Source organism: Cibotium barometz, chromosome 49 (genome assembly GCF_041138505.1).
Source record: "Cibotium barometz isolate CiBa-2024 chromosome 49, ASM4113850v1, whole genome shotgun sequence".
In the NCBI taxonomy this organism is placed as follows: domain Eukaryota; kingdom Viridiplantae; phylum Streptophyta; class Polypodiopsida; order Cyatheales; family Cibotiaceae; genus Cibotium; species Cibotium barometz.
This window is the reverse complement of record NC_141094.1, coordinates 9,642,258-9,786,436: the sequence shown is the minus strand read 5'-3', so window position 1 is coordinate 9,786,436 and position 144,179 is coordinate 9,642,258. Positions and strand designations below refer to the sequence as shown.

At 42.0% G+C, this 144,179-nt stretch overlaps 1 protein-coding gene across 1 annotated transcript; it reads left to right on the top strand.

Moving 5' to 3' along the window:
- Nucleotides 1-46,567: 46,567 nt before the first annotated feature.
- LOC147610274 (pentatricopeptide repeat-containing protein At1g26460, mitochondrial-like) lies at nucleotides 46,568-100,413 on the top strand. The gene is made up of 6 exons (XM_086786260.1): nucleotides 46,568-47,799; nucleotides 48,993-49,209; nucleotides 49,562-50,011; nucleotides 77,782-77,982; nucleotides 78,124-78,261; nucleotides 99,885-100,413. The coding sequence occupies exons 1-6, from the start codon at nucleotides 46,943-46,945 to the stop codon at nucleotides 100,077-100,079; spliced, it is 2,058 nt and encodes a 685-aa protein (XP_086642386.1). The 5' UTR covers nucleotides 46,568-46,942; the 3' UTR covers nucleotides 100,080-100,413.
- The last annotated feature ends 43,766 nt before the right edge of the window (nucleotides 100,414-144,179 follow it).

Here is a 144,179-nt window from a genome sequence, read left to right as displayed (position 1 = left end):
CACACTGAGGTGTCAAAATTTAGTTTCTTAATTCTTTTCTTTGGTCCTTAGTCCACTCTTCATCTTATGTGAGTATTTACTCTTTTTTTTGGGGGGGGGTTCTTTTATTCTTCAATTTACCTCCTCCCTTGGAAAACCTTTGTTTGGACCTTAATCCAAAATTTTCTAAAAACAAGGGCCCTTAGGCTAAGGTCCTTTGTGCACATTATAATTTATTTCTAATGCACCCTAGGAATTTCTTTTTAAACTTCTATTTTGGGGGAATTTATTTTAATAATAAGGGATATTTTTCCATCCAAAGATATCTAAAAACTGAACTCTAGAACATTTTCTCTCTCTAAGTCAAAACAGATAGAAGAAAGATCTTTTATTATTTTGAAAAGGGGATTGATTATAGGGGAAGAAACTGGACATCTTGAGGGGCCTGGGAGGAATCTTACATGAGGGACCAAGGAAGCGGCCTATGAGTGAAGTGCTAGATCACCTACTATAATAAGGAACCTAGAGGGTGCTGACCATATGGTGCTTGGGCTCTGGGTCTGGGCTCTCGGTTTTGTCGAAGATACCCACACGTGCGTCGGGGAAGAAAATGAGTTGGAGCTATTTTCTGAACACAGGCATGGATCTGGTTGATTGACCTTGTTGGTCTTCAACGGATGAGTTCATGACTCTTTTACATGGACCTTGTTGGTTGATCTTGTTGATCGGCAACTAAGAGTCCATATGGTTTTTATGTGATTAAACTCCTAGGTACTATGGGCTAGGACCTATTGAAAAGGCCCCTAAGTGAGGAGGTGGTTAGCATTCTGGTTGTTGCCGATGATGCCATAGGTATGCTGAGAAAGGAATGATTGAAATTGGATTTTATGGTTGGAGAGTGGAAAAGTTAGAAATTGGATTTGGATATTTTGGAGGATTATGATCACTAATACTATGGTTTCATTTCAAGTTTGCTTTAAAGATAGCTGAATCTGTAAAAGGCAATTTCATATTGGGTACGTAAGGTGTGTCTAAATTGTATTTTGCATGAGTGCCGGCTAGGGGACCTGGGAACTCTTTTCCCTGGTACACCCAAGACAAAAATACCCAAATTTTCATAATGGATCTTATTAATACAATGGTTGGGTGGTTGGCTAACCCATGGGACTGGATGGGGTTAGGCTGGACTGATGGATCCATATAATTTAATTCTGTTCAAGTTACGATAGTTGAAGTAAATCACGGATAATCCTTGTTATATGGAAAAGAATCAACGGTTGTGCCTCTTTGAAGAGGAAAAAAGCGTTGATTTCCATGATCCAAGTGCAAGTTCCTCCCTTGATCCGGCCATGTGATCCGTGGGCTCAATCGGAATGAAAAAGGGAAGTTAAGGCCTTTGACTATGTTAGAATAATTCTCCTGGTGGAGGAATCGTCTAGTATGCTTTATGGGTGAGGTAAGTTTTTTCTAGGCTCGATTTTTGAAGAACCAAGGGATTAGTCTCTTGTCCGGAAATTCATGGGTGAGGCCCCAAGTGGGAAACTCTATTCCACGTGTGAGGTTGCTACATTGGCTACTAGCTCCCTGGATTCCGATGCGCGGAGGCGGCAGGGGTCTCACACACGATGTCAACAATAGCTATAGTTCATGGCGTGAACTGGGTGGTTCACGATTTATTTTTTATTTTTTTTGTTGACGAACCCTCTTTCATCATCACGACATGAACAAGGGGGGTTGTGGTTCACAATGTGAAGTGGACTTCATGGATATTTTCAAATTCATCTATTTTTTACCATGAGAACTGTTTCACAACGTGAAACAACAAGTACGGTTCACTGCATGAACTGGGTGATTCAAAAATTTTCTTTTTTTTATTTTTTTATTTTTTTATTTTTTCAACCAATCCCCTTTCATGACGCAAACCAAGAGGGTTGCGGTTCACACGATGTGAAGTTGACGTCACGAATTTTATCAAATTTAATTATTTGTTTTTCGCTAGGATTGTTTCACAACGTGAAACTATAGGTATGGTTCAGAGCATGACATAGGTGGTTCACAAATTTTTTATTTTTTATTTTTTTGTCGATGGAACACCTTTCAGGACGTGAACCAACAGGGTTGCGGTTCATGATGTGGAATTGGTTTCACAAATTTTATTTTTTTGCCTGCGGGGGCTATTTCACAACTTGAAACAACAGGTATAGTTCACAATGTGAACTAGTTGGTTCACGATTTTTTTAATTTTTTATTTTTCTAGATACACCCTTGTTCACCACATGAATCAGTAGAGTTGTGTTTCAAAACGTGAAGTGGATTTCATGGATTTTATCAAATGGACTTTTTTTTTTACGGCGCCAGCAGCAAGCGGGGACTGTTTCACGACATGAAATAGGAGGTACAATTCACCCCATGAACTAGGTGGTTCACGATTTTTATTTTTATTTCCAACGGATCTCCTTTCATGATGTGAACCAACAAGGTTGTGGTTGTGGTTCATGACATAAAGTTAGACTTCACGGATTTTATCATTTAAAAAAATCAAAGGAGATAATTTTACGACGTGAAATAGCAAGTACGGTTTACGATGTGAACTATGTCGTTTATGATTTTTTTTAAAAAACTTACAAACCTCTTTCAGGATGTGAACCAAGAGGGTTACGATTCACAACATGAATTGGACTTTACGGATTTTTTCAAATTTGATTTTTTTTACACGGGGACTATTTTATGACATAAAATAGCAAGTACGGTTTACATCATGACCTAGGTGGTTCACATATTTTTTATTTCTTTTTTGCCGATGAACCCCCTTTCATGACATGAAGTGGACTTTACATATTTTATCATTTATTTATTTTTACTCCGCAGGGACTGTTTCACGATGTAAAACAGCAAGTATAGTTCACGGCACGAACTATGTGGTGCATGATTTATTTTTATTTTTATTTGCTAACACAGCCCCTTTCACGACATGAACGAGTAGGGTTGTGATTCACGACGTGCGGTGGACTTCATGGATTTTATCAAAAACAATTGCATGGATTGTTTCACAATGTGAAATAGGGGATATGGTTCACACCATGAACTACGTGGTTCACTAATTTACTTATGTATTTTGTCAACGAACCCCCTTTCACAACGTGAACCAGTAGGGTTGCAGTTCACGACAAGAAGTGGACTTCGCGGATCTTATCAATTTTTATTTTTTATTTTTTTGATGCGAGAACTGTTTCACGACTTGAAATAGCAGGTATGGTTCATGGCATGATTCACAATTTTGTTTTTTATTTTTATTTTCCAACAAACCCACTTTCACGACCTTAGTCCCAGTAGAGTTGTGGCTCACAACGTGAAGTGCACTTCATGAATTTTATCATTTTTTTAAAACTATAGGGACTATTTCACGATGTAAAACAATACCTATGGTTCACAAGGTGAATTGGGTGGTTCACAAATTTATTTATTTTTTGCCGAACGGACCCCTTTTCACGACGTAAACTAGGAGGGTTGTGGTTGACAACGTGAAGTGGATTTCACGGATTTTATCATTTTGTTTTGGCCATGGGGACTGTTTCATAATGTGAACCAGCAGCTTACGGTTCATAGTGTGAACTAGGCGGTTCACCGATTTTTATTTTTATTTTTACCGACAGACCCCCTTTCATGACGTGAACCAACAGGGTTTTAGTTCACGACATGAAGTGAACTTTACGAGTTTTATCAAATTTGATTTTGTGTTTTTTTTTCACGGGGACTTTCAAGACGACGTAAAACACTAGGTATAATTCACGGTGTGAATAGGGTGGTTAACGATTTTTTGCCAAACAGACCCTCTTTTACAACGTGAAGCAACAACGTTGTGGTTCACAACATGAAGTGGAGACTTCATGGATTTTATCATTTATTTTTTTTAATTTACGGGGATTGTTTCATGACATGAAACAAGAGGTACGGTTCATCGCGTGAACTGGGTGGTTCATGATTGTTTTTTTAATTTTATCGAGACGGACCCTTTTTCATAACATAAACCAAGAGGGTTGCGGTTCTTCACAACTTGAAGTTGACTTCACGAATTTTTTCAAATTTGATTTTCTTTTTTGAGGTGGGGACTATTTTATGACATGAAACAAAAAGTATGATTCACAGTGTGAACTAGGTGGTTCACGTAATTTTTCTTTCTTTTTTGTGGACAGACCCCTTTCAAGACGTGAAATAGCAGGGTTGTAGATCACAACATGAAGTGGACGTCACAAATTTTATCAAATTATTATTATTTTTCCTCATGGATTGTTTCACAACATGAAACACCAGATTTGGTTTACGGCATGAAATGGTAGTTCAAGAATTTTTTTTTTAAGTTTTTGTCGACAGGTCCCCTTTCACGACATGAACCAGGAGGGTTGTGGTTAATGAGGTGATTTGGACTTCATGGATTTTAAAAATTTTAATTTATTTTTTAGTCGCATGGACTATTTCACGATATGAAACAACAAGTAGAGTTCACGGCATGATCTAGGTGGTTCACGATATGAAACAACAAGTAGAGTTCATGGCATGATCTAGGTGGTTCACGATTTTCATTTACATCCTGATTCACATGACATCACATCTCATCCATTCGTTCACATCTATCTGATTCACATCACATCTATTCACCTCACACCTCATCACCTCTATTCACATCCCATCCATCCATCCATTCATTCACATCTATCTGATTCACATCACACATCTCATCACATCTATTCACTTCACATCTCATCACCTCTATTCACATCACATCCATCCATCCATTCATTCACATCTATCTTATTCACATCTCATCATATCTATTCACCTCACACCTCATCACTTCTATTCACATCACATCTATCCATCCCTTCATTCACATCTATCTGATTCACATCACACATCTCATCACATCTATTCACCTCACATCTCATCACTTCTATTCACATCACATCTATTTATCCCTTTATTCACATCTATGTGATTCACATCACATCTCATCACCTCTATTCATAGAATTTAAACATAGAATTTAACAGAATTCTAGTTTTGATATAAAAATTCTTTATGTATCTATTTATACATAAAGACTCGGATCAACTTTAATGAGAATAACACTTTTGAAATAAAAATAAATCCTTTATGCATTTTTCTATGCAAAAAATCAATTTTAATGGAATAACACTTTTGAAATAAAAATAAATCCTTTATGCATCTTTCTATAAAAAAATAAATTTTATTGAGGATAACACTGTTGAAATTTTAAAAAAAAAATCCTTTATGCATCTTTCTATGCAAAAAATCAATTTTAATGAGAATAACACTTTTGAAATTTAAAAAAAAACTTTATGCATCTTTCTATGCAAAAAATCAATTTTAATGAGAATAACACTTTTGAAATAAAAATAAATCCTTTATGCATCTTTCTATGCAAAAAAATCAATTTTTAATGAGAATAACACTTTTGAAATAAAAATAAATCCTTTATGCATCTTTCTATGCAAAAATCAATTTTAATGAGAATAACACTTTTGAAATAAAAATAAATCCTTTATGCATCTTTCTATGCAAAAAATAACTTTAATGAGAATAACACTTTTAAAATGAAAATAAATCCTGTATGCATGTTTCTATGCATAAAATCAATTTTAATAAGAATAACACTTTTGAAATAAAAATAAATCCTTTAAGCATCTTTCTATGCATAAAATCAATTTTAATGAGAATAAAACTTTTAAAATAAAAATAAATCCTTTATGCATCTTCCTATGCAAAAAATTAATTTTAATGAAAATAACACTTTTATAATACAAATTTTCCATTATGCATCTTTGTATGCATAGAAATTAAATTCAATGAAAATAACAATTTTATAATAATAAAAAGTTCCATTATGCATCTTTCTATGCATAGAAATTAAATTCAATGAAAATAACATTTTTACAATAAAAATTTCCATTATGCATCTTTCTATGCATAGAAATTAAAGTCAATGAAAATAACACTTTTATAATTAAAAAAATCCATTATGCATCTTTCTATGCATAGAAATTAAATTCAATGAAAATAACACTTTTATAATAATAATAAATTCCATTATGCATCTTTATATGCATAGAAATTAAATTCAATGAAAATAACACTTTTATAATAAAGAATTTTCCATTATGCATCTTTCTATGGCATAGAAATTAAATTCAATGAAAATAACACTTTTATAATAAAAAAATTTCCATTACGCATCTTTCTACGCATAGAAATTAAATTCAATGAAAATAACACTTTTATAATAAAAAAATTTCCATTATGTATCTTTCTATGCATAGAAATTAAATTAAATGAAAATAACACTTTTATTTAAAAAAATCCATTATGCATCTTTCTATGCATAGAAATTAAATTCAATGAAAATAACATTCTTATAATAAAAAAAATTCCATCTTGCATCTTTCTATATGCATAGAAATTAAATTCAATGAAAATAACATTTTTATAATTAAAAAATTTCCATTATGCATCTTTCTATGCATAGAAATTAGATTCAATGAAAATAACACTTTTATAATACAAATTTTTCATTATGCATAGAAATTAAATTCAATGAAAATAACACTTTTATAAAAAACAATTTTCATTATGCATCTTTCTATGCATAGAAATTGAATTCAATGATAATAACACTTTTGTAAAAAATAAATTCCATTATGCATCTTTCTATACATAGAAATTAATTTTAATAACTAATATCAGTGATATCCATGCATATTCATAAGTGAATATGTACATGGAGTAAATTAAAATAGTTCTTTAGAATGCACAAACGGTGGGAATTACTCTTTTGGAATAACATAAAAATAAACTTGCTTTTCCATAAAATTCTAAAAAATTTTACCATAACCATTTCTCATTTTTATCATTCTAATTTCAACTCAAATTAACTGTATAGTACTCTAATCTATATAATTTTTAATTTCCAAGAGAATAAACAAAAAGAAAAGTTTAATTAATCTTTTTGTTAATCATTCTAGGATAAAGAAAGGCTGGAATGTAAAGAAGAGAAGGGGGTGGCCTTTTGATCAAGGCATAGCATTAGAATTTACTTTAATCAACTATAAAACAAGAAAATCAAGAAAACCATAGATTTAAAATTAAAAAGTAAGAAAAATTTAGCTTACATAGAGTTGTAAGCTTTCCTTTGGCTTGAGGGATTAAGGGTTCTACTCTTGTTTGAAGCAAGAGTGGCCACCGATTACTTTGGAGAGAATTAAGCCAAAAATAATTGAATTATCAAGAAAATTCAATGTAAATGGCTCTCGATAGGAGTAGAGTAGCAGTGCATAAACACCATTAACCTTTTACAAAGGGAGAGGCTTCTATTTATAAGAAAAAGTGAGCCTCTAACCAAGCAAACTAATTCTAGAATTTTCTAGATCAATTTGGTCAATTTTTGACCATTTTTGGGTCAGTTTAGCTTACTTTTTGGATCTAGTTGAAACATGAGAGAGGAGAGATGAAAATATCTCATTATTTTTTAGTTTAAAACTCCTCCACACATGTGAAATAGGCACCTCCTTCACGAGGGGAGATCCCCACACTGAGGTGTCAAAAATGCATCATTTCCTCTAAATATCTCTTAATTTTTAACTAATAAACCTTGTGCTCAGTCAACTCTTCATCTTATGTGAGAATTTACTCATTTTTGGGGGTTTTTATTTTATTCTTCAATTTATCTCCTCCCTACATTTGGATTAATCTTATTGGTCCATAGGAACCTTAATTGGACCACCATAATCCAAAAAAATTTAAAAATTTGGACCCTTACGCTAAGGTTCTTTTTACCTATTTTCAATTAATTTCAATTGCACATTGAAAAGTTATTTTTGAATTTCTGTTTCAAGGGAAACCATTTTAGATACTAGGAGGATTTTTATATTCAAAAATATCTCAATTTTGAATTACCTCTCTCTAGACATTTTCTCTCTTGGCCAAAACACATAGAAACAAGATCTGTAGGGTATTGATTACAGGGGGAGAAACTGGACATCTTGAGGGGCTGGGGAGGAATCTTACAAAATTAATGATTTTTTTAAAATTTTGCCGATGGACCCTCTTTTAGGACGTGAGCCAACGCAGAGTTGCGAGGCTCACAACATGAAGTGGACTTCACAGATTTTATCCTTTTTTTTTAATTGTGAGGACTATTTCACGACGTGAAACAATAGGTATGGTTCATAGCATGAGCTGGGTGGTTCATATAGTTATTTGTTTTTTGCCAATGGACCCCCTTTCACAACGTCACCCACCAGCAGGGTTGTTGACAATATGAAGTGGACTTCATGGATTTTATCAATTTTTTTTGTTGCGGAGACTGTTTCACAATGTGAACGAGTAGGTTTGGTTCATGGTGTGAGCTAGGTGGTTCACTGATTTTTTATTATTTTTTTACCGAAAGACCCCCTTTCATGACATGAACCAGCACGGTTGATGTTCACGACGTGAAGTGAACTTCATGGATTTTATCAAAGTTGATTTTTGTGTTTTTTTCCATGGGGACTTTCATGATGTGAAACACTAGGTATGGTTCACGGTGTGAACATGGTGGTTCACGATTTGTTTTTCCATCAGAGCCTCTTTTACAATGTGAACTAGCAGGGTTACAATTCACGACATGAAGTGGACTTCATGGATTTTATCCAAAAAAAAAATTGCACAAAATTTATTTCACGAGACGATGACGAAGTGAAACAACAAGCATAGTTCACGGCACGAACTGGGTGATTCACGATTTTTTTTTTTTTTGCCAACCTACCGTGATGAACCCCTCTTTCATGATTTATTTATTTATTTTGCCGTTGGAGCCTCTCTCACGAAGTGAACCAGTAGGATTACGGTCCAGTAGGATTACGGTTCACAACATGAAGTGGACTTCAAGGATATAATGAAATTTTATTTTTTCTTAATGTTTTTACTGCAAGAACTGTTTTATGACGTGAAACAGTAGGTATGGTTCACAACATGAACTGGGTGGTTCATGATTTTATATTTTTATTTTTTGTTGGACGGGCCTCTTTTCACGACGTGAATCAGCAGGGTTGTGGTTCATGATGTGAAGTGGACTTCAAAATTTTTATCCAATTTGAGTTTTTTTCATTTTTGCCATGGGGACTGTTTCACAACATGAAACAGCAAGGGCAGTCCATATTGTGAATTGGGTGGTTCACGATTTTGTTTTATTTTTTCCACACGGATCGCCTTTCATGACGTGAACAAGTAGGGTCGCAGTTCACAATGTGAAGTGGACTTCACGGATGTTATTAAATTTTATTTTTTTAATTCATAGGGACATTTTACGATGTGAAACAACACCTAGAGTTCAGGGTGTGAACTAGGTGATTCACAATTTTTATTTCTATTTTTACCGACAGACCTTCTTTCATGACGTGAATTAGCATGGTTGCAATTCATGACGTGAAGTGGACTTCATGGATTTTATCAAATTTGAATTTTTTTTTTCTACGAGGATTGTTTTCAGACATAAAACAACAGGTACAGTTCATAGTGTGAACTTGGTGATTCAAGTTTCTTTTTTTTTACTGATGGACCCCCTTTAATGATGTGAACCAAAAGGATTGCGGTTCACAACGTGAAGTAGACTTCAATGATTTTATCAAATTTGATTTTTCTTTTTTTTTACTGTGGGGTCTGTTTCACGATGTGAAACAGTAAGTACGGTTCATAGCGTAAACCGTTCACCCCCCTTTCACAACGTAAACCAGCATAGTTGCCGTTCACAATGTGAAGTGGACTTCATGGATTTTATCAATTTTTATTTTATTTTTTTGCTACGGGGACTATTTCACAACATGAAATAGTAAGTACAGTTTGTGGAATGAATTGATTGGTTCATCATTTTTATTTTTATTTTTAATCCAATAGACCCCCTTTGACGACGTGAACTATTAAGATTGTGGTTCACGACGTGAAGTGGACTTCACAAATTTTATCAATTTTATTTTTCTCTTTTACCGTGGGGATTTTTTCACAACATGAAATAGCAGGTATGGTTCAAGATGTGCACTTGGTGTTTCATGATTTATTTATTTATTTTACCTATGGACCACCTTTCACAATGTGAACCAGCAGGGTTGCAGCGTATGACATGAAGTGGACTTCATAGATTTTATCAAATTGGTTTTTTTTACCACTGCGGGGACTATTTCATGACGTTAATTGGGTGGTTCACGATTTATTTTTTATTTTTTTGGTCGACTAACCCTCTTTCATGACGTGAACTAGGAGGGTTGCGATTCACGATGTGAAGTGGACTTTACAAATTTTTTCAAATTTGATTTTTTTATTCGCCCACGGGAACTGTTTCATGACGTGAAACAAGAGGTGCAATTCACGGCATGAACTGGGTGATTCATAATTTTTTCTATTTTTTATTTTTTGCTAACCTATCCTCTTTCATCACCACGATGTGAACCAGCAAGGTTACGCTTCACGACGTTAGGTGGACTTCACGGATTTTTTTAAATTTTATTTTCTTTTTTGTCACAGGAATTGTTTCACAACGTGAAACAGGAGGTATGGTTCATGGCGTGAACTAGGTGATTCATAAATTTTTTATTTTTGTCAACTGATCCCATTTCACAACATAAACCAGGAGGGTTGCAATTCATGATGTGACGTGGACTTCACGGATTTTATCAGATTTGATTTTTTTCTTTATTTTTGATTTTTTTAATCGATGAACCCCCTTTTGAGGACTAGAACCAATAGGGTTGCAGTTCATGATGTGAAATTGGCTTCATGGATTTTGTTATAAAAAAAAATTTTGGCTGTGAGGGACTGTTTCACAACGTGAAATAGTAGGTATGGTGCACACTCTGTGAAATGGTTGGTTCACAATTTTTTTCTTTTTTTTTAGAAAATAGAATCACGACGTGAAGTGGACTTCCCAGATTTGTTTGACGCAAGGATTGTTTCACGACATGAAACAGGAGGTACAATTCATGGTGTGAACTAGGTGGTACAATTCACGACATGAACTAGGAGGTACAATTCACGACCGACCTCCCTTCATGATGTGAACTAGTAGGGTCGCGGTTCATGACATAAAGTGGGACTTCATGGATTTTATCATTTATTTTTTTAAATCCGCGAGGATTGTTTCACGAGGGAAAACAATAAGTACAGTTCTCACGATGTGCACTAGGTGGTTCATGCTTTTTTTTAAATCGACGGACCCTCTTTCACGACATGAACCAGCAGGGTTGCGGTTCACGACATGAAGTGGACTTCACGAATTTTTTCAAATTTGATTTTCTTTTTCGACATAGGGACTAATTTACAACATGACACAGTAGGTACGGTTCACGGCATGAATTGGGTTGTTCGCATATTTTTTCTTTCTTTTTTTCTTTCTTTTTTTCTTATAGACCCCCTTTCATGACGTAAACTAGCAGGGTTGTGGATCACGACGTGAAGTGGACATCAAGGATTTTATCAAATTAGGTTTTTTTTACCTCGTGGATTGTTTCACAACGTGAAAAAGAAGATAAGGTTCACGGCGTGAACGTAGTTCACTCACGAATGTTTATTTTTTTATTTTTTGCCTACAGCCCCCCTTTTAGGACGTGAACCAACAAAGTTGCGGTGAATGACGTGAAGTGGACTTCATGGATTTTAACAAATTTGAATTTTGTTTTTGCCGCATGGACTATTTCACAATGTGAAACAACAAGTACGATTCACGGCATGACCTAGGTGGTTCACAAAATAACCTAGGTGGTTCACGATTTTTTTTATTTTTTATTTGTCCATGAACACCCTTTCATGATGTGAACTAGCAAGGTTGCAATTCACGACATGAAGTGGACTTCACAGATATCATTTATTTATTTTTTGTCAAGAGGACTGTTTCATTTTGTGAAACAACAGAGATAGTTCACGGCATAAACTACGTGGTTTATGATTTTAATTTTAAATTTTTTGCCAACTTCCCCCTTTCCCGACGTGAACCAACAGGGTTGCTGTTAGATATCCGTAGCGCCGCTACGGGCGTTACCACAAGAGGGGACGGCCTCTGGCTCACCACCCAGCCATAGAGGAAGAATGAGGATTGCCCCTCATCCCCCAGGCTATATAGTGTGTGGCCTGCCGTCCACACTAGCCTGGCCGCCCATGACTCCGCATGGGCGTCCTCTCCCACTGAACCCCGGATATGGCCATCCGGTCTGTCGTCGGTCACAGGCATTACAGCCTACGTGACATTACCCCCCCCTTAAGAAGAGTTTTCGTCCTCGAAAACAAACTGGGGAAACCTTTTGGAAATTGCACTACGGCGTTCCCAGGTAGCTACCTCCTCATCCCTATCTGTCCATTTAACAAGTACCTCCTGGTACACTTTATGTCGGGTCTGTCTATCACGATACTGTAGAATCTTTTCAGGTTCATGTGGTATCTTTGGTGGCTCTATCAAGTCCACCAAAATCTCTGGAGAAACTGCGTTCTCTAACCCGTGAACTGATTTCTTCAGTTTACTGACATGGAAGACAGGATGGACTTGAGAACTCTCCGGTAACTCAAGTTTATATGCTACGTCCCCAATCTTCTTAAGGATTTTAAAAGGACCACAATATCTCGGAGAAAGTTTATCACACTTTCCCGTTTTCATGGTTTCTGACTGCGCAGGAACCTTGAGGAATACAAAGTCACCTTCTGCAAAGGTCACCTTTCTTCGTCCTTTATCCGCATAAGTTTTAGCGCGATCCTGAGCGCTACGAATGCTCTCACGTGCGGCTCTGAGCATATCATTCCTATCTCTATCCAACACTATATCTGCGAGCAGGCCATATAGCTTGTAGAGATGTTCAATAAAGAGTTTTGCCAACTCTGGCGTTTTAACAGTTTTCTTCGTGGCAATAAACTTTGCCATTTTAGTTAACCTGTCCACTACCACCCACACCGAGTCATTCCCTCGACTCGTCTTGGGTAAACCAGTAATGAAATCCATGGAAATGCTTTCCCATTTCCCTTGAGGAATCTCCAGCGGCGGATGGAGTAGTCCTCCAACCTTAAGACGTTCATGTTTATTGACCTGGCACTTATTGCATTTCAGCACATAAGTCTGGACGTCCTTAAACAAACTAGGCCAATAAAACTGTCTTTTTACTAGTGCATAGGTCTTCTGAATCCCGGGATGACCTGCACTTGGACTATCATGACTTTCTTTAAGAATTTGGGCCCGAAAGTCACCAATAGTTGGTACACATATTCTACCCTTGTAGAGTAAGTACCCGTCGTCAATGGAGTAATTAGCATATTTCTCCCCCCGACGAAGTTTATCACTCCCATTTGAAGCCGTGGCAGTCAAAGGTGATGAAGGGCCTATGTCAGAACTCTCCGGTTCCAAACTATACCCAGAAGACACGGCTAGTCTCTCCGGACTAACTCTCGCTTCCCTTCTCGTTGCACCTTCGGCCAGTCTCTCCGGACTAGCAATACGTGCCAACGAGGGAGGTGGTCGCGTCTGTGAAGAAGTGCGTACGCGTACAGCGCGCCAGACCTCTATAAAAGATGGATCGTGCTCACATAAACCACGTAGGGACTCCAAGAAATCATTCTTGAAGACTGTGAAACTAAGTTCATTAATCTGTGGCATGCGACTAAGTGCATCTGCCACCACGTTATACTTACCTTTCAAGTAACGTATCTGAAGGTCAAACTCCTGTAGAATCTCCGCCCACCGAGCTTTTCTACCCTTCAGTTCATTTTGACTTGAAAGCCATTTCAGACTTTCATGGTCCATCCGGACCTCAAAAGTAGCACCATATAAATAGTGTCTCCACTTTTTCAGTGCGTGAACTATCGCTAGTAACTCTCGCTCGTAAGCCGAGTAGTTACGCTGCGCACGATCTAACTTTTTACTCTCAAATGCAATTGGGCGTCCCTTTTGCATAAGTACGGCCCCAATGGCCTCATTACTAGCATCTGTTTCCAAAACAAACGGCTCATTTGGATCGACAATTGTCAAAACAGGTGCAGCTGCTACGGTCACCTTGAGCTTGTCAAAGCTCTTCTGTTGGGCGTCCCCCCAACTAATGTTTTTTGTTTTTGACCGTAACTGGTCAGTCAACGGGACTGCGATCTTCGCGTAGTCCTTCACATACTGTCGGTAGAACCCCGACATGCCAAGAAAAATCTGCAATTCCTCGAGATTCTTTGGCGCTGGCCATTTAAGAATAGCCTCTACTTTTTCTGGCTCCATCCGCGTACCATCGGCGGATATAATATGGCCAAGGTAGTGAATTTCTGTTTCAAAAAATTCACATTTGCTTTTCTTTGCAAATAATTTGTGCTCTCGCAACAACTTGAACACTAGACGCAAATGCTCTATGTGTTCTTTTTGTGTCTTACTGTACACAAGAATATCATCTAGGAAAACTACTACGAATTTTCCTAGATATGGACGTAAAATACTATCCATCAGCGTCATAAACGTCGCTGGAGCATTGGTTAGCCCAAATGGCATAACCAAAAACTCAAAATGCCCGAAACGGGTCCTAAATGCTGTCTTCGCAACATCTTCTGCTTTTATTCTAACCTGATGATACCCAGATCTCAGGTCTATTTTTGTGAAATATCTCGATCCATAGAGTTGATCAAACAACTCATCCATGCGTGGCATCGGATACTTGTTCTTAATCGTTATCTGATTAAGAGCCCTATAGTCTATGCACATCCGCATAGATCCGTCTTTCTTCTTTACCGGAAGAATAGGCGATGCCCACGGACTTGAACTAGGCCGAATAACGCCTTTGTTCAAATATTCCGTTAATTGTTTTTCCACCTCCTGTGCCTCGGAGTGGCTTAATCTATAAGCAGGTTTGCTTATAGGTTTTGATCCTGGCATAACGTCGATGCCATGGTCTACTTCCCTAGATGGTGGTAAACCATCTGGTAAATCATCAGGAAAAACATCCTGAAATTCCTCTAATAAATTCGTTAAAGTATCTACGTACTTTTTCTTTAATGTCTCATTCACCTTGGATTTTTTCTTGTTTGAATCACATGCATGCCAAACAGGGTTTTCAAACAGTGGGTCTCGTCCAAGGTTATTTTGTTTTTCTTGTTTGTCTACGCAAACATCATTTATCGTTTCATCTACGGAAACAGAATTTAAAAGAGGGTAACAAGCATATACCTCTGCTATCTGGTCTCTGCGGACCGCTGTACACAACTCCATGGAGGAAATAAGTGGTGTAGTAGGGACAGTACGGTCGCCCTGCAGGGTGATGACTCTACCTCCATGCTCAAAACATAGCGTATTATGTAAGTAATTCCGAGCTAGACTAGAGCCCAAGCCATACAGCCACTCCCTGCCTAGATATACGTCTGCTCTGGCTAAGTGCATGACCTGAAAGTCAAGCGGAGCCTTGTAGTCCTGCATAGATAATGGGACCCCCAATACTACGGTATTCCATACCGTTTTGTCATATCCGTTGGCTAGGCCAACAGTATACTCATGATCACTCCGGGTCTCAGTCAATCCCAGCTTCTTGACTAACGAGTAGTTCAAGAAGTTGTGACTAGCTCCATCATCAATAAAAACTGTGACTCTACGGCCACCTATGGTGCCATACATGCGCACCATGTCATGCGGACCTACAGTAGGCTGCCACATCGCTGGTGTCACTAAACAAGCGTGATGCTCATCACAATGACACACTGTCACCTCTCTGAACTCTGCGGAACTGAGAGGGAGTCTCTGCACTGTATGCAACTGCCTAGAAGATTTTCCATCTTTTTTGGGCTCGTTGCCACTCGTGCTGGCTTTAGGCTTTGGACACTCAGCCTTCGTGTGTCCTACTTCATTGCAATTAAAGCAGCGATTTTCCTTTCGCGCTTTAATATATTGCTCTTTCTTTTGGTTTTCGGTGTCTCTTTTTTTTCTGGATGGTCGCGGTTTTTTAGACCAATGACCACCCTGTCCTTCCTGGTCCGTCCTATCCCCTTGTTTGTCACTGCGGAACCCTTTTCTTTTGAGGCCTGACCTCCTCTTTTCACTACCCTCGGCCCTGCTAGAACCACCACGCGCACTACGGCGCTTGATGTCATCGAATATCTGTGCATATTGAATTGCCTCTGCTAAGTCTTTAGGCTGTAGGGGTTCTACGTACTCAAGGTAATCATCTTTGAGGCCTCTCTTAAAGCCTCGCAATGTCTGGAATGCATCGATTCCCTTTAGCTTGAGTACTATCTCCCTGTAGTTTGAGATGTACTGAGTTAGGGATGTGTTCTCCATCGAGCACTTGTCCCATAACTCCCAGCTTCTCTCTGCCTCATTAACAGGCAAAAATTCTTTTCGAAACATTGTTTCAAATTCTGTCCAAGTGGCAGGCGAGTTGTCAGACTCATCCACCACTTGTACGCTTTGTCGGTTAAAGAGAGGCTAGCCTCTACGGGCTGTATACGGCTAGGCTGCTGTCGCAGCGCGTGCAAATCTGACCACTTCGCTAGAAACATATTGACTGAGTCCTTGTTTCTCTCCTTTTCCTCGCCACCAAAACTAGGCGGCTTTAAGTCTTTTAACAACGACGAAGCTGTCGCTACGGACGGCCCTGCAGGCGCATCGGCCTGTATTCCTGCAACCACTGGCGAGGCTACGCTCACCCGTGCCGCAGGAGCTCGGCTACCACGAGGAGTCGGAGTATTAGCCGAGGCGGCTGTCAGTGCATCTAACCGTGTGGAGATGCTCTGTAGCATCGTGACCAAATCAGCCTGGACTTTACCCATATTGTTCAATTTGGCATTAAGATATTTAAACAGTCCACTAGAGAGCTCCGTCTCTGTCAGGACATCAGCAGGGTCCAGTAGGTCATAGTCATCGTCGTCATAATCCAAGAGGTCCTCCTCGATCCCCTCGGCGACGTCAGTGTTCATGTCCTCTGGCTCATCGGCCAGAAAGGGGTCATCAGCCAATGCGGCCGCTGCGGGCTCGCTGGGTCCTAAGACGGGGTCAATAGACGAGGAGGGCGCTGGCGGATCACGAGTGATCGATAAGCGCACTCCGGACCGAACAACGGTTGGGCGTGTACGGCCTGACAATTCGGTCGGGGTCAAACCCGCGACCGAGGACAAGAGACTGGAAAAACCTAGAGAAGTAGAAGGCGGTGGGGACACACTACGCCTAGCAGACATTTTTAATTCTTGCAAAAAAATAATGCAAGAACTCGAAAATTACTAAAAAAACGCTAATAAAAATGAGCAGTGGTGGAGAGAGAATAATAGTCACCCCCCTTTACGCTCGCCTGTCGATTAGTGTTGCGTTGCGAGCCTCTACAAGGACGCTTCCGGGATGCTCCGATCCACGAGAAAATGCCTGCGATGCTCTTCTGTGTGTGACGGGGAGAGAGAGTTTCATTGAATTTTTTGATTTTTAATTTTCAATAAATGAATAATGAAAATTAATTTAAAAAAATAAATTTTTTTTAAATCTTTAATTTTCAATAAATGAATAATGAAAATTATTTTTTAAAAAAAATAATTTTTTGGGTCTCTGGCCGCTGGTGGGTTGGTTGTTGGTGCTGGTCGTTGTGGCCCTTGGCCGCCGCCGCCGTTGGCTGGCTAGCGCCGCCGCCGCTGGCCGCCCATGGCTGGCCTGGCTGGCTGGCCGCCGCCGAGCTTCAGCACCTCACACTAGTCGCTCTCTTCTGCGCCTCACACTTGTGGGCCCTCGCAGAGCTTCAGCGCCTCACACACACGGAATTGCAGCTTCGACTAGCTAATAAGGTTCCTGCGCGTAATGCGACGGCTTGTTTCGCCCCACCGTAATGCGACGGCTTGTTTCGCCCCCACACCTCCACGCATTATTGTGTTTTATTAGTGTTTCAAGGCTTGCGCCAGGTAGCGTGGGGCTGGCTGGTCTTCGCCCCCCCACCCCACGCGTTTCAGCAGTGCATGGGTTTCGCCGCCCAACCCCCACACACAGGGGCTGGTCGTGGGCGTGGTCTGCGCCCCCCCCCCCCCACTTCAACACAGGCGTTCGATCCTTTCACAGTCTTCAACGCAGCATTTGTAGCCATTCAACGCAGTCAACGCAGAGTTTTGCGCAGCATTTGTAGCTATCAACGCAGAAAACAAAAAGAAAACAAACACAATTTTTGCTTACCTGCGATGCTCTTCTGTGTGTGACGGGGAGAGAGAGTGAGAGAGAGAGAGAGAAAGAGTTCTTCCCTTCAAAAAATCTTGGCCCTCCTTCCTCCACACACTCCCTTGTTATGGAGATAAGGGTGAGGAGATTGTGGATGAAAACCATCGAGTGGGCTCCGGTCCCCCGTTCGCACGCGGACTCTCACGATCCCTTCGAACCATGCTCTGATACCAGTGTTAGATATCCGTAGCGCCGCTACGGGCGTTACCACAAGAGGGGACGGCCTCTGGCTCACCACCCAGCCATAGAGGAAGAATGAGGATTGCCCCTCATCCCCCAGGCTATATAGTGTGTGGCCTGCCATCCACACTAGCCTGGCCGCCCATGACTCTGCATGGGTGTCCTCTCCCACTGAACCCCGGATATGGCCATCCGGTCTGCCGTCGGTCACAGGCATTACAGCCTACGTGACAGCTGCGATTCATGACGTGAAGTGGACTTCATGGATTTTATCAAAAAAATCCCACGAAGCAGTAAGAATGGCAAAAGACTTTGCCAAAGCCTTTGTTGTTAAGGTCCCGCCAAAGCCTGCACCCTCTAACTTTAAAAGATTCCAAACCCGAGAAGTACTTCAAACTTTCCTCCCCCAAAGAGGCAGTAAGTAAGGCCCAATTCAGAATCAAGATTCTGGAAGATTCAGAAGTGAACGAAGACCCTTCCCCCAGAACACTTTCTCAGGAGCCCCACCTCTTGCAAGGATTCAGAGGGATGAGCTCCGAAGTGAGCACCGGTGTTTTGGATGCCAGGGTTTTGGTCACCAGCTGAAGACTGCCCGACTGGTGCCATGTCAAGGGGACAGGGAAGTCAAGGACCAAGAGTGCAGAGACCAGTCCCTTCCTATCAGTCAAATCAAATATTTAAATGATAAAAGAGGAATTCCTATGACATTTGGAATTCAATCATCTAGATGGAAAAAGAGAAATTCCTAGCATATTGGAATTACTAGATATTTTATTTAAATTCAAAGACGAATTTTAGATAAATTTATTTTATTGCTATCCTGTACTATTTGCACACTAGCCATTTGATACCTGACAATGTTTGCACAACAACCATTTTGGCATACTCTTGGAAGCCTATATCGATGTCCTTTTCTCATCCACTGCATCAAAAACACTTACCTCACCCATCAAATAGGCTAATCCATGGACTGAAATTCGAGTTGGTTTTTAGTCGATATGGGCTAATTCGTAACACTTTGTTTAGTATTCATTTGCTCCATATATGGTTTCCTTGCATTGTACAAAGATAGGAGTGTATCATACAGATGTCATCTATCCTAGTTATGCCAAAATGTAGCCAATTGCTAAACCGAGGCATCTACATGCACATGGAAAATAATATCCTAGTTGGGAGATCATAGAGTTGGTGCACTTGCTAGGGATTTCTTGAGAGTGTCATAGGCCTTTTGACACTCATCTGTTCACTCAAAGATGACAAGTAGCCTATACAAGGGTCTTGCAATGTCAGCATTCTGGAATATAAATCTACTATAGTATCTGACATTTCCTATGAAACTATGGACAGCCTTAAAGTTAGTGGGTGGTGGAAGCTCAAGAATTAGCTTCACCTTGTTGTCTTTAATAGAGATGCCATGCTCAGAAATAATGTGGCCTAGGATTACTCTACACCTCACACAAAATTAGCATTTGAGTGGGTTAAGGGGGGATATTTAGTATAATCTTCATTTTTCCAGTACCTTTCTAAGGCACCAGATGTGTTTTCCATTTGGAATTGACGCAAAGTTCATTCATAAAAACCTTAAGGAACACCCTAAGGTATTCCTTATATGTTGTCCCTTTGTTGGAAAGTGCTTGGGGCCCAAATGGAAAAACTCTATATGCATAAGTGCCTCACTATGTGGTAAATGTAGTCTTATGTTGATCCTTTTGGGTCTATTGCCACTTAGTTATAGTCAGAGAACCCATCAAGGAAGTTGTAGGCCTCCTTACCTGCGGCTCTGCTACTCATTCCAACACATGCTCAGTTAATGGAGTAACGAGTATAATGGTCATTTATCATGGCTACATTAAACTTTTTAAGGTTAACACAAACTTAGATCTTCCCATTTTTCTTAGGTACTGTGACTATTGGGGATAGCCATTCTGTGTGTTCTTAGATCTTCCCATTTTTCTTAGGTACTATGACTATTGGGGATAGCCATTCTGTGTGTTCTATCTTGTATCTAGATTCAATGAGTTTGTCAATCTCGTCCCCTTGACCATTCTAGAGTAATTTGGATTCATTTGGTAGTCTCATGGGGTTGTGCTTGACCACCTTTGGGGATAGCCATTCTGTGTGTTCTATCTTGTATCTAGATTCAATGAGTTTGTCAATCTCGTCCCCTTGACCATTCTAGAGTAATTTGGATTCATTTGGTAGTCTCATGGGGTTGTGCTTGACCACCTTTGGGGTATGCCCTTCATGTGAGTATATTTTCAAAAGCAAAGCAATCTTGGAATTCTATGAATAGGATAATGAGGCCTTTTTCTTCTTCTGGAGATAGGTCCTTCCCAATGTATACAAGTTTGGGATCCTCATCAGGTCCTACTAGGTTTACCTCTTTAACCTCTACAGGTCCATCATAAGATGTTCTAGGCTCCCCCTCAGGGATTCTCTTTGCCTTCTCAAAGTGAACAATGAAATCACCCACATTGTATATATTTTGAAATGATCGTGCACCAATCTAAGGTCATCAGCACTAGCGCTCTCTTGTAGGGGCATGTTTAGCTTCTTTTTCAGCATCTACCAAGGCTTTGTTTTTTCCCCTTCTTGTAGATTAAGAGAGTTTTATGGAATCATTCAATCCTGTGGGTTCATCTCTTTCAGCCATTAATCATGAAGGGTCGGCCTAGAATGCAATCCATAGGAATTAGGTTACTAAAAAAAGTCATCACTCACCATAAAAGAGTGGCGAAAGCTTAGGCCAAAATTTTTAATACTTATGTTTCTCAATAGCCCCATGGGTTTTGTGGTGGCTTCATCAGTGAGCTTGATTATCAGGCTAGTAGTGTTGTGATGTTTGCCCTCACTTTTCCTAGCACTGCTTGTGGTAATAATGATGATCCCATCCCCTCCATCTAAGATGGCGATGACTTGGTTGTCCTTGTATTTATAGGGAGGATGGCATTCATGTCATCACTTTCAAAGTAGTGGCCTAGCTTGTTCACCAATACCTTTAGAATGGCTTGGTGAACTGCCTCTTCCTTAGCGGGTTTATCATTATGTGACTCATCTAAGGAGTCTTGAATTGGTTGTTCTTCCATTCATGCTTTTAAATTACCATCCATCCAATCCTTTAAGTTCTTCCAAAGGCTTGGACTTCCTTGAAATAAGGAACCAACCAAAATTTGAACCACTTGAGCGAAAAGGAAGGTTGAGAGTCTAGCACTCTCTCTAGGTGTTTTTCCATTATTGCTTACACAGCCTTCAATGATGGTAATGGTGTATGGAATGTGTATAGGGCCCTTCGAGTCTAGCTCTATCTCTAGGTGTTTATCCGTTATTCACTTGTTGCATAGCCTTCAATGCCAGTAATGGTGTATGGTATGTGTATAGGGCGGCCCTTCAAGTGTGGTGTATGGTATGTGTATAGGGCTGCCCTTCAAGTGTGGTGCTCTACGGTCACCACCCAAGAGTGTGAAGGCCATGGCCTCAAAGCTTTTGTCTTCATCCCCTAAGCCTTGTTCTGAGTTTTCTTGGGTCATGGGATAGATTGGTTCCTTCCCTGGTTTTCTCTTGAGCAAGGTGAAACTAGTTTCTACATTGGCATCCTCTCCAATAGTGGGGCCATATCGGTTCCTTCCATGGTCTTATGTTGAGCAAGGTGAAACTGGTTTTCTACATTAGCATCCTCTTCACTAGTGGGGACTACTACTGGAGTTTTAGCCTCCATTTGTGATTGGCATGCTCTTACCAGTTCTTGGGCTACTTTGAGCCTGCTTTTTTCCTTAATAGGATTGGGATATTGTGCCCTAGTTTCTTCGACAAGTTGTTAGGGTCTAGACTAGTTCCTCCAAGTCTATGATGGGCTAGGGATTTAATTCTTCCTCTAAAGAGGATGAAGAGATGTTGGAAATTGTGTCCTCGCCTAATCCCTCTTAAGCTATCACTCACGGTCTTCCCCTTGTCCTACCTTCTTGGTTCTTCATCTTCTAGCTTTAGGGGCAACTCTAGCCTGTTTCAAAACTTTATTAGCTGGTAGGACTGGGGCTGGGTTACGCATCCTTTAAGTACAAGAATCTGAAGCCTATTCGACTTCATGAGTAGTGGCTCTCCTCAAATTTTGCATTTTAGTCACAACATTGCGAGGAATTATTTGTTAACAACCCATCTCTAACACTTAGAAAATTAAGGCTTGTACTTGGTTTGTTGAAAGAAAGGTGCATCTAGATTAGCCTAAGATTATCCTAATTAGCTTGGATTAGGAAAAGCAAGAGAGATTAGCACTAAGGAGCATGGAAAGTATCCCTCCCCCTAAGGTGCATCTAGATTAGCCTAAGATTATCCTAATTAGCTTGGATTAGGAAAAGCAAGAGAGATTAGCACTAAGGAGCATGGAAAGTATCCCTCCCCCTATTTGATTGCACTATGGCTATATACACATGGCAGACACTATCATCATCCTGAACATAGTGGCTTAGGATTTGACTAAGGAGACTTTGAGCCTCTAGTTGTTCTAGGTAGTTTTAGCGTCCCCCCTATTCCCTCTTCCTCCCCTATCATCAAGGTTAGTTGGTTCATGGGGGTCACTCTAGGAAATGCGTGGTTATTGTGGTAATACCGGAGGTGGTAGGAGTAGTTCTGAGGCATTGATATCCCTCCCCCTATTTGATTGCACTATGGCTATATACACAGGGCAGACACTATCACCATCCTGAACATAGTGGCTTAGGATTTGACTAAGGAGACTTTGAGCCTCTAGTTTTTCTAGGTAGTTTTAGCATCCCCCCTATTCCCTCTTCCTCCCCTATCATCAAGTTCAATTGGTTCATGGGAGTCACTCTAGAAAATGGATGGTTGTTGTGGTAATACTGGAGGTGGTAGGGGTAGTTTTGAGACTCTTATGACTCCTCTTTGGGGCGCATACTACCTTGGGTGAGGTATGTTGACAAGCATGGGACTTGCCCAGCCAGCAAGGCTAGGTGTTGGGTAGGTGAAGCTAGTGTGTGCAACCAGCAGTTTGCTGCCTATAAGGCAAACTCTTGTAGCAATGGATAGTGTCATGGTTTTCCATCTTTATGTAGTATACACATCAAACACCTCATTGCCTTAGTCTTAGGTGGGGGCATTCCATGCTTGTGTGGTTGGCACGACGTATTGAACAGCAAACTAACTCACATCTGGGTATAAATATGGGTCACCTACATTATCTTTCCCAACCCACCATGACCTTCCATTGCTTAGTCATTTGTTGTTATATGAACATAGCCACTAAGTCTTCCATGGCTCAGTCATTTGTTGTTGTATAAGCGTAGCCACTAAGTCTTCTATGCCTGGTGCAGCTTGTGGCTCTTTTCCTTTGATGTCGATCTTTGAAGGTACTATGCCAAAGAATGCTTTAAATGGGGCTCCTTCAAGGAGATTCCTTGAAGGCATTCCCATAAAATTATCATCAAAGTATATGGCACTTCTACAGCATGGCTTAAAGTTCTTATACTTTTCTAAGTATAAGGCATTATGCAAGGTTGAATCGAGGATTCCTTTTAGGAGTCTCCAAGTTATTTTTTAATCAGAGAACTTGTCATTGTCTAAGCATCGTGAGTGAAGGTATCTCACTCTATTGATATAGTCTCTGATTGATTCTTTCTCTTCTTATTTTGACATGGTAAAGCTAATCAGTTGGGTTCCATTAGGTTCCCTGGTGGGAGTATCCAATTGTGAAAGTAGTCTCTCGAATTTACTATGCTCAAAGTAAGGAAAGTTGTAAAGGAAGTGTGAATCTCAAGCCCACCTTTCCTTGAACTCTCTTTCAATGAACTGGAAGGTCAACCAAGGGGCCACCCTTTCCACTAGCTATACTGAATGTATTATCGTCAGCGTTGATCGGCTCCCTATGCTAGCTTAGTTATTGTTACAAAGCTGTTACCTCAGCTTTGGTCAGCTAACACTATGGCCACCTCACGAGATTCAATGAGCTTTAGGTTCTGAGTTGCGAGGCCATCTCTCTTCTTTATGAGGATCGCCACCTTGGCCTATAGACGTGTTATGATCGTGTGTGCATCCAAAATTGTTCATTTAGGTGTGAGATCACTACTGATGGCTTTATAGCATGTTGACCTTTTCAGATTGTAAGCCCTACAAGGATTCTTTGAGATCTTTGGCATGAATTTCATAATTCTCACAACTTATTTCATATATTTCCTTGGCCTGTGCTACTTGACCTTCCACAACTACCAATTGTGCCTTTAAGCTTGTTTCTATAGCTTGCAAGTCCTTCTCCTTTTCTTCTAGTATTTTTTCAAGGTCAACAGCTATCTTCCTCATTAGTAAGCTTGGCCTATACTTCCAGCATTTTAGTATGTGCCTTGGCCTGCAAGTCAACAACTTCAAGCTTGTGTTATTCTGTGAGGCTCTCTACCTAGATTTGTAGATGTGTCTGGTGGTCTCTTTCATACATCACCTCATGCTTATGGGACACCAACGATTCAAAGGAGTGCTTGTATTTGTGTGGTGAGTGCCTAGTTTTCATCTACCAACTCCTTATGCTTAATCTCAACATCCTTAGTTACCTAATCCACCTGTGCCATTTCTTGGGCATGTTCACCTTTGCCAGGTTACTAGCATGTCTTTTGAGCATGTGGTTGGTGGAGGCTTGCATGTGGAAATTCATTTCCATCAATTAAGCTGATAAGATGTTGAGTTAGATACATAGGCCTTCATTTCATAATCTTGTTTTTCACCCTATTTCATGTACTCTTCTACCTCATTGTACTTTGAGTGGAGGCAATGAGGAGACCCTTCTCAAGCTCATGGACAGTAACCCTCCTGGATATATGTCCATGTCCTATAGCTGGAGATCTAGTTGGAGGATAAGTGGCTTGAATGGATCCTCTTCCTTTATCTCCTCTTCCCTCCTTTACTACTTTGCTAGCATTTCCACCTCATTGCCAGAGCTTACTTGAATGCTTTCTATTCGCTCATGTTTCTTAGAGGAAGAGGATTTGGTGCGACTCGATCCAATTTGAAAGGGCCATATCAATTCCAAGGAGGTTTTGCTTGGTTTTATTCTTATGACAGAGGTATACTTTCTTTTTTAACTCTCGATGGTGCTTAACACCTCATGTTCCATTATGGACATGCCAGGGAGAGTGGCCTCTTCATAGGGACCTTGTATACTATAATTTCTTGGCCTTCTACATGAGTTGGGTTGGAGGGTGTTGGGGAAACAAAGATCAGGCGCATCGAGGTGGGTCTTTACTCTCTTCTTCTTTGCTTGTTCTATTGAGAGGGAGCCCAACCTAAGCTTAGTCCATCAAATCCTTCTCTACCAACACTACTGAATGCTCTTCCAATCCCTTCTACAATGTTTCTTTATCCTAGGGAAGCTCTTCGGGTTCTTGGGGGTGGCTCTTTGGCATGGAAATTTTGGCAGCATGGCTAAGCACCTGTGTTAGTATATATGGGTTGACCACTTTATTTCCACGCTTGCTCAGGTAATGGGTGAAGTCCCTATGGAGCATGCTAGCGTAATCATCTTTTTCTCATTTGTGCAACCTGCAAACCTTGTGCATATCTACTCTCTTTTATATGCCTAATGGCTTGAACTGCATAATCATTAATGCCACCCGGCATGCTTTCTCTAGCTTTAAATCTCAGAGAGCAGACTACAGAATCATGATCTGACATACCTCATTGGTTTCACATTTTGGGCAACAGAACACTAGAGAAGCATCAAGGATTAAGAATTGGATATGTGCATGATGGATATTTCTTCATGATTTTACAGAGATAACGTGGTAGCATGACAGATGACCTGCAATCATAGCATGATTTTGTAGAGATGACATGGTAACGTGAAATATGACATGGCAATCACAGCATGATCAATAATCATATACTGTGATCAGTGATATGACACAATCACGGGCCTGATTCTATAGACTACATAATCATGGCAAAAGTATCATGGATACTTTTCTTGAAAAAGGCTCCTTTGATAGTTTCTTGATAGTTAGAGTGGCTAATTGATGTTGTAAAGCATAGCTCTGCCTATGTAATTAGTGATGGCATGGCATTCCCTAGGCGCGATTTTGTAGACTAAATTCATAGTGTGATACTATAGCCTTTGTAGTAGAGGCATGCTATAATGTTATACCCTTGATTCTAATGATTTTGGAGGGGAGACACAACCGTGTTTTGATAGTCATGAAACACATAACCGTGATTATGCAAGCATAATTGATGTCATGGCCATAACGTTCATGATTTTGCAGTTGTAATGATTGGTGACCTGGCACCATGTTTGGTGATGTGGCAATTACAGTCATGATTCTGTAGGTTGTAGAATCATGGTAATAAATAGAATTCATTGGGCTTCAACGAGAAGCATTGGCACCTCGAATGGCAATGTTGAAGTAGTAATGTTTTAGATGGTTTGGTCACAGTTGGTGATGGGGAGGACCATGATTTTGCAGACTGTAAAATCATGGTTTTATGTATGAGATATTGATATTGAGGGCTGGAAAGAGTTCACTTAGGTTTTTTCTTACCAAGTTATTGTGTATTCAATATAGGGCTAGAAAGAGTTCACCTAGGTTTATGCTACCAAGTTTTTATGTATTGAATATAGGGATGGGAGGGAAAGAGGGTGAGAGAAGATTAACACTGACCCATACTTACCAAGTGCAATGATCAATCATGCATGTAGATTAAGAGACATTAAGAACACTTAAGAAAGATTCAGGGGGAACATGATGCTCCTACCTCGAGATGGCTGTGGGTGGTGGTGAGATGAAGGTTTATGGAGCAATAGGCACACATGGTTGTGAACCATGGGAAATATTGAGTGGTGAACAATTGTTACCACAGTTTTGATTAGGTCTACAAAATAAGAAGCTGAACAAATATTTGGTTCTAAAGGACCTAGTAACCTTTGAGGAATGTTACTGATTGGCGATCAGCATGGACGATAATATGATGGAGACAGAGGAAGAAGTGAGTGAATCTTTGATTCCATTAGTTATATCTAGATCAAATACATCAGAGAGATCTATCTCTAAGACAAATGTGGATCAAGATACGTGGGACATATGACTATAGAAGAGTTTAAAAATAGCAATACTTTGCTTAAGAAGTGCATGAGGTGCAACTCGTTGGTAAACCAACACCTCTATTAAAGATGTGAGTTGCTTTATTGTACTATCTACATCAAAACCACACAAGAACAGAGTGTCCTCATTTGTTGAGGGCTAGGCCCCAATTATATTGTGTACATTAGCAAAGATATGAAAATCATGACACCACCAATGCTATCAACACAACCTGCAAGTGTAAAATTATGGAGAGAGACTATAGCCTACCCTCCTCAAGGTAGATATTAGCCCTACGTACTCCTAATGCTACGCAACCGCAAGCCACAAACATTGTCTCTCTAGCTCACCAAAGGGGAGTAATCTGTCTTCCTAATGCACCTCTCCCACCACATGTCCTACATCCGTAGAGCCATCTATTCCTCCAAGAGTAACACTGATAAGGCAAGTGGAGCATCCAAAACCAAGCAACTACATGGTCCATGACAAGTACGCAGAGCCAATTCCCGTCTATTATCAAGTAGGAGATTCATCTAAGGCCACAAATATGAACAACCCCATACAAAGATAACCCTTGCAATGTTACCATTACCAAGGTCATATAGGATTTCTTGAGTGTCCAACCTGACCTCCTAGGTTTACAAATAACCTAGTGCCAGCCCTTGCACTTGTGTAAAAAAATTTCGAAGCCTACACCTATGTGCAATTAGTGTGGAGTCACTCATCTTTACAAAGGTTACCTGCTCAAGGCAACTATTGCATTGATGACTAAATCTCTTGTCTCTACAAGTTTGTACATTTTTAATGTCAATAATTGAGTCATCCAAGCAATTCCATTAAATGTTGTTAGTAGACTCTAGGCAAAACAAAGGGCTGTAAACAAAAAGAACTAGATATCTCAATCTCCAGCTCAAGAACAAGAACAAGTTCCTATAGGAAATAAAGGATTAGAAAAAATACTTCTTCCCTATCTAGTGTGAAGAGAGAGGCTCTAATGAAGAGTACGAAGTAATGCATTGCTAGAATGATAAGCAAGGGAAAAGAGGTTGTTTTTATACAAAGTGAGTCTAAGGATTCACATATGTCGCTCAACAAGCTACTATTTCTAAAAGAGAAAAATACCGCAATCCAATTGTTAAAAAGGAGCAGATCAAACTAGCACGACATTCAGTTAAACAATTGCAAGAAGAAATTGAATCCTTACTTGAATAAGTGATTGAATATGAGCCACTTATACCCAAAGAGACTAAGGAGATCCATGATCTAAAGCCTATGCAAGGAGTGAATCCACCTTTAACATCACAATGGATTTGATAGAAGGCCCTTGATTTACTAAAATGAGGACCCCTTGAACCCACCCAGCTATTCTAGATGCAAGGGTTGAGGATATAGAAGAAGGCTCAGACAAATGAGAGACAAACTGCCTATGGGACAAGACAGACTCTTTTATCAAGCGATAGGAAATGATTTCTTTAGTGAACCCAAAGATCCACATTGAGAACCATCCACCAAATCATAGATCCATGACATTTCCTTATGCTAACTAGCCCATCTCCTAGTGAGTCAGGATATAGACCTCGTGATATTACAGGGTTGACATCATTCTTATCTTTGCAAAAATAAGTTCTAATAGGTCACTCCTACAAGGAAATAAGAATAGGTGGAAGGATTTAAAAGATTGGATGGATGGTAAATTGAAAGCCTACGTGGATGAGCAAGATGATGACAATGACAATGGGACAAGCTCAGTCATGCAAAAGTACTAATGAAAAAATTAGGCCAATACTTGAGAGTGATGAACTAAATACAGCTTTATCGATTGTGTACAAAGGAAAACAAGAACTAGCAATCCTAGATGATGGTGTTAATGTCAACTTTGTCACTAATAAGTGATAGGAGTCGTGGGGAAAACCACCCCTCGACCACATAAACCAAATAGTGAAACTTGCAGATGGGAACACTTCCAAACCAATGGGAATTCTTAGTGATTTTAAAATAAGAACCTTGGGAATGGGATTCAAACACACATTTGTAGTCATGATTTTGAAAGCTAGGGATTATATAACATGATTCTTGGATGTGACAAGCATAATTAGTACGTGATTAGGACACCAATCAAATCTATTTGCATAAGAGTGATCGCATAGTCAAAGTGGATTTGAAGACATGGAAGACACATAAAATATTATTTTGGATGAGTAAAACGTAGCAATATAATCCACTACAATCAATGTTTATGAAACATGCAATAAATGTATGATGGAAGAGAGTTCATGTGAGTCAAAATTGGCACCTACCCCCAAACCTAATGATTTGGAGAATTAGATGCACATACTGGCAACTATGGACACTCTAACCCAAAAATTGGAAACATGGTTTTGGCATCTTGATGGCACAAATATCATGTCATTATATATAATAAGCACAACCACTATTTTGAGTGACTTACCTATTCATGACTCCATATCAAATATCGATATTTTTGTCATAGAAGAGACACGTGCTCGAATAAGGAATCCACAATGATAAACAAAACCAAAAAAGAAAAGAACAACTAGTGTTATATTCAAGGACACAAACAAACATTGGATAAGCTATGTCCAGGCTATCGCGAGACGATGAATATTGGATAAGATATGTTTAGGCTATCAAATCTCACACTACCAAAAAAGAAAGAACAACTAGTGTTATATTCAAGGACACAAACAAACATTGGATAAGATATAACCAAGATATCGACGCGATGAACATTGGATAAGGTATGGTTAGGCTATCAAATCTCACACTACCTTTGCAAAACAGTGGGAAGCATAGTTAGGTTTCCATACCAGTCAACACAGTGGCACTAAAGGGCAACACCAACACTTTTAATACCACAAAAACTAAATTCTCACATTTGGCTAGGAGATGAAAAAATAAACCTTTAGTCGAAACTAATAAAGAGATAAAGGCCAAGCTCAAGGAGCTAAAAAATGGACTAGAAGAGAAGGATCTACCCTATGCCAAACTATTTCAAGTCATATAACATCAGAGATTGCATTGTTCACTGGCTGCGAAAAAGCTCAACGCATAGCAGAGAAGGTATTAAAGCTTTATATAATGGCCATGTAGAAGTGAAAGAGGTTAAATCTTGCCAAGTTTTGAAGATGAACCGAGACTTGCATTTATTGCTAAAGACCTCTCGCCCCAAAAAGAAAAAGATTTGCTTGATTTAATCAAAGAATATGAGGAAAAAGAGTTGCTTAATTTAATCAAAGAATATGAAGATATATTCTTTGATTTAATCAAAGAATATGAGGAAAAAGAGTTTCTTAATTTAATCAAAGAATATGAGGATATATTCACATGAAAGTATATTGACATGAGGAAAAAGAGTTGCTTAATTTAATCAAAGAATATGAGGATATATTCACATGAAAGTATATTGACATGAAAGGTATTATTTTGAAGTGGTCAAACACACCATTCCAATCATGGACGGTGCAAGACTAGTCAAGGAATGAACCTATCCAATGAATCCAAAATATGCATAAATAGTACAAGGATGAGCTGCATTGATGTAGGATTCATTTATGAGATAGAGAATACGAAGTGGGTCTCACCAATTATAATCATGCCTTAGAAAAATGGAAATCTTAGAGTTTGTGTTAACCTTAAAAAGGTGAATGCTACCATAGTTCGAGACCACTATCCACTTCCATAGACAGAGGATGTGTTGGAAAGAGTTGCGAGAGAAGAGGCTTACAACTTCTTAGATGTATCTCTAAATATAATCAAGTGTTTATTGATCTAGTTGACCAATGCAAGACAAACTTTACCACATAATGGGGGGTATTTGCTTACAAGGTCATGCCTTTTGGCCTAACAAATGCCCTAGCCACATTTCAATGCCTCATGTGCACCGCTTATAAAGGTTATCTGAGAAAATTCTTAAATTTTTTATAAATAATCTCTATGTCAATTCAATGTGGAAAGAGTATTTAGCGTGTCTATGAAAGGTTTTTGAGAGATGTAGATTATATCAAATATCTCTCAATCCCCTCAAATGCTAGGTTTGGGTAAAACATGGAATTATCCTAGGGCATATTGTCTCAAAAAATGGCATCCACAGATGATAGTAAGATCAAACTAATTCTCGAGGTGCCATCACCACAAAACTTCAAAGGAGTACAATGATTTGTGGGCCATGTCGTTTATTATAGACGATTCATATTTTTATATGCTATTTATGCTTGATCAGTCTTTGAGAATGGATTGATGAGTGCCAATGGGCATATGAGAAATTCAAAAAGGCCCTAGCAAGTATGCCAATCTTACGAACACCCACAATGGAACATTGTGTTTCATGTTTACATATATGCATCATCATTTACCATTGGATGTGTCTTTGTACAACTTGGGAAACACAACATGGATTTCCTAGTGAGTTTTGTGCACCATAGTGGAACATTGTGTTTTATGTTTCCATAGATACATCGACATTTGTAATTGGATGTGTCTTAGTACAATGTGGGAACTCCGTGGGAAACAAAACATGGATTTCCTAGTGATTTTTGTTAGTCAACAACTTAATGATGATGAGCAAAACTATACAGCCCCAAACGAGAAGGATTAGCCATGGTATATACAGTAGTCAAGAAGTATCGTCACTACTTATTAGCTAATACCTTTGTATATGTAGTCAAGAAGTATCGTCACTACTTTTTGGCTAATAACTTTGTATTTTTCCTAAATCATCAAGCATTGCTTTACCTGGTAAACAAGCCCTGTGGAATTGGCACATCACTCGTCGGTGATTACTTATGCTCTTGAAATTGAATTTTCAATCACTATTAGAAAAGGATCTAATCATGTACATGCGAATCACTTGTCACAAATCCCTAATGGAGAACCTCTAGTCAAAATTGATGACAATCTTCCAAATGCACCATTATTCTAACTTGACTTAGTTCCATAATGGTGTGAGGATATTGCACACAGTACTTGGTTAATGGCCTTCCCAATGACACAAAAGAAGACAAGGCAAAAGCAAGACAAGTAATAAAAAAAGTAGCACCTATCAAGCGGGAATGCGATAAGCTTGGAAAAGATGCAATTCTTAGATGGTGCATTCATGAAAATAAATTTATATCAATTTTAGAACAAGCACACTGTGGTGGGATTCTAGGAGGACACTTTGCTACCAGAGAACCCACTACATGCAAGGTTCTTCAAGCAAGACTATGGTGGACCATCTTTATTCGATGATGCTGATTTTTCAAAGTTTTTTTCTTTGGTCTATGTTGGACTTGTGAATGTGCATTCACGAGTTGAGGAGAATGTGCATTTAATTAGATACGTACATGGCCATGTGACTTGGGAACGTGCATGTTTAGGTCCTTGTTGGACTTATGAACATGCATTCACAATTGTGGGACATGTGTGGGGATTTATGAACATGCGTGGCCAGAAAAGATGCAAACATGCATGGCTAGGTCTTTAGCGAATGTGCATTCCCAAAAAGATGAGAACGTGCATGACAATGTTTGGTACATGCATACGTAAGTTTGATAGGTCTACCAATTGTAATGGTGGAAGTTTGGGCCACATGATGGATCAATTTTTAGCAATTTTTATCATTATGGTCATTTATGAAGGGAATATTTTCTGACCTTTCCTTGATGAAAATATTGTACAAAATTTTCTTGTCAAATGTAGGACTCGAGGGCTTCACCTAAAAATATGTAAGTATAGCACATGAGTTCATCAGGAGGGGTAAATTTAAAAAAGTTACAGAATTAAATTTATAAGAGGGGGTTTTTAAACCAATTTTAGAAAAAAAAAACCATAAGTTTATGAAGAAAAAAGGGTCATTTTATTCACAAAAGTATGTAAGTGTAAGGAGTTTTTTAAATACTCCTTAAACGCACGTGATACATAGGATTTCTTCATAGTGCACCCTCGAGATGTAGGAACGTATGTTCTTACTTACAAACGTGCATTCATAGTACATTCTTACTTGCAAACGTGCATTCCAAAGGTAAACTAGAGAGTAATTTTCATAGTTTTGACCAAAATTTCCAGGTTTTGCCCTCTAATTCTTGGCTTAATGGTGCATGTTTTTGGATTTTGATTTGATAGGATGTTTTAACTTTTCTTGACCTATCTAATGATATTCTCAATGTAACCTAATGGTATTTTTACAAGAATTAATGGTGAGATTAATTCCTAAAAGGAACAAAAACTTAAAAATATGGCAAATGCAAGAAAAAAGAGCTTAAATCAAAGGAATTGGAAATGAACACGTACTTATAAACATGCAACTCGAGTTTGAAGAGTTGCTTCATACTCAATTACACAAAGGTAATCAATTAAACCAAAAACCAAACAATAAACATTAGTTAAACAACACTAAGTGGCAGTGAATTTCAATTAAACCAAAAAACAAACAATAAACATGAGTTAAACAAGTGGCATAACAACACCAAGTGGCAGTGAATTTCAATTAAACAAAAAATAATAATAATAAACATGATTTAAACAACACTAACTGGTAGGTGAATTTCAATTAAACCAAAAGACAAATAACAAACATGAATTAAACAACACTAACTGGTAGGTGAATTTCAATTAAACCAAAAGACAAATAACATGAATTAAACAACACTAACCCAATGGATTTGCATTCCAACCAAGCTAACAATACTCTAAATGCAAAGTATAGCAAGGGAGTCCTAAGCTAAGGTGCTTCCCCAACACCAAAGATTTCCACCAATTTGAGAATACTAAAGCCTTGCAAGATAGAGAGAGGAAGAGGAATAATACAAGGGTCTTACCAACTTACATGTCTAACCACTCTTAGTAGAGACCTCTCCTATGGAGAGCTAGGGTCCTCAACCTTTCCTCCTTTGCTGTCACTACAAGGAACCTTGCCTACCTCCCTTGTTATCGCTATAAGGAACCTCCTTATTATCACTATAAGGAACCTTGCCTCCCTTGTCATCAAGGAAGCTTTACAAATGGATGGGGAGCGAAGAGAGAGAGCTATAAAAAGCTCAGCCTCTTCTTTAGTATCTCGGTGAGTGTGAGCATGGGGGAGAAGGGAAGAGAAGGTGTGTGAGAGAGAAGAGAACTTGCATCAACACAATCACTCACCCACACAATTCTCAAGCTGCATGCAACGAAAAAATGAAAGCATATAAGCAAGCTTTAATCACAAGAGCAAGCAACTCAAACTCAATTTTAAGAATGGGATTATGTGTTTTCTCATTAGTCAAAATGTCTTGTATACAAGATTCATATTTTACAACAAGTAATGTTTGGGGGCCCAAAAGCTACTCTATGTCGATTTCATGCTCTAAGTATACATGATCGGTATTACATAAGTCATAAGCTTAGTTTTGATTATCTTCAGGCAATACACAAGTCATAAGCTCGAAAATGTTGCCGCACGCTTGGAGTAATGTTAGCCAACATGGTTAACAACCAGCCTTGCACCTCTCATGTAAGGCCTTCTGAGGATCATGGTGTATGACCCTCTTCTCTGAAAATCCATCACCACAAATGTGTGAAGGAAGCTTAGCCCAAAGGTCTTAATCTTTATATCTTGAAGGACGCATGGAGGTTTAGCCATGTTCCCATTGGTAAGCTTAACCACAATGCTCGTGCCTATGAGTGGTGGGTTTTCCCAATCCTCCCAACAATCCTTGGTGATAATGCTCAAACCAACACCACTATCCAAGATTGTGGAGACTATCATTCCTTTATAAACGATAGATAACACAATGTTCATTTCATCACTTTTAAAGTAGTATCCTAGATTGTTCATGGGCACTTTTGGATGTTCTTTTGTCTTGGGTATGGAAGGAAAGAGCACATTATGGCATGACTCGTCCTCTGCCTCTTCAGGTTGAAGTTCACTTGTGTGGGCTCTAAAATTCTCATTCATCTAGTTGGATAAGTCTCTCCAAAGTTAAAAATCCCTTGTATGATATTCATGCTCACTTAGTTTGTAATCACTCATAGGTGGGCTTGGACCTACTAATGTGTAGGGGATGTACACCGATCCTTCCCTAGGAGGCAGTGCCTTTGATGGGGTCAAAATGAAATCATCACCTATCACATCAAAGAAAATATTATAGTGACTATAATGACCCATGGAAGACCAATTTAAATCTCTCGCATAGTCCTCCTTCATTGCACCTAGAAATGCAAAAATCTAGTCGGGTTAGTTCCAGAGATAAAGGCTCTAGAACTAGATTTTTTTAAAATCCTCTTGGGAATGGTTAAGGTCTTGGTCAAGGACATAGGTTCTCTTATTGGTTCTATGATCAACTATGGGATGGGGTCATGGACTAGCTCTAGTTCAAAAAGGAGGTAGAGGCTCCAAAACAGACTCTTTTTTGCGGCCTCGTACAAACTGTTAAGGTCTTGGTCAAGGCCTTTTGATGAGCACTGAGGTTCCCTTATTATTTCTATGATAGCTTGAGGATGGGGTCGGGGAGATTGGCTCAAGTGGGGTCAGTGGTGGTTCGTACTCAACCACTTGCTCTTTAACACTAGCCTAGTTTGGCATGTACCTTCCTCACAAGCTCTTAAGCTTGTTTCATTCTCTTTATCCACCCAACACGGGGTTGGGGTTCTCCTTGAGTTTCTTCGAAAGGTGTTCATAGTCTATGGATTTCTTTTCTTTGGGAGGAAGAGCGGGTTTAAGCAAAAGATGATTGTCTATCTCTGAGAAAACGTGGTGCTCATGCTAGATCAAGTGTGTGGAGGAAAAGAGCTCACAAAATACAAGAACAATATCTTGCTTATTAAGTTGTTTATGAATACAACTAGGCCTTGCTCTATACAAAATGCCTCATAGCTCGACCTTTAAATAGGTGAGCTAGTGGACCTTAAGTCCATTCACACTCACACCCTTCTCTTCCCCTTCTACATAACCTTAGTCCCTTAATAATCTTCGCCTAGGGAGGCAGCTTCAAAGAAATATCATCCAAACCAATTTTAATGGTTACAATGTCATTGCCCTTGACAAGTGATCATGCATTGCATTTCCACGAGCTCTTCAAGGTCTTTTTTGTGGTTAGGTTCAAGTTCATTATTTCTCTTGGCACAACTGATCATGCTTATGTTTCCACAAGATCTTTAAGGTCTTCTTCTTTTGGACATTTGGGATAGGTTTATTAGCATTTTTAGGGGCTAATGCAGCCATTGGGGCAAGTTGTTGGCTCTTGGGCTATTGGCTGTGAGGTCGAAGCTTGAGCTTTCTTCTTCTTTGTTACCTTGGATGTCTGCCCTCAACCTGGTTTGGAGCCTTGTGATAGCAAATAAGGGGGAGTGTATGAATAAGTCCTCCTTGTACACTTAATAAGTATAAAAAATGGGTGGTAATTATGCTCTTAATTTATCTCTAATCCATGTTTAATCACAATGATTGAGGTACCCATCTTGGGCGCATCTCAAGGTGACTAGACTCTTAACAGATTTTGCTCGATTTGGTGCACAAACCTTGGAGACATCACAGCTACACCTCTTGCTAGTTTTTCTCCTCCATTTTAGGAGGCAAAGTGAAGGTCATATTGGTGGTAAAAGGACTCATTTAAAATTCTTAGTGAATTTCTTACACTTCTTTGTGAAGCTCATAATGTATATGCTCTAATGTTGTCAAGAGCAACATCTCATTCTGTGTGAAGGAATGGATTTGCTCAGTGAGAAATGCCTAGGTTCATTCATAACAAAACCAAAGTACAACTCAGATTATCTCAGGAATCTCATAAAATAAAAAAGGAGAAGTCACAGTCGTATTACTACTAGTAAGCTTTCAAAATCACTTGATTTCTCCTTATCCTCCAATCAAAATGGCTTCCAAGCTATAGGCTCATTCAGGTGGCTAAGGACATGTTATAACAATGTTTTGATGGATCCACTTGTGTTAAGGTAGTTCATGACATTGGATCTTTACCCTTCCTTAGGGTTCCTCGTTCCTTGTTTAACGGAGAAGAACTAGAACTTGGTTGGTGGGGGTAGAGGCACGATTCTATAATAAGCTCCTTTAGAGAGTGGGGCTCACGCTTACGCTATGTGGGCTTGCTGATGGGTGTATTGAGGAACACTTACTGTTAATGGTACAATAAAAAGAGACATGTCTTGATTGTTGTAAAGTGTAGTTGTTGGGCTACTTATTGATTGTGTGGTCAACTTGGGATACACCCAACTCAAGATCGATACATAACGTTTGAAACATTTGCGCCCGCTGCTAACATGGTCTGACTGCTTCATGAGGGAGTGACCCTTGAAATTCATGGTAATCTAGGGCTTGGAGTGGTGGCTCTTGTTTCCAGGTGTTCCAATGTTCCTCCACTCACATTTATGTTTCATTAGCTCATTTCTTCCCAAAGCTTCTCGCGAGAGGTTGATTTGAAAGATTCTAGCCTTCTATCAGGGGAGCACTCTAATGTGGTTGTTTGCTCAGATCAAAGGCTTAGTGGGTTTGAGGAAGTGTGGCTTGATGCACTATAGGATTGTATTATCATTTCCAGATTGGGTTCTCATCCAAGGTTCTTAGTGATTCTAAATCATGTCTAAAAATGCTTTTAAACATGTTTTTTATTATTATTTAAGGATGCTAGGTAGGCTCTTATTTAAGGATGCTAGGTAGGCTCTTATTTAAGGACGCTAGGTAGGCTCTTATCTCTAGGCTCGTGTCTGTAGACTCACGTGTACAAGCTTACATATGTAGTCTCACGTATGTATGCTCACATATGCAGGCTCATGCTTTTAGACTCATGTCTCTAGGCTCACACATCCAAGTTTACATATCCAAGTTCACAACGTCTACGAGTTCACACCTCTAGACTCACGTCTATATGCTCATATCTATAGCCTCACGTATGTAGGCTCACGTATGTAGGCTCATATCTATAGCCTCACGTATGTAGACTCACGTCAACAAGCTCACATCTTTTTTTGTATGAATTGGGCTTAAGTACTTTTCTTTTATGAAATAAGCCTATCTAGGACATGGACTTCTAGGAATTGGGCCTGTGATAGGATTGGTGTACACTTATGATAATAGTTATACTTTAATTTCCTAGTAATTACAAAGAATAATTATTTTTCTTAAAATTTATAGCTAATACAAATTATATGATGGGAAAATCTCCCAAGGATATGAGTAAATATGATGTCGTACGAGTTTATAAGGTAATAATTGGTCGATATAATGTTATGTATACCTACCTCTAGACTCGCGTCTCTAGGCTCATCTCTAGGCTCACGTATCTAGGGTCACATCTCACATGTTGACTCACATCTTTTTTTGTAAGATTGCGGAGTTACGTTCCCAACCCTAGAGTTGTTTGGCATGGTTTTTGGTGGTTTTTGAGTTTTTTTGCACTTGATGGGTTGTGATTAATGGTCCTAATCCTAGTTGATGTTTATTATGCAAGTAATAAATGTTTTTGATATATTTGCGTGCTTCTGAGCCACCAATCAAATTCGACTATGATCAAATTTGAACATCTAGTGGAACTTGAGAAAACTTCCCAAAATTTGAGGACATTATAACCCTTCTGATCATTAAGAAGATGAATGTTGGAAGTAAATCATCTTCCGAAAATATTTAGGATGGTCAGGCCTTCTACATGGACACATGTAGAGGCAAAGATAGAACCTTATCTAGAGGCTGAGGTGCATGACATTTTGGAAACGGAAATCATGGTTAGCAACAACAGGAAGCTAATGCACAAACACGTGGAAGAGGCCACTCTGGAGGCAAAGGGAGCTAGAGAGGCCAAGGTGGATGGCAAAGAAATCAGGGTGGAAATAGCATGGATTGCTATTATTATGAAAACTAGGTCATATAGCAAAGGATTACTATAAAAACCAGAATGATATTAAAAGTGGGAAGTTACAACAAGGGAACAATGCATTCTCAAGAAAACAAGACCAAAGATATAAGTGAGCAGCTTTTTGTGATGCAACATATGCTTAGTTCCATGACTGTAGATACATGGAATCCTAGAGATATATGGTATGTTGATTTGAGTGCTTCTAACCACATGACCAGTCATGTTGAGTGGTTTAGAGATATGCACAAAATAAAAAAACTAGGGTATATGGAAACATGTGATGATAGTGCATATCCTATTGCGCATGTCGGTAAGGTGTGCCATTATCTATACAAGATAGTAAAATGAAGTACATGAAATGATGTATAAATAGGAATTCACTAGAAAAAAAAACAAGATTTCGCACACTTTAAAGTGTTTGGGTGCATTACATATATACATATACCAGATGAGGTGAGAAGTAATTGGATCCCAAGGTAGAAAAATGTATATCTATTCCATATTGCACAAAGGTTATAGACTCTATTACACATGAGATACGAGTCAGCACACGGATGTTGTGTTTGATGAGACGAGTAGTATAGCTGGTATTCCATAGTGGTTGACGTAAACAACAATGTGGCTGTAGATGGAGAGTAGTAAAATCACATGGGCTTAGTGGACCTAGAGAGTCCTCTAGGAGTGGGTCTATTATTAGACCTTGGTTAGGAAGTTGAGGTATAATGCGAGGAGTTCTACTACATGATTGGTGGTACTATAGGTGCTAAATATTCAACAAATTCACATGTATCATCATGAAAGGGAAAAGGGAAGATGGATCAACCTTTCATAATGCTTGATGTTTTAGCAAGTCATTCACTTGTTGATGGAGATAGTGGCTTAGAACAGAGCCTTCATGAGGAGTTTGGGATCTTGGCTATTGCACACCTAGTGTACAAAGAGCCAAGCTGTGTTGAGAACACCTAATAGTGGTCTAGCTGTACGTAGGTCTATGAGGGTCAAATATCTAGTGGATATGTTGACATACAACCCATCATAAGAGATAAAGCCCACATGTTTTGAGGAAGAACTTGGACATAAGCATTGGGAAGATGCCATGAATGAAGAGATGGCTACATTGGGGATGTAAATGAGACAAGGGAGTTGCTGTCTTTGCCTAAAGAGACGAACGTAATTGGATGAAAGTGGGTCTTAAAGTAAAGCCAAATTCAAATGGGTCTATAAGACAAGATTCGGATATGCCTAGACCTATGGCATTAATTATGGGGAGACTTTCAACTCGATTGCTATCAATCATTGCTATGGCAGCTAAGAGATGGTTTTTACATCAATTGGATGTAATGAATAAAATTTTACATGATGATTTACAACAGGAGATCTACATGGTGATTTACAACATGAGATCTACATGGTGCAGCCACTAGGATTTGAGGACCAATGCACACCTAGAGTTTGTTTACAGGTTGCAAAAAGCATTGTATTGCTTGAAACAACCACCTAGAGCACGGGCTTACTGTGAGAACATAGAGGATAAGCACAACAGCATTAGATCAGCAACATGAGAAGACGGTGGCGACCAACCTGAGGTTGGGGTGCCTCTCCCTCCCTCCTATCCCCATGAGCCCAATCATACCAAACCAAGGGATTTTACCATATATACTAAGGGGATTCAGATCTTAAGCAAGGTTATGGGATTATCCATGTATATGTGTCAGCTAGAGACGAGAGGGCGAGGTTCCATTCTAACACCCCCTTGAAGCAAAGCCCGATGGAGATAGATGCCATAAGAGATGTGCCGACACTTTGCCTTGTTGGCCTTCTACCACCCAAGCACAATAGCCTAGCCACCACCATCGGAGGACGAAGTAGGCACTTTTGCCTTGCTAGTTATCACCATGCAAGCACAAACAACCCCACAACCATGACAATATTACGAACAACTAAGCCGATCATAGCTCATGAAGAAGGTAGGGTAAGAGCTAGAACCTGCTTTGATACCATGTGAGAACATAGAGGATAAGCACAACAACATCAAGGATTAGCAACACAAAGGAGACGGTGGCCAAGGCACCTCTCCCTCCCTCCTTGTTAAAACCCCTAGATCTCTCTAGATAATTGTTATGCATAAACATGCATAAATCAGGCATAAACTCAACCACCCAACCACCCCTGAGCCCAAGGGATGCACACATGAATAATAATGAAATAAATCATACCTCTACCTTGATGTCCCATACCATCAAGAGGTATAACTCCAATCCAATAGCATGTAGCTATAGTGTGAAATGGTAGATGAGTAGATATGAACCTCTACACAAGAGAGCATAACATAGCCTTGGCCTCATAAGCCCAAGCCTCCAAGCCTCCCTTGAGTGAGCCCCATGCCCCCTATTATATAGGAGGGCCCTCAAGTGACTCTTGACTCTCTATTTCCCGTGTGTGACCCTTGGATGCCTGACCCTAACCTTAACCCTTAAGGTTAGTCGTAACCCATGCTCCACTAGAGCTTGTTCCCATGCTCCCATGCTCACAAGCCTAATGTGGGTTAGCCTCCTAGTATATGCACACATAATGTACATATAACATACCTTCCCTCTCTCAAAACATTGCACTCTTGCAATGAAAAGAAGGAGAACTGCGCTGACCAATCTCAACCGACTCCCAAGTCGAATCCTCAATTTCCCTATCTTTCCACCTAATTTTAACCTCAGGGATTAGTCAACTAGAAAGTTTCCTTTCCCTGAATTCAAGAACCTTATCAGGTTCATGTGGAACATAGGATAAATCTTCGACTTCAACGAGTTCTTGAGGAGTAATCATGTTATCCTCACCTCCTAGTTTCCCTTTCAATCTATTAATATGAAAGACTAGATGAACTCTAACATGTGGAGGTAGTTTTGAGTTCAAACGCAACCGTGCCAATCCAATGTATAACTCGAAAATAGACCACAATATTTAGCTCTAAATTTACGTGCAAAAAACGAAGGCAAATGCTACCTTCAAAGTACATGTAATTATTCAAAAGATCAAAAGATCCTTATAAAACCATGGATAAAAGCATAGAAGCTCCTCCAATCCATAAAGACCATAGTTGATCATAAAAATCAATGCATACCATCTAATGGACATTAATAATGCCAAAAGAAGCATTAAAATTGGTGGCCAACTCATCAATCCGGAGTATATGAACATTGTGTCGTTCAAGCAAAACTCCAAAGTAAGTAAGTGAAACACATGTGTGTAGCACTCAATAAAAAACCCCTAGACACAAGTGATCTAGGCAGAACCTAATGAGTCCATATAAAACTTGGAAAACATCGAATAAAAATCCACCAAAACAAACCGATCAACTAACCCATGATAGAATTTGTCTTAGGCTTAAGAAATTAAGCACAATCCACACTTCAATAAGTGCAAAATAAATTATCATGGAAAAGTGTCAAAGGTGAAACACACTTTGAACGCAAATTATAGCCATCAAAAGAAATTAAGGAACATGTCCAAAAAGAATGGCTAAACAATGGTAAAAAATCATGAATACATCGTTTAGAATTAATCCAAACATAAATATCCATTAATACGAGATATAATCATATTAATAATATATGAATAACCCGCATCTATCTAATGTCAGCACGAGAAAACGTACTTCAACATTAAATAACCCTCAAAAATATTAAATTCTCGAGAAAAAGAATTATCATGATGTTTTCCTAATTTTTCCTAAATTTTTAGGGTCTCAAAATATAATAATTTTGAATTCCACCAAACCTATCTTATGGCATTCCAAACCTATATTTTTCCAGAATAATTTTAGCAATTTAATTTGCCAAAATACCATTTATATTTTAAAAATATCAATTTTTTAGGATTTCTAAAAATAATTTATAGAATATTCCTAATTTTTTCTAAGAATCCCATCGTTTACAAAATTTATAATTTCGCTCGACAATTCTCAAATCCAATGAAAATTTACAATTTTAATGGATTTTATAAATTTTTAGGTCAAAAAATATATATTTTAATGGAATTTAAATGGTCACGGGCGCCCGAATGGACACACCACATGCCAAACACCAACCCCACATTTTTCCGAAATTTAAAATAACCTTTGTCTAGTTTTCCACTAATTTTCAAGAATTTTTTAAAATTTTTAAATTACCCCGAACGCATTTAGAATATGAACGGTCAAAAAATTTCGGAATTCCAATGGTTTTTCCGGAATACGGAAAGCCAAAAGTTTCTTGGGAAAATAAAAAGACAAAAAAAATCAGAATGTAAAAGGTCAAAAGTTTCTGGAATACGGAAGGTCAAAAGTTTTTCCGGAATTCGAAAAGCCAAAAGGTTTCCGAAAAACGGAAAGCCAAAAGTTTTTCGGAAGATGAAAAGCCAAAAAGTTTCAAGAAGAAATTTCCTGGAATTTTTCAGAGATTTTTTCCTCAAATCCCATAATTTCTCACTATTTATCAGGCTTGTTTTGAAATATTATCAAAAGCTTGTTTTAATATAAAAAAACTTATTTTTTAAAAAAATAAAAAAATATATTAATAAGCTTTTAGCTTATTATGGATTTGATTTTTTTAAGGGGGGCGATTTTTTTCGCCGACTGGCTGCAGCTGCAGCGCAGCCCCCCCCCCCAGTCTGTGCGCGCAAGGAATGAGAGAGGGAGAGACGGAGAAAATCCCTCTCTCTTCTCCCTTCTTTCCTCTCCATCTTCTCCCTTCCATTTCTCTTTCTCCTCCCCTCTCTGTTAACAGAGGGATTATCTTTAATCATTTGATTAAAGTTTTTAATTAAACATTACTTAATCATAATTAACATTAATTATGATTAATGTTTTTAAAAAATCCTTTTTAAGAGAATTTCTCACAGAAAAAAGAAGGGAAAAACAGATTTGAGAGGCGGAGAGGACTCCACGCACACGGGAGAGCATTTCATACATCAACATGCTATCCCCTACTGCATTTCAGCAGAAAATCGACAGAAATTTGATAGCATACCCGCGAAAAAACCCACAAAAATATATAAAAAATACATTTTTAATCATAAAAATGCTCAAAAATTTCCTAAAAATTTATGAAAATTTTTCTAAAATTTTTAGAAATTTAGGGAATCCATTCTACCAAAATAATCCACCATAAAATATGTGGTATTTTTGTAAAAATTTCCATTAATGCTTATTTTAAACCTTTAAAAAAAAAGAAAAAATAGCATTAAACCCACGGAATTCCCCCGCAACGTCGATTCCTCCCCATTGAATTGTAGTAACACGCATTCCAATCGCCATATCGACGATCCACGTGAAAATCATCAACACAAATCAACAAAATAATATTTTTATTAGTAAATATTAAAATTTACTTAAAAAAATCAACAACAATTAAATAGAGATTGCTCTGATACCACTGTTAAAACCCCTAGATCTCTCTAGATAATTGTTATGCATAAACATGCATAAATCAGGCATAAAGTCAACCACCCAACCACCCCCGAGCCCAAGGAATGCACACATGAATAATAATGAAATACATCATACCTCTACCTTGATGTCCCGTACCATCAAGAGGTATAACTCCAATCCAATAGCATGTAGCTATAGTGTGAAATGGTAGATGAGTAGATATGAACCTCTACACAAGAGAGCATAACATAGCCTTGGCCTCATAAGCCCAAGCCTCCAAGCCTCCCTTGAGTGAGCCCCATGCCCCTATTATATAGGAGGGCCCTCAAGTGACTCTTGACTCTCTATTTCCCATGTGTGACCCTTGGATGCCTGACCCTAACCTTAACCCTTAAGGTTAGTCCTAACCCATGCTCCACTAGAGCTTGTTTCCATGCTCCCATGCTCACAAGCCTAATGTGGGTTAGCCTCCTAGTATATGCACACATAATGTACATATAACACTCCTATCCCTGTAATCCACTCAATTCAAATGTGTGTTAGCCTCCTAGTATATGCATACATAATGTACATATAACACTCCTATCCCTGTAATCCACTCAATTCAAATGTGTGTTAGAGGGATTAGAGAGGCCCCAAGGGATTTTACCCTATATACTAAGGGGGTTTAGACCTTAGGCAAGGTTATGGGATTATCCATGTACATGTGTCAGCTAGAGGCGAGAGGGTGAGGTTCCATTCCAACACGCGAGCTCACCCTCTCCCTGCATTCTTCTTAGCATTAATTTGGGAGGCTTTATTTTAGGTGTGGTTAGTGTCTCAGTTCCACGAGGGTTGTAGCATCAAGCTCATTTGGAATGAAAACAAGATGGAACACCTTCCCTTAATTATGATCAATAAAATGAGAGGGTGGCCGAGTTGTCATACAAAACATATGATAGAGACGTGGACCATGCAATAAAAAAAAACCCTTAGGCTAACCTTTGACATGCGAAAAGATCTTTTGTTTCACTTCCTTTATAGATTAGCTCCAGCCTCCATTGGGGGAACATATACGGGATTCTTATTCAAACTTAATTATTGAGGCACTACACACATAAGTCGATGTTGATGTGGGCATGTCTCTTATTTCATTAAATTTACTACACCTCCTACATGTAGGTCTATTGAAATCACACAGTGTTTTTTTTGTCACTTTTAGCATTAATAGAGTAAGGGTTTGAGCTTAAGAATTAGGAAAAGTTTCCAATATAAGTGCACAAATTTAGGGAACTTCAAGGGAGGGTTTCAATAATTAGCAACCCATACCCTTTGCTCTGGAGGTAAGGTAGTTGTTGATTATGCACTTTGTTTAGAAATGATGGACCTTATGGTCTTTTTTTTTTGCGAGATTTGATACTAAAAGGAGATGTCGTTGGGTAGGCTTGAACCGACGACCTCCCGTTGAGAGGACGAGGTGGCTACCACTCGGGCTAGAGCCCGTTGACATGCCACCTCTATCCATTAGGTATCTTCTTAAGATTGAAGGAGGGGTAGTACTCTAGGGTACAATTCCCTTCCCCCTCCCCCTCACAACCCTATTTGTTGATTGTTGTGTGGGGTGGGAGCTTTGACATAACTAGTACTCAACCCGCGCATTGTTGCAGTATATAAAAGACATTAAGATGCGAAATGTAGGAATGGAAGCCGGAATACAAAAGGTCAATCGAAAGGATTTTTTCCTCTTATTTTTTAAAAATTGAAGATTTTTTTTGCTCTCCTCTCCTCGTGCCTTGGTTGTCCATGGTTAATATGTAATAGATAGATAGTGGGCCTTTCATGTGTCTACGTGTAAAGGCCCTTGGTTTGTGAAGTGTGTAAAGGCCCATGTTGTGGAGGTCCACTTAGGGAAATCCCTAACCGAGTTCCATCATTTTAACTATTTTGGGGCCTAAATGCTTCCAAAACACAGAACATGCATGACCTATAATGTGGCTGTATGTGATACTGAGGAAGCTCGAGGAGAGAAGCTGGTCTCCATTGTTCGTAACATTTCTTCTCTGTGAGGGTGTTGCCATGGGAGGTTGAGGCAGCTACTAGTACTGTGAAAGGCAACAAGAAAACAGGTGGCAGAGTTGATTTTGCACTTTCTAGCTCAAAACCCTCGTGTTTTTCTTCGCAATGAAGGGTTTCTCTTAGCACTATGACGATGATGGTGATGGCGGACATGGCTTCATTGGCGCTTCTTTTCTAAGTAGCAGAAAAGCTTGGAGTCATGTCCGGCCTTCGAGGTTTTCTCAGACTGTTCTGCAAAAGAGGGATCAAGGCCACAGATACATCGAGAATTTATGCCCAACATTGTCCTGAAGCAAGGTCTGGTTCTCTCAGGTATGCCGCCGATGATGCTCTGGTGCAGCGTTTGAACCCTAACCTTGCCGCTGATGCTGCTCCGCCACAGCGTTTAAACCTTAATCTTCTCAGTGGCTATGGCGTTTTGCAACACAGGCGCCTGCACGCAAGCCTCCCATCTTCACAGATGTCCCAGCCAGAATCTGAGGAGTTGTCTTCTTCAAACGGTGGTGAAGCCTCACCTTCTGCTGAAAAAAATGCTGCTGCAGCTGCCTCTGCAACTGACACGGCGAAAAGTGAGGAGGTTTCAAGCGGTCTTGATGTCTCTCATGATGTTACCGTTCAACCTGCCTCAGATGATGTTGTCGAAAAGCCAGTCACTCCCTATAAGGATGCATTAACCCCTATCGTTCCCGGAATGCCTGTGGTGCGCCGTGGAATTCAAGTTGCCCCAATCGGTGTAACCCTAAGCAGCCATGGTTTGATCAAAGAAATGACGGAGCGCATAAGAAAGAAGTTGCTTCAAGAAGCCATCCAAATCTACAGAGAGTGGCTGCAATGCGTTGATCCAGTAACTGGCGAGCCAAACAAGCCCTTGGTTACCCCCTGCAACATTGCCTTACTGGCTGAGGGTCTGAAAGGGGCTCCGGTGGACATCCTGCTGAAGCGAGTCGAGGAAATGAGACGCCTTGGCCTTAGTCCTAACACAGATACCTTCTATGTATTGTTCAATGCAGCAGCAGACAGCAAAGACTCTGGTGCATTCGACCGTCTGTTTGCAATGTAATTGCTCTCTACAAGGGGAAACGTTTCGGTTTTCTAAGGAGGATAAATTTGATAGCTGTCTTTTTATTAGAAAAGCTTAGAGAAGTTGCTAGAAGGTAAGTTGCCTTCCTGTGAAGTTAGCACTTCCCTCTCCAATGCATTGTTGAATAGTTTGATTCATTTTGCACTGTGGTAGCATCATGGTGGACTTATAATGCATATACCTGGATCCCCTTCTAGTAAGGGCAGTCAAGACTCGAGATCAACTTGAGACCTGTCTGGTTTTTTAAAGTATTTTTAAAGGGTGGCTTCAGACAAACTCTTCGGCCAGATTTCTCACAGATTTGATGGCAATGTTCAGAGAAGGGGCAGCTTACCAGTGCTGCCCCATGTTATGGTGGGTTTGGACAGGAGTTCCTTTTGTGATGCCCCCCTACAGAGTGTCTAGCTCAGCTGCAGCAAGACATAAGTAGAGCCACCAGTTTTTAAGATCTTTTTCCACACACAAGCTCTGTCCACCATCCATAACCTTGTTGACTTGGTTGCCAACAAGTGCTCATCAGCAACGGTGGCAAATTTTATTTTGCAGTCTTCCGTGCTTTGTCTTATTGTTAAATGCTTAGCTCACTTTTTCCTCTTCTGTTCAGCTGTGTATCCTGGTTTCCTATATTGGTGGCCATCCCAAAATGTTATACTTCATGTCTGTCTGCTTGAGCATTGGGTGCTTGCTGAGGGTGTGCTTTTTACTGTGTAAAAGCCTTGGGTTGTTGTTTCATGGTTCTATGATTCCAGGCAGGTGCCCTTGTTTGCCAGCCTACTTTCAGGTTTATCCTAGGGCATGCATGTGGTGGCCAGATAGTATGGCTATCTGCATCCCATCAAGTTCAAACATTCCTTGCAATTGTGAAGTGCCCTTGATACAATTCAATGGGATCATGTCATCATGATGAGAATTTCTATGTAATTGGTGTCTGCTACAGTGGTTTTTTCTTTGAATGCCGGCAATGAAGTTCTTTTGTATAGAGTGGGGTTAAGGGATAGCACCAAAGTCTCATAAATTTTTTTGGCTATTCCAAAAACCCATGTGCATTTGTTACAAGCATCTGTCTTGGTCACAGAGTTCAGAGATAGCAACTAAGTCTCATGTTTATTTCTTTTGGTTATTTTACAAACCCATATACATTTGTGATAAGCATCTTTCTTGGTCACAGGGTTCAGGAGCTGGGGATACCTATCCAAACAGAGTGGTGCATCAAGGCGATAACTGGACTTCGTTTCAATGTAGATGTATGGAAGGCTATGGACTATGTGCGCATAATGGTTGCGAATAACCTTTCTCCTGATGATGTTATTATCAGCAGATTAGTTAGTGCTTTCTCAAGGATTGGCCAAGCGCTGAAGGCAACTGATATTGTAAGATGGGGCCAGGTATATCTCCTGTACTTCCACTAGCCAATTTGCTGACAGACCAGCCATGTGCTATTTCTTTATGTCTTAATCTGATCAGTGTTTGGTTCTTTCAATTCTTTCACAGTGTATGGACAAGCTGATGTACACACACACACACACCTCATACTGAATCATACATATGCACATGCAAGAGAGAGAGAGAGAGAGAGAGAGAGAGAGAGAGAGAGAGTTTTATGTATGTAGGTACATACACATGTATGTATGCACAAACACATCACCGTTCACTCTTTGCCTGAGCTGTTGTCAATATTTTTTTCTATCATAGAGAAGCATGGCTGATGCCTTTCGACTTTCTTTTTTTTGTTCACAGAAAAAGGATGCGTTGCCATCTATGACAGCTTTGGGAGACCTTCTTCAGGCTTGTGTAGAAACTGATGTATCAGAGGGTGCATTGCTTGCTTTAGATCTCTTGTTTGGCAGGCGAAAAGGCAGGCCTGTGAGGACCCTATCCCTAGATGAAGGCACCCTGCTGGCAGTTCTCAGTATGGCTGCCAGAACTGGTGATCTACCACTCTCCACAAAGGCGTGGGATGTTCTTTTACTTACCTTGAAGCAACTCCATCCTCCAAGTGAGTCTTGTTTTCTTGCTAGGTTACATGCTGCTGTGACAGGAAGAGACCTTGATTTGGCGATTGCAACATTGCAAGGCATGGAAAAGGATTATGCCTCAGAAACCAGTACAGATGTCTTTTCTCCTTTTACTTCTTTGAGACCATTTGTGTTGGGTTGTGCAAGAGGTGGAGGTGCTACTCTTGATGCGGTAACAGCACTCTCCTTTCACTTGGTTTGTTCTCGGTTTCAACAAAATTGTGTTAGGTTAAAAACAACTTAAGGTATGCTATGCCTGGGTTGCAGTATACATGTCGCAGAGCTGGTGAGTTTCATTCTGTCGCAACCTGTATTTCTGAAGATGTGGGCTGTGCTCTGCTTTGTTGGTCTGGATTTGGGGATGCTTTTTGCTCTCTGAGGTGCTCTAGTCTGCTAGTGTAAGGTTACTAGTATTGTGATTAACAGAGATAGATGTTCAGTGGGAGCCAAGCAAACACAAACACAAACTCACAATAGTAACCCTAGCATGAATCCTTGTATTATGTAGAATGAATCAAAATCCAATTGGTTGCCCCCAACATCACCGCAATGTGGAGGTGGGGGACATTCTCCCCCACTAGCATTGTAACTATCCTGAGTTGCATCGCCTCCTAGGAAGTGAGCAATAGCGGGCATGACTCATCTGTAAACCAGTCATCAAACCATACTGCCTACTGGTGTGGGTAACCCTTGAACTTGAGAAGGTGTTGGTCTCTTTCGTATTGATCAAGAACTACTTGTTCTGGCACTGACACTTCACAAATGGACCAGTAGTCCTTAGTCCTGGATGAGGAGGAGGTGATATAATAACTAGCATGCAGTAGTAGTTAATGCGAGTTGAAATCAAGTCTCGATTCGAACAATCATTGTAAATATTGATGATTATTCATTCAACTATTGCATACACAATAGATTAGGTTGCAATGCAAGTCTCTTCCTTTTTTATTTGTGTTTTTCCAGTTTGTGCACTTAAGTAGAGTTATTTATATCACTAATCAAGAAAATCTCGGCTTAGCATGTAATAGGGTGCCTGGTGCCCATGTCTTTACATAGTATGGAGGTGGGCGGCAGCTAGTGTTACCAACTTGATCCCTTGCTAAGAGATTTACTTGGTACAAGCTTTGGAAGATGGGAGATTGTCCTTATATATTTTTTTCAATCAAATAGGAGAATGAAACAGAATAAAAGTATTCTGTGGATTGGAACAAATCTGAAATTAATGGAAATGGGCAAAATATTTGTTACTGTTAACTATGATGTTTGGATAGCTTAGGATGGATAGAAGTGATGCTTAAACATGATGTTGAGGCATGGCAAGCATACTAAACATTGTGAGCTACTCGTGAGGTGATTAACACTATTGACTCAAAGATTAACCTAATGAGGGCAAGATGATGATAATGGCACACACTTAAATCTCCATTGATTAGAGGCCTTTAAGTAGGCACGAGTACATGTTGGAGTGGAGATCAACGTAGCAACACACACATAGATGCAGTAAGCAAGGAGAGAGAGATGGCACAATACTCAAAGTAGATTGATGATAATGAGTGAAGTACAAGTGAAGCGACATGATAAGGTCGGGCGAAAAAACCTCTTGTAGAGGGAAAAATGCCCGGCCTACATCCCCAAATGGCAATAAGCCCAAAGCTTTGCGAAAAACTTCAATTTTCTTTCGTGAGAGAGCCTTCGTGAACATATCTGCCACCTTGTCATATGTAGAGACATAAGCCAGGCTAATCTCTCTTACAATGAGCCTCTCCCTGACAAAATGATAATGCAGCTCAATATGCTTTGTGTGAGCATGAAACACTGGGTTTCTCGCAACGGCTAATGCACTATGGCTATCAATGAAGATGCAAGTGGGGGATCGCTGTCCAACACCAAGATTTGCCAAAAGGCGTTCGAGCCATACACACCCCACAACCGATGTAAAAGATGCCTTGTACTTAGCTTCACAGCTCTAAGTGGCCACTGTTGGCGGTTGCTTCTTGCTGAGCCATGATATACATGAATTACCAAGGTGAAAGTAAAAGCCACTAGTGGACACTCGCGTGTAAATGATGTTGTGTGGGGTTTGTGCTTCTTCATCACCTCCACCCAATCTTTCTTGAAGGGCGCCTTTGGCATTGCCTGTTGTTGTATCTAGATCTCTTTTAGCGTCCGAATCTTCTCCTCTTGGTGGTTCAGCTTTGCTTCCAGTTCTTCAATCTTGTTATTTTTGCTTGTATCTCCTTGCGGAGGCCTTCCAATTGTTTTTCGCGTTGGTTAAGGACCTTGTCCAACACCACCTTTTGCTCGATCGATGCCTTCTTGGTGTTGTCCTCCATAGTCTTGATGTATGTCTCCAGCTCCTTAGGTTCATCTTGGCTTCCCCCTGAAACCGATCCCGTCGAGTAGGAGTAGACTTCGTTGGACACCCACATGCGTAATAGCACAACTTAAATATCACAATATGAATGGACAACTCAATAACAACTGAAAACTGAAATGGAAAGATGATCAATGGACACGAGCACTGGGGCCGGAACGGGCCGACCCCCCCCTCAATATATAATATATTATTGGGAGTATTTAAGTGATACAATGCTCCATGGGTTCAATGAACCAGATGATGTCCATGTACATCTGAAATGAATACAGTTACCAAACAAGAGACTTGAAGTAGACGTTCGAAGAAGAGCGATCCACTTGAAAAAGTCTAGTCTCTACGGTCCCGTGCCTTCACTGGAATCCGCAGAGAGCGCCTCACTGGTGTTCCAGGACCAGGCACAAACAGGCGCCCCCGTACTAACGCCTGGCTCTCCCGATCTCGGCACCCACGGACCGTGGTTCTCCAAAAGCTTGGACTACCCGGCACCGAACGGGTGTTAGCAGCAGTGAATATCCCTCGAATGATTTACACCAAGGACCTTTGCTTGAATCCTTTTGAATAAGCTTTGCAAAATCCTTTGGTATCAACAGATTATAAGCTGGCCAATATATGTGTGAGTTCGTGGTACTATACCCGGGGTTTGATGGAGAGATGGGCTGCTGCAGACTGCTGTTGACCAGCTGTACTTGCACGGGAGAAAGCCCTGAACAGCAGTCCAATAGCCAGCAGAAAGAGAACAGCCTGGTTGCTGCCCGCCAGTCAGCAAGAGAGTGAAAGTGTCGCCTGTTGCAGCCAGCTTGAGGGTAGAGAATGGATCGCCAGCAGTTGCCCGATAATATGGGGAGCAAGAGTCGCCTGTTCTGTAGCCTGCTTGTGCGCAAGCAAGAGAGAAGGTCGCCTGTGAGCACAGCCGCCTGCGGGCAAGAGAAAAGAGAGTCGCCTGGTTGCAGCCGCCGTTTCAGGGGAAGAGTTCGAGGCGCCTAGCGAAGGTGGCCGGGCCACAAACAGCTGGCCAACTCCCCCTTTGCATGGGAGGCGGCCAGTTTGAAGGCTTCCAAGGTGGGGTGGTTAGGTGACCATGCACCCACCACCACACACGGTTAAGGGATGGCTTCTCTCCCCACTATGGCCCAAGTGTGGGTGCCATAATGGGTGCCCACTCTAGAAAAGGGCACCATGAGGTATTGGGGAGGCCGCCCACTCATTAATGAGTGTGAACCTGCAACCTTATAAAAACAAAGGTTAGAAATAATGCCATAAAATAAACAAATGGAATACACTTATCACCTGTTCACACGCAACAAAACTCGTCAGAAGACAGAGCAAACTTCACGACTCACTGGCAGGCGTCCCCGCTCAGTAAGTGACACGTCAAACAGGCAAACACAAGAATACAAGTCACGCGAAAACAATTCCAAGCATGCAAAACATGAATGCATGTGCAAACAGTATCATGGACATATCTCCCGTTCATGGAACAAGTACTAGACATTCCAATCGGGCACAATGATGGCACGACAGAAAGTATAAATCCTGGTCTTCCTATGGAGTGACAGTCCCATAGGTAAGACACAGATCCAGGCACGAGCCTCCCTATGAAGTGATAGTCCCATAGGCAAGACACGGCACAAATACTGGCTCTTCCATGGCGTGACAATCCCATGGATAGAACACAGTCCAGGTCATACACGGGTGGCACCAGTCTGGCTTCCGTCCATACAACACCATCCTGCTAACACACGGGTGGCACCAGTCTGGCTCCCGTCCATGTTATGCAAAATACTGGCCCCTTCACATGAGACACCGGCCTGGCCTCAAGTGAAACAAGACATAAATCTGGAGATGGACCAAATGGTCGGCCAATTGGTGACACCCCCCGTAGTTGCTGCTTTGGGGGCTTGAGCTAAGTGCACGTGCGCAAGGGACAGGGGGTGCACAACGCGAATAGTAGGACGGCCGCTAGTGCGCAGCGCGAACAGAGGGTGAGAGAGAGAGAGAGATGGGGGCATGAGCTAAGTGCACGTGTGCAAGGGACAGGGGGTGTGCAACGCGAACAGCAGGGCGGCCACTAGTGCGCAGCGCGAACAGAGGGGATGAGAGAGAGAGAGAGAGAGAGAGAGAGAGAGAGAGAGAGAGAGAATTATATTAAACGTCTCCTAAAGACCCAATGGGTCTATGAGACTAAAGTGATACAATGTAATCCTTGGTATGTCACATCATGGAAAAGAAATATCAAATAACATAGTCCTCTTAGAGTAGAGGAGGTTGATACAATGATCATCATGGGGAAGCACATGTGGTTTAAGCACTAGTACAAGAGACTCTCATCATGGAGTACATGATGATAGCACATCATCCCCAGTAGAGGGTACACCTCTCTCAAGTATGTCAAGCATGAGGTTACTGAGTATGGTTGAGAGGTCTCCTTGTGTCACAGCACGTGGGAAGGTGGTGTGATGGCGCGTGGAGCATGTCCTGAATGTAGAGCTGATGGGAGGATCATGGTTTGTGTTCCGTGGGTTGGGGATGCCGATTACGTCGAAGCACACAAGCGCGTTCTGAAGTGACTCCTCGGGGATTGGGCGGAGCTGAGGTATCCTGTGGTGGACCCGTGGGGTCTACATCCTCTCCCTGGGTCGGGAAGAAACTGGTGATGGTCGGCTGGCAAGGAAGGAGGGGTGGTGGTTGTGGCCGACGCTTTCTTAGGAGTGTATCTCTGTGTTTGTGAGGCTCCACTAGGACGAGTCCCAGGCGGGAAATCCATGATCTTGGATAATGGGCCAAAATCCTCCCGGAAGAGAGAGTGGTACCTCCCGTGGATTTCATAAAACATTGGGCAGTGGCGCTCCTTTGTCTCGACCCCTGTGCGGCATCATTTGCAGCTCCTCTCCTCTGGGGGTTTTTGTATGAGCTCTCCATCTCTAAAATTCTAAATATGCACTTTGCCCGCCATTTTTGCACTCGTAGGCGATGGGAGGATACCCGTAGTTGGCCAATCGCGATCCGCATGGCATGTGACATGTTAATACCCAAGTAGTCTGGTTGCTGGATGAAGCCATACTCTGTGAGCTTGAGGAAATGATCTCTATAGAAGTGCATCTTCGGTGGAAGCCAGCCATGCTGTCCCCATCTTCCATGGACACATTTTCCAACTCTCTTTTAAGAAAGGCAACTCTGGCTTCATTCTTAGCTTGATACATGGTCTCCAATACATCCCAAGCTCGCTGTGAGGTCATGCAAGACTTGGTATGCGGTACGATTGATCGCTTTACTAACAAAGCAATCAAAGCCATCGCTTGGGCATCACGAGTATCCCATCTCGTCTGCTTCTGTGAGGGAGGAGCAGGTGCTGCAGCTTGCTGAGCACCATGGCCAGGTGTGTCTGTAGGGCGTACATCTTCACTTGATACATAACCCCATAAACCTTTGGCCACAAGAGGTTTTGGACCATGAAACTCCACATGGAGTCATTACTGCCATCCAATTTGTCCTCTTGGGACAAAACTTCGAATATATCGGTTGTGTTTCCAATCATGATGCTGAAATCTCTTTGCCAAGAGATATGCAAATACTTGCAACCAAGTATGCCGTAAAAAGCACTTGCAGGAAAAAACCCAATGCACCGGAGTGCTATGCTAGGCAATCACAAGTTCCTGAGCAAACTTTTTGCCCTTAATACAAGGTTGCAAATAAATGTTTGGAGTCTCCTGACAATACAATCAATGCAAAAACATCCAAACAAGGCATGTAAAACGGAAAGCCTCAAATTTTTGTGCACCAGTGAGCTAAATGATGTGCCAATTGCACACAAATGCGAAAAGCCGCAAATATGTGTGTTCCCTACAACTTCAATTGTGCAATTAAGCACTAACTTCTGAAAACCCCCAAATTTTTGCAATTAAGCAAAAATTTTGCAGTTGTGTGTATGAAATTATCTTGTTTGCCTTGAATTATGCAATTAAGCATGAATTTTAAAAAATCCCCAATTTTCACTGAACCCTACACTTGCAATCTTGCATTGTATTGCTGTGTGCACTTGGAATTTTGCAATGAAGCATGTAATTCACAAAAGCCCGAAGAATAGAAGCCAAAAGCAAATACCTCTTCCACTTGCACCAGATCTGACTTTGCAAAGATGTCGAGAGGGGTGTGAGCTAGGCCGTCAAAGTTGAGCATTGTTGAGAAGCTGGCCGTTTGACAGGTTAGCGCACGCGACGGAGCACACTGTAGTGCCGGCGGTGTGCACGCGGATGAACAACGGATAGTAGCACCCTTGGCCGTAATGTGGAATGGTGAGCAGGCGATGAACGAGCAGGCCGGTGGTCGGAATGGTGTCGGTGATGGGCGAGCAGGTAGGCGAGCGGAACAGCGACGCCAATTGGAACAACGTCGACGACACGGGTCGTACGACTGGTGACGGATGACGAATCTGCCAGACGAAAAGCCCCAAATTTCTTGAGAAAATTGGCTCGTGCCAGTAAGGCACAGAGTGGGCAGAGCTTTGTCCACTGTGCATTGAGTGCTGCACGTGGGTTGGTTGAATGACTGGTGACGGACGACGAATTTGCCGGATGAAAAGCCCCAAATTTCTTGAAAAAATTGGCTCGTGCCATGCAAGGCACAGAGTGGGCAGAGTTCTGTCCACTGTGTCAAGTGCCGTCCGTGGGCTGGGCGGAGGTGGCCCCCCTACACTAGCGTCGTCGAGATGGGAGGCCAAAATGGGCGGCGAGTGGCGAGCTGCAGCGGGCAGGGCGGAGAAGAAAATAGCTGGAAGAAAGGACACGCCTGACGGAAGGACGTAGTAGGTGCCAAACGGAAGGTCGAGTTGGGCTGTCGCATGGTTGTGCGCGAACGAATGGAGGTGTCGCTTGCGTGAGTGGAAGGCGGTAGCAAAGCTCTGATATCACTGTTGGCCCGTGAGGAGAGCTGCAGCTACACAGTTAGGGTTGGCACAACACCACACTCACACACAGTGAAGCAAGTACATAGCACACTCAGTGAGAGATGCAAAGAAATGGATTGCATTGGAATGTGTGGAGCTTGTAGGTCAACTCCATTTTATCATAATACAACGAAAGTAGATGGTGTTCTTTCACACTAGATCTCCAAGGGGAAAAACCCAAAGGAAAAAAGTGCCCTTTGTTAGCCCATGTTCACATGTGGCACTACTCATATCATGTATGCAATAGATCCATCTCCCTCACTCTATGTATATAAGTGACTGTTTGAAACGGGGCAGGAGTTGTTGCAACAAACTCTGGGTGGATGATGTGGTGGGGAACAGATGGCTTGTTGCGTATCGTCCGTGATAACATCAAAATAGCAAGAATTTTGCCATAGAAAAGCTAGAGAGGTAGATCCTTTTGTAGAAGAAAGTGAAGTAGTGTAGAGACTCTCCATAGAGTGTTATAGACAAGAATGCGAGCAACCAACATGGTAGAGGCTAGTTTGCACCAATAGAGCTTGCCCAAATGAAGAGAGAGGGCTCCAATTTATAGATTTGGGGCTCTCATGAGCTAGAATGGCAAGTAAAAGCTATAATGACAAGTGTAGAGGTGAGGTGACAAGTGTGAGGCCACTTGTCTCACTTTGATCCAGTGTCGTGCCACATGTCCCAATTTTTTAGAGATTGTCAAAGGTGCTTCGGTAAGTCCCCACATTTGCTTAGCTTATAGACATAATGACATGAACGGAATTTCCATTGCGGTCATCAGCTAATAGATTGCTTCTTTGCAACATTGATGAACAGAATTTGGATTTGAGACTATGATCAAATTGTGCAAATCATAGGTGCATAAAGATTACAGACCAAGCTTAGTAGCTTCTGATGTGAGTGGCCTCACAATGCTACCAGCGGACTTGTAGCATGTGATAACTCGCAAACAAAGCCTTATTTAAACCTGTGAGTTTATGCAATCCGCTTTACTTCAAGAGAGAAGAATAGAGAGAAAGAAAGAAAGTTATATTAAACGTCTTCAAAAGACCTAGTGGGTCTATGAGACCAAAAGTGATACAATAGTGTCCATGTAATCTCATCATGGTACAAAAGAAAACAAAGACTAGAGTTACGAGCTGAGAATGCCAAATCCGAGCCATATGATACAAAGTGGGACCATCATCATACAACCTATGGAGCTAACCACCCGGTAGGGGGAGGGGGCTGTCAAGGATATCAAGCATGGGGTTAGCATGTAGAAGGCTCTGCAGATCCGCCGGGTGTGGGAAGGTGGCTATGTGCCTCTCTAAGATCTCCTCAAGCTGGGGCTGATGGTTGGCTGTGTTGTAGGCGAGGTCCAGGGAGTCTCGGGCGTCGGGCTCGCTTTAGTGCCGTGGCCCGGTCTAGAGTCACGCCAAAGTGGGGTTTGGCAGGGGGTCGGGTAGGGCACTCAAGAATGTGTGGCTCGATGAGGCTGTGGGTATGTCATCCATAACTGGTGGGGCATCCTCTTGTGGTCGAAAGAACTGAGTGATGGTCGCCTAGGGCCGGGGGTGGCTGTCTCCCATGCATGGTCACCATGAAACTTGTTTCGATGGCTTTGAAACTCGTTTCACGTTTCAGTGTTGAAACGTTTTATGTGCATATTGAAACCTTATCGTTTCATGTGGGGAAAAAGGTTGTGATTTTGTGCGCTTTTTTATTTAGCTTTTATTATTCTTTCTCTTTCCTTCTTCAATCCTATTTGTTCTTTTCTCTTCTCTTATGTATGTCTTCTTTGTTTACTGATGATAAATATGCTAATATCATCTTATAACTATTGGCCAACATCTTCACATTTTATGTATATGATCGTTTCGGTCCAACGTTTCATTGTCCATCTACCTGGTGTTGAAACATTTTGTTCCAAAATAAATTGTTTTAGCATCGTTTCGTGTTGATAGTGAAATGTTTCGCGGTGACCTTGCTCCCATGGGGTCTCGACTTCCGACTCAGTGAGTCTCTGTGGCGTTGAAGCTCTAGTAGGAAGAGGCCTAGGCACCATTAATCATGGTAATCCATGATCCTAGATAACGGTCCATACCTCTCTCTCAAGAGACAGTGGAACCTCCCTCGAATTGTCACTAGCTTGGACATTTCCTAGTACAAAACGGCTCTGGTGGACTCTAGGACGTCTAAATTTTTGGAAAGTACAAGCTTTGAGAATGGGGAATTATCATGGAATACAAAGGATCACACTCCTAAAATCTAGGAGGGTTACTATTTTTGGCCCGACTCCGATGGAAATTTTGTTCGCGTCATTACATCTGGATCTAAGAAGATACCAAGAGTTGCTAAAGTGCCTATGATAGAATGTCTACCAGTTGGGATATTTTTAGAGAGAAAGTTTATGGAAGGATCCATCTCTTAGATTGGGACATGTGGCAAGAAAGTGGATCAAAGTGAGACAAGTGGCCGCACACTTGTCACTTCAGCTATTGTGTGGCTCTCCACTTGTCATTATAGCCTTCTCTTGCCATTTTAGCACATGGGAGGCCCAAATCTATAAATTGGAGTCCTCTCTCTTCATTAGGAGGAGGCTCTCTTGCTGCACACTAGCCTCTACCACCATTAAAGGTTGCCCTAATGATGGCTACTCTCTTTCTCTCTCTCTTGAAGGCTGCCCATGAAGAATACCGGCTGTTGGGGAGTGTTTTGGAGGCTTCCATCATGAAGAAATACTGAAGGCAAGGGTATTTAATCATTTTATTATGATTTCTAGCCACTATACTTGTTGTAGCAGTCCCTGTACTTGCTGTCTTGTTGTACCAGTCACTGTACTTGTTGTACCAGCATTTGTACTTGTTGTACTTAGCCATTGTACTTACTATACCAGCCATTGTACTTCTTGTACCAGCCATTGTACTACTGCTTGTGCTCTGACACATAACACTTAAGAAGATCTAACACTGTAGAATTAGCCTCTTCCGATTGACCATCTGTTTGTGGATGAAACGAAGATGAAAACTTGAGAGTTGTACCCATGTTGTCAAACAACCCTCTCCAGAATAAACTCGTCATCCGTGGATCACGGTCACTGATGATAGACGAAGGCAAACCATGATACTTGAAGATGTTCACCATGAACAACTTCACCATATGATCAACTTTATCGTCTTACGCACGGGAATGAAATGAGCCTGCTTACTGAACCTGCATATGATAGTCCAAATGCCATCATTCCCTGTTTGTGTCCTTGGAAGATCAAATATAAAATCCATGGCAATGCTCTCCCATGGTCTATCTGGAATAGGTAAAGGCTGAAGTAACCCTAGTGTCTTTTGACGGTCAAACTTCACCTTCTAACATACGATGCATTGCCTAACAAAAGCATCAACATCTCTTCTCAAGGTCGGCCAATAAAAGAAAGTCTCAACTGCTTTTACCGTGGCATCAATACCTCTATGACCTGCATACGGTGGAGCATGACTTTCAATCATAACCTTGAGTCGTAATTGCTTGGTAACACACAATCTACCATGCATCAACAAAAAACCATCCCTGAGAGTATAATGATCATGCCGTTGACCCTCAGACATCTGATCATAGAGCCTTCCAAAATCCTCATCATGGGCATACTGCTCTTTCATCTCATCAAGCTCATGATGATAAGCAAGTGAAACTGCTGAGACTTGTGGCTTACGTGACAAAGCATCTGCCACAACATTTTTTTTGCCTTCCACATGCACAATCTGGAAGTGGAACATAGACAAAAAATTGGCCCATCGCATATACTTCTCAGAAAGTTTAGTTTGCGTGAGGAAATAACGCAAGGTCTGATGATCTGTCTGCACAGTGAAATCAGCCCCAAGCAAATAGTGTTTCCATGTAGAAAGAGCATGAATTACAGCCAACATCTCTTTCTCATAAACTTGCAAATGCTTCTCGGCATTCTGCAATATACGACTCTCGTAGGCTATCACATGTTCTTCCTGCATGAGAACTGTCCCAATACTGTTTCCACATGCATCACACTGGACAACAAAAGCCTTTCGGAGATCCGATAATACCAATACAAGATCCGAAGTAAGCTTTTCTTTAAGCTTTTTAAAGGCTGTAATTTCCTGATCAGCCCATCTAAACGGAGTTGCCTTCTTTGTTAAGGCATGAAGGGGCGAAGCAATCTCAGCAAAATACCGTATGTACCGCCTGTAATAGGAACACAATCCCAAAAAGCTGCATACATCATGCACGGTCCTCAAATTTGGCCAATTGAGAATTGCTTCCACTTTCGAAGGATCCATACGGACTCCATGCTTAGACACAATATGTCCCAAGAAGTGTATCTCTTCCAAGAAGAACTCACTCTTCTTGCTATTAATGACTAGCCTATGCTTGTGGAGTTCTTCAAACACAATGGCCAAATGCTTCCTATGTTCCTCCTTAGTGTGTGAATGCACAATCATATCATCAAAGAATGTGCCCACAAACGCTCTCTGAGGACGGAAAATCCTGTCCATCATCCTGTTAAATGCGGCAGGCGCATTTGTCAAACCAAAGGGCATAACTAAGAACTCATATAGCCCAAAAGTGGTCCGAAATGCTGTCTTATGCACATCCTCGGGTCTAATGCGTATCTGAAGATACCCGCTTTTCAAGTCTATCCGACTGAAGACTGTTGAGCCCTGTAAGCGGTCCAATATGTCATCGATCCTCGGAATAGGGAATCGATTCTTGATGGTATTCTTGTTTAGCGCCCTGTAATCTATACACATGCGCCAAGAACCATCTTTCTTTTGTACTAAGAGCACAGGTGAGCAAAAGGGTGATGAGCTAGGCTGGATCAACCCTTTATTCAACAACTCCTGTACCTGACTCATAACAATAGCATGATCTTCTGGCCTTTCCGGAGGAAGTTCTCCTAGCAATGACTCGGAAAAGCAATCTTGGAACTCACGCAAGAAATCAGTCCTGTCTTTTTCTAACATAGACAAATTAGATTTAGACTTATCATCTTTTGCATCCTTTACAAAAATCAAGTACGCGGAAAGATGCTTTTTCATTACTGATGAAATTGCCGAAGCTGATACAATAGGAACAGATTCCCCTTTTAGCTTTACATCCAAAATATGCTTTTTCCCTCTATGAGTCAAAATAATCTTCCTGTTGTATGTATCCACCACCGCATGTACTCTATGGCACCATGGCATACCCAACAAAACATCACATACATCAAGTGGCATGATGAAGAACTCCTCACTGTCCCCATAACCTTGCACATGAAGCCTGAGCTTCCCAATAATAGGAGTAACGGGTTCTGCATACCCAGGACAAGCTATATTAGCCTCATACAAAGGCCCCACCTTCTCTGTAAACGGATTTCCAATCGGCTAGCCAAATCCGGTGAAATAAAGTTAGCTCTAGCACCTGTGTCAAAGAAAATCAAGGCATTTTGATCTCTCACTTTGCCCCCGTGCCCTGCATAACTCAGTCTCTTCACCACCTGGCTGTTCCCCAACAAGATCAGGAACTAACCTTGCAGAAGGTTTTGGTTTCTTAGACTTGGGCTCCCCTTTAGTGTCAGAGTCCTTTTGGGACTTACGCTTGGGATAGTTAAAAGACATATGTCCCTCCTCTGTACAGTAAAAACATTTCCGAGCATCCATCAAAGCCTGTCTCTCCTCGGGAGTTCTTTTGGGCATTGGTAACTTCTTATACCGCTTCTCTGTAGACCCTTTTGCATCCGCAAAGCATGCCTTGACTTTTCAGATTTCTTGCTGGAGCTGTTACTTCCTTTAAATCCAGATGAGACTCCAGTGAGTAACGCATTTGCTGTCATAGCATTCTCTATCATCTGCGACATATTTGTTACTCGAGTCTTTATGCAATAGTCACACACTTCCTTGGGCAGCCCACAACAATACTTCTCCACCTGCTCAGACAAAGGCACTGCACGATAGGAAGTAATTGGGAGTAAAGCTTCCCAAAACTTCTTATTATAATCCTCAAGATTTTCACATTTTAATGCATCCAACTTGTGCCATGCTGTCATTACATCCACCTCAAAAGTAGATGTGAGCCATACACCTGCTTAAACTGTATCCAAGTAGATGGTGCTATGCCCTGTAAAAGAAGAGTGGACCACCGCAACGCATTGCCCTTGAGAAAAGTCGTAGCTTTTCTCACCTTAGAGGATTCCGTGTAATTACCACCAGAAAAAGCAGCGTCAAACTGCTGTAAAAAGGTAAGTGCCTTTAGCTTATCTTTGGCCCCACTGAACGTGTCAAATTTCAATGCAGCTCCCCCTTCCTTATAATCCTTCGCCTTACCCATAGGCGTTAGATTATCATAAGGAAGTGGCTTCACAAGATTGCTACCCCCGGCATTCATGCCCATCATAGGATCAACATTGCCGGTTCCCACACCTGGCATTCCATACATTCCAGCCATATTTCCAAACATACCACTATGCATACCGGGTTGCATGCCCCCATACATGTTTCCTTGCATTCCGGGCTGCATGCCCCCAAACATGTTTCCTTGCATTCCGGACTGCATACCACCATACATATTCCCTTGCATAGATAACCCCCAGTCATGGATTGGAATACAGAGCCACCACCTAAATAGCCTGGATGCGCTGACTGCTGTGGGATAGATGGCTGTCCGAAAAAGGAACTTTGTGAGTTTGCACCAAAAGTGTTTTGCATGTTCGGAAACTGTCCAAAAGATGGATCCTGTGGGAAGGCACCACTATGCCCCTGAGGTGGGTTCTTAGAACACACTTTCTTCTTCTTTTTAGGCTCAGAACGGGATCTCATAAATTCAGCAAACTTCTCACTTTGAGTGAGCTGCATAAACACATCCATTACACCTGCCAAACGATTTTTAAACTGAGCATCATCTTCCTCTTTACTAGGCATATCTTTTGGCTGTGTTACATCCTCATATTGTGCATCTACTGTAGCCTGTTCTCTTGCAAGAATATCCTCAGATTCATTTCTCTCAAGAGAGGCCTCTTGCTCTTCCTCTTCATCATAAAAATATTCATCTTCTGTGTCTGACATGTTGCTGAATTTTTCAGCAATGACTTTCCTCGAGACAACCACGAGCTCACCCCCTTAAGAAAGTTGATGATGGGTCCCGGCAACGGAACCTTGAAACCGGCCTCTGGTAGAAACCAAAGTGCGGTAGACTAGCAGTCACCTTTCCAATTGTAGTCCAAACAAATAACACATTAGCAGGAGCTAGAATGCTCCAGAACTAAAAGGAAATCGACACGTGTTGGCCCCAAAGCTTGGCGCCCCTTTCGGCATTTCTTTATTCAAATTCAATATAAAGTATTACTGAGTACAACAAAGCCAGTCAAGGAAAGTAAACATGCATGTCCAATTTGGCAGCCCTCAAGACCTCTTAGCATAGAGGATTCAAATACAGATCTGTGTCCCACAAAAGCAACACACTGTGGTCTCCTCTAATCAACCAAGACAATACAACAGGGCAACCTTGAGCACGCATCTGGCTGTTCCATGTTCATGGCTTCAAACTCAGCCCAAGTACAAATCCACTGTCCAACTCTGTTTCCACCCTTCAAACTGCCATACCCCTCCTCTCACAAAGGGCCAGAAGAAGAAACAACTCTGTAGCAGACATAAGCCAGTGGAAAGAAAGAGAGAAAGATATGTTCAGAGTTTACCAACTGTTATGCGCAGTTCTGCACCGGAGAGATTGACCGTACCAGTCTGTACTTGCAGCCGCCTCAGAACTGTACTTGCAGCTATCCCTTTTGATGCGCCGCTTGTACCCTGATGATGCGCCGCCTGCACGAGCTGTACAGGACTGAACTGTCTCGCTTGTTCCTGCTGGACAGGACTGCAGTACCCGCCTGTACCTGTCCGTACAGGTCAGCACCTGCAGCACCCTGTACCAGTCTGTATATGTTGCACTGCCTGCACAGCAGTCGCCCTCCACAAGAGAGAGAAACAGTCCTGTCAGCCAGCAGTCCTGGCCACGTGCAGTCCAAAGTTGCACTTCTATGCAGTTCAGCCAGCCGACTAGAGAGAGAAAGAAAACGTGCAGCTGTAGCCGGCGAGTTACAAAGAGGAAAACGTCTGCTCTGCAGCCCCTGTGCACTGCCTGTCCAATTAGCGTACAGTCCAGCCTGTTCTCTGTCCAGCCTTCGTACAGTCCAGCCCGCCTATAAACAGGAGAGAGAGAAAGCGTAAGTACTGCTGCAGCCGACCTGTCTCTTCCACGCAGCCAGCCGACTTCTCCCACACAGCCAGCCGACCAGTCCCCTTTCTCCAAAAAGCAAGAGAGAGAGAGTGGAGAGGGAGGCGTGTACTCTAAAAGTAGAGTAGCTCCCCTCCAATATTATCCTAGTGGCCCCTTTTAAAGTCTATCAAACTTTCTAAGGGCCTAACCTTAGAAAGTTAAAAACCTTGGTCCCCATTCATACTTGGGGCTGTCCACACATTTCTTTTGTCCGGACTCCCAAGTATGCATCTTGCTCACCAACCACCATGTTGACACTCATGTTGTTCCACTTTCACAGGGTCATGACACTCAGCATTTCTACAGCCTGTGTTCTGGCTTGGTAGCTTCGTGTTGGGCTGTGTTATGGCATTTGTATATGGATAATTTGGCATCTCCGTGGGGAGAGTAAGGCTCTCAAAGCTTGTACATGATATTATTCTCCTTGGGTAATATAATACTGCAAGAGGGGGGGGGGAGTCGGCCCATTCCGGCCTCTATGCGGTGTCACATGTGCAAGCTCCATTTTCAGCATTTGTGGATGTTTTGTCCAGCTTTTATGTTCTATGCAAAGTGATGATGGATATGTGTTAAGGCTGTGGCCATGTTGAAATGTTTTAATATGCATTGATGGTATCAAGTGTGTCAAAGGCCCTAGTCCTTTGGGCACCGGCGAATTACATTGGTATCATCATAGGCTTCCTTCTATCAATAAGGAAGAGAAAAGACCTCTCCACGCACATGGGCTGCGCTAAGAGCATTAGAGATGCGAGTACCATCTCTATACACATGGTCTCGCTCCCCTCCTCCTCTTATACACACAGCGTGCGCTGGGGACCACACTTACCATCATTGTTGTTAAGCATGGCCAGCCGCTTCATAGTCTATGAAGCAAGAGCAAGAGCAAGAGCATGAGCATGAGCATGAGCATGAGCATGAGCAGTAGATAGCTTGGTCGAAGGAATTATGAATTCATAGTATTTATCTTGGAAGTTTGGAGTTGGCTTTATGTGCATGTGTTTAGGACCACATATACCATCATTGTTGTTAAGCACGGCTAGCCGCTTCATAGTCTATGAAGCAAGAGCTATTTCTTTTGGCTTCATGACCAACCTAGCAAAGAAAAGCGAAGTATGCTTTGAGTTTGCAAAGTTGGTGCTTTTGCTATTCACTATGAAGTGTTTTTGATGTTCACTAACCCTTGTATAGCCATGCAAGGAGAAAGGTGTTGTTGTTTGCCTTGAGATGGTTTCAGGGAAACATTGTTTATGGCTCTCATTATTTGGGATGCATTGGACTTATGGAACTCATGGTTTACATACCCTGTGTAGTGTTCTCTTGTCCTACGTGCTCTCTTGAAGATTTTTTTTTTCCATGAAAAGATCCTTTCATTAGTTATAAAAAAGCCCAATGGACTACAAACCCTCTCCTGCTCATAAGAAGGTAGAGCAGAGACCAATCAAGGCAGCTAGGGAGACTCTCCCTAGGTGCAGAAAAGTACAAATAAACTGAGAGGCTATATCATACAATAGGAGGGGGGAAAATCCAAACAGGTGGCCTGTAGTGCCAGCGGGGGTACCCGCGTGTAGAGTATAGAAAGGGTCGCTGCGCCAAGTGGTGTGGAAAGCCTGGCGTCGCAAGATCGCTTGATCCGAGTCGCCCCGGATGCGGTCATACTGTCCTCGCAGGGTGTGAATCAACTCCTGCCAGATAGCCCGAACAGTCTCTGCTAGTGGCTCCAGTCTCCCCTCAAAAGCCCTGAAACAACGGGCTCTCCAGGTGAACCATATGGTGAGGCTGCTGAGGAGCTCCCATCGTAAATCCCTCTCCTGTGTCCAGCCGGCTGTCGAGAAATCCGGTGAAGGAACAAGGCGAGGTTGGCCCCCAATGAATCTGATGGCTTGGCTGGCCTGCTCCGTCTCGTATCCCATAGCTAGCCTTGACGAAGTCGACCAAGCAGCGGCTCCCCACATATACATTCCCTCTGGAGAGAGGGGGGCCAAAATGTGCAGAATCCTCAGCCAAATCTGCTGCGCTTGTGGACAGTCCCATAGGCAATGTCGCTGTGTCTCCAATGGGTGGCCGCATTGGACGCAGGCCGGCGGAAGGCCACTGTAGACAAGCCAGGTGCCAACTGCAGAGCCCTTGTGGGCAACCAGCCACTGGAAAGTCGAGATCCTACGTGCCTGTCTACTTATCCACCGTGGGGCCGCTGGCTCGAAAGGCGTGAACCACTCCTCAGTGAGTGCCTCTTGGATGTCATCCCTCATAATCAGCCCCCCTCTGAAGTGACTGAGCCTCTCCGCCTGGATCTCCTCGGGGAGCCTGCAAAAGGCCTGCCAATCTCCAAAACTGCGTAAGTTCCTGATCAGCCTCTGTATCTGGCTGATGCAAGAGCTCGAGAAAATCCAGCAAGACGTGATATACCACATAGTCGCTAAAAGCACCTGATTTGTCACCACCACTCTCCCAGCGAAGGAAAGCCGAGCTGTACTCCAATATAGAAGCTTCTTCCGAATGCTCAGATAAAGCGGGGCGATCTGCTGCTCAGGTGACAAATCAAGTCCAATCTGGCATCCTAGATACCGCACTGCTGTGCCTGGAGGAATCCATCTAAAACCCGGGTCTGGGCTCCATGCCGGAGCGGGAGCGCTACTATCCAAAAAGCCACCGTCTTGCGTCAATTGATCAATGCTCCCGAAGCCACACCAAAAACCTGTAGAGACTGCTCTACCCTCTGTAGATTGGCCTCCTTGCCATGCAAAAACAATCCCGTGTCATCAGCAAACTCAGAATCAAGCAAGTCCTCACCCCGGATTGGAAGCTGGAGTCCTCTCAAGCCAACCTCCTCTGCTGTCAGATACATGCTCATAACCTCTGCAAAGAAAAGAAAAAGGAACGGAGCGAGAGGGCATCCTTGAGGGACTGATCTGGTCAGCTCAAAACTCGGCCCCCGTCCTCCTGCCATCAACACCTGGCTACGAGTTGTGGAATATAGAGCCGCCACTCCTCGAATCCAGTCTGGCTCAAAACCCAGGCGAAGCATAGTGCCCTCCAGAAAACCCCAATCGACTCTATCGTATGCCTTCTCAAAATCGAGAAGCATAACGACCAAGTCCTCGCTGAGGAACCTAGCTTGGGCTGTCGCCTCCCAAAAGGTGAAGATGTTGTCAAGGATACTGCGCTTCTTGACAAAGCCTGTCTGGGTAGCATGAATCAAATCCCCAAGGAAGGGCTGGATCCTCAAACTCAAGGCCTTGGCTAGGACCTTGTAAACAGTATTGAGGATCGTAATAGGCCTTCAGTGCCGAATATCATTTGACACTCCCTCCCCCTTGGGGATAAGAAAGATCAAGCCCTCTGAAAAACTCTGTGGCATCACCTCAGTGTCCAAAACATGCTGAAAACCCTTGCGGAGGCCTGGCCCCAAAAGGTCTCAATAGCGCATAAAAAAGGCAGGCGTCAAACCGTCCTCCCCAGGGCAACTATGACGCGGGAGGGCCCTCAAAGCCTCAACAAGCTCATCCTCTGAAAGGGGTGCACCCAAAGCTGTGCGCATACGGTCTGTGACCCTCCTCTGCACATGGGTCCACACAGTCTGTCTGCAAGCATCACGTGCCTGCGTGGCTGGCTCCGCTGAAAGCAGGTCTCTGTAGAACTCAGTGGCAATAGCTCTAATCTCCTCGGGCTCAGTGGCTAACGATCCGTCCTGCCTCCTAAGCTGGCGTACTCCTGCTCGAGCATGGCGGGGTCTGGTGATCTCAAAAAACTCCCCAGTCACTCTATCACCAAGTTGAGTCCACTGAGAGGCCTGGCGATGATAGTAAAACTCGTGTCTCTGCTCCTCTGCCTCTCGAACCTTCTGATGTGCCTGGCTCAGCTGGGACGCCACCCACTCACATGTGGGATGCTGCTCCTGAAGGCGCTGGAGCGAAGCAAGGCTACGTCTCAAGCGACGCTCCCGCTCTCGTGTCTCTCCTACCCATGTCAAGGCTGTAGCGTGCAAAAAAGAGCTTGGCTCGATGAGCCCCTGGGCACACTGGCCTGCTGCATCCAGGTCAGAGCTCTGGCTATCTTGCCATATCCTCTCAATGTCCTCAAAAAGACTGGGGTCTGTAAGTATCCTCTCTGGGATCCTCAACTGCAAGCTGGTCTCCCGTGTCCTCTCCTCAAGAGTCAAAATAACTGGCGCATGGTCTGAGAAAGAGGTGCCAGCGAGAATGCCAATGGAGCCACCACGCTCCCCGATCTTGCCATACAAAATCGCTCCCAAGCTGCAAGCTCCGTGCCGTGCACTGTAACATGACTGCCTTCCACCCTATCGGCCGGGTCGTCAAGCATGTTGAAGTCTCCCCCAACACACCAATGTGCGGTCTCGAGCAATGCAAGGGTCCACAACTCTGCTCTGGCACTAGCATGATTGGGCGCATAGACATTGAGCACACCAATGTGCTCATCGTGCATCCTTAGAATAACATACTGCGCTCTACCAGGCACAATGACCCCGCGATCCACAATGGCCTGCCGCCATGCATCCGCAATGACCATACATACTCCTCCCTGCCCTCCCAAGGGGCCAAAACGTGCAGACCAAAATTTGTCCCATCTACCAGGCATCACCGAACCATATCTCCGAATCCTGCTCTCACTCAAATGGTGCTCCTCCATCATCAAAATATCAATACTGCCTCCAACCAGGCATCTCTGAAGCTCCTGCCTCAAGCAACCACGATAGCGTACATAGTGTGCGCAACCAAGGCCCTGTACATTCCATGAGATGATCCTCATGGATGACCTGCTGAGGTGGAGGTTGTCTCAGCCATACGGCGGGCCTTCGCAAGCGGCTTGGATGGAGAGTAATCCCCATCCGAGCGACTACGAATCTGCCCACCCGGTGTGCTGCAAGAGTCTTGGACCAGGCGCCAGTGGCTGTGTCCCATAGCGACTGCCTCCCGCTCGGAGAAAGAATCCTGATGTATGTATACATAGCCAGGGTCTCGCGCTAGGTCTGCCACTATGCGAACCACCAAGTGTCGATTCCTGGAGGCATCCGCACTCCCGGTATCAAAGAAATGTGCCAACTCCCAGAGTTGGCCTACCATGTCTGTAATCTCCAAATCGCTCACATGGTGAGAAAACTCAACTGCCTGTGTCTGCAAAATACTAATAGCAAGATCCAGAGTCCACTCCCGGTCGCTAGTGCCACAAAGAGAGAAGGAGAAGGCCACCGCTGAATCAAGTGCCTCCTCCCCTCGGGCCGGAAATATCACCACATGAACTCTGATAGGTGCTGTCTCATGGGGGCCCTCCGCTCCAAATAGGCGTGTAAAGGAGTAGTCGAAAGCCTCCGAGCGCTGTCTAGTGTCGAGACTACTCAGCCGACTGCGGATAGAGGATATCCGTGAAGCACGAATCGGCATGGTAGGTCTCCTCTGCGGTACACGAGCAAGGTCGGTGCTCATTTGTGCCCGCCGGACTGCAGGTGAGTGCCAGGGCACTGCCAGTGTCTCCCGAGGAGCTGAGGCGAGCGGAGGGGGAGGAGGGGGGGGGAGAAGGGGGTGGGGAAGGAGACGCTGAAAATGCGGGAGCGGGAACGGGAGGAGGCGAGGGTGGAAGCGAGGCGGGAGGGGGGGACGGGGGAGGAGGGGGTGGAGGTGAAGGGGGGGTCGCTGGCATCTCCTGATCCTCAGTCTGCGCTGGGTCTCCTCCTGGAGGGGAGCAAAGCTGTTCCTCACTGGAACCCAATGATGCTGAGACTGTGTCTGTTGCTGTGTCGGTCTCGGGGCATGCTGATGTGGCTGTCTCCCTCTACGGCGCCCCTGTCCAGGCTGCCAATCAGAGGTCTCTGTGGGCTGAGCAGGTGTCCCGGAGGTTGCCTGCTGAGCCGCATCTGTGGTGGACGGGCCATCGGAGGTTTGTTGCTGCGGTGAAGGTCGGGGTCTCCTGTGAGGGCAGGCTTTGGCCAGGTGGCCGACCTGCCTGCATATAAAACACTAATTCGGGAGCCCCGAAAACTCCACTCTCTGATCGATCCATCCCCCCCCCATCCTAGGTAACTGAATGACCTTCGGAAGGGAGGAGATGTCAAGAACCAAAACTCTGACCGAAGGCAAGCCCGCTGCTCTAGCCACCACTGAAGCTGCTGTGGGGCCAGTCTCAAGCACCGAGCCCACCAATGATCCTATCCTGGAGAGGAGCGAAAGGTACTCGCGGCGAAGTCCAGGAAAGCAAACTGTGACATGGAATAGGCGCTCTCCCTGTTTGGCCGCTGCTGGGTCGAAACCATGCTGCCAATATCCGAAGAAGGCCCGAGCGCCCCTAATGTCAAGGGGACTCATGGCTAGGACCTGGGCCATGCTCTGGGCTGTCTCAAACTCAATCTGGTAATGGTCACGGCCCAGTAACTGAACGTCCAGGATCTTGCCCACATCTGCAAGAAGGTGGGCCTGGAGAAGATCCCGGATCTCCCCTCTGTTGGGGCGGGTGCCAACTATATGGCAGATGGTGGAATGTGCCTGGAGGCGTTCCACCTCTGTGGCGAGGCTCGCTTCCTCTTCTGGCGAAGGAGAAAGCGTGATGGGGGTATTCTCAGGGGCGGGCGAGGGGGCTGCGAAAGAGTCCCTCTGAGGTGGGGGGGAGACGGGTGCGGAAGGGGGCGGGGGGGCAGGCGGACGCGAAAGGGGGGGGCAAGCGAGCGTGAAAGGGGGGGGGCAGACGGGTGCGAAAGGGGGGCGGGCACGACAGGGGGGGGGGGGGGGAGGGGACGACGGCGCGAGCAGGCGGGACGAAGGCGCGAGCAGGGGGGGAGGCGAGAGCTTCAACGAGCGCGAGTTCTCTGGTGACTGGGGTTTTTTGCTCTCTTGAAGATTGTTTCTACCATGTGTGGCTGGAACAATAGAGTGCAGATGGAAGGAAACATGGACATTTTAGAGGATAGTGTCAAGCACAACATACTCTGTGTAGTATTCTCTTGTCTTACGTACTCTCCTGAAGATTGTTTCTACCATGTATGGGTGGAACAATAGAGAGCAAATAGAAGGGAACATGGGCACTTGAGAGGGTAGTGTGAGTTGGTGACTATTGGTGGCTGAAATGCCTCCAAACTATTGGTGGCCGAAATGCCTATAAACTATGTGTAGCAGAAATGCTTATGGAATACCAGGCTATCTATGCCTGCGAGTGATTGTTTTATCTTGTTACTTGAGCCCACCTCACATCTAAGGTGTGTGGTCAGAGTACCAACACGGAGTGCAAGTGGTAAGGTGGACATGATACCTGGTTGGCAGGGGACTTATGTCTACGCCTAGGGTCATGTGAATTGGCACCTCTTTATGTGCCTTGAGCGTATTTGTGCTCTGGACTGGCACCTGTTTGTGTGCCTTGAGTTATTGGATTATGGATTTGGATTTAATATCCCATGTTTGGACATATATTGTTTGGAGATACGGTTCACTTTATGCCCGTATCTAGTATATTCTATATGGAGACATGGTTGACTCTTATTGCCATGTCTAGGATATACTTATTTGGCTCATTTGATTTATAGTTGGCTCTTGTGCTTGGGTCTTGTCTATTTATTTTGGGACATGATTATGATATCTGGACTTATGGGACTCTTTTTGTCTCACCCATTTATTTTGGGACATGATCTTGATATTGGTATTATGGTTTTTTACTCTCACCCATTTATTTGGGACATGGATTCTTTAGTTATATTGGATTTTTGAGACTGTCTCGTCTTGCCCACTTGATGGGACATGATTCTTCCTTGGATATATGGCTTGAAGCATAAAGTTGCGGACAACTTGTAAAAAGATGGGAGGATGTCACCAGCCTGGACATTTCCTAGTATGAAAGGGGTCTGGTGGACTCCAGGACGTCTAAATTTTTGGAAAGTACAAGCTTTGGGAATGGGAGATTATCCTAGAATACAAAGGATCATACTCCTAAAATCTAGGAGGGTTACTATTTTTGGCCCGACTCCGATGGAAATTCTGTTCGCGTCAGATACCAAGAGTGTCTACCAGTTGGGATATTTTTAGAGATAAAGTTTATGGAAGGACCCATCTCTTAGATTGGGACATGTGGCAAGAAAGTGGACCAAAGTGAGACAAGTGGCCTCACACTTATCAGAGAGTGGATCAAAGTGAGACACGTGGCCGCACACTTGTCACTTCAGCTATTGTGTGGCTCTCCACTTGTCATTATAGCTTTTTCTTGCCATTTTAGCTCATGGGAGGTCCAAATCTATAAATTGGAGTCCTCTCTTCATTAGGAGGAGGCTCTCTTGCTGCACACTAGCCTCTACCAACGTTACGGACTACCCTAATGATGGCTACTCTCTTTCTCTCTCTCTCTTGAAGGCTGCCCATGAAGAATACCAGCTATTGGGGACTGTTTTGGAGGCTTCCATCGCGAAGAAATACTGAAGGCAGGGGTATTTAATCATTTTATTATGATTTCTAGCCACTATACTCGTAGCAATCCTTGTACTTGCTGTCCTGTTGTACCAGCCATTGTACCTGTTGTACCAACATTTGTACTTGCTGAACCAACCATTGTACTTGTTGTACCAACTCTATTGCATGAAGACCCGTGGTTTTTTGGGGAAGAATCAGTACCCACACGGAGGTATGTGGATTATATTGTTGGCTCAGCATTTCTACAGCTTGTGTTCTGGCTTGGTAGCCTCGTGTTGGGCTGTGTTATGGCATTTGTATATGGATAATTTGGCATCTCCGTGGGGAGAGTAAGGCTCTCAAAGCTTGTACATGATATTATTCTCCTTGGGTAATAAAATACTCCAAGAGGGGGGGGGGGGAGTCGGCCCATTCCGGCCTCTATGCGGTGTCACACGTGCAAGCTCCATTTTCAGCATTTGTGGATGTTTTGTCCAGCTTTTATGTTCTATGCAAAGTGATGATGGATATGTGTTAAGGTTACGGCCATGTTGAAATGTTTTAATATGCATTGATGGTATCAACAAGTGTGTCAAAGGTCCTAGTACCCCGGGTACCCGCGAGTTACATGACTCTCATAATATATGGTGCACCTGTATATGAAGTGCTGCTCTGACTTGACCTCTTGTTGGCACATAGTGCATATCCTCTCCTCACAAGGTATCTGCATGGCTCTCCTTGTCTCTATCCTTAGGCGGTGCGATGACACCCGCAATTGGCCCATTGCAATCCGCGTGGCATGTGACATGTATATATCAAGATATTTGGCCCATCTGTTGCTAGCTGCTGGGAGGACTGTAGGGCTAGCCTCAGGAGTCTCCAAGGGGGCATGGCACTAATCCTGTGAATGTATGTGACTGTCTGGAAGAGTGTCTCTACTACCATGGGTGCTGCAGCAAACTTTCTCAGGATAATATCATGTGGGACCGATGGTTTGCTGCGTATCATACGGGAGAGCATCATGACCTGAGGCCTCTCTATCCTTGGCCATTTGGCCGTTGCAAGATCAGGTGCCTAGGAGGGTGCTCCATACATCAATGCTGGAGTGACCAAGGTGTCAAATAGCCATATCTTGGTCCTCAGCTCTTGGAAGGGGGCCTGGAAACACTCTCTCTCCATGAGAGCAAGAGAAGCATACCATCGTATCAATCTAGCCTCTGCAGCATGGCTCATCAAGAAGACCGGTCGTGTAAAAATGACTCCCAAGTACACATATGAACATGCAATCTCCACTGGGCTGCCCATGTAGGTGAAACTCAGTCGAGATGTGAAAAGAGGGGATGTGTTAAAGACCATAACCTTCGTTTTCCCAAGGTTTATTGTGAGATCCCGCTGGACACAAAAGTCCTATAACGTGTCAAGATGCCTCTAGAGAGCTTTTGGAAAATCTACAATAAGAACAATGTTATCAACATGAAGTAGTATGGAAACAAGGATGCTTGCTAGTGATATGCCTCCTCCCCCTCCTCTATCAATGAAGGCCGAAATCTCGTCAATGCAGAGGCCAAAGAGAGTGGGAGACAGTGGGCAGCCTTGCTTCACTCCAATGGTATTGGAGATCTCCTCTGATAATCTTCTTGGGCATCTCACCCGCCCTATGACTGACTCATATAATGCCATGATCCCCCAAATCACGTCTGATAGTACCCCCAAATCCTTGAGTCTCTGCATTGTATCAAATGCTTTGCGGAAATCCACAAAGCAACAGTAAACCCGTTGGTGTCGTGCTCTGGCCTCCTCTATGATGGCTTGGAGGGTGAAGATGTGATCCAAAATAGAGAATGACTTGGGGAAGCCTGCATGCCCTGGCCATGTCTCTCTGCTAGTGTGTTGAGCTCAAGCTCAAGTACTGACCCATAAAGAGAGAGAGAGTGAGTGGTCACACCAGATCGGGTCCCAATTACCCATTGAAGGGTGGGGGCTCTGCAAGCAAGAGCATTTTCTCGTATTTCTTTGGAGAACTTTGTACAATGATGAGAATGATGATTGAGGATTGCCCAATGCAAGGACGAGGAAGACCAAACGCAGGCTGAACCATATGTTGAACCAATAGCATTGTAGAAGACTCTATGAAGTCACTTATGCAAAATCTAGAATTGTTGAGGATATGCATGTTTGCTGGCTGAAGATGAGAGGATCTTCTATGCTGCCTTCGACTGAAGCATGGAGTGCTTGAGGCTGATTGTATGCTCCAAGAACCCAGGGAATCTCAAACACATGTTTTCTTGAACTGCTTTGCTGAATTCTGAAGGCCCGGAGCAAGGTAAACCACCACGAAGGCCTTTGTGGGGTGCTCCTATGGGTTGTCGGTCAAAGCCTAAGCTCTGATACAAGTGTTACATGTGGCGTAGCGGAAGCTTCTTAATTGTTGTTAGGTGTGCATTAATTGCTGATTATGGTGAGAGAGAGAGAGAGAGAGAGAGAGAGAGAGAGAGAGAGAGAGAAGATTTTAACATTGTATGAACAATATATATATATATATATATATATATATAGAGAGAGAGAGAGAGAGAGAGAGAGAGAGAGAGAGAGAGAGAGAGAGAGAAGATTTTAATGTCGTATGAACAATCCCAAGAGACTAAAACGATCTATCCGATGAGAAGTGAGGCTCGAACACAGGACGTGTTGAATATCACCTCCATGAACTAACCATTTCTGCCACGTTTGGGCGGTAGAAGGTTTAGAGAGAGAGAGAGAGAGAGAGAGAGAGAGAGAAAGAGAGAGAGAGAGAGAGAGAGAAGATCATCATATACACAGGACACCTGATGGGGTCCGCAATCACCCTCTCAAGACCACCTCTCCACCTGCCACCTTCTCTCTCCTCTTCCTCCTTGCCTTCTGAAGAAGAGAGTATTTGCTTTATTGCTGCAAACTGAAAATAGAGAGGGGGAAGATTTCAGCAAGGATAAGGTTGGGCAGGTTCTAGGCATGTTATGAAGCCTATAAACTAGCCCCAAACCTTACGCTTGTTGCTAGCATTATTTCCACAGGGAGTTATTGGTAAAACCAGGGTAAAATTTATTGCTATGCTCTACCATGGCTGATAGGGTATGAGAATTACTGAAGCAAACACCCAGCCACCTAATACCCTTACCTGTATATCTTCTAGGCATGTTAGGCAGCTCATAAATGGGTTGTGACCTAAGCTTGTTGCTAGCATCATTTCCACTGGAGTTAGTGGAAAAACATAGTGATACTCATTGTTATGCTCTACCATGGCGAAGAGGGAATAAGGATCACTGAAGCAACCCCGGAATACCCAAGCAGCCTTCTAATAGCCTTACCTGTACAGGTGCCCCCATTACAACCTTCAAAACTCTTGCTGTAACTAGTGGTACAGAGCATTCACATGCATGCAGAAAGGCGCACACGAGTATCATAAGGAGTTGCCGCACTTCCAAATGAAGGCACTGGACAAACCATTGGAAACTCTCTTTTCACCCTCCCCCCTCCCTCCCCCATTTTTGTATGTATTACCCCTCAATTCTCTCTTTGGCTGTACATCTATTCCCTGGGCCCTTCTAATTGTTAGTTTTTAGCTGACAACCTTCTTGAGAGAGGGAACATTACCCTAGATTCCTAGGAACATTCCCTCCCCAAGTCCAATTATAGCCAGATTTTTCTCCATACACCTAATAAAATCACTGGTTTTGCTAAGGGATTTCCACATCAATCAATATCCAGTAATTTCACATGACTGCAGTCTTATGGGTCCACGTCTGGGGAGTTTTTGATCCATCACTATTTCAAATTACTGTTATTTTCTTTCTGAAAAAAACAAATTTACTGTTATTTTTGGGGTGGTTTGGGAGCTTCTAAAGTAAACCATGACACTTGCTATATTTGTTTCTGAGTATCTCATGCTAACATGAATATGTTTTGTGTATTTTGTGATGGCCAGTCATGCATATTAATGCCCAAATCACATGGAATCTGTGTAGGCCTATTTCAAGCTTGAAGAGATGGCTGCAATCCACCAGGTGCCACTTTCAGCTATCAATTGTGTCATCCTGGGGTGCTCCAATGTATGGGATATCGACCGTGCTTATCAAACATTTGAAGCGATCAGGAGCGTTTTTGGTCTGATGCCAAATGTGCATTCATGCAATGCTCTTATAGATGGGTTTGCCAAAATGAGAAAGGTTTGCAGCTTGAATCCCTAAATCAAAAGATTTGCTTAAATGCATGTTAGTATCTGTCATTCCAACAAGCTTAAAATTGGGAATGCTGATATAAATGTCTTGAAATAATGTCATTCATTTCTTTTTTGGGGGTGTTTGTAGGTTTCGGAGACGCTGAAAGTGTACGAGTATATGATTGGATCCGGTTTACAGCCTGATCAACGGACTTACGATTTGTTGATCAAGGTTCATGTAGTCAATCGGGATACAAAATCTGCAATGGAAATAGTTGACCAAATGGTATGCAGGATTATATACACACACCCACCCACTCAAGCACAAAAATCCCTTCTGCTTGTGCTCATGTTAATGCCATTGCATACACCCACACGCCCGCGCTTACACATGCAAAAATCAATTCCACGTCCTCCTGTCACACATGTACACCATTGTGCGTGTGAATGCACTCCTGCTCGCTTACTCAAAAATTGCCTCCACATGCACTCCCGGATGTATGCAATGCTACCCAAAAAAACCCTTCCACATGGTGTTCATTTTTTTTTCCGGAAAAGAGATCCTTCTATTAGTTACCAAGAAAAACAGCCATGCACGCTAAGTACAAACTCAGCTCTGTTGAGGGAGCGATAATCAAAGTGTCGAGGAAAAAAGGGAGAAGGGGTGTTCTCCTCCCTAGTTGGGGAGGAGGTTACCTCATAAGAGGGGGGGGGGTTTGAAACCATATTGGTGGTCTATAATATCAGGTGGGCTCACCACCACTGTCAAGTGAGAAAAGGGTCGTGACGCTAAGTCTGCAAGAAGGCCTTGTGGCACTTCTGTTTGTGATCAGAGCCACCCAGAAGCTTCCCCCAATGTCCACGGGGGGTGTGAATGATATTGAGCCATATGCTGCGGATGGACTCCACTAGTGGGGTGGGGGTGCCCTTGATGGCTTCGCTAAACGGGCTTGCCAAATATGCCACGTAGCAATACTGCTACAAATTTCCCGTCTCGGGCAGGAGCCTGGAGTCCAGTGAACAGAAGAGGGAGCCGGAACTAGAGCTGTCGAGATTTGATGATGAGCAACCTGTAGTGCTAGTCTCCCACCATCCTACTCATATGCCATGGCTGCCTCAGCCTCGGGGGGCCCAAACAACTGTGTCCCAAGTAATTGTGAGGGGTGGAGCCCAGTCCGTAGTGAAGATGGAGAGAAACCTCTACCAAACTTGCTGAGCCTTCGGGCAATCCCAAAGGCAATGACGCTGGGACTCCTATAGATGGCCACACCTCAAACAGACTGTTGATCTACCTCCAGACTCTCCCTAGGTGCAAAAAAGTGCAAATACAAGTACAAATAATTGAGAGGCTATATCATACAATAGGAGGGGGGAAAATCCAAATAGGTGGCCTGTAGTGCCATCGGGGGGTACCCGCGTGTAGAGTATAGAAGGGGCCGCTGCGCCAAGTGGTGTGAAAGGCCTGGCGTTGCAAGATCGCTCGATCCGAGCCGCCCCGGATGCGGTCATACTGTCCTCGCAGGGTGTGAATCAACTCTTGCCAGATACTCCGAACAGTCTCTGCTGGTGGGTCCAGTCTCCCCTCAAAGGCCCTAAAACAACAGGCTCTCCAGGTGAACCATATGGTGAGGCTACTGAGAAGCTCCCATCGTAGATCCCTCTCCTGTGTCCAGTCGGCAGACGAGAAATCCGGTGAAGGAAAAAGGCGAGGCTGGCCCCGAATGAATCTGATGGCCTGGCTATCCTGCTCCGACTCGTATCCCAGAGCAGGCCCTGACAAAGTCGACCAAGCAGCGGCTCCCCACGTATACATGCCCTCTGGAGAGAGGGGGGCCAAAATGCGCGGAATCCTCAGTCAAATCTGCTGCGCCTGTGGACAGTCCCATAGGCAATGTCGCTGTGTCTCCAATGGGTGGCCGCATCTGACGTAGGCCGACGGAAGGCCACTGTAGACAAGCCAGGTGCCAACTGCAGAGCCCCTGTGGGCAACCAGCCACTGGAAAATCGAGATCCTGCGTGCCTGTTGGCTAGCCCAGAGCCTGGTCCAAAAATCCTCTAGGAACTCCTGTGAGAGTCCCTGTAGCCTCCAATGCTCCGATGCAGCTGGAGAGACCATCCTCCTCGCCGTCAAAATATGCCTCCCCAACCGAATAGTGTACTGGAAAAAGGTGATCTGTGTGGCCTCGGGGGACGCATAAGGATTATGCCACTCGTACTCGCCAGGGTCCCATTGGAGCCGGGCCAAGGGGCGCGCAACATATGTCCATATGCGCCAATCAGAGTCCACATCTACAGGGTCTGGATCAATATGCCACTTTCGAGAAGCGGCGGCCACTACTCGTATCCTCTGAAAGATGCACTCTGCAACCAAAGGCGACTCCGCCTCCACTCTCTGAAGTCTGCCCTCATCCTGTATCTCATAGAAGAGGCATCTACCATCCTTAGTGCAAGCTCTTACAGCAATCAGGATCTCCAATTGTGTAAAGGCTCCCATCCACCGTGGGGCCGCTGGCTCGAAAGGCGTGAACCACTCCTCAGTGAGTGCCTCCTGAATGTCATCCCTCATAATCAGCCCCCTCTGAAGTGACTCAGCCTCTCCGCCTGGATCTCCTCCGGGAGGCTGCAAAAGGCCTGCCAATCTCCAAAACTGCGTGCTGGGCTTGCCGCCAATGGTCCCCAGGCTAGACGAGGCCGAGAACCCAGCATATGACCATGCTCTGTGCGTATCGCGGGGCTCCAGATGAGCGGCTGTCTGGCCCGCTCCTCATCACAAGTGGGAGGTCTCTGAGAAAGCCCCGGTCTCAGCAGCTCCCAAGCTCGCAGGATGCTCAAGGCAAATCTGTCCTCCCATCCTCTACTGAGGCCTGTCCTCCTCATCTCTCTATGAAGATCCACCGTATCTCTGGTGCCCAAGTGCCCCCTGTTGGGGGAGCTCTAGCCTGCAGCCGCTGAAAAAGAAGCTCCTTCCAAGGCTCAGCGCCTGGAAGCAGCCCCCGAACAATAAGCTTCCCCAACAAGGCTCTACTCTGATCAGCTGGATGTATAATGCCTAAGCCCCCCTGGGCCAGCGGAAGAGTGATAACTGCCCAAGCAACCTTAGCCCGGGCCGGCTGACCATTCCGCCCAGACCAAAGAAAGTTCTTGATCAGCCTCTGTACCTGGCTGATGCAAGAGCTCGAGAAGATCCAGCAAGACGTGATGTATCACATAGTCGCTAAAAGCACCTGATTTGTCACCACCACCCTCGTAGCCAAGGATAGCCGAGCTGTACTCTAATATAAAAGCTTCTTCCGAATGCTCTGAAGAAGCGGGGCGATCTGCTGCTCAGGTGACAAATCATGTCCAATCTGGCATCCCAGATACCGCACTGCTGTGCCAAGAGGAATCCATCTAAAACCTGGGTCTGGGCTCCATGACGGAGCGGGAGCGCTACTGATCCAAAAAGCCACTGTCTTGCGCCAATTGATCAATGCTCCCGAAGCCACACCAAAAACCTGTAGCGATTGCTCTGCCCTCTGCAGATTGGCCTCCTGGCCATGTAGAAACAATCCGGTGTCATCAGCAAACTCAGAATCGAGCAGGTCCTCCCCCCGGACTGGAAGCTGAAGTCCTCTCAAACCAACCTCCTCTGTTGTCAGATACATGCTCATAGCCTCTGCAAAGAAGAGAAAAAGGAACGGGGCGAGAGGGCTTCCCTAACGGACTGATCTGGTCAACTCAAAAGTCGGCCCCCGTCCTCCTGCCATCAACACCTTGCTATGAGCTATGGAGTATAGAGCCGCCACTCCTCGAATCCAGTCTGGCTCAAAACCCAGGCAACGCATAGTGCCCTCTAGGAAGCCCCAATCGACTCTATCGTATGCCTTCTCAAAATCGAGAAGCATCACGACCAAGTCCTCACCGAGAAATCTAGCTCGGGCCGTCGCCTCCCAAAAGGTGAAAATGTTGTCAAGGATACTGCGCTCCTTGACGAATCCTATCTGGGTAGCATGAATCAACTCCCCAAGGAAGGGCTGGATCCTCAAACTCAAGGCCTTTGCTAGGACCTTGTAGACAGTATTGAGGATCGTAATAGGCCTCCAATGCCGAATATCATCTGACACTCCTTTCCCCTTGGGGATAAGAAAGATCAAGCCCTCTGAAAAGCTCTGTGTCATCACCCCAGTGTCCAAAACATACTGAAAGCCCCTGCGGAGGCCTGGCCCCAAAAGGTCCCAATAGCGCATAAAGAAGGCAGGCGTCAATCCGTCCTCCCTAGGGCAACTATGACGCGGAAGGACTCTCAAAGTCTCAACAAGCTCATCCTCTGAAAGGGGGTCACCCAAAACTGTTCGCATACGATCTGTGACCCTCCTCTGCACATGGGCCCACACAGTCTGTCTGCAAGCATCACGTGCCTCCGTGGCTGGCTCCGTTGAAAGCAGGTCTCTATAGAACTCAGTGGCAATGGCTCTAATCTCCCCGGGCTCAGTGGCTAACGATTCGTCTTGCCTCCTGAGCTGGCGTACTCCTGCTCGAGCATGGCGTGGTTCGGTGATCTCAAAAAACTCCCAGTCACTCTATCACCAAGCTGCGTCCACTGAGAGGCCTAGCGATGATAGTAGAACTCATGTCTCTGCTCCTCTGCCTCTCTAACCTCCTGGCGTGCCTGGCTCAGCTGGGACGCCACCCACTCGCATGTAGGCAGCTGCTCCTGAAGACGCTGAAGCAAAGCAAGGCTACGTCTCAAGCGCTCTCGAGTCTCTCTCAGCCGTGTCAAGGCTGTAGCGTGCAGGAAAGAGCTGAGCTCGATGAGTCCCTGGGCACACTGGCCTGTTGCATCCAGGTCAGAGCTCTGGCTATCATGCCATATCCTCTCAATGTCCTCAGAAAGACTGGGATCTGTAAGTATCCTCTCTGGGATCCTCAATTGCAAGCTGGTCTCTTGTGTCCTCTCCTCCAGTGTCAAAATAACTGGTGCATGGTCTGAAAAAGAGGTGCCAGCGAGAATGCCAACGGAGCCACCTCGCTTCCCGAACCTGTCACCCACATAGAGGCGATCAATCCGTGATAGATTAGTCCCTCCCTGCCGGCGATCGGACCGAGAAAAACTAAGACTATCCTGAGAGCGCGAGAGAGCCTCATGCTGCCATGCATCAGTGATCCGTAGTGACATACAAAATCGCTCCCAAGCTGCAAGCTCTGTGTCATGCACTATAACATGACTGCCTCCCACCCTATCGGCCGGGTCCTCAAGCATGTTGAAGTCTCCCCCAACACACCAATGTGCGGCCTTGGCAATGCATCTGTAAACAAGGGTCCAGAACTCTCCTCTGGCACTAGCATGGTTGGGCGCATAGACATTGAGCACACCAAAGTGCTCATTGTGCATCCTCAGAATAACATACTGTGCTCTACCAGGCACAATGACCGCGCGATCCACAATGGCCTGTTGCCATACATCCGCAATGACCATACATACTCCTTCCTGCCCACCAAGGAGCCAAAGCCTGCAGACCAAAATGTGTCCCATCTACCAGGCATCACCGACCCATATCTCCGAATCCTGCTCTCACTCAAATGGTGCTCCTGCATCATCAGAATATCAATACTGCCCCCAACCAGGCATCTCTGAAGCTCCTGCCTCGAGCAACCATGATACCGTACATAGTGTGCGCCGCCAAGGCCCTGTACATTCCATGAGATGATCCTCATGGATGACCTGCTGAGGTGGAGGCTGTCTCAGCCATACGGCGGGCCTTCGCAACAAGCGGCTTGGATGGAGAGTAATCCCCATCCGAGCGGCTACGAATTTGCCCACCTGGTGTGCTGCAAGAGTCTCGGACCAGGCGCCAGTGGCTGTGTCCCATAGCGACTGCCCCCCGCTCGGAGAGAGAAACCTCATGTATGCATACATAGCTAGGGTCTCGTGCTAGGTTAGCCACTATGCGAACCACCAAATGTTAAATCCCGGCGGCATCCGCACTCCCGGTATCAAAGAAATGTGCCAACTCCCAGAGTCGGCCTATCACATCTGTCATCTCCAAATCGCTCACATGGTGAGAAAACTCAACTGCCTGAGTCTTCAACACACTAAGAGCGAGATCAAGAGTCCACTCTCGGTCGCTAGTGCCGCAAAGAGGGAAGGAGACGGCCACCGCTGAATCAAGTGCCTCTTCCCCTCGGGCCGGAGGTATCACCACATGAACTCTGATGGGTACTGGCTCATAGGGGCCCTCCGCTCCAAAGAGGCATGTGAAGGAGGTAGTCGAAAGCCTCCGAGCGCTGTCTAGTGTCGAGACTACTCAGCCGACTGCGGATAGAGGATATCCGTGAAGCACGAATCGGCATGGTAGGTCTCCTCTGCGGTGCTCGAGAAAGGTCGGTGCTCAGTGCCCGCCGGACTGTAGGTGAGCGCCAGGGAACTGCCAGTGTCTCCCGAGGAGCTGAGGCGAGCGGAGGGGGAGGTGGGGGGGGGGGAGGGGGTGGAGAAGGAGCCGCTGAAAAAGCGGGAACGGGGACGGGAGGAGGCGAAGGTGGAAGCGAGGCAGAGGGGGGGGGGGTGAGGGCGAAGTGGGGGGGTGCTGGCATCTCCTGATCCTCAGCCTGCGTTGGGGTGTCCTCCTGGAGGGGAGCGAAGCTGTTCCTCACTGGAACCCAGTGATGCTGAGGCTGTGACTGCTGCTGCGTCGGTCTCTGGGCATGCTGCTGTGGCTGTCTCCCTCTACGGCGCCCCTGTCCAGGCTGCCAATTTGAGGTCTCTGTGGGCTGAGCAGGTCTCTGTGGGCTGAGCAGGTGTTCCGGTGGCTGTCTCCCTCTACGGCGCCCCTGTCCAGGCTGCCAATCTGAGGTCTCTGTGGGCTGAGTAGGTGTTCCGGAGGCTGCCTGCCGAGCCGCATCTGTGGGCGGGCCATCGGGAGTCTGCTGCTGCGGTGAAGGTCGGGGTCTCCTGCGTGAGAGGTGGCCGACCTGCCTGCATATAAAACATTGGTTCGGGAGCCCCGAAAACTCCACTCTCTGATCAATCCATCCCCCCCCTATCCTAGGTAACTGAATGACCTTTGGAAGGGAGGAGATGTCAGAAACCAAAACTCTGACCGAAGGCAGGCCAGCTGCTCTAGCCACCACTGAAGCTGTTGTGGGGCCAGTCTCAAGCACTAAGCCCACCAATGATCCGATCCTAGAAAGGAGCGGAAGGTACTCGCGGCGAAGTCCAGGGAAGCAGACTGTAACATGGAATAGGCGCTCTCCCTGCTCGGCCCGCTGCTGGGTCGAAACCATGCTGCCAATGTCTGAAGAAGGCTCGAGCGCCCCTGATGTCAAGGGGACTCATGGCTAGGACCTGGGCCACGCTCTGGGCTGTCTCAAACTCAATCTGGTAGTGTCCGCGGCCCAGTAACTGAACGTCCAGGATCTTGCCCACATCTGCAAGAAGGCGGGCCTGGAGTAGATCCCGGATCTCCCCTCTGCTGGGGCGGGTGCCAACTATACGGCAGATGGTGGAATGTGCCTGGAGGCGTTCCACCTTTGCGGCGAGGCTCGCTTCCTCTTCTGGCGAAAGAGAAAGCCTGATGGGGGTATCCTTAGGGGCGGGCGAGGGGGCTGCGGAAGAGTCCCTTTGAGGTGGGGCGGGAGGAGCCTCCATCAGAGTCTGAAGCTGAGTCGAGGGCGAAGCGATAAACGGGGGGTCCTGCAAGAGCCAAGCTGCACGAGAAAACGGAGCGGGGAGGGGAGGAGAGGGATGGGCGGAGAAAACAGAGGGGAGAGGGGGGCGAAAAAAAAAGGAAAGAAAAAAAAAGGAAAAGAAAAAAAGAAAGGGGGTGGGCGGGGGAACGAAAAGGGGGGGGGGAGCGAAAGGGCAGAGGCGGAGGAGGGGGGGGGGCAGCGGGGAACGAAAGTGGGGGCGGGGAAAGCGCGCAAGGGGGAGAGGTCGGGGGCAGGCAGGGGAGGCGGGACGCGGAGGAAGGGGGGGGGGGAGCGGGGGGCGCAAAAGAAACAGGCGGGCTGGGGGCGAGAGGAGGAGGAGGGGGGGGGTGCAAGCAGGCGGGGAGAGGCTGCGATGAGGGGGGGTGCGAGCAGGCGGCAGCTCGAGCAGGGTGAGGGTGAAGGCTTCAGTGAGCGAAAATCGTCCCTGGATCCTATTCTTGAAGAGTCTCCTCTGCGTTTTCAGATTTGCAGCCTTGGTTGCTGCGTTTTTTTGAATTGATCTTGCTGGTAGCTCTACCTTCACCTGGGCTTCATCTGTTGGACTTGAAGGTACCTTCTCTTCAGCGTTTTTCCTCATAGGAGGTGTGGACACTGGTTGGCTTGAATTTTCACTTGTTTGGCTGCGTTTTCTTCTCCAGTGGACACAGTTCACTTGCAGAGGGGGTTTCTTGTTTGGATTGTGGCTTTGGAGGCGGTTTGGTACTTGAGGAGGATTCTGAATTTCAGATTTCAGTCAGCGTTTTGCTGATTTTGGAGCATCTATACCTATGTTTTGATCCTGGCCTACATGGTTTCCCGGTTTCTACATGTTCCTTGCCTTTTGTTGGTGGTGGAGGGCTATTTTTGCTGGATAGCAGTGTTTTGGCTGCGTTTTACTTCCCACAGGGGTTTTCTACACTGAGAGGGGACCTATCTCCAGCTACTTCACTTGAGGATCAGTTTCGGGAGCTCTTTTGTATCTGTGGAGACTTTCTTCTGTGACAGGAGTTTACAGATATTGGAAGAGAGCTCTAATCTTTTCAGAGGTCCTGAGCAGAGTTTATTTTGTCAGAGCTTGTGTTCTTTGCAGTGTTTGCAGAACAAGAAGGGTGTTTTGTCCTTGCGGTGTGATCCTTTCACATGGATCATTTATTTGTTGCTTATTCTTGGGATGTGGTTCTACTTTTGGAACAGTCTTTTGCTATCAGTGATGCTTTTGAGGACTTTGTTACCACTGTAGTTTATATTCTTGCTTCTCTTCCTCATTGTGAGGAGTCTACCTCTGCCTCTCTTTGTGATGCTTCTGAGGATGCCTCTTCCCCTGCGAGTTCTGCAGGTTTGTTGTTCTGGAGGGTGGTTTTTTGGTGGGATGCTTTGGATCTGTGGTTGCTAACCGCCCCTGGGGCACAGTGGTACTTCCAGAGTTTTTGGATTTCGATCATAATCAAGTTGGGCTTATATCAATCCGATGATATCTTTTTTCAAAGGGGGATGTGGAGTCCTTTCATCTTGCGATGCCCACCTCAGTGGCGTGTACTTATGTACAGCATTGGGCAACTCATGTTATGGGATTTGAGCAGATGAATCCCATCTTTTCTACAGAGTCTTTACATCTTGCGATGCCGACCTTTTCAGAGGATGCTTTTGTACAGCATTTGGCTACTCTTGGTACAGAGTTGGAGCAGATTGACTCTATTTCTTTTGAGGGTTCCAGTGAGGAGCAATTTGCTTCTCCCAGGATTGATTATATACAGAATCTGATCTTGGTTGGTTATGAGGTCTTTCATACCTTCTCTAGGCTGGATACACGACATTCGACTTCGGGGAGTGTTCTTACACTTGGGTTTGGAATCATTGTTTGGAGTAGCACGTCGCAGCCTATATGGTTGTTTTCTTCCAGAGGAGCGGTGTACCTGGTAGCTTGTTCTATTGCTTTTATAGCTGAGTTGTTGAGGAGATTGCTTGTGGAGCTTTCTTGGTACATGTTTCTGCAGTCTTTCATCTTTGATCGAGGACGACGTCTCTGGCTTCTTGGGGTTCACTCAGCATCTGGTGCTGAGAAGGGGTGTTAGACATCATCCCCTTCTTGCTTATTTTAGCCTCTAGGGTTGACCATGTTAGTCAAAGGGGCTGGTCACTCCTCACATATTTTTTACCCATATTTATTCCCCATTTTATGGTCCTAGGTATTTTCCCAGTCATGGAGGCACTTTATCTCTAGTCGGCTGTCTTCATGTAGGCATATATATAGCCGGCATGCCTCCCTCATTACTCATTGCTTGTCTAGCTACAGTCCCTCACATATGAGGTTCTCCCCTCTTGCTCGGGACGTGCATTCCTTTTGGTGATGATATTGAGAGCAGGTTCTCACCTGTGTTTCCTCTCCATCTGTCACCAATTGGTCCACCCGTGCTTTCTCATCATGTATGTACATTGGACTGGTGGTGTCCATGGCAGTTGTATATGCCGGGGAATGATGCCACTCATGTGAAACTGTGGACTTGGCTTTTTGTTGGGACTTGTGCCTTCGTGTACATGCCCTGAAATGCTTGGTGGATTGGTGTTTCATTGGGTCTGGTACCTCGTGTACTTGCTTGGAGCATGTCTATTTTGGTATAGTCTCATGAACGGGGATTGTCCATACCAATGCTGCATTGCATAACATCTTTATGTGCTTGCTTGCAATTGAAACTGCATGTTGTTTTCATGCTTGCTTGACCAATGTGTAGTTTCAGGTAAGGGGACGGCTGTCCGCGAACCATGCGTGTGAAACTGTCTACTGACATGGTTATGTGGCATGTTACAGTTGGTAAGTATTGGTCATAAACCTAGCCTTAGGAGTTAGCACTAATTTATAAGTGAGTGTGTACACACTTCATTAAGTTTTGGGTGACCAAAACTCACTTATAAATTATGACCAGTCCGATATTCACACACACTGATGTCCCAAGGTGCCCTTGGTACAAAGGGAGTAACCAGCCATGTGTCCACTCTAGCTTGCTCCACAAAGCACCTGTGTGCCATCTACACTGGACAACTCACCACCTCACTCCTCTCTACAGATTGGCGCCTCCTCCATGAGGGCCGTTGGGCTGCATTTTCTGCACCTTCTCCTTCCCAACTCCATTTCCAAGCTTGCTAAGGTGCTTTTCAAGCTTCCAAGAGTGTTTCCGGATGCTAATCACTCTCCTACACACTCCCAATGACTGAAATTCAGCAAAACAACTCTCTTTATTGCTGTAATTTTGGGTCTTTTTATTGAAAACCCTAATTTCAACCCTCCTTTCTCGTGAATCATAGGGGAAGCTTTCCCAAGGTTCCCTTCATCTTCTTGAAGACTTTTGTCGCGTAGAAATGCGACAAATCGAAGATCTTAACACTCCAAGGACTTCCATTGCGAAGACTTCCGCTGTCATCGACTCTACTTGCTATTGGTAAGCTTTTATGCTTAAATATGGGAGCAAGTAGCAGGAGGGAGGAACTGGATTACAAGATCACATACCCTGTGTAGTGTTCTCTTGTCCTACGTGCTCTCTTGCAGATTGTTGCTACCATGTGTTGATGGAACAATAGAGAGCAGATGGTAGGAAACATGGGCACTTGAGAGGGTAGGCTACATCGATAATCACTTGTTTGCAATACTGTATTCATATGCATTGGTATGGAAATCCGGTCAGAAATGCCCATGACACTATGTACTTGATTCTCCCAAGATTAATATACTTTATTTGAGGGAGGGGTCGGCCGTTCCGGCTCATTGTGTGTCTCTTGTCAATTCAGCAATTTACTTCTTGTATTTGAGCAAGTGTCCATAAAATCTTAGTGTATTTAAGTGTATTGATTAGCATTGTGTTCAACCAAGTTACATTGGTATCAGAGCATACGGTTCTCTTTCACTTCTATCGTGAGAGACGATCACCGTGAACACTAGCTATCTCTACACTTAGAACATTATGGACAGCCATACAATGAATGTTGGATATGCTAACACAAGAGGCAGGGACAATGAAATGCATGCTTCCAATGCTTTACAGGATGAACAAACTCATGTGGTGCACAATAGGGAACATAAATATGTGGGACATTCGTCCCGTGGCAAAGAGAAGATGCAGGAAGAAGAGTCCATAGTCTTGAGGGCTGAACTTACTCATATGCAGGCTCTTCTCCATGCACAACAAGAAGAATGGAAGCGAGGATCCATTGGTACATGACTGTTTGAAGGCCAAGAAAGTTGAATCTTATATGGATCATGCAATGGCAATGATTGCTCAAGAGTTGCACATGCAACCGAGAGATGCAGCACGTGCATACTTGGCTCGTACCGAGGATGCCTATGTAGAAAAGGCAACCATCCCACATGTCTTGGAATCCCCACAGGTGCCCGAACAAGAACTTATGTCTAAGAGGATGAATCTCCATGCTATGGGAGAGGAACAATCAGTGACTTCACGCCATACAGGAATACCTTATGTAGTCCGTGAAGGATACAATGTCTATGGCAGTGGTCAAAATGTATGTCAAATGCCATTACCGGCTAAAAATGTGCATGCACAACACATGCAACATGGGTTGCAATTTTCTGTTGGTGCAGATATTCTGTGTATCTCTCATGCTACTCATGCCTTCGAGTGTGCTCGTGAGGGAGAAGCTATGGTTGAAAATGTATCAACGCATGTTGAGGGGCCAGCCATGCCTCATGCTTACAGGGCACATGTATCTATGTCTTATGCATCACCTTTTGGTCCTAAAATGATGCCAGTCACAGGGGCTGTCCCAATGGACAAACATAGGGGAAAACATGTTGAGATGCACGCACTGTATCAAAGTCTCGTGACTTCAAAGCCGGAGACAAATCTGTGAAGTTTGACACTTATCATGGGGAATATGATGCATCAAAGGCACTTGCTTTTATTGCCCAGTTTGATATTGCTTTCAGTGATGAGGATTTTACGCAAAAATTCATGATTCTGCATGTAAGCATGTTCATGAAAGGCATTGCTGCCCATTGGTGGCTCACGGAGAAGCTCTCACCGAATCCTGTTAGATCATGGGAAGAGTTCAAGGAGAGGTTCTATGCTCAATTCTTGCCTCCCAATGCATTGAATGAGATAACAATGAAGTGGGATTGGGTGAGCAAAATGAGGGGGAATCGGTAAATGCATATGTACAAAAGTTTTGGAAAGTGCTTTTGGAGGTGTCTCCATTTATGCATGTCACCGAGGCAGAAAGGAAGAGAAGGTTTCAATCGGGATTGCAACCCGTGTACAAAGCGGGACTACAAATGTATCATGGTTATACCTTACACCAACTAATCGCAGCCGCCACCGCCACTGAGTAATTGGAACTCAAATTGAGTCGATCCAATAAGGCTAAACCCTCATTTCAAGGCAAAGAGAGGGCTGTCCAAAACTTGCAAAATAATGGACAGCCACCAAAAAATGACCAAAACCAAGATAAAAATGGTCCAAAGGCTGAAAATAACACTACCGAGAAGCGTCCCTTCAAACTGAGAGACTATGGTCTCACTCCGAAGCAGAAAAAGCAATATTTGAGCGAGGAGAAATGCTTTACTTGTGGTAGCACCGAGCATATTGCAAAGGCATGCCCAAACAAGAAGAAGCGTGATAATGCAAATGCATCAAAGCCTAATGTCCATATGGTTCCGGATGTGCAGGGCAATACTTCACATGATAGCAAAGACAGGGTTGTATGTAAAGCTTGGGGACAGCTCAAGGATCAGCCCGCGTTGTTCATGTTTGATGATTTTGCATTTGAAAATTTCATATCCACACAGATGGCAGCTGCTTTGGGTATTGAAGTGGAGGACATGTCACCAATTGGTCCACTCGTGCTTTCTCATCATGTATGTACATTGGACTGGTGTCCATGGCAATTGTATATGCCGGGGATTGATGCCACTCCTATGATACTGTGGACTTGGCTTTTTGTTGGGACTTGTGCCTCCATGTACATGCCCGGAAATGCTTGGTGGATTGGTGTTCCATTGGGTCCGGTAACTCGTGTACTTGCCTGGAGCACGTCTATTTTGGTATAGTCTCATGAACGGGGATTGTCCATACCAATGCTACATTGCATAGCATCTTTATGTGCTTGCTTGCAATTGAAATTGCATGCTGTTTTCATGCTTGCTTGACCAATGTGTAGTTCCGGGTAAGGGGACGTCCGCCCGTGAATCGTGCTTGTGAAACTGTCTGCTGACATGGTTATGTGGCATGTGACAGGTGGTAAGTATTGGTCATAAACCTAGCCTTAGGAGTTAGCACTAATTTATGAGTGAGTGTGTACACACTTCATTAAGTTTTGGGTGACCAAAACTCACTTATAAATTATGACCAGCCCGGTGTTTACACACACTGATGTCTTGAGGTGGACATACCCCAATGTCCATCGCCAAGACCTTATCCCCTTTGTACAAAGGAAGTAACTAGCCATGTGTCTGCTCTAGCTTGCTCCACAAAGCACCTGCTTGCCACCTACACTAGACAACTCACCACCTCACTCCTCTCTCTAGAGATTGGCGCCTCCTTCATGAGGGCTGTTGGGCTGCGTTTTCTGCACTTTCTCCTTCCCAACTCCATTTCCAAGCTTGCTAAGGTGTTTTTCAAGTTTCCAAGAGTGTTTCTGGATGCTAATCACTCTCCTACACACTTCCAATGACTGAAATTCAGTAAAATAACTCTCTTTATTGCTGTAATTTTTGGTCTTTTTATTGAAAACCCTAATTTCAACCCTCCTTTCTCAAGTTGAATCATAGGGGAAGCTTTTCCAAGGTTCCCTTCATCCTCTTGAAGACTTTTGTCGCGAAGAAATGCGACAAATGAACTTCCATCGCGAAGACTTCTGCTGTCATCGACTCTACTTGCTATTGGTAAGCTTTTATGCTTAAATATGGGAGCAACTAGTAGGAGGGAGGAACCGGATTAGAAGATCACATACCCTGTGTAGTGTTCTCTTGTCCTACGTGCTCTCTTGCAGATTGTTGCTACCATGTGTTGGTGGAACAATAGAGAGCAGATGGTAGGGAATATGGGCACTTGAGAGGGTAGTGTGGATTGCAAGTCTACATCGACAACCACTTGTTTGCAATACTGTATTCATATACATTGGTATGGAAATCTGGTCAGAAATGCCCATGATACTATGTACTTGATTCTCCCAAGATTAATATACTTTATTTGAGGGATGGGTCGGCCGTTCTGGCTCATTGTGTGTCTCTTGTCAATTCAGTAATTTACTTCTTGTATTTGAGCAAGTGTCCATAAAATCTTAGTGTATTTAAGTGTATTGATTAGCATTGTGTTCAACCAAGTTACACCATCTCTCTCTCTCTCACACTCTCTCTCCTGTGTTTCCACTTTCCCTTTTTCCGCTGCACATTCTGTCAATAATATCACGTACAAGCTTTGAGGGCGTTACTCTCCCCACGAGAGATGCCGGATTATCCATATACAAATGCCATAACACAGCCCAATACGAGGCAATGAAGCCGGAACACAGGCTGTAGCAATGCTGAGCCAACAATATAATCAATACACTCTCGTGTGGGTATTGATTCTTCCCCAAAAACCATGGGGCTTCATGCAATAGAGCTGGTACAACAGGTTCAGCTCTCCATTCAGCCGGTACAACAAGTACAATGATTGGTACAATAGGGACAATGGTTGGTATAATAGGTACTATGGTTGGTATAGCAAGTACAGTGGCTGGTACAGTAGGTACAACAAGTACAAGAGTTGGTACAAGTACAATGGCTAGAAATCATAATAAAATGATTACATACTCTTGCCTTCAGTATTTCTTCGCGATGGAAGTCTCCAAAACAGTCCCCAACAGCCGGTATTCTTCCATGGACAGTCTTCAAGAGAGAGAGAAAGAGAGTAGCCATCATTAGGGCAGCTTGTAGCGGTGGTATAGGCTAGTGTGCAGCAAGAGAGCCTCCTCCAAATAAAGAGAGGACTCCAATTTTTAGATTTGGGCCTCCCATGAGCTAAAATGGCAAGAGAAGGCTATAATGGCAAGTGGAGAGCCACACCATAGCTGAAGTGACGAGTGTTAGGCCACTTGTCTCACTTTGATCCACTTTCTTGCCACATGTCCCAATCTAAGAGATGGGTTCTCCCATAATCTTTACCTCTAAAAATATCCCAACTAGTAGACATTCTGTCATTGGCACTTTGCCAACTCTTGGTATCTGCTCAATTCTAGATGTAATAACATGAACAGAATTTTCATCGGAGTTGGGCCAAAAATAACAATTCTCCTAAATTTTAGGAGTGTGCTCCTTTGTATTCCAAGATAATCTCCCATTTCCAAAGCTTGTACTTTCCAAATATTTAGACGTCCTGGAGTCCACCATACCTCTTTCATACTGGGAAATGTCTTGGTTGGTGACATCCTTCCCAGCTTCTTAAAAGTTGTCCGCAACTTTAAGCTTGAAGCCATATATCCAAGATATAATCATGTCCCATCAAGTGGGTGAGACGAGACAGTCTCAAAAACCGAATATAATTGAAAGAATCCATGTCCCAAAGAAATGGGTGAGACTAAATAAGTCTCCATAATATCAATATCAAAATCATGTCCCAAAATAAATGGGTGAGACAAAAAGAGTACAGATATCATAATCATGTCCTAAAATAAATGGGCAAGAATTTCATGGAAGATATGCTAGACACAGGCACAAGAGCCAATTGGGTCTCAATCACCAATATCAATGAGAGAATCATATGTCAATGAAAATCACTAACCAAGTGCTAAGACACTTAAATAAGCCATGCACAAGAAACTAGTGCCTTGCACAGAAACATGTGCTATGCACACAAACTGGTGCCATTCTAGATCACAAACCATGGTGATAGAAAAGCTGGTTCTCCGTAGTTAATATCATAGGTATACCTTGGTTCTCATAATCCAGTAACAAACAAGCTCAAGGCACACAAACATGTGTCAATCCACATGACCCTTGGCGTACACATAAGTCTCTTGCCAACCAGGTATCATGTCCACTTTACCACTTGCACTCTGTGTTGTACTCTGACCACACACCTTGGATGAGAGGTGGTCTCAAGTAACAAGATAAAACAATCACTCGTAGGAATAGATAGCCTGGTGTTCCATAAGCATTTCTACTACACATAGTTTATAGGCATTTTGGCCACCAATAGTTTGTAGGCATTTCAGGCACCAACTCACACTACCCTCTCAAGTGCCCATGTTCACTTCCATTTGCTCTCTATTGTTCCACCCATACATGGTAGAAACCATCTTCAAGAGAGCACGTAGGACAAGAGAACACTACACAGGGTATGTTGTGCTTTGGTAGAAACAATCTTCAAGAGAGCACGTAGGACAAGAGAACACTAGATAGGGTATGTTGTGCTTGACACTACCCTTTGAAGTGCCCATGTTCCCTTCCATTTGCTCTCTTTTGTTCCACCCACACATGGTAGAAACAATCTTCAAGAGAGCACGTAGAACAAGAGAACACTACACAGGGTATGTGAACCATGAGTTCCATAAGTCCAATGCATCCCAAATAAAGGGAGCCATAAACGATGTTTCCCTGAAACCATCTCAAGGCAAACAACACCACCTTTCTCTTTGCATGGCTATACAAGGGTTAATGAACATCAAAAACACTTCATAGTAAATAGCAAAAGCACCAACTTTGCAAACTCAAAGTATACTTAGCTTTTCTTTGCTAGGTTGGTCATGAATACAAAAGAAATATCTCGTCACCAAATTCATAAATCCTTAGACTGAGCTGTCTATTGCTCATGCTCTTGCTTCATATGCTATGAAGTGGTTCACCATGCTTAATAGCAATGATGGTAAGTGTGGGTCACACTTGAGATCTTTTCTCTTTCTCATTGATAGAAGGAAGTCTCTGCTTCCAAGGAAGCCAATGCTCTGATACCAATGAAACTCGTGGTGCCCGGGGGAGTAGGGCCCTTGATACACTTGTTGATACCATCAATGCATATTAAAACAATTAAACATGGCCACAACCTTAACACACATCCATCATCACTTTGCGTAAAACATAAAAGCTGGATAAAACATCCAGAAATGCTAAAAATGGAGCTTGCACATGTGACACCGCACAGAGGCCGGAATGCCCTCCCTTGGAGTATTTTAAAGGAGAATAATATCATGTACAAGCTTCGAGGGCCTTACTCTCCCCATGGAAGATGCCGGATTATCCATATACAAATGCCATAACACAGCCCAACACGAGGCAACCAAGCCGGAACACAGGTTGTAGAAATGCCGAGCCAACAATATAATCCATTTACTTCCGTGTGGGTATTGATTCTTTCCCAAAAACAATGGATCTTCATGCAATAGAGCTGGTACAACAGGTTCAGCTCTCCATTCAGTCGGTACAAGTACAGTGACTGGTACAATAGGTAGAATGGTTGGTACAATAGGAACAGTGGTTGGTACAGTAAGTATAATGGTTGGTACAGTAGGTACAACAAGTACAAGGGCTGGTACAACAAGTACAATGACTAGAAATCATAATAAAATGATTAAATACCCTTGCCTTCGCGATGGAAGTGTCCAAAACAGTCCCCAACAATCGGTATTCTTCCATGGACAGCCTTCAAGAGAGAGAGAAAGAGAGTAGCCATCATTAGGGCAGCCTGTAATGGTCGTAGAGGCTAGTGTGCATCAAGAGGGCCTCCTCCAAATGAAGAGAGATGACTCCAATTTATAGATTCGGGCCTCCCATGAGCTAAAATGGCAAGAGAAGGCTATAATGACAAGTGGAGAGCCACACAATAGCTTAAATGACAATTGTGAGGAGGCTTGTCTCACTTTGATCCACTTTCTGACAAGTGTGAGACCACTTGTCTCACTTTGATCCACTTTCTTGCCACATGTCCCAATCTAAGAGATGGATTCTCCCATAATCTTTACCTCTAAAAATATCCCAACTTGTAGACATTCTGTCATTGGCACTTTGCCAACTCTTGGTATCTGCACAATTCTAGATGTAATGACACGAACATAATTTCTGAAAGAATGGGTACTATGTTGTAATACCCACTCAGAAATGCTGCAAGAACTGTACAACACTGTATATGGACAGCAAGCATAAAGGAGAAAAGAAGATCACTGTTGAATATCACTAGAAAAGGTAGTACATCACGTGGAGCAGCATGAGGGAGGTCGCGTAAATAGTGCCTATCAGTGCAGAAGTTGAAAAGAGATAATCTGAGGGAAAAGGGAACCAATCCTTTTATACTACCTTAGTATGTTGGTCGGCCAGCTGTAGCAGGCCGACAACATGGCTGTAGCAAAAAAATGCTATAAAATGCCTAAAAAATACCAGAAAAGGTAGCACATCACGTGGAGTAGCATGAGGGAGGTCCCGTAGATGCTGCCTATCACTGCACAAGCTGAAAAGAGATAATCTGAGGGAAAAGGAAGCCAATCTTTTTATACTACCTCAGTATGCTGGTTGGGCAGCTGTAGCAGGCCGACAGCATGGCTATAGCAAAAAAATGCTATAAAATGCCTAAAAAATACAAAAAAATGGTAGAAAAAATGCTGAATAATCTCTGCTAAGATATGCCAATGCAGGGCTTCATATGGAGCCAGATACAAGCATGAATGTGCATGGGAAAGTCCATCTGGGGATGAAATAATTTCCAACACCTCCTCTTCAACGCCAAACGGGTGGACCAGGTTTGGTACACTGCAAAGAATCCTCCAAAGAGTCTGAAGGAACAACCTCCTCATAAAAGGCACAAAGCTCGCGAAGATATGGTACATCTGAATACCAAGAAGGTCTTCGGAAGAAGCCACGAGAAGATATCGAAGACGAAACAATAGGATCAATCTGGAGAGAGAAGCCCTCAGGAGATGGAACCATAGATGGCTCCGAAAAATGTGGTACCTCCTCTGCATCTACAACAAGTATCGGGACTGAAGTAGAATCCTCCTCTGAAGAAGAAGGAAATGAAACAACCACTGGAACAAACTGATCATCAGTGATAGCTGAATTTGCCAGGTTCGAAGTAGGAACAGGCTCCAAGATAGTGGAAGATGCCTCCTCTGAAACATAAGAAGAAGAAGCAACTGCCGGGAGAGAAGTCGCCAAAGTAGGAAGCTCCAGAATATGTGAGGATATCTCAACAAAATCATCCACCTGCTCTGTAGAAGAACCACTATCCTCCTTTGAAAGAGAGGAGAGAAAATCTGCAATAATACCATCAGCATGGAACAGCACAAGAGAAGGAAGATACTCATCCAAAGGGATGAGAGGGAAAGAGAAGAGAATCCCCAAGAGGGGAGAATGGTGATCTCCAGAAGCCATCACCTCCAAGAGCCCAAGCCTCCTTTAGAAAGACTAGAAGAGAGGGTGGGTGAGAGGGAACCAGAAAGAGAAGAGAATAGAATGACTCTCTAGTGGTAAAGGTTGTAAAGCGGCTCTGTAGAAAGAAATTGCAGTACTTGAGGAAGTTCCGAGTGAAAACGCAGCTCCACATGAAAACGTAGGTTACTGATGAAGAAAACGCAGCAAGTGAACAGCTCCTATATGCTGTAAACAGTCAACAGCAGCATGGGAAAAGAAACGCAGGTCCTTGTAGATGTTTCCCGCTTTGATACCATGAAAGAATGGGTACTATGCTGTAATGTACAACACTCTATATGGACAGCAAGCATAAGGGAGAAAAGAAGATCACTGCTGAATATCACCAGAAAAGGTAGTACATCACGTGGAGCAGCATGAGGGAGGTCCCGTAGATGCTGCCTATCACTGCAGAAGCTGAAAAGAGAGACAATTTGAGGGAAAAGGGAGCCAGCCCTTTTATACTACCTCAGTATGCTGGTCGGCCAGCTGTAGCAAGCCGACAGCATGGCTGTAACAAAAAAATGCTATAAAATGCCTAAAAAATACCAAAAAAATGGTAGAAAAAATGCTGAATAATCTCTGCTAAGATATGCCAATGCAAGGCTTCATATGGAGCTAGATACAAGCATGAATGTGCATGGGAAAGTCCATCTGGGGATGAAATAATTTCCAACAATTTGCATTGGAGTCGGGCCAAAAATAGCAACTCTCCTAAATTTTAGGAGTGTGGTCCTTTGTATTCTAGGATAATCCCCCATTCCCAAAGCTTGTACTTTCCGAATATTTGACGTCCTGGAGTCCACCTGACCTCTTTCATACTGGTAAGCCCACTCATCAACGTAGAAACCGTCCAATTTGGAGAGGTTGGGGCATGTACCTCTATTGTCTGATCTTGAGAAGCCCAGACTTCTTGGGCTACGCTTGAACTCTGGTAAGTGCCATGGATCCTGTCCTTGTTGAGCCAAAATCAGCTCCTCCCAAGCTGAGTACTCCTCCGTGCTTGAAATGATGTTAGTGCCTCCTCAGAGTTTGTCCTCCGCCGCCTCTAGCATGTTAAAATCTCGACCAAAAATGGGCGTGTGGGAGAGACCGATGAACCGTGTCCCAGAAAGTGGCTCTGCTTGCTGCGGTGTTCGGAGCGTAGAGGTTAAGGAAACCCACTCTGTCCTCCCCAATCCTCATGATCACCACCTCGCTCTCCCTATGACTATGGTGCTTGAATCAATCACTGCTGGTAGGAGCTCCCACTAATGGAGGTGCATACCCTGTCCAAGGGGAGGCTGAAGTGGGTAGGGCTCGGGCGAAGGTGAAGAGGAACAAGAGGGGGCCACACTGAATGACGGAGAAGGGGGAGCTGGCGGGCGAAACCAAGGGCAGCAGGGACAGAAGAGGAGCAGGTGGAAAGGCGGGGAAGAGGCGAAGGGTGGCTGGTAAAGGCGGGCAGGATGGGCGGACCAATGGGCTGGAAGGAGGGCAGGCCGGGGGGGGTCAACAAATTGGCTACAGGGGGAGCTTCAGCTTGCATTCTTTGCCTTGGTGGTATTTTCCCACTGGTGCTCATATTACACAACTACACTTTGGCAAATACACAAACGTGCCCCCCACATGTATGCATGCCTAAAATTCCCTTCCTCATGCGCAGTGTGTTCATGTTACTTGAGTACCTTCCACAGACAACCCCAACACGACCACACACGCTTGCATGTGTAAAAATCCCTTTCACACTATCGCTCATGCTACACAAGTACACTGTTGCCCTTTTCAATACACATGAAGAGGTTTCTATGCATCACTTGACTGCTTATAAGCTTCTTTTTATCCTCCAAGTTCTTTTCTGATCTATTGTCAGTTCTTTTCAGTGTGATGCTGGATTCTCGGTGAGCAAAGATGTAGCTTCAAAGTTACGGAGGAGGTTCATAAGAGAGTGTGATGATGAAGGGGCCCGCCGCATTTTAAACTTCAAAACAAAGTTCAATTATGCGGATGGGTTTTCAGGTGATGCACGAAAGGCACTTCTTTTCCCGTTCGCTACGGAGATCACCAGGCGCCTTTAGTTCTGCTGTAGGAGAGGCTTGCTCTGGCTGGCCTTGTGAATGGTTACTTTTCAGGCAATCAAGTCTTCAGATATTGCAGTTTTAATTTGTGAATACTTTGCTTGAAGAGGAGGTTCTGTAAAGTTTCACTTCCAAAAGCCTTTCAGACGATGCTTGTGTGACATGCATGCTCTTCGTAAAAATTAGTCAAGAATTGAGTATGCTTTACTGCTTAGAAGGAGACGGTGTCATTGCTTTGCTTGACATGCCGCTTTCTAGCTAGGGATTGGATTGTCCATCACAGTTGGTGTGCTTTTCAACCTCCAAATCATGGCAAATGATGTGTTTAATTGTCTCTCTGATGTGGATATAGGGATTCTTGCTTTTGAGCACGTTATCACTAGCCTGCAGCTGATGTGGTGTACGGGTATAAGCAAGCATGGGTTCACATTACTAAATGGCTATGGGCCAAGGTGCAAGTGAAGTTTGATTCTTTTTTCTTTAGGTGTGGAGTAGCGCAGCCTCCAATTGACACGTTGACTTAGGTTTGGGAAGAATCCCTACTTATTACTGGGAGAAGATTGAGGTGTTCATTGGGCAGTTCTGAAAAGCAGACAATGGCTGGGAATGAGAAGAAGAGCATGTATCATGAAATTGGTGCTCAATTCTGGTGTTTTAGATGAGAGCGATCACATGTTTTAAAGCCAATATTCGGGATTTATGCTTTTGAGATAGATATGATAGGGGTATTATATGCCATTGGAATGAAACTCTGAAGTGGGATGGCTTGTAGATGTACAGTGTTTAAGGGGTGTGCTAGTTTTCCTGCTGTGAGATTTATGTTGATTTACAAGAGGTTGAGGTTGAGAGGGAGAGAGAAAGAAAGAAAGATTTTATTAACGTCTTCCAAAAGACCAAACTCCGCCTATGAGACAAATCAGTGTACCTGTGTGGGGTATCCTCTGTCATCCCAACAAAATGAAAAAGTACTGAACTAAAAAAGCTGAATCTGGGTGTGCAATAAGTACAATGAGTGGGGGAGTCTGAGAGAGAGAGAGGGAGAAAAGGTTTTGTTGTATTGGGTTGTGTGAGAAGAGTGGTTATTGGGAAATCTTAAGGTGTTTCATATTTGTTGTCAATTGTAGTAGAGAATGTCCCTAATGGAATTCTGTCATGAGGGTTGTCATGGTTCTCCAGTTAGTATGTGCCAGAAGAGATGCACACAGAGATCCGAGCACTAGTGGATTGCTAGGGTAGTTAATGTATGGCTGGCTTATATGAGGAGAAGACAGGAGTGCTTGTAGTGGTGAGATGGATGGGTAAGTCCATTGCCGTGCCTGTGATATATGGCAACATGTGGAAGTGAACTATCGTAGTAAGAGAATAGGAGTGCTTGTAGTGGTGAGACAGATGGGTAAGTCCCTTGCTGGGCCATGATATATGTCAACATGTGGAAGTGAACTATCTTAGTGAACCTTTGCTGCCCGTCGGAGGAGTTTTGATCTTGAGATCTTTATAATTTTTGAAAGTCTTTATGTTGCTTAGCAAATGCTCAACAAACAAGTTGCTTGTGCGAATGGACTTCCAAACCTTCAACAGTTAGGCCTCATGGAAGAGATGTAGGATTTGTCTCGAGCCCTGTGGTGTAGCTACAAGAGATTCCTTCGCCGCCCTTAAAAAAGAAGAAAAAGAAAAATGGCATCATGTGTACGTGAAATCTTGAGAAGTGGGTAATGAGTTTGTGTACCTGCAAGAGGTCTAAACTGTACTTTATTTCAAATGTGGGTATATTTTTGGATTTGTTTTCTGAACATTAGTAAGCTCATATGAGGTTTGCAATTAATTAGGGAGCGTTAGGCCTTCGGTATAGTACATGTGATGTATGTTTGGAATCACACAAAGGGTATGGAATGGCAAAGCTTCAAGTATGTTCTTTCATGTAAAAATCTATGGGAGGGGAAATGTCTTTGGTGTGTACCTGAGACCCTTGTAAAGATAGGAATAATTGTGAGCGTGCGCATGCGTATGCATGTGCGTGTTCGTGTGCATGTGTGTTTAATTTTCTTGACGAGGTTTTATTTTTTGCACCTAGCAAGGTATGTGAAAAGTGTATCGATTCTGACAGCTTTGTGAGTGTCTGATATCAAACATGGCTCTTAAATGTCCAACATTTGGAAGTCTAGGAGAATGTTATTGTATACGTTATGCGTGAGAACAATAAGCTCACCATTTGATCACCCTCTATGAAAAGTGTGCATGGGTGGGGGGGTGCTTCATTTGCTTGAGATTAGGCCTTTGTAACAATGAATTGTGAAGCAAAGACTTGAAACAAGTTACTTCATATCAGTTGACTCTAGGGCGAATCGAAAACTAAGTTTCTCAAGAGCATTCATAAGTTCCCTAAAGATCAATCATTAATGCATGGTCTACGAAAGGTTAGAAAATGATTTGGAAAACCGTGAGGAGAGATCATGAATCAAACAAGGGATTGCTAGATATGCAAGAGGTGTGCTAAAGAAACTGAAAATTGGATAAGTATCCTAGTGCACATGAATAGAGATTAGCCTCTTAAATGTGGCCGTGTCTTGCCTTTATTGGCAAACTATGGTAGGCACGCTATCAAAGTAAGAGAGTTGATGTGTTTTCTCTCCAAACTTCATAAGATCTTAAATGAGCACTAGATGATGGGAGAGTAAGTCAATGGTTTACATCACTAAAATCTAAAAGAAAGTGGATTCATGATTGGTTTTGCTCGAAATGGAGCACAATGGAGTGTGGTTGGTAACATAAATCAAAGTGAAGGGGAAAGTGCATGAATTCATTGATGTCATGAAACACTTCGATTTCAATGCAAAGACAAGCAACAACTGAGCAATGATAAAATATTGTAACACCAAGCTCCATGGTTATGTCATTGCAAACGGATTACAAATGTTGGATGCGTAGTATGATTCGGTTTTCAATTTGGATGATGACATGAAAGATAAGCTTGAGAAGGATTTGGGTAAGAATGTCCCCTCAATAACCTCTCAAGTAACACAAGCACCTATTCCAACTTCCAAGGAGCAACCAATCTCTTAGATTCCAATTGAGAAGATAAGTGTAGCATTGTTGAAAGAATTGGAACGTAAACTGAAGATTAGAGAAGCTCAAGATACCTCGGGGTATGCACATTTGTATCCTCACGTGTACTATGCTGTATACCATTAGAATCACACGAGCATTGAATGTCCTTGGTTAAGGCAAAGGCTAAAATTGTATTGTGTACTTGTGTGCAATGAAGTAACCATGGAGGAATTGATGTAATTATCCTTGTGTTACAAATGCCTTGTCATACCAACAAAGAGCACCACTTGCTTTACTTGTGCCTCCAACACCAACCACATCAAAGAGGAATGTATAAACTACAAGATATTCCTTTATCTTCACCTATTTTACCACCACAACCTCCCATAGTGCCCAAATCCACCATAAGCAACAAATTGCTAGACTCTTTGCCAATTTATTATTCGGTTGATAGAGAAATTTTGATTATGATTTTCTCACCAGGGTACAGGCTCGAGGTAGAGATATTAATTTAACAACATTTAGATGCCACTACAGTGCTAGCATTGTCAAGGTTCACACAGAGTGGTAGATTATCTGGCCAAGAATGCCTTGATGACACACATTGTCAAGGTTCACATAGAGTGGTAGATTATCTGGCCAAGAATGCCTTGATGACGCAAATTGTGAAAAATGTATCCACGATTGTCCTCCTCTACCAACACCCACAATGAGTTTTAAAGATCCAACCACAAGTATCACTGCTCTTAGTGTGCAACAAGGAAGGGTGACTTCAATACCTATGCATGCACTCACTTGATTGCAAAAGAATAGTATTCAAGAGCCTCTCTTGTTCAAAATGGAGAAATATCTAAGCCATTGAGAAGTGGATAGTGAAAAAAGTGGGTTCACCAGATGAAGACACAACTTTTACTCTTCCCTTAGAGAAAGGCCATTATTGATCAAGGGTATGGTTAAGGCTAAGCCACCTAATGCTTTAAAAGGAATGAGAGAATATTCTAATCCTACAAAAGAGATTAGTAGGTTAAAATTAAAATATATATCGCAATTGCCTATAAGTGATCATATGGATCAGATGAAGAGTGTGTAAGAATATACCCTAGGTATGTTTCCTGACTTGCTATGTTTTTATCCTAATAAACCCAAATGCCTACTGGGTCATTACTCCAAAGGAATCAAGTCTTTGACATATCTCAAGGATTGCAAGGATGGCAACTTGAGAGCAAGAAACAAAGTTGTTGTTTGCTGAACAATTGCCAACACAAGAAATAAGCCCTAGTGCCATTGAAGCTTGAATGACATAAGTTGGTAATATACCAATGAACAGTCTTGGTAACAATGTTGAGAAAGATATACCAAGTCTACACTGTGAGTGCATTGTAAAGGATGGGATGGCATATTAATCATAGACGATGGTGCTAGTGTTACAATTGTTAGGATGTGAGGCATATAACGATGGTGCTAATGAAGCATTGTTGGGAGAAATGAGACAAACTACCTTTGGAACATATTGAACTTATTGTGAAAATGTTAGTTAGGCCAATAAAATTTCTTAGACTTGAAAATTAGAATTCTCTTGTTCACTTATCCTCATAATTATGTGGTGATGAATTTTGTGAAGTAACTAAATTCTTCTGATGCTACCTTAGGTCACTTATCCTCATACCTATGTGGTGATGATTTTTCTTAAGCAACTGAATTCATATAATGCTATCTTAGGTCACTCTTTATGAGGGAATCTTGCCTTGTGCATGATTGGTCCACATATCATGTGAGCTTATGGCTAGATTGCAAAGGTCGATCTTAAAACTTGAAAGCCTCATTTCATGGATGGAGGATTATTTGGACTTGGATTTGATATTGTTTAGGTTTGCCAATCATGTTAGAGAAGAAAAATTATTGATGATGGTGTGTTACATGTAAGCTGCTTTGAGAGCCCAATTTATGTAAGAACTCTATGCATTTATTGTCAACTATCGATGTGATGTTGAAGGTTGGTATAATGAAAAGGTACTTGGCACTTCCATTAATATGGTTAGTATTGAAAACAAGTACACAACAAGTGAATATTATGGCATATTTGTTAGCTTTGATAGTGAATCATTTGATTTATTGAAAGATAGCTCATCAAGATTGAAATGTTGGATGAAGCGCAAGTGCTATTGAGACAACAAAAACACTATCTTGAGGAGAGAACTCACATGATTACGTTATGTTGAAGTAGCAGAGATTCATGTTGAATTCACCCCCCAAGAACTTAAGTACAGGACTCCAAAGGTTCTCCAACCTAGAAAGACTAGTAATGAGAATTGATGATTCGGATGAATAAAACAACTAATTGAGAATGTCTAATTTTTAGAGAAAATGAAACAACAAAGTGCTGACTTGAGCAAAAAAAGAAGCCAAGGAGAATATGAGGAAAATCAAGAACAAGACCTTGAATAAGTGCTATACCATTTTAAGTCCTACAATGTAGATAAGAGAACTATTATTTGTATCAAGGCTTAATGTTCAAAATATCATCAAGAAGTAATTTCCTACAATGGCCTATAGAGGTTAAAGAAACAGAGGCTATAAAAGATCCTAAACTAATTTACATTGCTAAGGATCTCACTTCTGAGAAGGAGAAGCATTTGATTGATATCTTAAAAGCATTTAAGGACTATTTTTAACATGAAAGTACATGGACATGAAGGGTGTGCTAGCACATGAGGGGTTGTAACATACCATACCTATCATTGAAGGATCATGTCGAGTGAACATCAACCTTACTCATTGGATCCCAAGTATTCTCATAGATAATTAAAGGAGTAAAATGATAAGCTAATGGATTTATGCCTAAAATTAAGCATATGAAATTGGTATCACTCATTGTTATTATGTCCAAAAGGAATAGAAAGATGAAGAAAGTCAATATTGCTACATATCACGATTATTATCCACTCCTAAACATTGAACATGGTTCAAAAAAAATAGCAAGAAAAGAAGATTCCAACTTCTTTGATATGATTTCTCAGGATACAACCAAGTATCCATTTCCTCAGAATAACAAGATAAAATGGCCTTTGTCATAGAATGGGGTGTTTACGCTCACAAGGGTATGCCTTTTGTCTTGACCAATGTCCTAGCTATTTTCAAAGAGTGATGTGTACAATTTACAAGGAATATGTTCAAAAAACTACTTGAGATTTCCATTGATGATTTTTGTGCTCACCCAGACTAAAGGGAGCAAGCAAAATCAATTTTAGAGTTACCACCACCAATAAACTACAAGGGTGTACATGGGACAAATACTACTAAGTATTTAATGTATTCTATGCAAAAATAACCAGACCATGGTATGAACTACTCACAGTTTTTGAGTGCATTTAGGAATGCTGAAGATATGATGAACTAAAAAGGATACTAGCGAGTGTATCATAATTCATATGCATTTTGATGTATCAAAATTTACCATTGCATGTGTATTAGCAGAGCTTAGAGAATACTAATTGGACTACCTAGTGTGCTTTGTAAGGCGGCAATTGAATGATGCTGAGATGAACTACACTATAATGGAAAGAGAAGGGCTAGCCATGGTTTTTGTAGTAAGAAGTTACCTTATGACCGACAAACTTGTGTTCTTTGTTGACCATAAGCATTGTTGTACCTTGTATACATACCATGTGAAACTAGACAAATCATGTGCTAGTTTCTTATTCTCTTAGAACTTGATTTCACTGTCATGGTGAGGAAAGGTTCACATCATGTACTTGCTAAATCATATCAGCTCATATAGCTTGGACATAGTAGAGTATGGTTTTTTTTTGAGCTTCTACATGCAAACCTTTTTCCAATTTTTGCAAGTTTTTTTCAACTCTCAAAACCATCACACCAAGTTCATAGCATCAAGATCAACACCATCTAGCAATAATATATTTACCTCACTCAAAATGAGCTCAAAAGGCTCAAAAATGGTAGAATTGACTTTAAATACGCCTATATTTTGGCCATTTTTCTTTGGCTACTACAAGAAAGGAGGTGCTGTCAGCCCTTGGACCATCATCGTTGGTGCTAACAGTCTAGGGGTTGGTAACACCCCCTTTTTTGAAGAGTCGGAGAAAGATGGTCGGAACATAGACGTGTTTACACTCGATTCTACTTTTTTTGGGCCTTCTTAGCTCATTTTGAATGTCAAAAGTGCCAAATTCTACACCCAAAAATGTTTTAAATCTAATGAATCAGATAGAATTTTGGGACTCCTTGAGCCCTTCTTTTTAAAAGTGTGCTTCTATTTTCTTTTAAAATTTTCCCCCAATGATCTAGAGTTCAAAAATTTTAAAAAAGCTCGCACATGGAGGCTCGTGAAAAAATGTTCTCCCACATAGTATATATGTTAGGTTTAGATTGCATCATTTGCATCAAAAAATATTCTCCCACATAGTATATATGTTAGGTTTAGATTGCATCATTTGCATCAAAAAATATGCATTACAATGCATATTGTTTTTGCTCTCTTGAAAACTTTAACATAGCACTATTTTGCTAAAATTTGGCTCTCTAGATGAGTTTTTTTGTTATATGTTAGTGATTTAGAGTGTTAGCACAGATCTTAGGTTGCTTAATCCATGAAAAATTCTCAAAAATATTAGAGACTGTTGATTTTCATTAATTTCCCTTAATGGATTGGTTTTTTGATTAAGGAGGTGGTTAATGATTTTCTTGAATTTTTAAAAGATAGAAAAATGGATTTGTCATGTCCAAGTTAATCACATGTGGGTAGTCAAAATTGATGTTTTTGAGTGTTTCAATGCTTTGAAACATCCAATTACACTACTTTCTCCATCAAGTTGAAGATTTTTACTCTCTTTTGTCATTGCACACACGAATAAATCAAACCATGACTTTAATCCTTGATTAATTTTTAAACATAACTTTTTAAAGTGAATTAAAGTGAGATTAGTTGTTTTGAATATCCCCTCTCTTGGAATGCATTTAAGGCATGTGTAAGAGGTGTAAGGGGTCCTTAATACATGTGTAAGAGGGTGGCCAATGCATGTATAAGGGGTAAAGGCCAAAAAAAGGGGGAATGTGAAAGCTTTAGAGGGTGTAAGTGGGGTGTTGACTTTTCTCTTACCCACATCTTTTGAGATCAACCCTTGAGAAGACAAAACTAACCACCCCAAACCATTCATGCTTAGGATGTGACAAAAAAAGCCAAAAAGTCACGTTCATGGCTAGAAAGTCACGGCCAAAAAATCAGGGCCAAAAAATCATGATCATGGCCATAAAATCACGATCACAGTTGCAAATAGTCAAGACCAAAAAATACTGTCTCACAGGATTGAAAAATCATGATAAGAAAATCATGATCACAATCGAAAAATCACGGAGTGTAAATATAGTTACATAAGCACGAAGCACGCTGCATGATCATGGTTGGTTGCACAATGACACTGGAAAAGCACGCTATATGATTACGGTTGCATAATCATGCCAAAAAATCACACCTATAAAATCACAGTAAAAAAATCTCAAAGCATCATCATGGTTACTTCATTACACCAAAAATCAGGGTTACATAATCACGAAGCGTTATCATAACTTACATAATCATGTGTGAAAAAACCAGGGTTTTTTTTAAAGATTATAGAAAGCAGTCCTATTTATAGGCCTATATCTCCCAAATCAAGGGGTTGATGAATGTGTTTTAGTGCACATCCTCAATATCTTATGGGCTCTTTAGATCTTTCCTTGAGAGCACCAAGCTAATTTTCATCGTTTTGGCCTCTTACCATTCAGTGTAAAATTTGACTCAAAAATTGAGGTAAAAACACGCACTAAAATAAAAAAAACAATCTTGTGGACCACTTTTGAACTGTTTGGGCTACAAAACATAAGAATTTTGACAAGGTCAGGGGAGTAAATTTGTAGTACTCCAAAATATAACAACTCTATCATAGAACTTGTTTCCAATTTTTTTAAATTAAACATTTAAAAAAGGGCCAAAAAATAGAAAGTGTTATTTTGACATTTTCCAGAAAAAAGGGATGCAAGCAACACTATCATAGAACTTGTGTCCAATTTCTATCATAGAACTTGTTTCCAAATTCTTTGTATTAAAGGGATGCAAAAATTGAAAGTGTTATTTTGACATTTCCCAGAAAGAAACATATGATTTGATAGTCACGGAAAACAAGTTTTGAGGCCTTCTCTATGATATGGGAAAGTACTCGCATGCGCACTTTTCACATTTTTTTTTAAAAAAAGAGGATGTTCACATGCCCTTACGCCTAACATGAATTTTATGTTAATGGACCCTCATTTGAGAGGTAGGGGGTAGACCAAGTATAAAAAGGTTGTTTTGGGTAACAATTTCCTTTTTACAAGAAGAAGAGGCACTATCTACCAAAACCAATCCATCAAACCATGATGAGGATAAGAGTCTTGAGGTTAAGACTAAACCTTAAGACAAGAGATAGAGGCTTGAAGTAGGCATATATCTTATGGAGGTAAAAGCAACACAATACACAAGCATTGACACCAAGGACCCAATGTATGAAAACATTGCTACAAGTGCTCAAAGAAGATTTGTTCACATGGAATAGAATAATGGGAATTTGTTACTGATCCAAGAAATATCAAATGAAGAAACGAGGTCTAGCATCTCATCTAGTGTAATTGAAAGTCAAATTAAAGCACTAAGACCTGACCCACCATGCCCCAAGATGAGAACAAGAATCTTGATAAGAGCCTTAGTAAATAACATTCTTAAGAGACCATGCTCAAACTAGCCAAGATGTTGATTAAGTCACCAGTTGACATTGAACCACATCTTGTTAAGCCCAAAAGGATTCCCCAAAATCAACAAGATGAGGAGTATCGATTCTATCTACCAAAATCAATCCATTGAACCATGATGAGGATAAATCAGAAGAGGAATCTTCAGATATGATACTACAAGCAAATATTAAACTAAAAATGAGATTGAAAGATCTAGAGAGCCTGTGATTAAGGGTGTTGCCACATCATTTTAGATTGGCATTGGGACCGCAACCTCATCCTTATGATGATGTAATTTCATATGTACACCCCTACAAGTCAATATTCAATTGAAAATGAGATTGAAAGATCTAGAGAGCCTATGTGATGAAGGGTGTTGCTATCATTTTAGATCAGCACTAGGAGATGCAACCTCATCCTATGACGGTATAATTTCGATCATCGAAGAGAAAAGAGTAAAATAACAAATTGCCTCCTTTTGTATTCCAACTACATTCATTGAAGGGTGCATTCACAAAAACCAAGAAGCGGGGCTCAACACAATTGTATGGCCTTAAAATCCATGATTAGCACAAAATGTTAAATGTATTTTAACTTTGTCCAAGCTTTCCAACATATCATTCATTAGATTGTCCTACATCATTCATTACATGGATTTGTGCTATATAGTTCATTCTTTTGATTTGCAGCAGTGGATGTGAATAACCTAAAGTGCACAAGGCAATATACAAGATGGGAGAACTTGTGAGGTAGAGTAATCCAAAGATTATGAATGCATGGTTATCATTTATCTATTTTTTTTTTGCTAACAATGGTGACTCATGTTTCTCATAGGTACATTATAGCGGCTTGCATAATGGCAAAGGAGGTGGTGTGCTTGATCGAGGATAATTTTTGAAGATCCATACTCATTAGTCAACTATATGTAGTGGTACACTTAGTGGTGGATGAGGTGGCCATGTGTGGTGTCATGCGTATACTCGCATGCGCATGCTCACGATGTTCTTCCTCGTCTCGCGAGAGGTTCATGAAGATGTTGAAGGACTTTCTTAAGGCAAAGAGCCTGAGTGTAGGGGAGCATGGTGGAGTGGAATATCTCTCTATAGTGGATCCCTCCATGCCTAGATTATGGAGCAATGAGGAAGATGAATGCATGGTGGGCCATGTACCACACGGAAAGGGAAGAGGCCAAACCATGGATCAAGAAATGATTAACAAGATGAATAAATTTTGTATTCTTAATAGTGACTCAATGGATAAGTGGGTGGCAAGGTATGAAGAGGTAAAGAGAGATAGAGATACATGCTTTTAGGAGGCAACATGGGAGATGTGTGGTGTTGCCGCCCTACCTTGCTCAACTTTCCAAGGATTGTAACTTTGATTAGCTATATAAGGAGATGGAGAAGGTAGAAAGAGATGAAGAGGAGGTCACCAAAGAGAAATGGGAGTATGCAAGAGGAGGTCACCAAAGAGGAATGGGAGTATGCAAGAGGATGTAAGTGAGTGTGTCTCTACATCTCTTCTTAGTATAAAACATTAATTTTATATAGTTGTCATATGTATTGTTTATTTATTATTTTTTGTAGTGTACTATTTACAATGCCATGTGGTCCCAAAGGAAATAATTTTTACACAAGTAGAATTGACTCCAAGAGAAATACACAAGATTGTGGGATTATGGCAAGTTTGAGCAAGTGGATGGGAGAAAGCTTGATTATTGTGGCATGATTAAGAATATAATCAAGGTTGGATATAAGACATTTGATATCTTCATATTGGATGTCAAATGGTTTAAGGATGTGGTGTGTCGCGGTCCTCAAGCAACTATGAGAAGGCATCCAAGTGGGATCATGGCAATAGACTCAATAAAGTTTTGGCAAAATCGGAGAAGGACACTTTCATACTACCTCAACATTGTGAATAGGTACATCATTATTAAAAGTGTCTCATTCCTCCATACTTACATTATATGTTCATGACTCATTCCCCTTGTTGTTAATAGGTTGTGTTTCAACCGGACATGCATGCCAAGAAGTGGTAGTATGTCATACAAGTTTCTCCTCATTCAAAAACTTTTTTCCAAGATGAAGACATTAAAGAGCTTATGAAAGAGACATGAGTACAAGATGGACACATCAAGGTTCGAGTGGAATATTAAGAGCATGTACACATGGGATTCCAAGATGCACATGTCAATGAGAAAATGGAATATTTAAACCATGAGTTTTCACCTACCAATATAGGTAAAGGGGAAGGTGTCCCATGCACAAATGCACTAGAGGATGATATTAAAGGCGATGATGATGATATTGATCATGATGTGTGTAGAGTCCACCACTAATAGTGGATTAGATATCTTTGTTGTTGACATCAAAATTTCCCTGGGTGGGGCTATGGATCTAGACTCCTTTACAAGTATGGATCTAATTTAAGACACGGTCAATAATGAACCATGAGGCATCTAGTATATGTACTATTCATATATAAGCAACGATGGATTTGTTTAATGATCTCATCTTTTCGTCTTTGATAATATATAGCCTTTCTTCCTTTACTTTGAATTATTGTGTCATACAACTCACCTTACTCCACCATCCTTCTAAACTCCACCTAACTCTCTTAATGCACCCCAATCAAATCATCAAGATCGACCTCATCCTCACACAAACAAGAAGGAAGTGTGTGAAAAAAGCATTAAAGAAAAAAAACCCTTATTTTTTCTTTGTAAAAAAAAATAGTGGGTTATAGTGGACTACTGACCTAGCTAATTATCCCGACTACTTAACTGTGGGCTAATAGCTTGACCTGGCTAAAAACCTAGCTATTGTTTTGATGTATACAGCTGGGCATGGCTATAGTCAACAGGTAGATAGCTAGGCGGGTCTCACTTAGCTCTATCATCCTCTCATTGTTGCCTGACCAATCCTCCATTATGCTATAGTGCTAGGAGATAGCCAGTGGAGGACAATGATACTCATACAAGGGGAAGAGTGGGAGCATTACCAAGAATCAAGAATAAGGTGAAAATAGAATTACCAATCTTAAAAGGGGAAAGAGTGGGAGCATTACCAAGAATAAAGAATAAGGTGATAATAGGAATTTCAAAGTGAGCCAGCCTAAAGGAAGTCACTAGGCATATTAGGGATGACTATTCACAAAACTACAAGACAAAGCTTAGAAGTTATTAATGTCCTCAATTGAGGATCATGGTGTTAATCCAAATGGGATTAATAGCAAGCACCGTGCTCAATGAACATTCCCCTTGTCACTCTCTTATGCAAAGCTTTCTTGAAAACTAGCGAGGCATGACAATTCTCCTCCCATAAACTTTCTATCAAGGCTCTAATGGTTTTATCTAGTAAGCGATCATGCCTAACTACACGACCACTACTCGCCCACAAAGCACCAACCTCACTGGCATCTAAACTTTGCCGTCTAATAGACCCAACTCTAAGTGTGTGTGGTGCTATGGAAAGGATGCGAGATGTGGCACTCACCTTACCCTTCATTTTGGAGCTACTTATGGCTGCCACAATAGCCCATCGCTCGAGAAGCCAAAGCATCCACAGAGTTCCTCTTCCTGTTAACTATATAGGAATGATGAAACGCTTTGTAGCACCGCAATGCCAGCTCTTCTCTCTCTTCAACCTCCAATGTCAGAAAGCACCCTACAGTTGGCCATGTTGGGCAAATCGATCAAAGTATCAAGCATGCATGCTTGTGATGAAGGCGTGAGGTCTTCAAAATAGGAATGGAAGATTTCATGGGCACGACGATGCGCCCTTAACTTTGATAGTTCTTTCCTATCCACACTATGGGCGCCCAAAGGAGAGGGGGTGGGTTCTTGTGGAACAGAAGGGGGCTTAGGAAGGGCGGGTTCATGTGGATTATCTAAACTAAGGGGTAGTGGGGGGGAAGAGGGCAGAGGGAGAGGAAGTGGAAGAGGAGGACCAAGGCTTGGATCATCACCAACGGAAGGTGTTGCTCGTTGATGTGCTCTCCACTCGCTCTTTCTCTCACAAGCTTCCCTTTTCCTCTCCTCCTCTTGGACGGGGAGAAGTCTAGTCCTATCATGTTTTCAACTCCTACGACTTTGAGAACCCATTCTCAAGGAAGCTAAGAGAAAAAATTATGAAGGCTCAATGATGGGATAGTACTAGAGATAAGTGTGGGATAGTACTACAGATGTGTGATTATATAGGAAAAATAGGTTATCCACTTTAAATCTCATTGGATTTCCTATCTGAGATTGATTATTGGATAATTAAGATAAACATAAAGATAATTAAAGATAAACTATTATCTACTTAAAAATCAATATTATCTACTATCTGAGATTGATTATTAGATTATTGGATAATTAAGATGATAATTAAGATAAACATAAAGATAATTAAAGATAAACTATTATCCACTTAAAAATCAATATTATTAATACTTATTAACAAGTCTAAATATTTATCATTACTAGATATATAAATTTATCTTTTGTTTTATAATTATATAACTATATTTTCTTTTATAATGTATTTTTTTTAAATTTTATTTCAAGATTTATCCTACACATAAAATATTTCAAGAAATATTAAATCTATTTTTTTTTAAAATTAAATAACATGAAATTTAAAAATAATATTACGTATCTAATTCTAAAATATAATCCTTTAAAATTAGTGATTTTAAATTCTTTTATATCAATAAGTTATATATATTTTATTATTTAAAATTTTATATTTTATTTATCTTTTTTTTAAAATACTAAAAATATACTAAATTAAAATTTTCAAAAATATGTTTTTGAAAAAAATGGGAAGGTGGTGGGAAGGAGGTGCCATGTGTCACATGCATGCATGACACATGGCATTTTCTTGACATGTGGCACTATTATGGCTGATGTGGCATGCCATGTCACCAAGTGCGAGGTGGCAAGAAGATGTGGTATTAATAATGACTAGGATGATGAGGTGGGGAGTCAACTAGGTTGACGATGTTGACATAGAGGATGGAGGTGGCAAGGTAACGTGAGGTGGCAAGATGCTTATGTGGATCCTCTCGAAGCTGATGTGGACATAAAGTGGCATGCATATATAAGATTTGTGCCTACCCAAGCCTCACACATGGAACGATATCTAGGCTTTGAAGTTTACCAAGCCTAGATTTCCAAACCTAATTAGGATTGGTTTTAGACTTGAAAAGGGAAGAGTGGACACAATATGGGAATTTTCACTTGGGCATACTCAAATTAAGCCAATGTTTTTTTTAATAAATTCATGACAACAATTATATTGATCCCTAGAGTTTTTAAATTAAAAGATTCAATATTTGATTTTTAAGAATTAAATTACAATTGATTTAATGGGCCTCTTACAGTCATAACAAATTTTCCAAAGTAAATCTACAAAAATCAAACCGTTAGATTTGTAATTCTACCTTAGACCCACATTCTACTAATCTTTCCCAATCTAAGAATCACTAGATCCATATAAATTGAGCATTTCAAATGGTAGATATGGTGGGAGGACAAAATAGTATGTTTTTTAACAATCCTTATGCTTTTAAATAGTATAGAAAATAGTAGAACATATCAAAAATTACTTGATAAATCAAGTTAAGCTCTATGTTATTTGAATTTGTGATATGCAAAGTGGGAACATCATATGAGTAATAATGTAAAAGTTATAGGCAATTTACTCACACACATTCATTGTACCTGTCCAAACCTCTAACAGGGCCTGTATAGAATTTTGGTTCCCAAAGAAAAGGGGATTTACAATTATTCGATATTCGATCAGATTATAGTTTTAGGTTCTTAACTTTGCATATGATGTTTCATTAGGAGACCTTGAAGTGAAACTCCTTGGCTAACTAGGAGAGATTGGCTATTCTTCTTGAAAAAATGCCTATTTTTAGGCTAAAGCCAAGGGCGCCCACTAAACAAAACTAGATAACCTCATCTTGCAACCACCCTAATGTCATTGTCCATGAAGACTTGTCACTAATGTCTATTTGCAGTTCTAATCTAAATAGGATGCACGTCTCAGTGAAATGATCTTTGGAAGTGGTTTATTTGATAGTGGTGCAGTTGTCTCTAATAGTTAGTTCTTAATAGTTGGTTTCTTGACAATGGTGCTTCAAAGCACATAACTGCTCAAAGAAGTTTAGTCAAGTATATGGAGACTACACAAGGTGGTCAAACTATTATCTGTGTCAGAGCAATGCCTATTAGCTAATCAAAGGTATTGGTAAGATAGTTCTCAATACTATTAGTAGTGAGGATCTTAGTCTTTAGAATGTACTTTTCATTTAAAAGAATCTGCTTTTTATGGCCACTCTAGCAAGGGGGTCTTAATACTGAATTTGTAGATGATAAATGCACTGTTTATGAACATAGAACATGATAAATAGATTATACTTACTGGATCTTTAACCACTAGTAGTTTGTATAAAAGTAGACATATATGACAAGTGTGATGATGCTTGTCTAGCAGCAAATGAAAGGATATTTTTTAACGAGGTATCAAGACATGTGAAGTGATTAGGCCATGTTTAGAAGCCAGAAAAAATAAAGCAAGGGTCATTTTCCATCACCATTGAGAGTTGAGCGAATGAAGGAGCAAACTGAGTAATACACATACCAAGAAGAATCTAAGATCTTGGTTCCTAAACACCTTGAAGACTAAAAGATCCAAATGCTACCAACTAACATGAATCTTGGAGGAGTTAGTAGAAATTTCTTTAAAAGAAGAAAGAAGAGAAGATACTCTAACACAAGTCATCCAGCTCCAAGAGTAGCTTCAAAAGTAGTTCTCAAGAAGAATACAGATACCACACAAAAACATAGAGAAAAAGAACAAAAGCTTAGAAGGAAAGGAAAATGATGCAACACATTAAAAGGAAGGAAAAAGAAAGACCAAAGAACTCGACGAGAAGCTCAAGAGTATCAATAAAGCAGTTGTAAGACCCCACGCACATAAGAGTGAATCCACCAAGAAAGGAAGGAAAAAGAAAGACCAAAGAACTTGAGGAGAAACTCAAGAGTATCAATAAGTAGTTGTAAGACCTCACACACATAAGAGTGAATCCACCAAGAAAGGGTAAAAAGTGGTGCACAATTTGCCAAATAATCAACCATTGCCATATAACATAAGAACGTAAGTTATGCGAGTGCTATTGGGAAGAGAGAACATCTCCAGGAGGAATGGCATAACCACATGTTGGAAGAAAGAAGAATGCCAGCAGATGTAAGAATGGTGGTGAGAGAGACATATTATACTACACAAATATGGTGAAGGCAGCAAAGGGAAACATGTCTCTATAGCACCCTCTACTTGTTTTCTTTTTGTTTTTTGAGCCGGGGTCAGAGACGAGCAAGCTCGTTCTAAGACAGCACCCTCTACTCCCTCATTGAAAAGCAACAGCTCCAGGAAGAACAAAGCACTCCCTCTACTTGCACCATAGTGCTTAACATCCATAGCTCAAACCCATCAAGCAAAACTCGAGAACATTTAATGAAACACACCAAAACTCAAGAACATTTAATGAAACACACCAAACTCATAAATTAGAAATGCAGTGAGGACCGTATGACCAACTATGCTGCTCTCGCCAGGAGCACTTTTGCCTTATTCCAAGGCATTGAAATGCCAAGATTATTTTGCAATGATGATATACTTGTATTTTCGACAAGATGCATAGACTCCCTTGTTGAGAGATGTAATCGCGGTGTTGTGTGTATGTGGGAAAGCACCCTAGAGGTGCAAAGATATTGTGGTAAGATAAGAATGCCACATGTATGGTGTGTGAGTGTTGACCAAAAGAGTGAAAAAGGAGTTGCCACATGGATGATGATGTGTAAAGTGGGATAAGGCTAGAAGGCCTATATCATTGTATGGTTCATTTTGTGATATGCAATAGAATTGAGTGTTGAGTGTGCAATCTCTCTCTCTCTCTCTCTCTCTCTCTCTCTCTCTCTTATGGAGTTCTTAGTGTGGTTTAATCCATCTATGTTGCTTAATCTATGTCTATCACTATGATCAATCCCATTTTAGGATTGTTTAACATGGTTTAGAGCTTGGGTGGGCCCTTGGTCATGGTGATTATTTATGTATAGATTTCTTGGTTATGAGTTCTGATTAAGAATTATTTTTGTTTTATTATGAAAAAGAATTAGCACTCATATTATCATTTGGATTTGCATTTGTGAGGATTTAAGAGAGATTTGGAGCTGCCATTCTCAAGTTTGAGAGGAGATTTGCAACAAGGAGGTTGCATAGAAGCTGCCCAAGAGAGTTGCAAATGGGAGTTTTGCAACATGGAGAGCCTGCTCATCAAAGAAGCTGAAATAACGATTTTCAGAAAGTATGAAGACCTTTGGAGTCTACATTGTTATCAAGGAAGCTACCAAAGGAGACAATGGTGTCTCAAGATATGGTATGGTTGCAAGTTCCATTTCAATTTATTGGTTGCAAATGCTATTTTGGTGCTCATCTTGGTTGGGCACATGGAGAGTGCTTCAATGGGAGGCACTATTGCTACAAGAAATTTGATGGAATATGCTTAAGAAGGTTGAGCCTGTGTGACTGCTTTCACTTGGAAGAAAGTATGGTTGAGTGCTTCAAGAAGGGAAGCACATTGGTAGTGCACAAAAGGGTGCCCAATTAGAGCTTGGAAAATAAGCTTGAGAAGAGGAAAGGTCCTCTTATCTACCAGTAAGAAGAACCCATAGATGGCTTAGTGGCCATGGATTTGGCTAGACATTCATGTGTTTGGATGCCTCAAAGGGAGGCAATGCATGAAATTATAGAGAGAGAGTATTTGAAAGCTCAATGATGGAGCTTCATCAAGAGGGTGCATCTAGGAACTTGATGTTGAAGTCTTATATGAGGCTATTTGAACCTCAAATTGGAGGTGTGCAAAGGCAACGTATGCAGAAGAAGTAATGCTTCTAAGGAGAAGCCAACAAGGGTACCAATCATAGAAGCTCATAAGGCAACATAGATCGAGCAGTGCAAGAGGCCAATTTTGGATAGTTTTGAGCAACAGCCTGTGAGTCAAATCGGCAATTTTGCTATGGCGAAAAAGAAGAGAAGGCTCATCACAAAGGACTAAGGGCTGTGCCGCCTCAGTCCTTTGTGATCGTAGAGAGGGTTGGGGATATATTTCATGCGCTCCCCCTTGTCGTGTAGCGGGGGAGTGCATGAAATACTTTCCACTGACCCCCGCTCAGCCGGGCTCACCTCTCTTGCCAGCTCTCGTGCCAGCTCAGCAAAACTAGCCCTCTCGCCACCTCAGCACCCATCTCAGCACCCATCCGTTCCTCGGATGCTCCAGACCTGCCACGGCTAGTTGTACACCTCTTTTATTTTAAAGAGGAAAAAAAGCCCACCACTGGTTAAAAAAATGTTTTTTTTGTCCACCCAAAAAGTAGCCTAAAACTAAAGAATAAAAAATTCAAAACTCTTGCCTCCCTTACTCTCTTAAAGAGAGACCAAAAATGTATCAATGCTCTATCATATACACTCCAAACAGAGAAAAAAAAAACCTCAAAAGCGTGCATTCACATACCCACATAGTCCCCTAAAATTAATGAATGCTCGCCAAGGTTATTGTGATTAACAAAATATTTAGTAATACCCAATTAAGTCTTGTTCACATGCCCACATACACAATCGGCATAATACACAATCAATTGAGTCTCGTTCACATGCCCACATTCATGATCAGCATAATACACAATTGCCAAGGTGCTTTTTTTAAGAAAGGACTTTCCGATCAACATGCATCAATGCTATACATGGTTCAAAAAACCATTAAAAGGAAGCTACTTGAAAAAAAGCACTAACATAAGCATCATGAAGAACAAAATTAAGCCCAAGTGTTTCATGTCACTAGCTACAATGATCACTCTGCATCCCCATCCAAAGCTTTGGCATCCAAAGTTGCTTGCATGGAGCGTTTTTTAGTAGTTGCGGGCCGTGGAAAAGGAATAGCACTATTTTTTGTATATGCTTTTCTCCCAAGAGGACACTCAATGAATGGTCTTGCTCATTGTATAGAATTTCCAAAACCATCTTGTACAATTTGAAAATTCTCAGCAGGATGCAATGCTCCATGCTCCTCCCTTGCTTGCACCTCTTGCATTTGAAGCAATAACCTTTGCATTAAGGCATCAAAATGTGCTTGTAAGCTTGGTTTTCCTTCCACCATGTGTACAATGCGCTCATAGCAATCTGTTGCATTAGGCTTCTTCGCATTTGGCTCTTGAGTACCTTGTTGAGAATGGTCTACATTCTCAATGCTATGAGTCTCCTCAATGACAAAAATACAATTTGAGCCAATACATGTGTCATGGCCATTGTCATACAACTCCAAACGCTTACCAATGATAGTATTTAAATTAAAACCCTTTAGTAGCATGACCTTTACTTGGTGCTTACACATATTGCCCTTCATTGCCCATCCACAATTACAACAACCCCAATCACAATTGGCATTATACACAATGTAATGGATCTTGGTACTCGAGGATTGACTTTTTACCTTTGCCATAGCCCTTGTGCCTTCATTAAAAAAATAGTATATCTCCATCTGGGATTCTTTGAGCTCTTTCCAGTGAATGCTCAATCAATCTTTTTATGGCTTTATTTGTGACAAAGCCACCCTTCTTTGCCTTGTCTATATACCAAACATATGACAAACACGCCGTCATAAGTTTGTGCAAAAGCCAATCAATTCTACGTCCCCATATGTACTTCTTGCCACATAAGAAACGAGACTTTAAAGTAGCATGATATGACTCGATAGCTCCATTTGTATCTTGATTTGCATGTGGAAGCATCCTCATCATCATTGCTTCTTGCCCACATCTCTACAAAAAGATAAGGCCCAAGTGAGTACTAAAGCATAAAAAGTACATTAGGTTCCAATGATGTATTAAAGACATTAGGATAGCACAGTGTAGAGTTGGAACTAAACAGAAAATATTCAATGAGATAGAATCTTAACATTTCTACATATAAAGTAGCATTAAAAAAGTACATATATACTACATGCGTACCTTGTAAAAGTTTGTTCCAAACGTCGAATCCATTGATATGATCCCATTGTTGCCATGTATGTTGAGCCTCTCAAGTTGCCAATGTGTTTGAATACCTAGCACAAATGGCTTATTGTTTGTAGCATCCATCTTCGCATAGTAGAAGACATCTTGAGAGTGTTGTTGTGTCCACATGCAAACACTTTGGGCATCACTAGAATGTAGCTCATGAGTACTACTTGCATGTGCAATATTTAAGATGTCTAAGTGATAGGAAATCATCTCGTGACAATGTATAACTAGGATTGTTCACTTTTTTTTGGTGAACAACTTGAATATGTGCCTCATGCACTTTGCATTGGAGTGTAATGTTTGCAAAGCATTTCAAAGACCCATGATTTTATTTCCAAAGAGAGCCATGGTGCAAAGGATAGTTAGGTTGTGGCCCAAAGTTGCCTTGATGCCTTCTTTGTGACAAAGCTCATCATTCTCATCAACATGATGCATTTGAATATAGCGAATGCAAGCTACATCTTCTAATAGATACAATCTTTTTGCAAAGAAATGACATTGACAACCACACATGCGAGTGCCTTTTACATAACCTGGACGGCTTCCTTTCCCTGTCTTTGGTGTCTTTTCATTGCGAGGAACTATGATCTCCTTTCAACGCATATCTTTAGGACCATAAGCACACCAAAACAAAGTCTCCTCTAAGTAGCTATCAAGAGTTGGTTGCTTTAAGCTACCCTTTTCATGCCTTCTCACAGATTGCCGCCCGCCTAAAATTTGTTTCTGCATTTGTAAGAGACTCTTCTCCTTTTAAAAAATCTGTTAAGCGATCCTAGTGAAAATAGGCTACCTGAACATATCCATATATGGACGTTTCACACTTTTTATCAGTCCATTGTAGATGATTAGCATTGAAAGGACCCAGCGATGGATATTGAAGGTGGATCCTATTGTCCATGCTACACACACACACACACACACACACACAGACTAGGTGCAACACCGGTGATGCGCTGCTGCTAATGGTGATGTGCTGCAAATGGTGATCAGAGCCAAGATGGTGTTTGTGTACAGAAGTGTGGACACAAACGATAAGAAGAAGTTGAAGGGCAACAAGGAAAAGCTTTGGGAGTACTTACAAGCAGCTATGCTTAGCAGGTGGCTAACATGAGATTCTCCTTCACTAAGCAAGAACATCAGGTAATAAGTGAGCTGTTGCACACTGTGTTTACAGACTTTTGAGTGGATGAGGATGAGGAGAAGAGCGATGTGAAGTGCATGGGAGGCTTGAAGAAAGGGCACTCCTTCCTGCTCTTTCCACACTCGACCTCTCTGACAACAACCTCTCCGCCAGCAGTCTACCCAGCGGCCTCTTCCTCCCCCACAGTGCCCTTCAACACCTCAACCTCTCCTTCAACCTACTCAACGCGGCGAATTGCCAGAGTCCCTTGGAAATCTTTCCGCTCTCCTCACTCTTGACTTGAGCAACAATGTGTTTGCGGGTGGAATACCGCCATCGTTGGGTCAATGCAAGCAGTTACAAACGCTCGTCTTAGAAGCAACTGGCCTGAAGGGAAGCAAGCAAAGAAGGTGTATTTTTTTATTCTTTAAAAGCAAGCTTTTAATGTAACATGGGGAGTGTTGGTGACGAGTCTGCGTAGTCACAGAGGAATGGCGGTTTGCAGCCTGCAGATGATGGGTCCGCGTGGGGGCTAGCTGAGGTGGTTGCGTGCTGAGCTGGCGGTGTGAGAAGTCTGAGTTGTACTAGCATGCTGAGTTGGCAAGGGAGGCCAACAGCTGGCAGCTGTAGGGACAGTGTTTCATGCACTTCCCCGCTACACGACAAGGGGAAGCGCATGAAATATATCCTCAGCCGTAGCCTGGAAATTTGAGGGCAACAAGGCTACGCCTCATAGAGTAGAGCATGGAATTGAAAAGACCATAGTGGAGACCTGTTGCACCTTCCGCCTCTAGCAGGTTGACTGACGCCAAGGCAAGGTGACGGCGGCTACTATGGCGAACTTGGGTGACAGAGCAGCAAAGAGAGAAAGGATAGTAGAGAAGCGAGCAGCAATCACAGCCAAGGTCTTGGAAGTAGCAGCTATGGAAACTCAGTACAACGAAGCGGCCCCAACCTGCCCCATAGTCAGGATCGACAAGAAGGTTCTCCAGACCACAAAGGCTAAGAAGAAGCCTACTGTGCAAGCAGCAGCGGCGGCCAAGGAGGGTGGTGAGAGGAAGAAAAAGTGGTCAACTCCACTGGCGTGCCTCATAGCGTAGGTCCATGACGGCAAAAAAAAAGAAAAAAAAAGAAAAAAGAAAAGATAAGGTTGTTAAAAGAAAAATGTGAGTCCTTCAGCAAGATAAGAAACGTAAGGATTAAAAAATTACCTTATTAAGCCCCCCATTCACACTCGTTGTTTTATAAACACATAAGGCCTTGTTCACATGCATAAAATATACTACATGTGTTTGCTTTTTTTTGTACAAGATATCCTTGTATATGTATTGACATGGGTTTGTTGCCCACCGGCTTCGGCCAAAATGTTTTGTAATTGATTTTCATGCTACGAGACCCTTGCCCCCTCTGCGCATCGAACTCCAGAGTACTAGCAACGGAAGGAGCAACCTCTTGCGCGCAAGGCAGAGCTTCTCACTCGGGGCCCCACCCACCACGAATGTCCGGGCAAGGGATTAGTCTGATGGTTCTTCCAAAACTGAAACCGAAAAAACTTTCCTCGCCCAGAAAGCACATGCGATTCCTCTAGAAATGAAAATTTATCTAATAGGGTCAAGAGCCTTAACTATCCTTTGTATTCCGACCGAACCCGCGGGAAAGGAGGGACTTGCACTTAGTTCATAGAGATCATCACTTTTTTCCCCTCAAGTGAGGCACAACCGTTGATTCTTTTCCATAGAACAAGAATTATCCTATGACTTACTTCAACTATTGTAACTTGAACATAACTGAACTTTATTGTAGGAATCCACCGATCCAGTCTGGCTCATGGGTTAGCCAACCACTCAACCGCTGTATTGGTGGGATCCCTCTTTATAAAAATTTGGTTGTGTTTTGTCCCGGGTACCAGGGAAAAGAGTTCCCAGGCCTCCTAGCCAACACTCATACAAATATATTAAATAGACATACCACTTATGCACCCAATATGAAATTACCTTTTCTCAGATTCAACAATTTTCAAGATAGAACTGCAATAGAACCACAGTGTTTCCATCATAATCCTCAATATTCTAGTTCCATTGTTTTACAATCAAGTGTCATCCGGACTCTCCGTTGAAGACCGGCTATTCAACCGACGAGATCCAATTTCATAGTTTCTAGTTTACTTAAATAAATTTCTCGCCAATCCATGAAGATCTTCACATACGCATGGAGCATCGCATCTTGTTTATTTTTAAAAATATTTAAATATAACTTTCATATGAAAATACATATATATATGATATCATAAGCTCCCTTTCATCATAAAATGAATAAATATAAGATTTCTTATCATAAAAACAAGCTTAAATGAATTAACCTCATTCCAAGTAGGTTAATAAACATAAAAATATTTAATCTTCATCTCTAGCTTGTTAGGCTTAGAGTTTTGGGTAAGAAAATGAGATTAGAATTAAGATTTATCCTTCCAAGAGGATCTAACCATTAAAGTGAGTATTCTTACCAAAAAGAGTGATTACAAATCAAAAACAATACATTTAAGCATATGAGACTAACATTACTTCGTTTAAATAACATAAATCAAGAAGGGCATGGTTTTAAGAAGAAACCATGAAATAGAATGCTTCCCAAGCATGTAGAGAGGTTGGGAAGAAGATTAATATCTAAAGAAGAGAGTAAACATCATTGTTTAGGCTTACCCTTGGTTTTGGCTTGATTCTTTAAGGGGATGTGTAGCCCTCAAGGAAGAGGCTTGGCCACCAAGAGAAGAGGGTAATCTCCAAGAGAAGAAGAGGTTTAGTGAAGCACCAAATCTTCACAATGGAGAGGCAAGGTAGAGGGATGAAGGAAATACACTAAAATGAGAATTACACTAGCATGTAAATACACTAAGCTGAAAATACAAAGGAATGGGGTTCTATTTATAGGTGAGAGAAACCACCAACCAAGCCCAATTGGGATCTAGAGGCTTCCAGCTTCAGTTTGATCCAATTTGGACAAGTTAGGCCCACTTTTTTGATCTAGTTTGGAAGAGGAGAGAGAGGAGAGATGAAATATCTCACATTTTTGAATTTAAAAATGAGGATATGATGGGAAATCTAGGCGCCTCCTTGATGGCCCTCTCCCACCCCCCCTGAGGTGTCATAAGGCCTCCCAAAAGTCTCCTTGAAATATCCGAAACTCATGATTATTGAATCTTCACCTCATGTGAGCCTTTCTTTACTTTTTTTTTTGGATAATTCCAAAATTTTTCATTTTTTTTACTTTTATTTTCCAACCTTAGTGGATAAGGATATCACATTTTTAAATTCAAAATAATTTAATAAGGCTTAGAACTTTGAACTAGGGGACTCCTTGGTTCATCCACCCACTGTCCAAATCTAATGCAACTTAGAAATTTCTGATTAAAATTCTGTTTTAGGGGATCACTTACTATTGACTGGAAGAAAATAATTATCCAAAAATATTTTAAATTTTTATTATCTCTCTCTAGAATATTTTCTCTCTCTAGGCTAAAAACAAGGAAAAACAATGCCTTTTTGTATTCTGAAAAAGGCTATGATTACAGGGGATTGAAAGGAGAACTTATACATCTTTAGGGACTGAGAAGGAACCTTACATCCTCAGCCACTTGAAAAACGCGAGATGTCCTTATCTCGTAAAGTGGGGGTAATCCTTTACCAGTTGATCTTCTTTTTCCTAAGTGGCGTCCTCTAAAGGGTAGAACTTCCACTTGACCCTAAGGACTGTGTTCCTGAGAGCCTTCTCCCGAACATCTAGGATTTCTTTGGGTTGGAGTTCCATCTAACCTTGAGTTGAAAAAGTCAACTCCTCATCATCTAGCACACATGACTCAGGCTGGGTACATACTTTTTAAGCAAACTGACATGGAACACATTATGTACCTTCAGATGGGGAGGTAGAAGAAGTTCATAGGCTAGATCTCCTACTTTCTTTGTAACGGCATACGGTCCACAATATCTAGGAGACATCTTTTTGTACTTCCCTAGAGATAAAGAACTTCTTTTGGTGGGTAGCACTCGAATGAAGACCATATCTGAAGACCATATCTTTTGGTGGGTAGCACTCGAATGAAGACCATATCGGATTCTTCAAACACTCTCTCCGTTCTCTTCTTATCAGCATACTCCTTTTGTCTATCCTGGGCAGCCTTAATATCTTTGTGGATTGACTGTATTTGCTGCTCCATATCATCTAGCATCTGTCTGGACATCTCGACCCTGATCAATGGGTCAGAACAAGTTAATGGTGTGAGGCAATCTTGTCCGTATAGAGCTTTGAAAGGGCTCATACCGATACTTCGGTGATAAGAGGCATTATAAGCAAACTCAACTAGATGTAAATAGCTTAACCACTTCCTGGGTTCTCTACCACAGCATGATCGAAGGATATCTTCTATTACTTGGTTCACTCTTTTTGTCTGACCATCTGTCTCGGGGGGGTGATAGGCTGTACTGAGATCTAAGAAAGTTCCCACTGCTTTGAAGAATGCAGTCCAGAACCTCGACGTAAACTTAGGATCTCTATCGCTCACTATCCTTTTAGGTAAGCCATGTAGCAACCTGAAAATCTCTTTGAGGAAGACTCTGGCAACATCCACTGCAATGTAGGTTTCTTTTACTAGAATCAGATGGGAAACCTTGGTTAGTCTGTCAACTACCACAAAAATGGAGTTGTAACCTGATTGCACTGACGGTAGTCCAGTAACAAAATCCATACTGACACATTCCCACTTCATCTATGGAATGTCTAAGGGATGCAACTTTTCTGGCATCTTAACTCTTTCTGCCTTGACTCTTTCACATACTAAACAGTGAAGCACATGATTAAGTACACCCCTTTTGAGTCCTGGCCAAAGGAAGCTCTTCTTTAGATGCATGTAGGTCTTTAGATGCATGTAGGTCTTTATGAACCCTAGATGTCCAGCTATTATTGGGCTATCATGGGCTTCTCTCATAATTTTTCCCTTTGTTCCCTCATCATTGGGAATGCATAGATGAATATTGTAATACATGCATCCATCATCCAATCTGTACCCATGAACTCGATTCATCTCCTGTGAGGAGTCTTGCTTTCCTGCATAAGTAGGGTAGCAATAGGGGCAAAGAATTTGTCCTGCATGATCTTCACTCTTGCTTCACTGATCAACGAATTTGAAACTAATGTTATTGCAGAGCAAGGAGGCTTTCCTACTACTGAGCGCATCTGCTACCACATTTTCCTTCCCTGGCCGGTACTTAATCTCAAAATCAAATTCCTGCAAGGTCTGCATCCACCTTCTTTAACGCATGTTGAGATCCCTTTGGGTGAAGATCTACTTCAGACTTTGATGATCTGTCACATCAAGGTGAATCTTTGTCCTCCCGAGAGATAATGTCTCCATAGCTTTAGAGCATAAACTACTGAGAGTAACTCCAAGTCATGGACAACATAATTTCTCTCATGCATTCTAAGTTTTCTGGATTCATAGGCTATTGCATGACCTTCCTGCATAAGTGCACCTCCTAGGGGAAAGCCACTGGCATCAGTTTACTACTTTAAAGAGTATGGAAAAATGTGGCAATTTAAGAACATGGTTGGTTACTAAAGCTATCTTCAGCTTATCAAAAGCACTTTGACACATAGTGGTCCAATGAAATAGGGTACTCTTCTTGAGAAGGTTGGTCAAAGGGGGTGCTATCTGAGCATAAGCATCATTATAATTAAACATCTTGATTAATCTTAAAAATATCCATTTATCATTCCTATATGAAAATACTTACAAAAATGTTAGCATAACTCTTTTTCAATCTTAAAATGAATTAATATGATTTTTCTTAATTATAAACAAGTTTAAAAGAATTAATCATCATTTTTATCTACATTAAAATCATAAAAATACCTAATCTTCTTCAGCCTAGAGTTTTGATTAAGATAATGAGATTAGCACTAAGATCCATCCTTCTAACAAGGATCCATCCAAAAAGATGATTAATCTTTCAAAAGAGAGATTTACTAATCAAAAATATTAAATTCAAGTATAAAATATTAGCATTAATCTAATCAAACATTATGAATCACTAAAAAGCTTGATTTCAAGGAAAAACCATTGATTAAAAAGCTTCCCCAAGCATTAGAGAGGTTGGGAAAAAGATACCATTGAGAAAGATAGAAAAAACACCATGAATTAAGGCTTACCCTTGGGTTTTGGCTTGATTATTTTAAAAAGAAGTGAAGTCCACAAGGAAAGCTTGGCCACCAATATGGGGAGGGTAATCTCCAAGGGAGGATGGAGATTTGTGAACCTCTAAAGCTTCCCAAAGTAGAGGCAAAATAGAGGGATAATAAAATTACACTAAAATGAAGATAATATTGGCATGTAAATACACAAAGATAAAAATACAAAGAAATTAGGGTCTATTTAAAGGTGAGGGAGGCCACCAACCAAGTCCAACTGGGATCTGGAGGCTTCCAGCTTTAGTTTGATCCATTTTGGATAAGTTTTGGACCTGTTTAGCTCACTTTTTTAATCCAATTTGAAGGAGGAGAGATGAAATATCTCAATTTTTTTTGAATTAAAAATATGGAGTAATGATGTGAAATAGGCGCCTCCTTCATGAGCCTTCTCCCTCCTTACTGAGGTGTCAAAATTTCATTTTTTTACTAATAAACCTCATTTTTTTAAACTAATAAACCCAGTACTTGCTCAACTCTTCATCTTATGTGAGCATTTACTCATTTTTGGGGGATTTTCTTTTATTCTTTGCATTTTTCTTATTGAAACACTTGGATTAATCCTATTGGCCCTTTAGAACCTTATTTGGACCTTAATCATTTTTTTTGAAAATGTGGACCCTTAGGCTAAGGTCTCTAATACACATATTCAATTAATTTCTAATGCACATTAGAAAATTTTGAACTTATGTTTCAGGGGAATTCATCTTAAATATAAGGAAAAACTTTGTATCTAAAAATATCTCAAAATTGAATTACCTCTCTAGAACATTTTCTCTCTCTAGGCCAAAACAAGGGAAAACAATGTTTTCTTGCATTCTGAAATAGGGGATGATTACAGGGGACTGAGAGGAGAGCTTATACATCTTTTAGGGCTGAGAAAGAACCTTACATCCTCTCCCACTTGAAAAACACGAGATGTCCTCATCTCGCAAAGTGGGGGTAGTCCTTTACCAGTTCTTCTAAGCTCTTCCTTATCCGTGAGAGGATCTGGCTGTGTACCACGATTTTTGGTCTCTTTTTTTAAGGCAAAATTAAGCAAAAGAGAGTCAAATTCCTCTAATTGATGTAATTAGGTATTTTGAAGCATGTAGATGCTCTCAAAATACTCAAAAATACTAATTTCAACTACTTATATGATCAATTTAGACCCCAAGTAACACATTTTCTAAAATTTTTACCTCATGAATAAGATTAATCACCCTTAATGACAAAAACCAATTAATTAAGAGAAATTAGTCATTTTCAAGAGTTTTTGATGTTTTTGAGAAAATTTTGAAAGGATTAAGGTGATCCTAATGGTTGCTAGTACTCTAATGCATACAATTCCCCTCGAAGATGGTGATATATCAACACGTTAAATTAAACCATAGGCTACATCATTGTATGGCCAGCAAGCGATTGCATAAGTGTTGTTATATCTCTCTCTCTCTCACCTTTGCAATTAGGTTCTTTTTTGTGGTTTTGCTGAGAGTAATTTTTGTAGTAAGCGATTGCGTTAGTGTTGTTATATCTCTCTCCCACCTTTGTAATTATGCTCTTTCAAGTTTATTCATCACGGATTGGCTTCGAAGAGAGAAGTCATATGGCATGAGATTGAAGCACATTGTATGACAGTTCTTGTAGAAATATCAGAAAAGTACAAGATAATTTTTCCAAATACATTTCAGGAGGACCTTACCGATCTTAAGAGACTGTATTTTGGGAAGCTATTTGAGGAAATGGTGGGATCCTTGAAGAAACAAGGCTCGGTATCTTCAAACCATGCTGTTGTCAAAACTACCAAAGTGTGCTGTGTTCAGGTGCGTAACATTATACAAAGCTTACTTACTACTTAATTGTGTTCTTATATTCATAAACTGAATGAAAACAATAATGTGTAGATGGATTCACAAGTGCCATGCAGAGAGATATATAGCAGATGTGCCTGCAATCTTAAATGATTAGCGCGATCCACAACATGAGAGCACTATGTATAAACAATAGAAACTTTGAAACCTTTGGGATGCAAGGATATACAAGAGATGCCCATTGTTCCTTGACTTTCCAAGTGGCAAATTTCCCAAGAGCAAGAAGGAGATGTATACTCGGGCATGTAAATCAAAGCAATCAACCATGGTATGAACTATACAATTAGATATTTTAGTTCTTTTTTAATATTTTTTCTTATATCTTTTCAAATTGTGATTTCTATTATGAAGCCTAGAAGTCTATGTGACTAATCACATGTTCAAGACAAGGCCAAAGGTCTTATGAAAGATGAAGGAGATGATGAAGATGAAGAGAATTATGAGGGTGAAGGGGAAAAAGTGCCAAAGAAGGATGCAACAAAGGAAAAGAAAAAAGGAAAGGCACGAGAGAAAGAGGATGACTCTGCATCATAAGTGATTATGAGAATAGCACTTGCGCGGGGGTTCACCTAAAAATATGTAAGTAAAGCACATGAGTTCAAATGAATGGGTTTTTTAATTCAGAAATTTAAGGTAAATTTACAGAAATACATTTACAGAAGGGGTTTTTTAAATCAATTTTGAAAAAATAAACCGTAACTTCATAAAGAAAAAGGGATCATTATATTTATTAAAAATTCATAGGTAAGGTGTTTTTAAATACCCCTTGAATGCACGTGATACATAGGGTTTCTTAGTAGTGCACCCCTCGAGAGCACTCACAAGATTGAGGCGATCCCAAAAGCTGAAGAAGCAACAACATAGGCAGGGCACTCTTTTACTTGTGGTTCATTAGTTTTATTGTTACATAGTTTGGATACTAACGTAGATGAATAAGTTATGGATACAGATAATGTTGGCAAGAGGTGAAGTGCCAAATGCACCATTACAACATAATAATGCACCTAGCCTGGGTGTTCAGACCCCAATCCAAATGAATTTGCTAGGCATGATTTTACTCATTGCTAATGATAATGTCATGTATGTGTGGTGCATGCACTTGCAAAATGTATGCTTTGTAGGAGTGTCTCATCGTACGGCCTTTACAGTAGTCCTCAGCATTCTGAGCGAACATCAAGTGCTAGTTCCTCTACAGTTATAGAAGCCTCGGCATTAACAGGTGTAATAATCAATTGTGAACACATGTGAAAGGATTGTGAAGGTGTGTCTTTTATATCATGTAATAACAATTAATGTGTACCTCTTTCAACACTGTGTAGCAGAATATGATTCTACAAAGATGAGGGCATTTGTTGGGGATCCTTTGAAGATAGGCCATGCAATTTGGAACTAGGAGTGTCCACATGAGCTTGTATGTCTTTTTGATATGTTGTAGATGGTGAAAGAGGGAGACTGAACCTTTAATGTTAAAGGTGTCAATACAAGCACAACACGTGATTGCATTATAGTAAGGTTTTCCACAGGAGGTTTCGTTTATGGCTACCTTGATGACATTGTCCCTCCATGGAATCTCTATACATGTGAGTGATGAGATGACTTTTCCTTCATTAAGACCTTAAGTTTTATTGTGTATATATTGCGTGTATGTTATTTTTACATTTTATGTCTATACCACGTAGATGGAGAGGAGCCTTTATTGCTTTAGATTTGTGAGACCATCTTACATGACAATGGCTCTATTATTGTCATCGATACTATGTATCAAGTGGTGACCATTATAGTGTAGGCTGAGCAGTTTGGCTTCTCCTTAGACACCCTGGTGAATGTACAGTGTACAATGCAGATTGGAAAGGCGTTTGGACAAGACGTAAGCAACACTAACCATAGAGGTTGCCATTGAACATCCCTTTTTGTTACAATAAATCATCTCATACTCTTGTGTAGACACATACCCTCGTCGTCGCGCTGGGTACCTTCATGAGCATAATTGGAGTAAATCGTACACAACCTTTCTCACTTGATTATATCATTGATCCTTGCACCGTGATGCACTGGGACAGACGCCCAGATGAGACAACATGGTGAGGTACGGTATAAACATATAAGTGTTCCAAATTATGGGTGTTATATTTTTCGTGGAATTAAGAGATGCTTTTTTTGCATGTGGATGTCAGTGTGGATATGACTTTTGGGATAGCTTGTTAAAGTGTCATGTAAAAAACGAGAAAGTGATAGTAGATATTTAGGCAAGATGTGGAGATTGTGCTTGGTAGCACACAAATTAGGGATGAAATTTGTTTGTATTGATCTCGAAGATAATGTTGTGGAGAGTGTCTTGATGAAGATTTCATTGTAGTGCAATAAACATATTTGTTTGTGAATATTCAAGTGACTGGGTTTAGCAGCTGTTTATGATTATGCCATGATCTTATTTTTCATATGAAAAAAGAGAGGAAGAGGGCGAGAGAAATGCATTTTGGGGTTTTGCAAAGATATCATTGATAGTTTTAACAATGTTTACGTGCAACATGTCATACAAAGCAATAAAGAATTAACATTTTCTGTATTGTGTGGATGAATAAGGTAGTGTTAATTGAGGATCTATACGCAAAGTATGAGTTAAGTGTACTCTGTTGATAAATGAGAAGGAAATAGAGAGAGCGACATGGAGGATTCTCAGAGAGTGATCACAGAGAGAGAGAGAGAGAGAGAGAGAGAGAGAGAGAGAGAGAGAGAGAGAGAGAGAGAGAGAGAGAGAGAGAGAGAGCAAAGAGAAGGATATATAGTAGGGGAGGATAGAGAGAGTGAGTTAAGAGAAGGATAGAGAGAGTGAGATAGGGAGGATAGAGAGAGTCAGCAAAGACAAGGATGGAGTGAGCAAAGAGAAGGACAGAAAGAGAGAGAGGAGGCTATAGAGAGTGATAAAAAAGATGGATAGAGAGAGAGAGGGAGGATAGGGAGAGTGAGCAAAGAGAAGGGGATAGAGAGAGAGAGAGAGGAGGAAATAGAGACTAAGCAAAGAGATGGATAGAGAGAGAGAGAGAGAGGGAGGAGGATATATATAGAGCGAGAGAGAGAAGGAGGATAAGAGGAAAGAGAAGGATACAGAGAGAGAGAGAGGGAGGATAGAGAGAGGGATGGTAGATAGAGAGAGTGGGAAAAGAGACGGATATAGAGAGAGAGAAAAAGAGAGTGAGGGAAGAGTGAGACAAGGGAGAGAGATAAGAGGAACAAAAAGATGTAAGATGGTTAGAGAGAGGAGAGGAGAGGAAGGGAATATGGTAATAGATAGAGAGAGAAAGGGAGGAGCAAGGTTGGTGGTGGAGGGGACTGGGCTAATGCTTTCTTTACATAAATCTCTCTCTCTAAAAGAATAGCCATCTTTATGGCTAAATCCCTTGAAAAAGGATGTTTCTCAATGATAGTCTCTTAATTCAAAGCTAAACTCTAGGCTTGATAAGCTAGAGATTAAGAAAATGGTATTTTTATGATTTTGTGTTAACAAAATAATGGTTATTCCTTTTAGATTATTTATAAGTAGTTAAAAACTACTTTGATTGATTCTAAATAAGAAATAGATTATCCTATCAATTTGGGAAAAGAGAAATAATGGAATTAGCTTAATCTAGTGGGATAATCATAACTAAGTTTATGATTATAGTTAAAATTATGATTTAAATTCATAGTTTGATTTTAAGCATAAAAGAGGAACTACTATCATATTATCATTACAAGGTTTTATTCTTTAGAAAAAATTAAGAATTATCAGTTATAGCAGCGAAGCTATGGTAAAATTTTTAAAAAATAATATATATCTTATTTTTATGCATAATGCTAAAAGTGGACTTCCTACCATATTCTAGGATTGGACATCCTATGCAAAAAGAATGATTTTCATCATATTCATGAGAAATAATTTTTTATAATTATGCTTTATTAATTGATTAAGAGAAAAGAGTAATTTTTGGTAAATTTATTTTCATGCAAAAAGAGGAATTCCCATGATATTTGAGATCCAAGTATTTAAATGGTAAAAGAGGATTTTTTGGTAAATTTATTTTTATGCAAAAGAGGAATTCCCATGATATTTGAGATCCAAGTAATTAAATGGTAAAAGAGGAATTTTTGGCATAATTCAGATAATGAGTATTTATCCAAAAGTGGAATTTTGAGCATTATTAATTTTATTAGGAAATATGGGTAGAATTGATTTTTGTAAATCCCATGAATCTTTTACTCAAAAGAAGAATATTGAATATATTTCACTTGAGAAATTTGAGAAAGAATATGAAAATATCCATCGAGAAAAAAGTACCTTTAACTAGGCCAAACAATTGGTAGAAACTTAAAAAAGTCCTATCAGTATATCGAAAGTCCTATCAGTATATCGAAAGTAGAAAACGATCCTAAATGTGAATGCGATGTGAGAAGATGTGAGTGGATGTGATGTTATATAAATGGATGTGGATGTGAGATGTGATGTGATTGGATGTGGATTTGGATGTGATGAGATGTAAATGGATGTGGATGTGGATTGTTGAGATATCGAGCTCATCTAGTGAGGCGGTGGACACTGATGACCCGCATGGGGGATAGGCCCCACACTTACACCACTTGCATGGTTGGTGAGATCATGGGTGATATGCGGCTAGTGGGATGACAGGCTGTGTGTGACAGCCATTCTAGAGATTGGCATAGTTATAGCGCCAGCTCATTTAGTTGGGTTCACACTATAGAGAACCCTAGTATGTATTTGGTTGAGTACCTTTTCATAGTGTGTACTCTTATCTTTGTAAATGGTGTGTTGAGTGTTGTGTGAAGAAGATGAAGAAGATTTTCAGCCTCTCACCTTGTGTGTTCTCTTTTAGGGTTTTGTGAGTGTGTGTGTGCTTGCAAGAGCTCAAGCTCTCTTCTCCCCTACATCTTTTCATGGTATCAGAGCCTAGTTCATGCTAAGTGCTGAGCTGCAAGCAAGAGAAGCATAAGAAGCGGGACGAGGGTAAGAGCTTCATTTACTCTTCCCTATTTGTGTTGGCGACTACACCCTTGCGGGAGCTCTACGAGAGGCATCGGCAAACGATCTCTGATTGAGGAGCTTTCTTCACGGGAGTAAAGCTATAGGGCAACTATATTGTCCTATCGGACAGAGTCCTATAAGACAGAGTTTTTTGTGTCGAAAGCGCATTTCGGGCGCGTTAGGACCTCCGTTTTTCAGAAAGCAGGCGATTTCAAGCACTGCGGGTAAGTCATCGTTTCTATGTAGAACTCTGTTTTAAGAACTGCAGGAAGATAGATTGGTTGTGCAGACATTATGTGTGCTGCAAGGAGGTCAATAGTTGCCATTGGGTGTATGTATACACATTGAGTCAATGGTTGTGACATTTGAGTGTTGTACAGTACCGCTACAGAAAATACAGCAGTTTGTCCAGGACAAACCAGAGTGCTGTTTCTGGTAAATTTGTGTGTCTGGCAAGATGTCAAATGATGGCATAAACCAGATTGTTACTGAGAAGCTTGATAAGAATAACTTCCATGCTTGGAGGTTCAGGTTGACAAATTTCCTGATGGGAAAGGGTTACTGGCACTACATAGAAGGTGAGCATGAAGAGGCACCGGAGATACCGGAGATCAATCCAACTGCTGCAGATGTGAAAGGCTTCAAGGATTGCAACCAAGGAGCCAAAAAAGTTATGTATTGGCTCTCTATCAGTATACAAGACACCATGATTGGGCACATACAGGATGCCATGATTGGGCACATACAGGATGCCAAGTCTCCCAAGGAGGCGTGGGACACCTTGGTAAAACTCTATAAAACGAATACCAAGGCATGAAAGATACAATTGAAGAATGAACTTCATACTGTGGAGAAAAAGAGTATGTCTATGAATGACTATGCATTGAAGATCAAGGGTATTGTGGAATCCCTTGCATCTATTGGCGTTTCAATAGATGATGATGATAAGGTGGAAGTCTGTCTACGTGGTCTCGGGCCACAATGCAAGGCGTTCAAGACGTCTATTCAGACTTGGGAAAACATTCCCAATTTCACAGATTTGGTGTCTATGTTGATTATAGAAGAGAAGAGCTTGGGTGAAGACCAACAGTCTTCACAAAACAAAAACAGTTCAGAGAAACAGGCCTTCTACACAAGTTCAGGAAGAGGATGAGGTAGAGGAGGCCGTGGATACGGCCAAGGAGGTGGCCGAACACGTAATCAAAATTATGGCCAGCAGAGCAACAACAACAACAGTCCCAAAATTCACAACAAGAACAACACGCAAGTGGAAGAGGCCAATTCAGAGCAAGGGGAGTCAAAGAGGTCATGGAAATTGGCAAAGGCAGTATAATGGTACACGTGGATGCTTTTATTGTGGTAAGCCTGGACATGTGCAGGCAGATTGTTATAAGAAGTAGGCTGACATGCAAAATGGGAAATTTCAGCAAAACAACTATGCATCCTTGAGCAAAAACAATGAGGATAATGAAAGGTTGTTTGTTATGCATCATGCCATTAATGCCATGTCTGAAAATGTTGAAGCAGCACATAAAGATGATGTATGGTACATTGATTCAGGTGCTTTGAACCACATGACAAGTCATGGGGAGTGGTTCAAGGAGATAAAAAACCTTGAAAGACCAGGTTTTGTGGAAACAGGGGATGACACTGCTCATCCATTTGCCCATGTTGGAGATGTGCCATTGTCTATGCAGGATGGCAAAGTGAAGTACCTTGCAGATGTACTTCATGTTTTGAATATAACAAAGAATCTGGTGCCAGATGATTGAGCAGGGTTTGCAGGTTTGGTTTAACCCTGATAGTTGTTAGTGAGAGGCTGAAAATTCTTCTTCTTCTTCGCACAACAAAAGAGGTCTACAAAGAAGATAAAGTGACTTAACACACATAATAGAGTATATACAAGCAGTCCATAATGTGAACACGCTAAGAGGAGTGGGTAGATGTGGACTAGTCAGTGTAGTCTAGCTGTAGAATCTTTGGCGAAGATATGTCGGTACCAGAGCTACCAAACCCGCCAGTGATATAAATGTCGAACAGTCATGCATGCATCTCCTGAGTGTCAGCTCATGTTGAGCTTAACATCTCAACACTCTCACTCAAGCTCAACTCTAGCTCATGAACTCCAAGCATATCTCGAAATCTGTGGAGCTTCTCAGTTCCCAAGGCCTTCATGAAGATGTTAGTGACCTGATCCTGTGCTGACGTAGGCCAAGTCGATGTCACCTGCCAAGACTCTCTCTCTGATGAAGTTGTAATGCACCTCAATGTGTTTCGTCCGCACATGAGAAACTGGTTTCCTGGCCAACTGTATATTACTAAGATTGTCACAATATATGACAATCTTTCTCTCCACATGCAACCCCAAATCAACACAAGTAGCTTACTAAGATTGTCACAATATATGACAATCTTTCTCTCCACATGCAACCCCAAATCAACACAAGTAGCTTACGTAACCAAGCTACCTCACATGCTGCCACCGCAACTTCTCTGTACTCGACAATTTGTACTCGACAAGGCAGCTGTGGGATGCTGCTTGCTGCTCCATGTCATAGCAGCACTCCCCAATGAAAACAAAAATCCATTGGTAGATCTCCTATCTGAGATGCTGCTACCTGCCCAATCTGCATCTGTGTACCCATATAGCTCCAATGGTACACTTGCTGCATAAAACAATGCATAATCAACAATGGCCCTCAAATACCGAAGTAAGTGTCGCACACTATCAAGATGTGGTTTACGTGGAACCTGCATAAATTGGCTCTCGAAGTCAATAGTGTAACTCAAATCTAGCCTGCTAATCTGACATAGATCAAACTCTCCACAATCTTCCTATACATAGTGGGATCCTCCGACACATAACCTGCATCCGCACACACGAAGCTTGCCATTTTGATCTAATGGCACCAAGATTGGCTTACAATCAGCCACCATCCCAACATGTCCAATGTAGACTGTCTCTGTGAGCCAATACCCTCAGGTGTGCGAATGACTTCAATTCCCAAAAAGTAGTGCAGATCTCCCAAATCCTTCATCTCAAACTTCCTTTTGAGAAGACTTTTCACATGCTCAATCTCTTCCAAGTTGTCACCCCCAACAATAAGATCATCTACATAGATGGTGATCACAATACCCTTATCACTCTTGTGCATATACAAAGAGTGATCTGCATCTGCCATATGAAAACCAATAGTGACAAGATACTCAACAATCTTGTTATGCCATGCTCGTGGAGCTTGCTTTATCCCATACAAGGCCTTACGAAGCTTACATACATACTCTGGGTGACTTGTTTTCTCAAAACCTGGTGGCTGATCCATATACACCTCTTCTTGCAAGTCACCATGCAAGAACACATTTTTTACATCTATTTGATGTAAAAACTAACCTTTAGCGCTGCAGCCACCGCAATCACAACTCTCATAGTTTCCATCTTTGCAACTTGGGCAAATGTCTCCTCATAATCAATCCCATGTGCCTGTGCATATCCTTTGGCTACCAATCTAGCCTTGTACTTGCTTATGCTACCATCACTATTATGTTTCACCTTATACACCCACTTACAGCCAATAGCTTTCTTGCCTTCAGGCAATGGCACCAAATCCCAAGTCTCATTTCCATACAATGCATCCATAGCTTTCTCCCAACACACATTTTCAATAGCCTCATCAAAACATGTGGGTTCTACAACCTGCACAACTTTTGCCATATAAGAATAGTAATGTGCCACATAACCATCGTCATAAGTTAACCTCTGCACAGGGTTTTTGACTCTTCTAGATCTTTGTAACTTTGCATTCATGGCTTCCATAGCCTTTTTCACACCAAGTGTCCTCATTGCTAGAATCCCAAGCTCCTCATCAAGGCTCATCTCCGAGCCATTAGAATCTCCATCAACAAGAGAATGCCCTGCAGAAATATGAGGCATACCAAGGGGCTCAGCCACTTTTTGTTTGCCTTTATGTGATGTACCAACTACATTTTTAGGACTGGCATTATGACGCAGCCTGCCACTCGATGGTCTATCAATAGAACCGGTGAATGAGGACTCTCCTGGTCAACTCAATGACTGTGATTGCTGACTTGCATTTTGTGCAACCACATTTCCACTTACATCAGCCCCAACAACATCTTTTTCAGTAGCATACCAACTACTCATCTCATCCAATAAAACATCCTTGCTTACTCTCACCTCAATTCACGTGTAGCAGGATTATAACATCTATATCTCTTTTGCTCAAGGGAATACCCAATAAACACACATTTCTTTGCTTTTGGATCCAGCTTAGTGCGCAACTCATTTGGCACACATGCACATATGTAATATATCCAAAAACTTTCTAGTAGTGAAACAAATCAGGTTTTTTGTCAATAAACTTCTCCTCTGGCATTACATCATGTATGGCTGCAGAGTAGGAGTCTTGTTCATATGATATAAACTGTTATAGACATAGCCTCAGCTCAATAGCTATGGGACATATTCTTCTCTCCCATCAATGCTTGTGCTATCTCTGAAATGTGCTTGTTTTTCGCTCAGCAACTCCATTTTGTTACGGAGTGTATCTACATGTAAATTGTCTCTGAATGCCATTCTTTCGCAAGAATTCAGAGAATTCATTAGAGAAGTATTCTCCCCCTCCATCTGACCTTAGGAACTTCACATGCTTTCCTATCTGTTTTTTAACCATAACTCTGAAATTATGAAAATGAGTGAACACTTCACTCTTCTCCTCCATGAAGTACACTCACACTTTCCTCATATGGTCATCAATGAATGTTACGTAGTACCTGCAGCCAACCACCCATAGACATAGTCTTCGCAGGACCCCATACATCTGAATGCACAACATCTAGTACATTCCTGCCCACATTTCTATCATGTGAAAATATATATTTTGTTTGCTTTCCAAATTGACATGCTTCACAAACTTTCTACATACCTTCAACTTTAAACTTAGGCAACCCTGTGTCACAATTTGTTTAGTCTGCATAGACTTCGTTCTTTGCACATTTACATGCCCAATCCTCTTATGCCAAATTTTTGTATTTGCAACAACTCCTGAACTATTTGTAAACATTGCAATACTCACTTTAGGAATATTCACATTCAATGTAAACATTCTGCCCACTCTATTGCCTTTTACAACCAACCTGCACTTATCTTTGAAGTCTTCTACATAATAGTCCATCAGGGTTAAACCGAACTTACAAAACCTTCTCAATCATCTGGCCCAACAAAAACTAGATTCTTTGTAATGTTTGAAACATGTACATCTGCAAGGTACTTCACTTTACCATCCTGCATATAGACAAATGGCACATCTCTAACATGGGCAATCGGATGAGCAGTGTCATCCCCCCTATTTCAGCAAAACCTAGTCTTTCAAGACTTTTAATTTCCTTGAACCACTCACCATGACTTATCATGTGGTTTAAAGCACCTGAATCAACATACCATACGTCATCCTTACATGCTGCTACATCATATCCATACACAACATTAACCACATGTTGCATAGAAAACAACCTCTCATCATTTTCAGACACATCATTAACCACATGTTGCATAACAAACAACCTCTCATTATCCTCATTATTTCTGCTAGAGGAAGCATAGTTTTTTTGTTGCACTTTTCCATTTTGCATGTCACTCTGCTTCTTATAGCAATTTGCCTACACATGCCCAGGCTTACCACAGTAAAAGCAGCCTTGCGTATCATTATGCTGTCTTTGCCAATTACCATGACCTCATTGGCTCCCCCTGCCTCTATACTGCCCCTTTCCACACCTGAGTGTTGTTGTTGCAAATCTTGGGACTATTGCTACTGCTGCTGACCATAATTCTGATTACCTATTCGACCACCACCTCCTTGGCCACGTCCACAACCTCTACCTCTTCCTCTACCTGAACTTGTGTAAAAGGCTTGCTACTCTGAACTGTTTTTATTTTGTGAAGATTGTTGATCTTCACCCAAGTTCTTCTCTTCAATGATCAGCATCATTGACACCAAATCTGTGATGTTGGGAATGTTCTCCCGAGTTTGAATAGATGTCTTGAACACCTTGTATTATGGCCTGAGACCACGTAGACACACTTCCTCCTTATCATCATCATCAATAGAAACACCAATTGATGCAAGGGATTCCACAATGCCCTTGATCTTCAAGGAACCTTGATCTTCAAGGGAATAATCATTCACAAACATATTCTTCTTCTCCATAGTATGAAGTTCATTCTTCAACTGAATCTTTTGTGCCTTGGTGTTAGTTTCATACAGCTTCGCCAAGGTGTCCCATGCCTCTAGGTGACTTGGCATCCTGTAAATGCCCAATCATGGTGTCTTGTATACTAATAGAAATCCAATACATGACTTTCCTTGATCCTTGATTCCAATACATGACTTTCCTTGATCCTTGATTCCAATCTTTGAACTCTTTTACATTTGCAGCAGTTGGGTTAATCTCCGGTATCTCCAATTCCTCCTCATGTTCACCTTCAATGTAGTCCCCCAGTAACCTTTTCCCATCAGGAAATTGGTCAATATAAACCTCCAAGCATGAAAGTTGTTCTTGTCAAGCTTCTTTGCAACAATCTGGTTTATTTTATCATTTGACATCTTGTCTACAACACAAATTTACCAAAAACAACACTCTTGTTTGACCTGCACAAACTGTTGTATTCTCTGCATAACGGTACTACACTGCACCCAAACTGTAACCAGTGACCTCAATTTGCATACATACACCCAATGGCAACTTTGAGACCTCTTTGCTACAGTACACACAGTGTCTGCACAACCAATCTCCCTTCCTGTAGTTCCAAAAAACAGAGTTCTGCAGAGAATTGAAACTTATCCCCACAATGCCCATGAACGCCTGCGAACTGAAAAACGGAGGTCCAGGCATGCTCGAAACGCGTTTTTGGCCCAAAAAAACTCCGTCCAAATAATAAAATAGTTGGCATGTAGCTTTTCTCTTGCAAAGAAAGCTCCTCAATTGGCGTTCGTTTGTCGGTGCCTCCCGAAGAGCTCCTATGACAAAGGGTGTAGTAGCCAAGATAAAGGGGGAAGAGTAGATGAAACTCTTACCCTCGTACCGCTTCCTGTGCTTCTCTTGCTTGCCGCTCAGCTCTTAGCATGAACCAGGATCTAATACCATGAAAAGATGTAAGGGAGAAGAGAGCTTAAGCTCTTGCAAGCACACACACACTCACACAAACCCTAGAAGAGAACACACAAGGTGAGAGGCTGAAAATTCTTCTTCTTCTTCACACATTAAAAGAGGTCTACAAAGAAGATAAAGTGACTAACACACAAAAGATTATATACAAGTGGTGCATAATGTGAACACACTAAGAGGAGTGGGTAGATGTGGACTAGTCGGTGTAGTCCCAGATGTAGAATCTCTAGCGAAGATATGCCGGTACCAGCAGCTACCAAACCCGCCAGTGATATAAATGTCGAACAGTCATGCATGCACCTCGTGAGTGTCAGCTCATGTTGAGCTTGACATCTCAACATCAAGAAGCATCAATGTTAGTAAGATGAAAGTCATCAAAAAAGATGAAGACTTGGTGGTGGTAAATTTCGTCACCTCTTTTTTCCTACAACAATGTTAGATGTAAGATCATTCCTATAACAAACTCATGACACTGTAACTGTCTTTTCCTATTGACTCCTTTGTAGGGAGGAAAGGAGGCATACGAGATAAGTTCGGAAGGGATGCTACAATTGGGCTTTACCTAGGCAACTTGTTGTCACCTAAGGTATTGTGAGTGGTGCATGCCAACTACATGAGCCATACGGCACGGCCTCTCAAGTGTAAAGCACTAAGTAAAAGTCTATGCAAAGAAGGCATCACCAAATGTCGACAAGACATTTTTAATAATGAGAAGCGTGGCCCTATACTATTTTTGCAACTACCCAAGGAAACTCCTCTCGAGATGTCCTTTTGCTTAAACTGTGTTGGAAACTTGGACCCATAGATAATAGTAAACAACACTCTGCGTTGGAACACACTACAAGGGCCCATCTGCATAAATAAGAAAAAATTTCTGTGTGTTGGGAACTTGGACCCATTGGCTATTAATAGTAAACAACACTCTCCCTTGGAACACACTACAAGGGCCCAACTACACAAGCAATAAAAAATTACAATCACTTTAACATATAATTTTAGTATGAGTTCCTTTATTTCTCAAATCTGTGTTCTTGTATAAAACAAAGTTAATTTTGAATAATGTGATAAATTATGTGATAATGTGATAAATTATGTTGATAAGTTAATTTTGAATAATGTGATAAATTATGTTGTCAAAGTACTCATCCCTTACTTGTATCATGCCATGTACACATCCTCTTGTACTTTCCATTTTCTTGAATGCTTATCAAGCTTGTGTGTTTCAAAATACCAGCACATAAAATAGCCTTGCATAAAAAATATTGTTCAAGAAAAATATCAGATAATAAAAGGTCAGTTATGGAGCACCCGCCAAGGAGAACCGGGTGAACTGTTTTGCTCAAACCAAACTCAATTTTGATCAATTTATCTCCTACATGCACTTGGTCCAATAACTAGATGTTGCACCATAGTTGACTAACTCTTGATATGCTTGATTTGGCCCCTTCATGCACTTGGGGTGCTTACTGGGATCAAATCATCAAAACTGGACTTGGTTTGGACAAAAACACCTTAAGGCTTGACATGTGTGTTTGGTGCTTCATGCACGCACGATTGAGCCGTGGAATCTATTGGACATTCCCATTTAAAAAAAGTACATTTAAAAATGTGCACAACCGAGGGATGTATACATAGGCTAGTCATGATTCTATATGTATGCAGGATTGCATACATGGGATGAATTATGTAAATGCATTAGGATTCTATATGTAGGCAAGATTATGTACATGGGCCAATAATACTGGACAAGATACGATTAAAAAAATATTGAATTTTCCTTCAC

Coding starts and splice junctions, on each gene's coding strand:
- LOC147610274 (XM_086786260.1), top strand. CDS start 46,943: ATGTCCGGCCTTCGAGGTTTTCTCAGACTGTTCTGCAAAAGAGGGATC. Junction 49,210..49,561: donor ATATTGTAAGATGGGGCCAG/GTATATCTCCTG, acceptor TTTTGTTCACAG/AAAAAGGATGCGTTGCCATC. Junction 50,012..77,781: donor GAGGTGCTACTCTTGATGCG/GTAACAGCACTC, acceptor GAATCTGTGTAG/GCCTATTTCAAGCTTGAAGA.